The sequence below is a fragment of the Sinocyclocheilus grahami genome, unplaced genomic scaffold (assembly GCF_001515645.1).
Source record: "Sinocyclocheilus grahami isolate Dianchi unplaced genomic scaffold, SAMN03320097.WGS_v1.1 scaffold233.1, whole genome shotgun sequence".
In the NCBI taxonomy this organism is placed as follows: domain Eukaryota; kingdom Metazoa; phylum Chordata; class Actinopteri; order Cypriniformes; family Cyprinidae; genus Sinocyclocheilus; species Sinocyclocheilus grahami.
Window position 1 is genome coordinate 1 of NW_015505412.1, and position 114,909 is coordinate 114,909.

Genomic DNA, 114,909 nt, shown 5'->3' on the forward strand with positions numbered 1-114,909 from the left:
AGCGGTCAGGGGTGATCCATATTCACTCTCTCATATCGATTCCAGAGAGGACTACTGCTCTTGTGCAATTGGATTAGTTTCACCTTGATTCTTTTCAAAACTATTTCTCATTGATACATTTTTTGGCCTCGCACTGCATAAAATATTCCCTAATCTACTCCCTAACCACATTTAGGATTATTATTGTTTAATCATTTCTGTATTTAGTGATAAGCTTAAAGCAATAAATTCAACAAACATAGACGGAAATTATGATTTATTTTTTTTACTTAATGATTAAAAAGTAACACTAGGGCAATGTTAAAACCCATGATCTTGCTGTTTGTGGATTAGGGTTAATAGCTTTTCATTTGCATAGTGTTGTAGTTTTGTGATCCTTGTTTGAATAATTTTAATCATCTGCATTTTTTATATGTATAGGTGCGTGTCACTAATGATTATTGAACTAAACTTTTAACTTGGAGGTGTTTTTACATTTTATGACATCATGAAATCAGATTTTAAATAAATACATAAATAACACATTTGTTCACACTTTAGTTTGGGGACCAATTCTGACTTTTAACTATGACTTTTGCCTCAATAAACTAATTTGCTGTTTATAAAGAGTTAGCAAGGTAGTTTAGGTATGGCATAGGATTAAGGGATGTAGAATATGGTCAGGATAAGGCATTAATATGTGGTTTATAAGTACTAAAAACAGCCAATATGCTAGTAATATGAATATTGATGGTTCTCATTTACAGTAAACCTTACATGGACTATGTTTACATGCACAACAGTGATAACTATCCAAATCTACTTATTTTCAAAACCTGATCATTAAAGAAAACATGTTGACATGAGATGTGATTTTTTTTTCATATTAAAATGTAAACAAACATTCATGCATTGAAAACATGTCAGAATGCTTCTAAAGGAGTTTATATGCAAAGCGAATTTGGAGAACTGGGCAGAAATCTGGAGAACTGGGCAGAAATCCAGGTGTACAATCCTTAAACAGTTTCTGACCTTCACCCGATCAAATCAACACTGTATAATGTGTTTGTGACCTTACACATTGTCAGATTATTAATCATAATTGGTGTAAGATTGTGCATATGAACTGGGAACTCTCAGACTGTAGAAAATTTGGCAGATTTCTGCTAAATCTGTACTCACATTATTCTCAAATCTACACATCCTCCCTTGCGTGTTCATTAATTAAATATTTTGGCAAATTTGATTATGCTCTCAGCTGCCAATAAGAGTGTAGTACCCTCAGCCCTGTTTAAATCCATATTTAAATCCATTTACCACATTTTCCCCCCGGTATAAGCAAAGAAAGTCTGCAGGTTCAATCTGGGCCTGGTTAGTTGCTAGTGTTTGTGTGATTTGTAGCTTAGTAATGGCAGTCTAGCAATCAATACCTGCAGCAGCATATAGCCAAAACCACCCCTTCTGTCTTCCTCTCTGCGTGTAGCATTAAGGACCAGTCAGCTGTAAATCTTTGAGAACAAAAAACATAATGATTTTGATTTATGTCCTCAGGAGCATCTTGGATGCAGACTGTTGAATCTGTTCTTGTCCCTCGGATGTGCAGGCTAACGCATTAATCACTTCCGCTGCGTGTTTGGTGAGGAAAATGCAATAATCGTCCATCAACCCTTTTCTGGCCCGACCCTCATATTTATCCCTTTTTATTGCATATGGATTGCTGGACGTGCTTGATGATGTGTGGGAGCTGTCCGTGCATATAAAACCACCGTTTATATAAAACTCACAGAGGCTTAGAACTCCGTCAAAAAGAGCAGTTTATGATCAAATCCTGTGAGCGAATAAAAAACAAACATTCAGATGGTTAACACATTTTGTTGGTTATCTTAAAATTACTATAAAGGGGAATTGGAGTGGTTTATGTTATGACTGTTTAGTAGGTGAAGTATCTGAGCCCTGCAGGACTTACAGCTGAACAGCTGAGTTTGTTTGTTTCTGCAAAGATCAGCTTTTTCATGCTGCACCAGACATTTAACTCCGGTGTGGTTTGGGAAACTCAGGTGACTCTGAGGTTATCATCACAGTCCCTCAACCTGCACAATCTAAGTGATTTGTCAGTGCATGTGTTTTATGCTTTATGAAGCATTTGGGACCAGACTAGAAGGCAAGCATAAACAAACATAGGTTTTCATTGTGGTCCAAGCAATGTTATGCAGGTCATTGCTGGTTCATTACTGGTCTAACTGAAGAAGCCTGGTTCTGTGGATCCAAATTACAACATATTCTGGTCACCAGCACCTGTCTTATTTGAGGAACAGCATTCATGCTAACTAGAGTAGTTTGCATCAGTTATATTTATAATATCTGGGTTTCCCAATACCGGTTTGACTAACCAAACAATTTCAATAAAGTGAGACCAGATTTATTTTGAACTTCTTTTTTTTTTACATCAAAGATACATTTGAACAACCTATATTGTTTTTCAAATAAATAAGTTGGGTCATAGTGGTTTGCTGACATAACAGGTTGGAAAACTCTGGATTATATTATAGACTGTGAGCTGTCTCACTTTTGACCTACAGTAACGGATCAATAAACTCCACCTATAAACTCCAACTTCAAGCTTGTGCTACAATTTATATATATATACTGTATATATATACTCAGTCTCAGCTGTTCTTGATGTATGATATCCAATAAGATTTTCTATGATTCTCTCTGAACACATTTTATCAGTCATCAAAGGCCATAACCACATTTTAACACGGGTGAGATGGATGCTTGTGGAAGAGGTAGGCTTATAGTACAGAATATATTTGTTTCCCTGTCATTATTTTTCCATAAATAATGTCTGAATGATACAGCCATATGGTCCCAATCATTCAGTTTGTTAATATATTAATTCAGCGGCGTTGCATAAGCTTTTTTCCCATTTTTTCCTGTAAATTCTATGCAGACAGATCCCCACATTTATTCAGTTTGTGTTCCCATGTGAATGACAGATTGTTTTGGATGACCCCAGCATCTGGATGACTTCATCTGCCAGGACAGATTTGGACTATATGAAGTGGTATTTATGGATGTCTTGTTAATAGAAACCAGTTTCACCGCTGCTTTGACCTGTGGTGTGAGAAAGCTGCAGCTGTGTTTGCAACTGTAGTCACATAGCATTTTGCTGTAGTCAAATTATAATTTTTTTAATATTGTGCCTAAAAGAGAAATTACAGTATGTATAGCCTTATATAGTAATTGTAGTATTGTATATGATTTATTTTATTTAATATGAATAATACAAATAATATTAAATACGCAGCTATTTTATTTTAGAAAATCTTTAAAAAAAATGTTTTACATTTCTTTCTAGCAACCTGAATTGCAATTATGCCGATGCAACCTGCAATACAATTACATTTTTACATTTTATTTTAAATTCGAAGTGACTTAAATTTGCAATCAACATATATACATTTTTGTTTTTTTAAGTTTAATTTTGTGAAATAGTGAAGTAGGCCTACATTGGATTTTGAGTTGTTTTTGTAACTCAAAACTATCCATTTATCATAAATGATAAGGGCTGTGCTTTTTCGGAAATTTTGTGACTTTATATAAGGCCGTCTGTCAGGCCTTTGGGTGTTAGAGAGGGCTGGCTTATGGTTATTGATATTGAAATGAATGGGTCAGTTCCCAAAACTGCCTGGACAGACTTCAAAGAAAGCAGCATTGCCCTGCACAGAGAGCAAGGGGCGTCTTAGCGAATATACCAAGTTTCTAGTCTGGCTTGGAGCTAAAACCTCTCAGAAGGTCAGCCAGGACTGTCTGAGGTCTAAATAAAGCAGTGAAATGAGACTGTGGTGGCTTTCGCACCTGTTGCTGCTGTTGCATATATCTCTTTTATTCCCCCAGTAATCTCTGTGCCGTGTCTCGTAGCTACCAGACATTTATTGAATGCTCTCACTCGCAGACCACTCATAATGGTTCATGCATGAAGCAGCTTTTGGTTGAAGACTGAATACAATTTGAGTATCAGTCGCTTTCATGCTCTCTCACCTTAGATACCCAGCACACATCTGAATGCACAACAAATAGGAGCTAAATAAGCCACTCCATTCACATATTCCCATGTCTGCGTCTAGTGTTTTGTTTCAATGACGTTACTAAATTTGCAGCAGTTTTCTCCACTGTCCCAGAGGAAAGGATTAGGTGCAATTTCATTTTCCTCCATCTCACCTTCGCCTCTCCTGGGCGATTCCAAACTGTGAATAAACAAGGCAGATCTTTCTTCATTTCGACTAACCGGAGCATCACAAGGGGGAGGCAGGGTCCAAATCGATGAGCAGCATTTTGCCAGCTTTTGAGAGTGTCTTTGCCTAAACTGCACACAGAGGGAGAAAATAAAAATGGGCATATGTTATTAAAGGATGAAGAATGAGACACTGGTGACAGAATTGACCTGACAATACTAAGCATGGGTTCTTGAATTGTAACCAAATAATAATACATTTAGTGTTTTTACAATAATGCTGTCAGGATTATGGACTAGGATTATTGCGTTCTATGGCACTAGCCTCAACACCGCGTGCAGAGCGCCGTCGTCCGAAGATGGCCCTCAAGCTGAATTCGCCGTCTTTGTGGAGTGGACACTGGCGAGATATGGATCTCCGTTCCCCGCCGGTTCCCAGGAATTAATCGCCAGTGCCACTCCCGACCCAGAACCCAGCCCACCATCTCCCCGATGCACGGAGTGCATTCCCGAGCCCACCGCTGACGGAGAGCCAGAGCCCGCCGAGAGAGCGACAGAGCTGAGGATCGCCGCGGAGCCAGATGCCGTGACATCAGTCAAGGTGTGTGAGCCGGCAACAACGCCTGCCACGAGGGAGAAAGCCACAGACGGTGTGAGTGCGGAGAGGAGCTCCGCCCCCTGCACCGCGGCTGAGGGTGAGCTGAGTATGGCCGGGCGAAAGTGCCAAAAGGACGAGGAAAGGGTTCCAGCCCTTGAATTCAGTTCAGAGCGCCCTCCTGTGGCCGCTCCTCGAAAAATTTTGCCGCTGTGACCCAGTTTCTTCCTCATGTTGATTGTGTTCATTTGATTCCAGGTGTGTCTCGTTCCTCCCCAATTATCCTGCCTTTAAAAGCCCTAGTCCTTTCAGTTCTTGTTTGTCGGGTCTACTTTTTGAATGTCCTCTTTGTTCTCGGTTTTCCTGTGGATTATTAAAGACTGTGTTATTCAAGTACTCCTCGTTTCCTCGTTCCTTGCTCCTTGCTCCCCGAGTGAATTGTGACAAATGCCATGAAATGGAAAATCAAACAAAATTACAGAGGTTGCCCTTTCATGGCTCCTGAGACTAAATTGAGTTCTTGTTCTTAATAACATTCATGAAAACTTTCAGTTTACACTACTGTTCAAAAGTTTAGGGTCAGTACGGTCAGTCACTTTTATTCAGCAAAGACACTTTAAATTGATCAAAAATGACAGTGAAGACTTTTACATTGTTACACAACAAAGTGCTGGTCTTTTGAACTTTCTATTAATCAAAGGATCTTGCAAAAAAAAAACTAGAGTAATGGCTGCTACAAATTCAGATTTGCCATCACAGGAATAAATTGCATTGGAAAATATATTACAATAGAAAACAGTTTTAAATTGTAATAATATTTCACAATATTACGGTTTTACCGTATTTTGGACCAAATAAATGCAGCCTTGAAGAGCTGTCTAGAGAGAGATGTCTTTCAAACACATTACAAAAATATTTTCAACCCCAAACATTTGAATGGTAATATAATGGCGACATAAATTTTTTGTGTTAATTTAATTTTTTATTGTTATTATCTAATAAAAAATAATTTAAATTAAATAGATTTCTCTTGTGCTTTTAAATCCTTTATAGAAATTTTCTATGATTATAAATCAGTAACAAAACCTGCAGTAACCAACTAGTATTTTGGCAGATGCAACCATGAAAATCTTTGTTTTAATATTTCAGCACCATATATCACATCTTGTAGCTAGAGATTCTGTTATATGCTTTCATTTTATTCTTATAATAAGCCATTGTTACTGAGCACATTGATGTCTGTATAGTATCCTCTCTTATTCATTCATTGCTATCACATTCACACGTTCTTCATCTTTTCATCCTGCCCGCTGTACTTTTGTCCACACTTCCACCTGCGTGCCACCTCTCTCAGTCTCCTTTTGTCCTTCTCCCCACACCATTAGAGCTATCCTGCATCTTTCTGCCAGGAGTGTAATGGGGCTGACAGAAAGCCAGCTCATCTCAGAAATGTATGTCTTGGTGCCAAACACGCAGCCGTTGGCAGGGGAGAGCAACAGCTCAGGCGAGCCTTTTTAACTTTACCCAGGCTGGGGTGAAAAAAGCTGATTCTTACCCTTTGAATTATTCACTGCGCTGACCCATGGGTACGCACCTGCTATCCTCATTTACGTGAAACTATGAATAAGGGAAATTTGCCATGGCCTGGTATAATGTACGCTACCAGTCAAAAATTAGACACACTTGACTAAAGCTTTGTTTCTTAAGTGATTTTTAAATGTTTGAAAAAAATTACTGTAATTCTTGGAATTATACAGGTCATAGACATACTGTATATAAATGCATACATATAAAACATATATACATATGTAGATATATACTACCAGTCAAAAAATTTTTCTTGCATTTATTTGATCAAAAATAAAGTACATCAGTATTCTGAAATATTATTAAAATAAAAAAAGCTCTTCTATTTTGATATATTTTAAAATATGATTTATTCCTGTGATGAAAAAGCAAATGCATACATATAAAACATATATACATATGTAGATATATACTACCAGTCAAAAATGCTCACCAGGGATTTTTCTTGCATTTATTTGATCAAAAATAAAGTACATCAGTATTCTGAAATATTATTAAAATAAAAAAAGCTCTTCTATTTTGATATATTTTAAAATATGATTTATTCCTGTGATGAAAAAGCTAATTTTTCAGCAGTCATTACACAGTGTGACATTATCCTTCAGAAATCACTGTAATGTCCTAACTCGGTGCTTAAGAAACATTTATTATTAATAATGTTGAAACTGGTATTGTAATAATATTTCACAATATTACTGTATATTTACAGAATTTTGATCAAATAAATGCATCCTTGGTGAGCATAAGATACTTCTTTCAAAAACATTTTTAAAAAACCCTTAACAAACTAATAACAAAATTTTGGTCTGTAGTATGTATGTGCATATAAAATATATAAATAAAATATTACAAATATTATTATATTATTGTGTGTTTTATGTATTATGTATTTTATAGTTATTATTATTTAAAATTCTTACATTTATTTATTATGTATTTTATTATTATTTTTATTATTATTTAAAATTCTTACATTTATTTATATTTTTTAATTAGGTTTATTTATATAGAAAAGTATTATTACATTTTTTATAGATCTTTTTTGACCATATAGTTAAATTGGAAAAAATATTTCTTTAACTCTCATACTATACTTCCATTTCGATTCTGAAATTTGAATTCGGAAACCATTTGACTGGTATTGTAACTAGGCACTTTGAACATCAGCAATTTGATTTTCAACAACTGCTTTATGAATCAACCCAGGGTGCACAGAAATGATTTATAAATGAAGATCATTTATCTACACCATGTTTTTGTAACTACCACCATTGTCAAAGCATTAGACTTTTCCCAGGATCCCAAACCTGTCTATCCTGAGACAGTGTTTTTTTTCCCCCGGTGAGATCAGTGCTTGCTGTCTGTGCACACTGTGTTGCTGCTGCTGTTTCCCAAGATCTAAACGGATGCATGAGGCAGCAGGATTCCACTGCTTCTGCCTCATGGGGGACCAGCCATCTCATGGGATCAGGAACATCTGATGATGTTAGCGTCACTATGTTGGCACAATGGGGGAGCTCAAGATACTGAGACTGAGACCCACCCACATACTGCGCTTCTTCCGTGCCTCCCTGAGACTCCTTCATGCTGTAAGTAAGTTCTATTACATGAGCAATAGAGAGGAAACTCAGAACACAGCTTCTGTCAGCTTCTCTTTCCTTCTCGGCTCTTGATCCCGTCCCTTTGGTACGCATTTGCGCAAATGTACCAGATTTGCACAGATCAGTTTACAATGTGGGATGAACTTCCTCTCTCACAGTTGAGGCTACAGAATATAGTCAGTCACAGCCTCCATAGACATGATTAAATCTGTCATATCTGACTAATGCAATTGCTCAGCAGAAATAAGATAATGACAGTTCATTCTCAGAGCCTGCATCATTCTATTTATGTGCTCATGGCTATTAATTTACATTATGGCTGTATCTAATGTGAAAATAGATGTTCATGCACCATGCTGTTCCGAAAAACAAAAGTTCAGCCATCATCTAAATGCTTTTTGCAAAATGAGGTGGAATAATTTCTCCATTCGCCAAGATGTAGATGTAGTTCACTAGATATATTAGGGCATGATTTCCCCAGGATTTACGCTACCAGACAGAAGTTTGTACACACTTGAATGAGTTTATAATGATCTTTGATCTAAAGCCCTATGCTTACATTCTTGATATGTTTTGTAGACAAATATAAATTGGATTTATGTACATTGTATTTTTTGTAGAAAGGCACAGTTTTATTTAATTTTTTTTCATGCATTTGGCACACATGCACCAGGATGCACCCTTATAAAGTTGGTTGAGGGAACGGCCAGAGTATGTTAAGCTACTTTGACCAAACTAAAACATAATAAGTTTTCATTTTTGTATAATTTTTAGCAATGCATAATTCCTATACTAACAGTTGTGTCATTTTATTGTCTTGATGCTTTTACTGTTCCTTTAACATTTGGGAAATAGTAAAAATAAAGAACAAATTGGTGTGTCCAAACATCTTGACTGGTATACTGAAGGGTCTCAGAATGTAGAGAAGCTTAGATCTGACACATAAGAGGCTCAGAACCTCTGGAGATGGAACCAGACCAGAAGCTTGACCTCAGGGTCACTGAAGAGTGATGTGATGTTATGAATGGGGATGAAGAGCTATGGGAGAGGAGCGTTCTCGTTACTAAGGAGTCAGGAATGAGATAAAGGCCACAGTTCGACATGACTGGAATGTAAACAGATGGGTCATGCATGAATAATTTTGTGGAATCTCAAGTCTCCATCATCCCTCTTCTTTATCCAATGGATTCGCTTGCATGCGACCACATACTCATAACAGCATCCTCCCTCCATCTCTCAGTGGAATCTCTGTCACAACTCCCCCTTCTGTCTTGGTTGATTTTTGTTTTTATGTCATGCAAGTACATAAAGTACACTAAAGAATAAAAATGTAATGCCACTGAGGATTCCAGTCACTGCTCAGTCTGATTCGGTTCATAGTTTTCAGGTCCAAGTTCATGTATGGACCCAAGTGAATTGTGTGGATGTGCTTGATGGATTGCTTTTTTTTGTATCTGACACAGTTGAATTAGGATGACTAGCAGCTAGTTTTTCTAAGTTGTCATTTGTCATGTGTTAGAAGCTAGTTACACTGCCGTCCAAATGTTTGGGCTCTTTAAAAAAAAATGAAATGAATACTTCTATTTAGCAGGGATGCATTAAATTGTTAAAAAGAGTGACAGTAAAGACTTTTATAATGTCAAAATAAAGTAAGTAAAGTAAAGTAAAGTAAAATAAATGCCTTTCTTTTAAACTTTCAACTCAATTAATCCTGGAGTACAATTTTTCAGTTTCCATATTAAGCAGAACAACTGTTTCATACAGTTTAATAGCAAGAAATATTCCTTGGGCCCAAAATCAGCATATTAGAATGATTTCTGAATTCAGCTGAATTTCTGATTCAGCTTTTTCATCACAGGAATAAATTACATTTGAAAAGATATTAAAATAGAAACCAATTATTTTAAATTGTAAAAATATTTCACAATATTGCTGTTTTACTTTATATTTGATCAAATACAGGCAGTTTTGGTGAGCATAAGAAACTTTGAGAAAATTAAAAAAATCTTTCTGTGACATTTGCTTAAGCATTTCTTTTATAAAATTGTCTGAAATGTCATGGCAGACAGTTTTAGCAGATTGTATGCATGCAGTTGGACATCTTTCATTTAGCCTCTGAAAATGTATGAGGGATTTTGGTAATAAATCAGTGCTCAGCGTAGAATAAATAAATGAAAAGCAATACAGGTAAACATAAACTGAGAGATTAGTACAGCTGTCACAGCCTTCCTTCTGGTGTAATTTCAGAGCATTTCACATGGCCAAGATAAGAGAATTTAAGATGAACCTTTCATTGTGCGGCTCTACAGTGTACTACCTTAAGAATTTCCTCGAAATAGTCATGTCTGATTTTTTTTCTATTGCTATTTCACAATGTTTTCACGAGGCTATCAAGACCTGTAAAGGCTGTGTAAAGAATGAAATCTTTTGAAGGTCCTGACCCATTTCAGAGCACAAAGCACCATGAAGAACCCAATTAGATGCTTTTCTCCAAATGATGAAGCCAACTGACATCAGTTTATTTCTTTTTCTCTCTATACAATGACCAAAAGAGCATTGGACTCCATTGGATAAGACATATGAAAGTATGGCTGATCATAATTGCTCCCCATCTTTCCCATCCTCTCTGTGTTTGTACAATAGCCTGAACCAGAGGTCAATAATACTTCACTCTACTCACAGAATTCCCACACATTTGCTCTGAAAGGTACACTGGTTGGTCTATATCCAAAATTCAAACATCCGAGACGTCAGTCTCTGCATTGACAAGACAGAAATCTCTGCTCTCTGTCAACAGACAACAGCGTGAGAGCGCTGTGTGCCGAATGCATTCAGTAGACATTGTTACAGCTGCTTTGGACGGCGACCCCTGTGGTCAAGAGGTGACTGCCCCCTTCAGCTGTAACCAATAAAACAGGAAGTACCCGACGTGAGCAAATAGCAGCTGGGAACAAGAGCTGTTTAGATTCTGCTCTGGTGTTGTTTTGGTTAGAAAAATATGTTCAGTGTTCACAAATACTCTGTGGTGATTATGAAACAGCATCCGGCTCAACAGATGGAAATGCATGAGCACAATGGTGACTGCTGCTCTCATTTATTCTAATGATCTTACAGAGGCTCGCAGGATCACGGCAGCAGCTATGTGGCGTGCTACATTTTTCATATTCTGGCTCTCGTGGGACGGCTGAGGCCTTAGGAAAAGGATGCTCCAGACTGGAGATCAAAATGAGGAAAAGCAACGCTAAGTGTCTTCTTTTTGATGTGATCACTCAACGGTCGCCCAAGGTGCAAATTTCAACTCTCTGACCTCAGAGTTTGATGAATCTGGGCTGATTTCATCCTACCTACTCATGATTAATTTCCCTCTGCAATTTGCCAAGATTGAATTATTGATGCAGTCTTTGCCACTGGTGGGCTAATTTGTGACATATAGACAATGGAAGAAGACAATGAAATCCAATGGGAAATGCTTTAAAAAAAAAAAATGATTTCACTTGACTTGCAGCAGGCATTTGTACTCATGGCTTGTCTTGTTAACAAAATGACTCGCAAAAATGTTTGATCACAAAAGATTTTTTAATGTGTCATTTTATTTGTAAATTTGCCTTTGATAAAAAGTATGAGTAGAAAATTACATTGTTATTAACTCCTAAAAGTGTTATTATTATTGCATTTTAAAGATATTTTTGTCAAATGTCCAATACTACAAAAAAAAAATAATAAAATAAAATAAAATAAAAATAATAATCAGATTTTTTTTTAATTAATCAGAATTTTTGACTTGGTAAAATGTCTAAACATCATAAAAATATAACTTTAAAAAATATTATAAGACTTAAAACTTTAAGAAAATAAACTTTAAAGATATTTACTGAAAATAAGTATTTTATTCAAGTACATTTCTAAAGTAAATGTATGTTATTTTTTTAAATGTAAAGATAAAATGCAACGAATAAAAATGAAAACAAAAAAACAACCCCCCCAGATTCTATATCCTATGCAAGTTTGTCACAAGTACATTTGACATGGGGTAAAATGAAACAATGAAAGCAATTCTCAGGCTTTGCTTTAATTTTATACTCATCCCTCTTTTTATTTTTAGCAGATAGAAGTAGAAGTTGCTGTAGCTTCAAATATGACTATTATTGGACAACAGATGGCAAATATTTAAACATCTTAATGATTTTTTTTTTTTTGCTTTCCAGTAAAATGAAACATTTAGATAATATTACTTTTTTTAGAGAATGTATATTAATATTTTTCCCTTTTGGAAAACAAAAGATTTTTCTTCTTTTAAGAATAAACTGAACCAAACTTATTGTGATTTATGCTTAAAAATGCGCTCAAACCTGGATCAGAAAAGTACTGCAGCGTCGTGGTGCCTCGGTCTCTCACATCATTGCTCTTTTGCGTGAGAGGTTTGTAACTTGCTGAGGCAGTTGGGTTCACTCAAAATGGCCTTCTTAAATTAAAGCTATCACTCACGTCCACACATACGCCTTTACTGTGCGTGCGATGATGCTTTTATCCTGGTGTTGTAGTGCAACCGCATTGTTAGAGCTGTGCATTAGACACTGACCTGTTGCTTCGTTTCTCATCCTGTTTTTCCAGCCCCAAGTAAATGCGTTCAGACGGAACAGCTGTGAACCTTCAAAGGGCTCACTATTTGCATGTCCTGGGCACACACACATCTCTAGACAAAACCAGGCAGTACCCTTATTCAGGCCTACGGAGCGGGGTGTTCACCCCCATGCTACACTGCCTCTATTTTTCTGATGGTGAAGATGGTTTTGGAATGTGAAGTGAGAGAGAGACGGCTCAGGGAATGCCATGGGGGAAGGAGGAGATGCTAGAGAGCATATCTGCGCCCTCTTGTGTAAGGTTCAGCGTTCTTAGACAATGAGGCAAAGGTATTGAGAGTCATGTCACATCTTTGAGGGCGGCGGTAAATGGGGATGGGGCTGCTTGAATAGGGCACTCTGTTAAAGGACAAAACAGGGTGGTGCCTCGGCTTGCCTATTGAAGCAACAGACCTTGAAGATCCGCAATGAGACGGATAGCCTCGCTGCTCCAGCCGGCTGGATGGGGGCGGAGCCATCACACTTTAATCAGGGGCCTCCTTAATGAGTATGCAAATGACGTTTTCATCCCAAACCAGTAAAGTTTTGGAGGGAAGGGATTGTTCATGCAAACTCAAGCCCTGCACTTCAAGTATTGGTATTTTTGACTTGTTTTCTGGTAAAATATCTAAACATTTAAAAAAAATAAATTTACAAGAGAAGTGAAATTGTGTTAGAAGAGAATATTTATTTATTTATTTTAAACAATTGTTTGCGAGGCGGGTAAAAAAAAAAACTTGTTTTGATATCAAGTATCACAAGAAAATGTATCTTAATTTAAGATAAAAAAATTAAAAAATTAAATGAAAAATTTTTTTTTTCCAAAAATGAAACATCTCATACAGATTCTATATCTATATGTAATTAAAAACAATAATGATTAAGACCATATGTCTCTATTTTCATCAAACCTCTTCAGTTTAAGAGGAAGCAACTGTGAGTCTATTTTTCAGTTTTTAGTTTAAAAGTGAATCATTGTAGCTATTATTTATTTATTTTTATTATTTGTTTTTGAACTCATTCTAATAATAATAATAATAATAAGAAGAAGAATTGCAATAATGATTAATAATAATAAACATTATTTTATTTATTTATTTTATTGATAATGCTAAATTAAGTGTAGTATAAGAAAAATATAAAAAATGTGGTAGTAATAATATTATAAAGATAAATTATTATTATTATTATTAAACCTTCATTTTTTATTTAATTTTATGTTACTGATAATGCTTAATTAAATCCAGTATAAGAAAAAGATTGAAATGTATTATTATTAGTAGTAGTAGTAGTAGTAGTAATAAAGAACAAAAATAATAATAACAATTTTAATAATAACCATTTTTATTTTATTTTATCAGTAAAGCTACACGAAATGCAGTGTAAGACCACATTTTTTGCTAGCGTTTATGACAGGGTACTTGAACCGTACTGATGGGGTTATGGGGGTATAAGACAAAAAAAGGTTGAAAAACCCAGGCTTAATGAACAAACAGTTACGTCATTACCTCTGCATGCTTTTAATCTATATATTACCTCATCCTCTTTGGCATAACGCTTGTCCAAAGTAATTTGTCATTCAAAGGTTCAAACCTCCCACCAGTGAAAAGCTCTCCCATCTCCATCCACCCCAGCCTGGTGGATTCTGACCCAGGGTTTCCAACTTCACATTCAAGCCTTCGCCAAACATGGCATACAGTGTGCTTTTCACAGCCTGCCTCTTCAGAATGCTTTTTGGGAATAGCATTGGAGGGCTGGCATTGTTCCAGTGTGGTGTGAAGAGAGGGACTGCCGTCGCTAAGGTCAGGGTTAAGCTGACGGATTCTTCCAGAAAACAGGGGCTCACAGACAGAAGATGTTAATGACCTGAACGATGACTCACCGCTTAGGCATCCATCACAAACATGTCTCAGTCCTGAAACACACATGAATGCAAACACAAACAAAAGAGCACCAGATCTGTGTGGCATTGTTGTACCTGACAACTTTGGTGCGGTTAACTGCTTTGACTGGCAAGAAGGAGATAGCTAAATCTATACATGCAACCATTAAAAATCCAGGCAGTTTCTCAGTATTAATTGGTCAGTTCACCCACAAATGGAAGTTTTACTATGATTTACTCATCCTTATGTAGTTTCAAGCCCTTATGACTTTTTTCAGGTTTAAAAAGTTTTGATGCAAGAACTCTTTTGAGTGATTGCTGGTGAGCTCCTAATATGATGAAAAAATATTGGCCTCTGCAATAGTTCTCAAATCTTATTCACATGTTGCATCAAAACATGTCAATGTCAAGGATGACTAAATGCTCCTGTGTTTATCCTATTTAGAAATACAAATGACATTTGAGAGCTGTGGTGTAGGACAAAGTCTTTTTGAATTTTCGTCTTGTTGATTGATGTATTTTTCTTCGTCCAGTTACATAAACTCACCGACCAATAAGATATAATCTGAAAGGTGCATTGCACCACCTATCGAAATGTCCTTTTCTTTCAGTCTGACGAATGTTATTTCACTTTTGGTTTAATAGTTAATCGATTTTTCATTTCGCTCTTAATTCTGTCTTGACGTCACCGTCGTTCTTGGTCTCACTTATCCAATCTGCATGAAAATGCTCAACTTCATCAAATCCAAATACAACATTATGGGCTATATTTGCTGTTTTTAATTGGCATGTGGGGAAAAATTAACCAAGAATATCTCGAATCTCTCTTAAGCACACCAACTTCTTGTCTGGAGCTTGTTCATTAAATTATTTGATGAAGTTGTCTATTTCTCTTCCTTCTTGCTTTGCCATATTCCTCCAGGTTCAAATGTTCACAATAATTATGATTCAGTCCCATCAGTCAGAGCTCACTTGAGCCACAGCATGACAGGTCATGTAAAAGGAAATTGCTCTATTAATACACTAAACCAATTACCATCAGCTTCATCTCCTTTTCCACATTGAACGGTTTCTTATGTTTCTAATATTTCCTTTGAAGCTTAGTGGGCCATACAAACAAATGGACTATATTTAGAGTTTAGTCAAGATCTGAAACCAATGGGACCTCAAGCTGAGAGATAAAGGTGGTAGCTTTGTGCTTATATCTGAATAATTTGTGAAAGGTGCGTTTGATTGTGCACATGCTCACCTTAAAGGGATAGTTCACCCAAAAATGAAAATTCTGTCATTAATTACTTACCCTCATGTAGTTTCAAACCCGTAAGACCTTCGTTCATCTTCGGAACACAAATTGATATATTTTTGAAGGAATCTGAGAGCTGTTTGACACTCTTAAAAATAAAGGTGCTTCAAAAGTTTCTTCAAGCGATGCCATAGAAGAACCATTTTTGGTTCCACAAAGTAACATTCAGTCAAAGGTTCTTTAAAGAACCATTTCTTTCTTACCTTTTTATAATCTGAAGAACCTTCTTTCGCCCCAAAGAACCTTTTGTGAAACAGAAAATGATTTACTCATCCTTATGTAGTTTCAAGCCCTTATGACTTTTTTCAGGTTTAAAAAGTTTTGATGCAAGAACTCTTTTGAGTGATTGCTGGTGAGCTCCTAATATGATGAAAAAATATTGGCCTCTGCAATAGTTCTCAAATCTTATTCACATGTTGCATCAAAACATGTCAATGTCAAGGATGACTAAATGCTCCTGTGTTTATCCTATTTAGAAATACAAATGACATTTGAGAGCTGTGGTGTAGGACAAAGTCTTTTTGAATTTTCGTCTTGTTGATTGATGTATTTTTCTTCGTCCAGTTACATAAACTCACCGACCAATAAGATATAATCTGAAAGGTGCATTGCACCACCTATCGAAATGTCCTTTTCTTTCAGTCTGACGAATGTTATTTCACTTTTGGTTTAATAGTTAATCGATTTTTCATTTCGCTCTTAATTCTGTCTTGACGTCACCGTCGTTCTTGGTCTCACTTATCCAATCTGCATGAAAATGCTCAACTTCATCAAATCCAAATACAACATTATGGGCTATATTTGCTGTTTTTAATTGGCATGTGGGGAAAAATTAACCAAGAATATCTCGAATCTCTCTTAAGCACACCAACTTCTTGTCTGGAGCTTGTTCATTAAATTATTTGATGAAGTTGTCTATTTCTCTTCCTTCTTGCTTTGCCATATTCCTCCAGGTTCAAATGTTCACAATAATTATGATTCAGTCCCATCAGTCAGAGCTCACTTGAGCCACAGCATGACAGGTCATGTAAAAGGAAATTGCTCTATTAATACACTAAACCAATTACCATCAGCTTCATCTCCTTTTCCACATTGAACGGTTTCTTATGTTTCTAATATTTCCTTTGAAGCTTAGTGGGCCATACAAACAAATGGACTATATTTAGAGTTTAGTCAAGATCTGAAACCAATGGGACCTCAAGCTGAGAGATAAAGGTGGTAGCTTTGTGCTTATATCTGAATAATTTGTGAAAGGTGCGTTTGATTGTGCACATGCTCACCTTAAAGGGATAGTTCACCCAAAAATGAAAATTCTGTCATTAATTACTTACCCTCATGTAGTTTCAAACCCGTAAGACCTTCGTTCATCTTCGGAACACAAATTGATATATTTTTGAAGGAATCTGAGAGCTGTTTGACACTCTTAAAAATAAAGGTGCTTCAAAAGTTTCTTCAAGCGATGCCATAGAAGAACCATTTTTGGTTCCACAAAGTAACATTCAGTCAAAGGTTCTTTAAAGAACCATTTCTTTCTTACCTTTTTATAATCTGAAGAACCTTCTTTCGCCCCAAAGAACCTTTTGTGAAACAGAAACAGAAAGGTTCTTTATGGAACCATTTAGACAAAAAGGTTCTTCTATGGCATCGTGAAGCAGCTTTATTTTTAAGAGTGTAGACAGCAACGCAACTGAAATGTTCCCAGAAAAAAACGACTTTATTCAACATTTCGTCATGCCAGATCTGTTTCCTACGTTGTTGTAGAGCTGTAGTCAAGTCCAGCTTTGTCGAGTCCAAGACAAGTCCAAGACCAGGACTAGTCGAGACCGAGTCGAGACCGAGTCCAAAGAGGTTTGAGTCCAAGTCAAGACCGAGTCCAAATGAGAGAAAAAAAGGATCCTTTTCAAGACCACATACTTAACTATTAATAATGTATGTGATACGAGAGACAGCATATCTCCTATTCTAAGAAAATCATTTTACATTATTATTTGTAATGATCAAAAAGCATGTGCAAAGTAACAACTCTGTAGGACAGGGGTCTCCAAACTAGATCCTGGAGGGCCAATGCCCTGCAGAGTTTAGCTCCAACTGGCCTTAACACACCTATCCTATTATAGCAGACATATCCACTGATTTGCATCGATTTTGCCTTTCTAATAGTCCTGCATGATATGAGGAAATTCTGCTAAGTGTGATAACAGTGGAGTTTTTTTTATTTAAAAATTTTTTTTTGCAATGATGATTACTTATGATAAATAAATGAATAATTAACTGTGCATATTAGGGACAACAAGCTCTCAAGATTCCATCAAAAATATCTTAATTTGTGTTCCGAAGATGAACGAAGGTCTTACGGGTTTGAAACGACATGAGGGTGAGTAATTAATGACAGAATTTTCATTTTTGGGTGAACTAACCCTTTAAGAGAGCAGGATTGCAGTTTTTAAGTGCTGCCTCTATTATTGTTGGCTGGACACACAGCTCTAAGGGGACATAATTGGGCAGAGGAAAATGGAGTGGCTTGCGCTGCTGAAAAAAAAAGAGAAAAACGCCAAGCTTTTTTGCAACTCTAAGCTTTTGAATGTGTGTACTATATATATATATATATATATATATATATATATATATTAAAGAACCCTATTAAAGATAGAAAAAGCAAATCTGTATTATTTCCAATTGGAAAAAATACATACCATTAGCATTTCTTTAAGATTTTTTTATGCAGATTTCCTTTTCTGTAGTATGGATGACCGGATGATTTGCTAGATTTGATTTACTGAATCCCACAATGCAATGTGCTTAAGTTGAAGTTTCTATTTCCACTATGATGCATGAACCAATGTCTGCTGAAACTTTTTTTTTTTTCTTGAAATCTTTCTCACCTTATTATTTGATGGGGCTGTAAAAAGTAATTTCACAGAAGACATTCGCAAAATTAAACATGACTTAAATATGGAACGCAGTGCCTTTCTGTCACAGCAATGTAGCATACTGCTATTTGCATACATTTTTAATTGTATGCAGTACCATAGTATTTTGAACATGCTACTGCTATTGTCATACTGTCAAGTGCATCTGCTCCTGCAGGAGGAGTGTCAAAACTACATCCGGGTGTTGCTTGTCAACAAGACAGAGGTGATCACCTGCGGTACCAATGCCTTCCAGCCCCTTTGCATCACCAGAGAGGTAAGCATATATCAGCTAAATGAGCTGCCTAAACTGGAGCTTTTATCAAAGTGTGTGTGTAATCCATACCGTATCCACCTCTCAGGCAGGGAACATGAGCAGAGTGTTGGAGAGGGTGAACGGAGTGGCCCGCTGCCCCTATGACCCACGTCATAATTCGACGGCTGTGGTGACCGAAAGCGGAGAGCTGTATGCCGCCACGGTCATCGATTTCTCCGGCCGGGACCCTGTCATCTACCGCAGCCTAGGAGGAATGCCGCCTCTGCGGACCGCCCAGTACAACTCCAAATGGCTTAATGGTATATTAATCTCATCATCTCATGTCTGATAGTCTCATATTACAGGGATCGTCTGAAAACTTTTGACATTTCTCTTGATGCCCTTCCTTTTTTCTGTCCTGCTAATATGCAGCCAAATTGCTGAATGTTGTTCTTCAAAAGAAAATGGTTGATTAGACATTTATTTAATTTTGTGTATGCTAATAGCACTCCCCATAGGAAAGAAAAGTTGTTTCCCCTAGACAACATGATTAAATGGAAATCAAACTGTTTTGCTTAAGTCTCCTGCATCTCAAATGTTTTCTTAATGAAAACCCCACAATAATCTCCTTGTATAGATCTAAAAAAAAATATATCACAAAGTCTCTTATCTCAAACGTGTCTAATCAAACATTTCTCATCTCAGCTCTGTTATTTGTGTGTATTGTTTATCTGCATAGTCTCTGTATACACTCTAAAAAATGCTGGGTTAAATACAACCCAGTGCTGGGTAAAATAGGGAGAAACCCAGCAATTTGGCTGTTTTGACCCAGAGGTTGAGTTAAATGTTTAACCCAACCTTCTGGGTAGAAACCCAACCACTGGGTCAAAACAACCCAATTGCTGGGTTTGTTCCTATTTTACCCAGCACTGGGTTGTATTTAACCCAGCATTTTTTAGAGTGTACTCTTACTGTATCGTCTCACTTGTGTCTTTTACACAAACTTTCGGAGAAATATCTGACCAGTGTTATTATCAACTAAAACTAAAGCATAAAAAAATTGTTACTTGAAATAAAATTAAAGTTAACTGAAATAAAAAAGAAAAGAAAAATATGCTAATTTTAATTGTAGCCACTTGCCAAGGCATCATTTCTCATTTTCTTTTAGTTTAACATGAAGTAAGTACTAAAATAAAAATAAATATAAAAATGAATTAAGAACTGTATAGACCTATTCAAAAAGAGCTAATAAAATGACAAATACACCGCTAAATTGCTAACACGTTAACTAAAATTAAGATGAAAACTGAAATTATAAAAATAAAAACTACATTTTAAAATATTAATATTAAAAACTATAATAGTATATCAGTGATACAAAATAATTTATTTTGCAGGTGCTGCAGTGTTCTTTTAGTATCATTGAAATACTAATAAAGTTTTGGTAATATTTTGAGTTTTTATTTTATATATATATATATATATATATTTTGTTTTCACTTTAATTATAAAGTCTTAGAAGTCTTAGTAATTTTGTTGTGTGTTTTTGTTCAAATATGTCTATAAAGTATTTATTTATTTTACGGCAACGTTGAAGTAATTCATTTATTTATTTATTTTTGCCTTTTCAATTAACGTTTTTTATTTAATGTAACTAAATGTTTTTTATGGTTTTAGTTAACTAAAATAACCCTGTTCCTTGTTTGACCCACTGTAAGTGCATACAGTATGACAAGTTCCTATATGATACCTAGCAAAAAGTGAGAAAAGCAAAGCTGCACTCTCACAATTGTATCTTTTGTGTCGAAGGCAGTTTTTTAGAGCAGCCCTGGCCTGTCAAGGTAGGAACCAGTCAAAGATAGAAACAAACGAAACTCAGCACACTTCCTGCACAAAGTCAAAAGGTGTCAATAATCTCCCAGCTGCTGACACTGTGCCTTTTCCCTTAGAAAATTCATCCAATGCCAGTCAAAATGGAATAAGCAGAAAGTTCTGATGCCAGAGCTGTAAGTCATACAGTGAGGAGATGTCAGAGGGTAGTTGAGGTGAAAGGAGAAGGACATAGACAAGGGTTGGAGAGTTAGGATTGGGCGGAGGAGATGAACTTTCAGGCATCCAGCAGTGTAATTATTCCTCATGACCGAGAGAGGGTGAAATTGCAGCTGCAACGCTTCACGTCACTCAGTCGGCCTGTAGTTCCACTGTAGGTTCACACTTGAGGAGAGTGAAAGACAAAAAGAGGGAAGCAAGATTATTGAAGCTTACGCATTTACCTGCGGCAACACATATATTGTCTTATTTAAAGAAAATCAGCACAAGAAAGCTTAAAGTTAGTCTGAATTGCTATTTTACTTCCATATTATGACATATTATGACAAAAGAGAATGTTCAACATGAAAAAAATACTTTTATCCACTGTGAATAAGTTGAATCATGAACAAGCACTATTTGTAGCTAAAGTAGCTTTTTGGGTAATGGATAGCAACATTATTGAGTGGTTTGCTAATAGTTGCACAACTAACATTTCTCTTCAAATATGCTTTTTTACAGTTTAGCCAAAGTAAAACATGAAAGTAAAACTAATTGTGAGGTAGCTAAAAAAGCTCTTGTAGCTAAAGTAGCTATTTGGCTAATGGGTAGTAGGCTAACATTATAGAGTGGTTTGCTAATGGTTGCACAACTGAATAACATTTCTCTTTAAAATATGCCTTTTTACAGTTTAGCCAAACTAAAACATGAAAGTAAAACATGAATTGTGAGTTAGCAAAAAAAAAAAAAAATGCTCTATTTGTAGCTAAAGTAGCTACTTGGCTAATTGGTAGTAACATTATCGAGTGGTTTGCTAATAGTTGCACAACTGAATAACATTTCTCTTCAAATATGCCTTTTTTACAGTTAAGCCAAAGTAAAACATGAAAGTAAAACAAATTGTGAGGTAGCTAAAAAAGCTCTTGTAGCTAAAGTAACTATTTGTCTAATGGGTAGTAACATTATAGAGTGGTTTGCTAATAGTTGCACAACTGAATAACATTTCTCTTCAAATATGCTTTTTTTCAGTTTAGCCGAACTAAAACATGAAAGTAAAACATGAATTGTGAGTTAGCAAAAAAAAAGCTCTATTTGTAGCTAAAGTAGCTATTTGGCTAATGGGTAGTAACATTAGCGAGTGGTTTGCTAATAGTTGCACAACTGAATAACATTTCTCTTCAAATATGCTTTTTTTCAGTTTAGCCGAACTAAAACATGAAAGTGAAACATGAATTGTGAGGTAGCAAAAAAAAAAAAAGAAGCTCTATTTGTAGCTAAAGTAGCTATTTGGCTAATGGGTAGTAACATTATCGAGTGGTTTGCTAATAGCTGCACAACTGAACACCATTTGTCTTGAAAAATAGATTTTTCCAGTTTAGCCAAAGTAAAACCAATTACCTTTTTAATCATGTGTGTTAGCGGAATGTGGACTTGATAGAGATGAAGTGTGAATTAAAAACTTATTTCTCAACTGGGGGTCAGTGAAGAAGGCATGAACCTCAAGGGTCTACAATCGATTCCAACCGGACTGTTATTATATCATTCATGCCAGGTGCTGACTGAATGTTTTTTTTTTTGCCCATGTGGGGTCGTACCCGAAGTGAGATGTGATATTGTTTTAGCACAGCTCTGATTCAATGAGAAATATCATCATTGCCTGCAGCGTGGCTATTAGCACATGCCTCTCTCCTCTGGTGCTTATTGGGACTCGTAATTCACTTCCCAGCTTAGTGTTTTCCCCTGACTGTGGCTCGCAGATAAACACACACACATACAGGGACCCCTGATGGAGTGGCGGTGTGAAAATGAGGCAGTATTTACGTTCAGCATGGAAGAAGGAAAATACCGTTTGTCATGTTCAGTCCCTCACAAATCAGCACACTCACACCCTGCCTGTTTTTAGCTTAGCAAAAAACCTGATGAATTCCTGCAGTCACTGGGAAGTAATTGTTCTAATGTTGAATGGATCTGTATTGGTATTCACTGTGCCTCTCTGACCACTTTCTTCACCTTGATCTGTGTGGAAGTGTAGTTATGATGTCTCATTGAAACTGAAAGCAGAAGAATTGTTTGTTCACAACAATCCTCTGTTAATGCTTCTGGAGAGAGAATTGGATCTTTTTTAAGGGTCACTGCTTACAAAATGTACCATGGTACAGTGAGGTGTTGACATATAACTTCTGTACTGTATTCTATGATAAATATTAGTGTACTAGTGTTTTTTTCCTGGTACCAGATACTTAAAATGCCAACCAAATAAGCATAAGATGTGATGTGCCATTAGCATGATTCCATATCCTTTTTAATGAAAATTAATCATCAGTCATCATTTATTCACGTTTAAAATACAGGGATGGAATCAGATGTTAATACCATGGTATTATATACAGTACTGTTCAAAAGTTTGGGGTCAGTATGTAATGTTATACTGTCTAAGGCTACATTTATTTTATTGATTATACAGTAAAACAGTAATAGTCATTTTAATATGCTGATTTGGCGCTCAAGAAACTTTTCTTCTTATCAATGTTGAAAACAGTTGTGCTGCTTATTATTTTGTGGAAACTGTGATACTCTTTTCAGAATTCTTTGGTGAATAAAAAAAATATTTTTAAATATTTTAAATAATAATTAGTAAAATAATTTTAAGTCTTTATGTCACTTTAATATGAATTCCTTTAAAATAAAATAAAAATAAAATAAAATTGTTTTAAACTTTTGTTGACCCCAAACTTACGCAGTAGTGTAAATTAGTGCACGTTCATATACCACTGTATTTACATGGTGCTTCAATGTACTTTAAAAATGTGTCTAAAAACCATGATACTGCCTTAATACGTCTTTACCATGATACGGGGAGAAAAAAAAAACATGGTAGTGCCATGGTACTTTTATTAGTAACCCAAATTAATTTTCTTCATTTACTCACCATGGTACAGTGATTGGATCAAGCATTAATACCATTATATTTTATATATACCATGGTACAAATTTATATACCAGAGTATTTACATTGCCCACCAAAAACCATGATATGAGCCTGAAATAAAGTATAATTTTGTTTTTTTTGTCAGTGAAGAACAAATACTGTTCTGCCTCTGGTTTCAGATGAAAGCACTGAATATAGCATAAATTCATATGGGCTACGCTGATGTTGTCTTATTGTGATTTTTGGACCAACACATGGTACAGTGCATAAAGTTCCAGTCCAGTTTTGACCATGTAATTCTGTTGCAGTTAGATTTGGCAGATAGAGCAGTATCGTTTGCAGTATGCAAATGCTTCTCTGGGCTGTTTCTGAGTCTGTGTCCTCTGAGATTTGGTATTTATTGTGTTTAAAATTGAATCAAAAGCAGTTATGGCTATTGATGCCTCTCCTGGGCTTCACAGTGTAACAGTAATCTCATTCTCGTAAACTGCTGCGATGGCCCCAGCAGTGATTTTAGTCATGCCTATTTACAGGTGAATATCTGTGGCATGCATTACTGGATGGGCTGGGGAATAAACAGGCCTTGGGGGTAAGACATTATTCAGAGTGTGCGATATTAACTCTTACTAATGCAATCCAGACCAGTGCCACCTGGACCAACCGGACAACTTTTTATATTCCGAATAATTTTTGCATGTCAAATACACACAGATTTCTGCTCCAGTCCTTGGCAGGCATAAGCGGATATTAAGAAAGAGTGAAACAGGGATTCAGGCCAGTTTGCTATGGAAGTAAAGTCGTTGTTTTGGCTTTTAAACCACTTTATGCTGCATTACTGAGAGTCCTGCTATAGACGTACCCATTTGAAATGCTTGTTGTGCCTGTAAGGTGTTTAGCCACGCTTTTTTTCCTTCTCCTTTAGAGCCTCACTTCATCTCGGCTTACGACGTGGGTCTTTTCACCTTCTTCTTCTTGAGGGAAAACGCAGTGGAACACGACTGCGGTAAGACGGTGTACTCGCGGGTGGCGCGGGTGTGTAAGAACGACATAGGGGGCCGCTTCTTGCTAGAAGACACGTGGACCACCTTCACAAAGGCCAGACTCAACTGCTCACGGTCGGGAGAGATCCCCTTCTACTACAATGAACTACAGAGCACCTTCTACCTGCCCGAACAGGATCTCATCTATGGCATCTTCACCACCAACGTGTAAGTCTAGTCATCAAACACAACATCAGCATAATATATATACTGTACACATGTTCTATGCACGTTCTGGGACCTATACAGTAGCTATGCCCTTTGCCCAGCACCTTCATATTTACAAATCAAGCTGCTCATAGCGGTGTAAGAACTTATATCCTGATGGATACATTGGGCCTCATTCATGAAACATGAGCAGAACGATTTTTTGTGTAAATCATTCGGAAAGTCGTTCTGACGTAAATTTTCGGATTCATGAAAATGTTAGTTGGTACTAAAGAAATTTACACCTGCTCCCAACCATGTGTATATGGTGCATAAAACATTCAAATGTTCTGTAATCTTTTAGACAAACTGATGATACTGTGCCGGGTTTCCAAATACAGGCTAATTGAAAGAGAATGCAGTTTAACAAGTGCAAATCAAGCGAAAACAGACTTCCTGTGTGATGAAAACCCACATGAGTTCTAAACTCAAGCCTGTTGAGAAAACAGCCAGATCTAAAAGCAATCTAAAAAGTCAATGGGACTCATTCATAAAACACGAGCAGAACGATTTTTTGTGTAAATCATTCGGAAAGTCGTTCTGACGTAAATTTTCGGATTCATGAAAATGTTAGTTGGTACTAAAGAAATTTACACCTGCTCCCAACCATGTGTATATGGTGCATAAAACATTCAAATGTTCTGTAATCTTTTAGACAAACTGATGATACTGTTTTTTTATGAACTATGTATTAGAATGATATTTAACGAGTTCATTTGTCCTGTCTTTTTTTTGTTTTTTACTCTTTAACTTTGGATAAAACGCAGAGCTCATCACTGTCCCTTTTTAGACAGCCGTCCAATCTCAGTGGAGGAGGGGCGGGACAAACATTACATTGACCAACCATGATCATACTTGTACAACACAACAATGGAGAAGTTAATATGGCTGGTTAATGCATTTTTATATTCAGTAATATTCTTCAAAATAAGATGCTCGTAATCATAGCAAACAATGCGTCACTCCAGAAAAATGCAGTGCCTCCAAAGCTCTCTCAAGCACCTTCAAGCTCAAGCTCTTTCAGAAGCTCAAGCTCTTTCAGAAGAGCACCAGGCATTATGTCAGCTGGCTAAAAACGCTCTGGTCTGACACACGTTAATTTATTCATTTATTGTTAGGCATATAGCCTATTAGTCTCTTATGCATTTATGCTATATAACTTACCAAACCTGAGAATTGAGTCCAAGGATTCCACACCATTCCTAGATATTCCTAGAATTTGCGTAGCTGTAATTCATAGGCGGGGAATATGCTAATTGTGAATGAGTGTGGCCTTTATTCACCCCCCGGAGCCGTGTGAGACCCTTTTTTTTATGGATGGGCGCTTTTTATTTAACTTCCTTTGGACTGATGCATGCTAGACCCGCTGAGTGCCATGAAACAAGACAATTTTTAATATAACTCCGACTGGATTCGTCTGAAAGAAGAAAGTCATATACACCTAGGATGACTTGAGGGTGAGTGATTTGTGGGCTAATTTTCATTTTTGGGTGAACTAACCCTTTAAGTCTGTTTCAGTGTGTTCATGAAATGTGAGAAGGCCTTAGAGAGGAGTACAGGAATATGCTGCATCCATCCACCTCTGTTACAACTTAGAACAAGAAAATAAATAAGCGCTAGATTAACAAGTATATTTTTGGCCTTAATTGCAAGTCAATTTGCTAACAAAGTATAGCAGATTAATATGAATCTAATAACATTATGAATTATGTTATTCCTGTGTTAGCTGTCACAGACCTTTCCTAATAGATCTTTTTAATGAAATCTTCATTCTTCCTGACCATCACCAAGTGCTTCTTTCGCGGTATATTCATATCTTGCTACATGCTGTTTACTACATATTATTTAATGTAGCAGTTGATTCATCTTGCAGTATGCAATAAAATCACTTCTACCCAACTTGGTAGTGCAACACCTCTTGGAGATTCTGTCCTATAGGATGAATCACTTATGCATTACATTCGATTAAATAAATGGAAAGCAACATTTTTGTTGAGATATTCCAGAAAATAATCAGTATGTCCGCTAGTGGTGGACCAACATTTTTTATCTATCACTTTTTATCACTACTTGACAGTATGCATACTACAAACAACATTTCAAATAGCAAGTAGTATGGCAGTATATAAATCTGAATACTCACCTTCTCTTGCTCTCCTTCCCTATATTTCTCCCTATCTCTCTCTCGTTCTCACTCATTTTATCTCTGTTTCTTTTTTGTGTTTTTTCCTGTCCCCTTTCACTCACTGCCCCAGTAGGAACGGAATATGGTAATGCAATCAGAACAACAGAGTCTCCATCTGTCTGTGGTAAATTGAACACCTTAAGCAATGCTCCCTGGGGTTTGGGGCTGCAAAACAGGGAGGGTGGGCATGGGAGGAGCGGAGTGAAAATGCCAAAAATGCCTGAAAGTGTTGGTAGTAGTTTGTCCCGAGGTATTGGCAGCGTGAGTGCATACTTTCATTGAGCTGAAGGTGTCAAAGCAGTATATGTCCTCATACTGAGCTTACAGACAGTATCAGCTATATTAGATGTATTGTAAAAAGCAACTTAAGTAATGTAATATATATATATATATATATTTGTATTTTTAAGGATATTACATACAGACATTTTCTTTTCCTTTCTGTGTTGGATACATGGATATATAATCTTTTCAGTGTTTGGCATGGGCTCCTTGGATGTTTTATGATTATTATTATTCATAAATTTAACTTGAACATTGGAATGTTTCATTAAATTGCTGTTTCTGCATTGTATAAAAGCAATAAGTCATGAGAGGTTGCACTTTGCAGAGGTTACCTCATTTTTGTAAATTGGTTTTCTGCAATAGCTAAAATCATTGTTTTTCTTTCTTTTATTGCTTTTATAAAACTTACTAGTTTATAGCTAGTTATACTAGCTAGCTATACTAATATTTTCATATACTAGCTAGTTTCATGTTTCACATATCACTCTGCTGTCTTTTTATCTTATTTAAGTTAAATGTAGGATTAATTTATTAGCTCTCGGTGACCCTTTCTAGGTTTATTTTGCAATATAATTGGACATTTTCCCCTTATTCATACATTTTGGTATGATGAAGAAGGAAATGTTTAAACACATTTCAAATAATTTTGATGTGGTTTCTTTTTTTATTTTCTACCTTTTTAGTTAACTTTTTGAAGGAACAGCTATCATCCTCATTTCTGTCAATCACCTGCAGGTTAACTGGGTGGAACAGACCTTTTGGCAGTTAATATGATGACAGACAACCCCTCTGGAAAACAGATCTGTGGGTGTGAATGAATACGTCTATCATGAATACACACACTTTCATGCCTGAATTACAACAAATACAGAATAACAGCCAAGTGCATCTCTTCACTCGCTGTGATGCAGCATGACAAAATCCACCTTGAAATTAGTTTTTTGTACCCCATAGCAGGAATCTTCGCTTCGAGTTTATTCCATGCATATTTCTTTCATGTAGATGTATGGAGTTGATGGTATTAAGGGTTTCTGCTTTCTGTTGTTTTTCATCAGTCTGTTATAATACATCATTGTAAAATCGGAACACCAAACAGCATACTTTAAATATAAATGTTGTATAATATACTTACATTTAAATATTTAACATAATATAAATATTTAATAATAATATTTAATATAAATATTGCATTTAAATGTAAAAGTGCTATAGAATATGCTGAAGAAGTTTACAGAAGTTTTTCAGCACTTACTAAATTTGCAATATTGGCAGTAAAGTTGTTATGTATTGTTCAAAAATAATAAATTATGTACACGCAGATGAACTATGATATGATTTTAATAATTACGGTAGTACTGTTTGTAAACAAATGCTTGAGTGCACGTTTTTCCACAAGGGCAGATATTGTTATGCTGTAAAAATATTTATTAATAATCTTGCCTCAGTCCTGGCTGTGGAAGGTTGCTGAGTTGGCTCTGTTTTTTTTGCTGCGATGCAGGTATTCACTGAAGTTGAAACACTGAAGTAATGTATTTTTTTACTCCCCTTTTTCCCCTTGAGTGCTGTCCTACTTTATGTCTAAATCAACTTTATGGACCTCTCGGATGACCTCAAATGACCCTGTGCTTTTTTGACATATTGTCTATTCTGTCATCATAACTCAACATGACTTCATCTAAATAAGCATGTGATCTACTGTACGTGTCGCTTGGAAAGCTCCGAAGTCATCTGCTCTCACAGTGAGAAGACTTCATTCCCATATGTTGCGTGTTATACTGAGCATGTCATGGGATTTGCTAGAGTAGGTGACTTTCCAAAGGGTTATAGGACCAAACTCTGTACTTTACTTTTACTTTACTTTGTACTTTTTACACACCTCAACAGCCTTTAAAACTGCACCATCATCTGTCTGAAAGTCACATCTGCACAAGCATAAATGCAATAAACGCCACCGTTACTTAGCTGAGGTATGCATCATTTGACCAGACAGTGCATTTATGCATTTTTATGTATGTATGTATACTATAAACCTTGCTTAAACATGCATACGCTGCACTCGCTGTTGTACTCAAGTTAATTTTTTGCTCCTCATTTTAGTGAGATTTTGACTAGTACTTATAGACTATGTTTGCACATTGATAACATACAGTTGAGGTCAGAATTATTACCCCCCTTGGTGCACATGAGCAAAGAAGGTTAAATCTGCATTGTATATCCTTTCCTTCAAAATAAATCACAAAAATCTAACTCTTCCATACAGAATCTCTCCAGATCCTTCAAATTCCCGGTCCGTGACTCACCTCTTCAGTTCACGCCACTTATAGGGTTCAGGTCAGGAGACTGAGATGGCCATGGGAGAACCTTAATTTTGTGCTCAGTTATCCATTTTTGTGTTGATTTTGATGTTTGTTTTGGATCATTGTCCTGATGGAAGATCCAGCTACTGCACATTACAAGATTTATAGCAGAGGCAGTCAGGTTTTGATTTTTTTGATCTGTTGGTATTTGATAAAATCCACAATGCCATGTATCTGAACAAGATGTCCAGGACCTCCGGCAGAAAAACAGGCTCACAATATTAAAGATCCAGCAGTATATTTAACCATGGGTATGGGGTACTTTTTTATCCCTGTGTATCCCCTTAAAACCCATCTCATGTGTGCCAAAAAGCTCAAGATTTTTTTTTTCTTGAAACCCTCCCAAACAACTTTATTTTTTAATTTAATTTAATTTAATTTAATTTTGTTTTATTTTATTTTACAAAGACAATTTTCCAACTGTGATATTTCTTAATTATTGCCCTGATGGTGAAAATGGTGAATACAACCACATTTTGTGAAGCTCAACAATCTTCTGCTGCACACCAGAACTACAGTATATTCTTTGGTTTTACTTATTGCTATGAATGATTAAGGAAAGTTGGCCTTTGTGTTCCCTCCCATTTATATTCCTACAAAAATAAATTTATACTCCAGGGAGTCATGGCTGGACAATTTTATGTTCATAGTTACCTTAGTATGCTAAAAAAAAATGTGAACATGAATGGGAATATGCTTCATAGATATTTTATTCATAAGAATTTCTAGGGGTGCTAATAATTGTGGCCAATGTGTATTGGAGAAAAATATTTGTCTCATAATGTGACTGACTAATGTCCACCTTACTAAAGTCACAAGTGTTTCGCAAAATTCAGAACTGAAGCAGATTTGGCTCACTTTCAATTATGGATTTTACTATGAATTTGAATTGAATTGGTCACATCTCACAAGAAGCTGAATTGTACTTTGAATTGAAATGACAGGTGTAGTTGTCTCTATTCTAAAGGAATTAGAGTGATAATTAAAACGTTATTGTTATTCTTACAGTTATCGTCCTTGGTGCGAACTAGTCTTACAGTGACTGAATAAGAAAGAGTAAGCAACTGGATCCTTGGAAGATTGCACTATATGATGTGGAAGACAACTAGCCGGTTTGAGTCCTGAAATTCTGGTTGTAGAATGTGGTGTCACTTTTATATATAATCAAGCTGTGCGTAAATGTACCTGTATTTAGAAGTCTAAAACAAGACTGGCAACTGTATTCTGCTGCCTATATAGGCAGTCAGCGGGGAAGCAGCTCACTAGAGAGGTAAAATCTCAAAAAACAAACTCTTAGTTTCTCAAAACAAAGTTTCAGAGTCTTGCTTTTGAATGCTAGAGTGAAAGAGGAGAAATAGCTTGAGATAATTGGCTGTCCTGTCAGAGCCTGCTCTGTCCTCGCATCCTAGGGCTGACCGGTTTATAGCCCATGTTTCATCTGCGCATCAGCTTTTTGAGCTGCACTGCCAAGAGCCTCTCATTTTACCAAGCTAACTTTCTACGTCAAACTCCTCACATGTAGTCCCCAGGGTCGAACAGCAGAACCAGGGTTGAATCTTCATCAAGTCCATGCCTCACCAGGCCACATAACAAGAGCCCGAGCCAGACACCAGCGTCTGGCAGGTCAAGTCCCCCTCCTGGAGCTCTGCCTGTGGGCCCATCTGTCTGTGGCTTCAGTGTTACCACCACAATTATTGCTGTTCATTTATGTGCGGTCTCAACAGCACACAACAATGAATCTGATAACAAGAATAACTTCCCCTTTTCAGTGATCCTCTTAGTTAACCTTTTTTTTTTTTTGCATGAGTGTATCATTTTTTTGATAGTCCTGCTGTGACTATAATAGCTCTGGTCTCTAAGGGCTTCTGGCATCCCTCTAAACTCTGGGCATATTGAAAGCTCAGGGGACATTTTTCAGGGTAACAAGACAAAACTCTGTCCTTTCTTTGTCACTGCAACAGCTTCTGAAACTGCACTGTCATCTGTACAAAATTCAGTGTGAGTCTGGTAATAAGAATAACCACCCAATCCATTCACTGCAGAGCTCATCTCTGCTCCTGACAGCTTACTTGGGTCTCTGGGCCACCTGTCACTCAAATCAATGGAGTTAATTAAGTCACATTTGAGAATGTTTCATGCCAGAAGAAGCTGACAAGATCTGCCTGGCTGAACCGATTATGAACTTTTATGTTTGTCTCAAGATTATAGATTTGTATAACTGTCTGTGCAGCCTTGAGGCCATGAAGTGTAAAGGTCTAACAACTGTATGCTGTGTGTAGGAAAATACAGACCATCATATTATTTTATAGATCAACAATTCTTTTTATGATGGTACTGATACTTTTGTTCGTAACCATTATTCAGAACGGATTTTTAATGGTTCCTTTTTGCTTTTTGACAAAATAAATGTTAGGATATAGAACAAAAACTATTTATAAAATATATAAAAACTAGTATTTATAATTTCGATAAACATAGTACTAAATTGTAATCATCTTTCTTTCTTGTGATCCAGGAACAGCATTGCTGCCTCTGCAGTTTGCGCGTACAACCTCAGCGCAATCACGCAGGCTTTCAATGGGCCCTTCCGCTCCCAGGAGAACCCTCGCTCCACGTGGCTGCCCACCTCGAACCCCATCCCTAACTTTCAGGTGCATCATTCCCCCTGAATGTCTTTTACATTTTGTTCTCTGTGTGTGTGTCTGAAACAAACAGCCAATAGATAAATTCTATCAGCCTGGCACTGTGAGAGTAATTGCTCAATACCAGCTGGGTGTACCTGCATGCATCGTAATTCACAGTTATTGTCTACTTTCCTATAAAATGACATGGTGAGAAGTTTGAAAGTTTTTTTGTGAGTTTATATTTGCACTGCCCTGCTTGATCTCTACACTAGCTAATGAGTCTAACCCTAATGACACTTACCAGTGTGGGACCATAGAGGAAGAAGGGCCTAATGAAGGACTGACTGAACGCAGTCTGCAGGACGCTCAGCGGCTCTACCTCATGAATGACGTGGTTCAGCCTGTTTCTGTGGACCCGCTGGTTTGGCAGGATGATGTGCGGTTCTCTAAGTTGGTTGTTGACATTGTACAGGGGCAGGATACTTTGCACCACGTCATGTACATAGGCACAGGTAACTAGTCAAAGTCAAACTTAATCACTTCAGTTTTGTATTTTTCTTTTGCACAGAAACCTTTTAAATCACATGTCTGCAAAAAGTTTTCCATTAAATCCTTATATAAATAGTATTAGTTAGCATTAGTTATGCAGCCTTGTGTAATTATGCTTTGCCTTCTGTTCTGACTTATCAGAGTATGGAACTATTCTTAAGGCCCTGGCAACCACTAATAAGAGCCTGCAAGGTTGCTACTTGGAGGAGATGCAACTCTTCCCTCCTGCTCTGCGGGAGCCAATCCTGAGTCTTCAGATTCTCCATGGCGACAGGACTCTTTTTGTGGGCCTGAATGACAAAGTGCTGAAGATCCCTCTGGCGAGGTGCTCCAGCTTCAAAACAGAACTGTGAGTGCCATGTTTCATCTGTATGTTTTGTGCTGCAAATAGCTTTAATGGGGTTATGAACTGCCTTTTTTATTATTTTGTACTGTTCTCTGAGAACCCCTTATAATGTTATCAAGATTTGTACATAAAAAACATCATAATTTAGAAGTAATAGGCTATTTTCTGTCATGTTTTTAACCCCCCTCATCAGAACGCTCTGTTTGAATAGGCGTGGCGGATTGTAGACACAGAAGTAAACGCCACTGCTATGATTGGCTAACACTTATGTGTATGTTTGACAGCTTACTGCCTTCACAGATGGACGCTGCTGTGATTTAGGTTTAAAATGCATAAATACGCAGTACATATCAAACGATCTGTAATAACAGATCCAATATATTCGGCACAGCATCGTCTTTTAGTTTCATTCTTTCTGAAAATCCAGCGTTTAATTGTGCCTTGTTTGTGAACGAATCCACAGTAAAGTGAACAAAGGACCAAGTTCTTAACTGATGCGGTCTGTAACTTCATTAAAAATAAAGTTCATCCACTCTTTCCTAATGTTGGGATCAGAAGGAAGGCAATGCAAAGACTGTTTTTCCACAAATTGACACTGCACAGAGTCTTGTTGTCTTCAGAGCCATCTTTATCATTGGATTTCTGCGTAGACCTGTCTTTGCCTCTCTCATTATTTACACTACATGCGCGAATCAGTGGACAGGGCTAAGCAGGCAGTGCTGTGGAAGCAGACATTGATCAGGCATGGAGGTGGTGTTTAGCCACACTATTACGTGATAAAGTGGCACATTTCACAACATGTTGTTTTTGCAGATTAGCTTCAATTTAAGCTGTTTTTAGACTAACGAGAAAGTTTTGAGTTCTGAAACTTCTGGGAAGTTTTTATAGTACAATGACCTCTTAGATGTCAAAAGATCAAGGGAATTTTGATTTCTCAGTTCATGACCCCTTTAACAATCAAGGACTTCATTCATTCACCTGACATATGCAGGCAATAGGTTGGAAAGTGTGAAACTACCTATTTTCAAAATGGACTGGTTGCTGATTTGTCCGATTAATTAGCCTTAAAGATGATTTGAATATTTATTCTGGTTTTAGGTTCATTGATGACCTGATTAGATGCATTTTTTAGGGGACGCTGACATAAGGTGTGCTCTTGGGTTCAAAAACAGCTAAACAGCGACAGAATGGAACAGATTGCAGGGGTTTTGAAGGTTTTGATTATTTTTAACCTGACATGCTGTCTTGAAGACACAACGCTCATGGTGGAACACATTGCCCAAATACATAGGTCTGAATGCATTTAAATGGATGAATTTGATCATGCAAGTATTAAGTATGCATGTATTTGGCAAAGCACATGATTTAAAAAAAATAAAAAATTTATTTAATTGTAAATTATTAAATCAAATGATTATTAATATCAATTTAATTTTAATATTATTAATAATATGAATATTAAAATGTGTGTGTATACCAAGATAAACCAGTCAACTTCACTAGTCAATCATTATGACCCTTTCTTAGTATTTAGACAACTTGATGCGTGCATTTTGGGCCTTTTAGATTTCAGGGACAATGCATGCTTTCTCATTAGACTGTAGGTGTTGGGTGACAGCAGACCCAGGTTGATGTACATGAATGGCTCCTTTCACGTTGGTAAGAACTCTTGTTACCCACCTCTGTGGAATTATACCCTTGATCTATCATTGGAAAAGAAATTCCTCCTCATGGATGACTGAAGCATCCGTTTGACAGCCCGCGTGTATTCTATCAAAGCTTTCCATCAACTTCCCACCCCGAATGCAGAGTGGGACAACAGTCAGGCTCAATTTGCCAGAGGAGCACATATAGAGCTCTGTCCGTTCTCTCTGCGCACCGTGCATGAAGGTGAAAGATCGAGTGTAGGTTTGGATGAATGAAGGAGAGATAAAGGAAGCTAGGAGGGTTCAAAGGAAAGAGGAAGGGTGCCGTCTTGAGTGAATGGTTTTCTGTGAGGGTAAACATATTTAACTGCGAGCTGGTGATTAGTCAGCACTTTGATTTCACTTCTCAATATGTGTGCACACACTCTCTCATACACAGAAACACACACAAGGCTATGTGGTGAAGGCTGAGGGTGTTGAATACTAAGCAAGGTATAGGTGAGATGTGTGAGATGGAGCGGAAGCGAACTTTGCTAGCTCTATTTAAAACCCAGCAGGGAGGAACAATCACATTGGGTTCCAAGGGCAGGCCAGAGAAGAGAGTCCTTAATCCGTAATTTCCCTTTGATTTCTGCCACATCCTGAGCACATTCACCTTTGAACACAATACAGCAGCGCAGCTTTGACATTTCATTAATGCTGTACACTTATATGAAACGTCATAGAGGTGTGACATGGCTGCATATGAGCTGCGGTCAAGAGGTTTTTATTCATTTCCTGCTATACCAGTCAGCTTCCTCTTCTTGAGCTTTGACTGAAACGAATAATCCATTCATCCATGTTATGGAGGATAAGGTGGATAGCTGCTTCTAGAGACTGTGTCGATTATATTATGGAGTGTTGAATGTCAAGTCATATTTATTTGTATAGCACTTTTCACCAAACACATTGATTCAAAGTATCTTTACAAAGTCATACTGGTATGTTTACAATGCCGTAATGTTTTAATACAGAGGAAGTTTTTGCTGGGCCATATAGCGATTATATATCAATGATATAAAGTCCTCTGGATTTAGATCTAGCTAAGACATTTAGCAGATTTAACTATCCGTAAGATATATTTAAAGTGTATTTCAAAAACAACCCAACACATTTAGCATAGAATAGCCATTTTTTTATATTTATTTAAAATTGTATTCAATATAACAGCACAATGTTGCTATATTTAAAAATATGATAAAAATTGCATATAAGATCCCAGTTGTACCAGTTTTATTTATCCCTAAATTTGACCACATTTTTTTACCATAATTACAAATAAATAAATAATATTTTAGCTTATAACAGATCAGTGCGACCAGAATGATCAAAAAACCTAACCCTAACCCTAACCCTAACTTTTTTTTTTTAATATAGCAAATATACCATACCAACATTTTATGCATTAGTTGTACATGAAAAATAAACCTTTGGCCATTATTTCTTTCTTTCATGGAGCACAAAATGACCACATGAGTAAAATGAACCAGGCTAACCAGGTTAGTGTCTTTTTTTGTAATAAGCAACCACTAGTCTTCGTAATTTCTCCTTTTGTTTTCCTCAGAAGAAAGAGATTCTTCTTTTAGCTTTTTCAGAACCTAGAGCTGTTGCAGAAACATGTCATAATGACTCTCTGATATCTGTCAGGTAGTGGCAACAGTTTATGTCTAATAATGCCTTATACTTTAAATGTAAATCTGATTTTTTTTTTGTTAAATCTGAAATTTTATATTGACATCCCATATTGTAGCACCAGACACATTGTTGTTTAGCAAGTCGTTTTTGGACCAAAGCAATCTAAAGAAGGTTTCTGTAGGTCAAATGCAAATAAGGCATGTAAGATTGCATCAGTGATGTGAGAGACAAATTCTGTGTTGCCCTTGTTGCAAGGAAACAAATCAAATCAATGCAAACAAAACGGACAAAAAAGAATAGCAGGCTTTCAAAATATAATGGCTCGTCGTATAATTACTTTAATATCATTCTGCTTCTGTTCACAGTTGCTGCCCTTGTGCCGCTGTTTTCCTTTACAGATGAAAAGAGACTAAGAGAACGCTCCCGAAGCCTTGCTGGTCTTGCCTTTGGAGAAGTGTTTATTAATGACTTAATCTACATTGTTGGTGGCTCTGGCTTGAAAGCAGTGCGATAATTAAGTTTGATCCCTCCAAACTCACTCTTCTGCTCATGTTCATGGGCCTTAGACTCTCGCCTCTGATTTGCAAAACTAATTTACTCTGATCAGCCAGCTGATTGTTTGATGGGATCTAAAGGGACCAACCGGCTGGGCCAGATCGATAATCTTAAAGACTGCGATTCCTAATTAAGGACGAAACAAATGTGGAAGCTGATGGGCTGGATTCTTAGCGAGACTTCCAGTGACGGCAAAACGCTGAGCATTGGTGGTGTGGGTGGGATAAAGGTACTTCTGATATTCACCATTTATGCATATATGGAAATGGACCTTATAGTAAGGATGTGAAAACAGCATATTTTCAAAAAACGACTGCTTGACTATTTGGTCTTATAGGAAAGTACTGAATAATCAGACTGTCTTTGGGTTCACTTGTCCCTGATTCAGCCAACAACATACAGTCTTCCAAATGTTTTCCAATGAACAAAGAAGTACAAAAAAAATAGTTGTGAAAAGACAACATGACCTGGGATCATGACAACTTCTTAGAGCTTAATTTTCATCAAATTAATTATGGCGTCTACCCTGACTTAGGTCTGTTATTGATGAAGTATTTTACATTCAACAGCCTAATTAGAGACAGCAGCGCAGTTAGTGCTGACAGTTTTGATGATGTGTAGATGATGAGATGATGAAGTCTTGGAGCGCTGTTAGGAATGTGGGTTTGAGGTTACAAATATCTATAGCAAACAGAGCATATAGCAAATAACCCAAACCACAAGCTTTACTTAGAAAACCACAAATATGTTTTTACAGCTTTCCTTTCCTGCTACTTCTGATGTGATGTGGCAAACCCATGTTTCCATGTCTACAGAGATGATTGGTCACTATTTAGGACGTAATTTTGGATGATGACATCCATTTATGGGGGATTTTTGCTGTAGCTGTCATGTTGCAGTTTTTAGACCTCTCTTGCTTTATGGATGGTGGGGTGTAGAGCTGGATCTAAATGTTTTTTTTTTTCTTCTATTTTTAAGCCTTGTGACTATATTTAATGTATTTTAATTGTTTTATTTTTGCGTATGCTATGAAGCTACTTGAAGGGTAATTTTCAGTTCAGTTCAGTTCATCAGAACTGTTGTAGTCAAGTACATTTAAATTGTTTAATGTAAAAACTAAAACAGTAAAAATCTATTAAAAAAAATTACAAATAGAAAATAGTTATTTTAAGTTGCAATACTATTTCACAATATTAATGATTTACTGTATTTTTATCAAATTAATGCAACCTTGGTAAATATGAGACTTTCAAAAACATTTAAAAAAACTTACCGACCACAAACTTTTGAATGGTAGTGTATATAGACCAATATAACATAATAATAAACAGGAATATTGAATGACTCACAAGTCAAAGAAGCATTGTGAAACTAATCTAATGACAGTCTTAGATCTCACGATTTAAAGACAATTATTGATTTGATCTTCGCAGGGAAGGAATTGTGATCCATCACTATTGTGTGCTTAACCTTAGGTTGCACCAGCATAATTGTCTCTGCAGTAATGCTGCATTCATGTTGTGTTAAAATTAACGCAATTATGAGCTGACAACCTGAGATTTTATTCTGAGCACATCCTCAAATTATTTGTTTCCATGGTAACCCTCATAACGCCAAAAAGGTTCCATATGTGGTTGTTTATGACAGCAAAATATTTAATCACTACATTAATTCACCTTTTTAAAATAAGAACTAAGAAAGTGCAGCAGGCTGTAAAAGAGAGAAATATATATAGATGTAGCTTACTACATTTAATTGTTGAAGAAGTTTTCATGCAGTTTCCAACTTTTAAGTGCGACTTTGAATGTTTTTTTCCCAATCAAAAACTCATAATTACTGTAATTTAAACAGCACAAATTTACTGTGCCTTGCTATGGGGACATCATCAAATTCCATGGTCATGTGGCTTCCTGAAGGCACTTTGTCCTTTACCTGTGGCTAAGCCTTATAGCCAGCCTGTAAGAAATTCTAATTTCAGAGGCCCCATCTAACCCAAACAATTTACAGCTCCTGTTGCCGCCAGCTTGTCAACAGGGTGCTAAAAAAAACACCGGGTTTGAGAGCTCGCAGCTTGTTTGAGCACGCTGCCCAGCACTTGAGCAATTGGAGGAGCTGCAGAGAGAGGAAAGGCAGGGAAAGAAAGTAATCAGAAGGTGAGAGCATTTATTACCACTGGCTTTTAACTGACTCTCCACTGGCTGAGTCCCAAAATTGAGGCCATTTTTCTCATGCGCTTTCTCCCATTCTTGATTAAGACAGGCAATATGTCTCAAACCCCGCTGTCCTGAACTTCTGACAAATAGCATCTTTTCTTCTTCTCCTGAGATGATGCCATTAAAGCATCTGACCATCTTATCTTTGTCTGCCCTAAGCTGTCAGTGATTGGTGTGTGTGGAAATCTCTCAAGCTGAAATTTATGGGAACTGTTTGGCTCTGGTCGGTTTCCTAAAAAAACAAAATATTAAAGGGGGGGGGGGGGAGTCATATGTAGAACATCTATTGTTTTTTTCTAATTTGAGAGAATTTTTATCTACTATTTCACTGGAATGCATTAATAGTTCTGTATCTAACATGCAGAGAATTTAATTGATAAACGTAGTTTTTTTATATACAAAAAATGTGTGTGACAAAACTTGGTTAGCTAGAAAACCTGAAGCTGGTTTTATTGATTCTGAGCACAGTGCATCAATAAAAAATAAAACCTCGGCCCTTGTTTACAACAAAAAGGTCATGAATTGCTATTAAAAGGATAGCAATAACTATTTGCCTTTGTTCATCTTTTTTAAAGGCCTATAAAATAGACAGTATTTTTTACAGCCCTCCCAATGACTTTAAAATGTCTATTAAACCAACAAGGAGAAATAAAGATTGATCGTCTTCTGTCCACTGTCTTGCCACATTGTTTTATGTGTTACTTAATTTTTTGCACTATTTAAATTTTTACAAGCAATGTCTTCTGGCTTTGCTGCTGAAGCGGTGCACTGTAAACCATGTTAAATTATACAGCAGTGTGATTCATGTCAGTTCGTGTTGCTTTTGTTTTAGCACTTCTTCCATGCACAGGAACCTTGGATTAAGGTGCAGTTCTTTGAACTGGCCCTTCACTTGTTTTTTTCTAGCAGTCTATTTAAAAAAAAGGTGAACTGGGTGACTGGTTGCAAGGCTAGACGGCAGTTTTTCTGCTGTGCTTGTTCTTTTCCTTTGGAGACACAGACGGTGGTCATTCTGTGAAAATCTCTCTTTATGGAGTGTAAGTTGCAGAACTCGGGAGAAAAAAAACACCTTCAGGAGGCCATTAATTGAGGTTTTTTCCCTCACTAGGTCAGCTGGCACAGTCCTGAGAGCAGCCGAGTCCTGGCAGTGTCCCAGGGCCGTGCTCATGTCTCCTGAGCTCATCAGTAAAACAGGCTACTGCTGTATGCCAACTGTAATGTCAAATCAGCATTCCTTCCACGCCGGCACATTTTCATAGTCTTAAGAGATTACATGGACGGCTGGCTTTCACTTTGGTTCGCGGGAGTGGATCTTTCCAATGTAATTAATGAAATCACTGCGAAGGTTTTTGTTTAAATGAGTAGTTCTCGCAGGTCAGCGCCCTGAGGGCTTGTGTTTCTGCCCTCTGTAATGGGGGGTAATTGGGCCTCAGATGTGCGCGAGGAAGATATCGTTATACTCTCCATCCTCACATTCTTTTAATTGGACAGAGTCATTTATGTCTTCAATTGTGCACTAACTGTATAACACTATGGGTGCTTCAACTAATTTACTGTTGTTTATTCCTGTTTCATTATAGCTCCTGTTATATTCAGAAACTAACGAGAAGATGATAATCAGGCCTGTTTCACGCACCTCAGGTCTGATGCAATTGGTGCATATTTGTATACTCATATTGACAGGATGCAGAATTCACACTACATGCACCCATTTCTGAAAAAGTCTTAGGACTGAATCCAGATGACTTAAGCAGTTTTGCATAAAGTTGAGTATTTCTAAATGTTTTGATGCTCTCACTGCTTGTTCTGCTCTACTGTCAGTCCCACAATCCCCCACATGAGCCTGCCATTCAGCTCCTATAGATAACTCATTGAAAATGCTTGTTTACTTTGGTAAACAACTGTGAACTGAACAAACATGAATGTGGTAATGCAACCTTAATTGCTTAAAATTATGTACTAGTATAATATAATATTTAAGAGAGTGTGTGTGTGTGTGTGTGTGTGTGTGTATATATATATTTGAGAGAATTTTCATTTTTAGCCCCCCTAAAAATGGCCTTGCGACGCCCATTCTCTGACTGTTTATAATAACATTTCACCTTTTTAAATAAAGCATTATATTTAGTAGGGGTGTGTGTGTGTGTGTGCGTGTGTGTGTGTGTGTGTGAAATTTGTATTAAAAATCACTGGTAATGAAATTTCACTGGTGTCTGCTTAATGGATTTTTTGGTATTATGACAACCCTAGTTCCACTAAAAAAGAGAAATTGTATAGAATTTAAACAACACTGCAATTCACTTTTTGGCATTTAACAAGAGGGTCGTCCAGAATCTATGTAAATTAAATTGTTGAAGGATGATATTTTCCTTTTGCCTTGATGTTCCTGACAGAGTTGAAGCGTTGGGAGTGGTTTAGCACTCAACCCAGTTCGAGCTCCCTTCTCAGCAGGATTCAGTCTTGGCATTCTGCACTGTATCAACACTCTATGTGTTTCCTCAACCTTGAGGCTGGAACGCCAGAGGGCCAGCGCAAACAAACTGATACACTTGTGCCAAAAACAAGCCTTTCAAGCTAAAGGGAAGGTTGTGAGGCTGCTGGTGCTTTACTAACACACCACCCCAAATTCCTGAGCCCTTGAAACGGCACTCATGGCTTAACTTCATTAGTTGGGTTTAGATTTAATTACACATTATTAGGCCTCTTTTTTTAGTATAGAAAGGATAGGAAATTCTCCCAGACGTGGTTTAGATTTGTATCAGGGAACTGTAGCGCCTAGGGCTGCTGTCAGTTAATGTGCAAGCTTTTTAATCTACGATGTTGGGCAAGGGAAGCAGATGCTGGATGTCTCTTCAGTTTAAAAGTCATATGTGAATTGCTGTTTGCAACCCATTTTTCTTTCACTACCTATTTAAGAATGCAGAAGGATGTTCAACTTGAGTTTATCCAGTTAGTTTCAGAGAATTTATTGGATCGTGAAAAGTGGGTGTTGCCCAAATTAAGTTTTGCTAAAACAATGCATAGCTATTTGACATTATCCAATAGCCTTCATGGATTGAGTGATGTCAGCAGAAAAGTTGTGATTCCATATGTATATATATATATTCATATATTTAATTATATATAATAGTTAATTATATAATAATAATAATATAAATAAATACTATCATTTATAATTTATATAATTTAGGTTTAGATGATATGCTGATTAATATATATGACGTTTGTGTTTTTTGTTTTAATAGATTTTAAAATGTTATTTATTCTTGTCATGGCAAAGATGAATTTTCATTATTCCAGTCTTCAGTTTCACTTGATCCTTCAGAATATGCTGATTTGGTGCTCAATAAATATTTCTTATTATTATCAATTTTGAAAACAGTTGTGCTGCTTAATGTTTGTGAAAACTTTGATAAATAGACAGTTACAAAAAACAGCATTCATTTGAAATAGAAATCTTTTTAACATTATAAATGTCTTTACTGTCACTTTTGATTAAATACATCCTTTCAGAATAAAAGTATTAATTTGTTTAAAAAAAAAGATTTTTACAGTATGATTAAAGATCGCAAAAAATATTTTATGTCTTTGGAATTAATCACATTATAAATAAATGAGGTCAATTCGAATTTAATATTGACTACAATGTACCAATACTATTCATGCACTAAGCCCATGTGTATTTCTTTTCTCTCTCTCCCTTTCTCTTTTCCCTGATTCTTCTTTTATTTCTATTTTAGGATGTGTTTGGATGCAAGAGACCCTTACTGTGGTTGGGACCGAAAGCAGCGCCGTTGCACCACCATAGAAGACAGCTCCAACATGAGCCAGTGGTTCCAGAACATCACTGCCTGTCCGGTAAGGACCAGCCGTTTAAAGAGTCCAGCTCACTCACTGCCTCATGCATGACTGATGTTTCGACACATGTCCGCCGTCTCCATAGCGCTCTGACAGTTTCCCTCTGCAGCTTTGAAATCGGTGTTGCGTGAAAGGTGCTATGCCGCATGATTGATAACATCACTTGAGGCAGCTGCTTTGTGGTCATTATTTTTAGGACTGAGATTCTGCACGCACCCAACCTTCAAATTCACACGTTTTTTCTCATTTATTCCAGCTGAGAAACCAAACCACAGATGGCGCATACGGGCCCTGGGCTCCATGGCAACCCTGTAGCCACGATGACGGCGAAGGCACCAGCACGTGTCTTTGCCGATCACGGGCTTGCGATAGTCCGCCCCCTCGCTGCGGAGGTAAAAACTGTGAGGGTCCCACCATTGAGGTGTCCAACTGTTCAAGGCAAGTAAAAAGTTTTTCAATAGTTCAGCCAAATAATTCAAATTCAGCTATAGCGTTTCTATGATCTGTTTTTTTCCCCGTTTGCTGCCATCCTGCATCTAAGGTGCTGAAACTGAATCGTGTTTTTAGCAGAAGTGGCAGTTCTCTCATCACACGAGATGCGCTGCAGGAACTGAGCACTTTAGCAAACTGAGAATGTTTCCCGATCAAAATTCCTTACCGAACCTGTCCTCTTTCTCCTCCATCACGTCACATTAGCCTTATCAAATGCAGCAGTGCTGCCGGAAAAAAAGTATTTCTATATCCCAAATGAGAAAATGGGCTTATACCTATCTCTTCTTGCCAAGGTTCACTGATGCTCACTGTTTTTTCTTTCTTTCCTTTTTCTGCAGGAATGGAGGTTGGACTCCCTGGTCGTCCTGGGGCCAGTGCAGCACAAGCTGTGAGATTGGGTTTGAAGTCCGCCAGCGATCCTGTAACAATCCTTCGCCCAGGCATGGCGGCCGAGTGTGTGTGGGGCAAAGCAGAGAACAGAGGTAAAAAGAGAGTTTTTATTTCGTGCACATCTAAATGTAAAAATCAAGACCTGAAACATATCATAATTATATTTAGATATTCATCAGTTATTTAATAAAGATTAGGTAATGTAATTAGGGAGCCTCAAATGAGATTTGATTCACTTTCATACGAGAAAGTTTAATCTTTCTAAGTCGGTTTCTTTTAAAAGGGGTCTTATCATACATTATTTTTTTTAATGGACCCCCTGGGGTCCACTTGTAATGTTTTTCAGTCTTTACACCAAAAATAGTCATTATTGAGTTTTATATTACCATTTTTACTCAGTGATCCTTATAATTAAGTCTGCTTTTATTTGCTCTTGTGCCTTAGAGGAATAGTTTACTCCAAACTGAAAAGTCTGACATTATTTTCTCAGTTTCTCCAAACTATATGCTATTACTTTTTTCAATAAAAGTTCATAGTGACCACGGGCTGACCAAGAACAAAACACTATAAAAGTAGTCCATATGAATATATTCCAAGTTTTCTGAAGCCATAAGATAATTCTGTGTGATGAATAGATTGATTTATGCAAGAAGAATTTAGAATTTATTATTTATAGATTCATTTATTTACATTTATGCAAGAAGATTTTTTTTGTGTTTGCTGTGTCTGTGTATAAGTCAGCGTTATAGAGTTATAGTTAACTAAAACTAAACGGAATATATATATATATATATATATATAAATAAAAACTTTGGTAACACTTCACTTAAAGCCTTTATGTACAGTGCATTATAAAAGGTTGTAAAAGGGTATAATGCATTATAATTATTCATAATATGCGTTGTAATACATTATATCTTGTCGTAAATAATTATAACCTAATTTAAAATGCATAGTGTAACAATAAATTAAGTGTTATAATGCATTAACTGTGGTTACAATTATTCATGATATTGTACAATACATTATAAGGTGCATTACAAGGCATAATTAATGCATTATGACTACTTATATAATGCATTATACATAAAGGCTTTAAGTAAATTGTTACCAAAACTTTTTTATTTTAGCTAGTTGACAAGGCAATATTTACCATTTTAATTTAGTTTAACTCGATGTAGTAATATAAGTAAAACAAAAACTGAAATAAAAATACAAACTGTGAGTGTGCGTGCGTGCGTGCGTGCATGCGTGTGTGTGTGTGTGCATGTTTATGTGGTTTATGAGGACACAAATTTGTATAATAACATGGGTATGACATAGGTATTACAACGAGAAGGTGATTTATGAGGACATTTTCAGTGTCCCCGTAATTCAAAAGGCTTATAAATAATTCAGAATGAGTTTTTTTGAAAATCTAAAAATGCAGAAAGTTTCCTGTGAGGGGTAGGTTTAGGTGTAGGGTTGGTGTAGGGCAATAGAAAATACGGTTTGTACAGTATAAAAACCATTACGCCTATGGAGAGTCCCCATAAACCATAAAAACAAACCTTGTGTGTGTGTAAAAAAATTAAAATTACAAAAACACAACAAAATTACTGAAACTTTAAGTAAAATGAAAATGAAAACATTAATATTAAGCCTGCTATGTGCTTTAATGTCACTATTGATGAGGATTGTCTTTGAATAATATCGGTCTTTAAATGCAAGACATATAAAGTGTACCTGAAGTATACTTGCAATAGTTCCACTTTAGCACAGTCAAATATATTTCAGTATATCTTTACAAAAGTACAGGCACAAAATTAGTTGTTCCAATTTAGCAGACTTTAAGTATACCAGTTTAGTATACTAAAAGTACAGTTGCAGGGAATTTTTATTAAGTAGATAAATATGTAAATTTATTTGTAGTACACTTAGCTTTAAATAAATATATTTCAAATATATTTTAGTATGTTTATGTTTCACTAGGGTAGCCATATAAAAACTGGCGTGAATTTACACAGGACATAAAGTAAAGCTTTAAAAGGACAGTAAATTGAACTCCAGGAAGGTATTATACACTAAATTATTTTATGATTTATCTTATGTTATCAACAAATCACATCACACCAAAACATGTTATGACATTTTGTGCGGTTATATGCTTTCTATACAACAAAAGATCAAGACAAATCAAAATAACATTCAGTTTTCTAAAATGCTCTTTTGATCTTGTATTTTAAATCGGACAGATTTCTTTGCTCTCCAACTCTCTTAAGAGCTGCAATTAATTCAAATTTAATCAACTTAATTAGGACTCAAATTAACGTTCCTTGCAAAGAACTGTAACACCCCCTTGGGTGTCTAGCAAGGATCCATTAAATTGTATTAACTGTTCACAGTGATGGTACAAGAATGAGCTTCACGTGCGTCTTAAGAGGAGAAGTAATGTCGCCTGTGCATGAGGAATGAGCAACTAGATGATATCATCTCTTTGTCAAACTTCCACATTGCAGGAGTACCAGGCATGTAATCTGGAGTCCTGTCCGGAGGTGCGCCGAAACACCCCATGGACCCCTTGGGTCCCAGTGAACATAACCCAGGGAGGGGCACGGCAGGAGCAAAGAGTACGCTACATCTGCCGGGCCCAACTGGCTGACCCTCATGAGCTTCAACTGGGCAAGCGTAAAGTAGAGACACGCTTCTGCCCTAATGACGGGACGGTAACCTGCGATACAGACTGTGAGTGTTTAGATCCTTTTTTCTAATGCACACCCACACAATGAACAGATCTGACTGAGTTAGCCGATACTGCTGGCTCGATGACCGTTCAGGGTCACAGTTCAGCTCTTGCCCACTTTGCACATGTCGGGCGCCACATTGATTAACTGAATCTTGCTGTCTGAAATCGGGAGAGGTCAAACACTTGAGGTGCACATAGAATGCATTAGAGGCAAGGGAGTGTCAGAATTCACCTTGTGCAGGTTGCTGTGACCAGAATGTTTTTTGTCAGAGATGCTGTAAAACACAGCATGACATTGGTAGTTTTTTAGTAACCTTGAATTACACAGAAAAAGGCCACTCCTTAAAATAACACACTCAGAGAGTGCTGCAGTGATGACTCCTTTATTAGTCCAACCCGGAAGTTAGCATCACCCTGGTTCCCTCGACAAAATCCCAATAGGATTTTTTCCATTGGATTTTTGAATTCTTGCAAAAAATAAGATTTGTAAGCAAACAAAAGTTTATGCTTCTTTAATATTTTGTTCATCATGATAATCTTCACGAATGAATACAACAATTCTGAAGTCTAAATGCAACTGCCAGAAATAAAAAGCTAAAAATTTGCAATAAACAAACTATACCATGGAAGCCCATTAAGGTGCCCAAAAAAAGTTTTTGTACTGAAAACTCTTTCAGTATTTATTTTCAAAGCATTTTACCTAAACATTTTAGTTAGAATAGTTCATTGTAAACTATGCAGTTATTAATACAATGAGGCTGTAAAAGTGGCTGTTTCTGGTTCACTGTGATGACTTTTAATGTTCCCAACAACTTCTGTAGTCCCATTTAGGCACTTGTTAGCAAACGTCTATTTCAAGACAAGTAAAATCTTTAAAAATATCACAAGAGGTTATTACAGGTGTATCTTGTTGTAGGATAAATGTGAAAATATCTTGACGTTGGGTTAACCACAAACCTTATTTCAGGATTTTTAACCCAAAGCCCATTCGAAAAATTAATTGACTTCTGGACGATAAAACCGGAAGTGCTTAAATGCTCTTCTCCTGGTTTTGACCTACAAAAATTCATCATCCCTGCAGTGCTCTTTAAATAAAATGACTGTTCACACCAAGAACAATAACTGTGAAGATAACTAATAATTTACATAACTATATTAGTCAGGTGGATTCTGTATCATCATAACTTAGTATCAGTAGGCTGGGAAAACATTCAATGGGAACACGCAATATATGTTTTACAGCTCTCGTTGAGGAGCTTCTCAAGACGCCTGGTGTACGACTGACAAGCTCTGGCTGGTCATCGTGGGAGATGTGGTCAGCTTGCACTCAGGAGTGTGCCAAAGGCTACCGCTCTCGCAAACGCACCTGCACCAGCGCAGAGGGCAAAAGCGTTCCCACTGCCTGCCGGGGATCTCCAGTAGAATATCAGGATTGCAATCCTCAGCTCTGTCCAGGTAACACACATCCTCAGAAACACGCATGTAAACACAAGCACACTCCAAATGCACATATACATATGTGCACACAAATACACACATAAATAGACTCCCACATATGCTCATAATCAAGGTAGTTGCTCATCGTGCTGGAAAAGCCTCTGTTTCCATTAGAGCGTGTGAAGTGTATTACTGAATTCATTAGCTAATGGAAACCAGAAGCCCCGTAGGGACCTGCTGTGGTCAAATTAAGAGGTTTCACCATAATTCCAAACAGACATGAACTCAAGGATAAATCTTGAATCACAAGATCAAATTAAATTTTCCAGTTAGCACCAAAACTTTAAAGGTTAAGTGTAAAATGGCATCAAACTGAATTGATAAAATAGCTAGATAATTATATTTCAAAGAAGAAAATGTGAATGACAAATTTGCCTGCCACCAAGTGGCTTATTTTCTGTAGGTGAACAGAGGGAGTTGCTCATGGGTTGCTAAGATGTTTTCAAAGATTTTTTGCATATTGCTATAGTATGCGATTGCTAGCATGTTTATTTCTCTCCAGTTTTAACAGTCCTCTTTGGCTCAAACAAACAGAGCCATGTTTTGAAAGTGCTACTTCACCTGTGATCCTTCACAGTGCAAATTATCTGACCAATCGCATATAGTATGAGATTCTTAGCATGTTTAGGGATGCTAATGGACAGTTTAAGGATGCTAACAAACAGTTTAAGGGTGCTAACATGCAGTTCAAGAGTGCTAACACATTTTAGGAATGCTCATGATAAGTTAAATGGTGCTAACAGACATTTCTAGGGTGCTAACAGAAAATTTGGGCATGCTAATATACAGTTTAAAGGTGCTAAAATACATTTCTCTCCAGGTTTAACAGTCTTCTTTGGCTCAAACAAACAGTTGAAAGTGCTAATACTTCACCTGTGGTCCTTCACAGTGCAAATTATCTGACCAATCACCCTGGAAGTTCCGAACAGATGGTTTTGTGTGTTTCTTTAGACGTATTGACAGCTACTTGCCAATGCATTGTCCACTCTAAACTCTCTCTGAGTGTGACAAATGAACGGCACTCACAGTATTTGCAATGCTGTTTTCCACTCAGGCAGAAAGGGAAAATAGGATTGAAATGAAGCGGAAGGGAAGGGGGTAGGGCACATGGATTCAAACACATTACTGACATCAGGCAACCATTTTAATCATTGTTTTGACCTCAGACATGCAGTTCAATTCAACGACCGGCTTCTCCCTCTGTGTGTGTGGTTGCTGGACTCACTGTGATTGCAATCGTTCTGCCTTCACACTTCAGTCGTGCCCCAGTACACACATGCTAATCCACTGAAGTTAAACAGTGCTTTCTAGTGCAGAAAGAAGGAGCCACTCCTAACCTTCTCCTCCGTCTGATGAGACGTCAAGAGGATGGTGGCAGGGCCTGTTAAAGTGAGAGAAAACTGCACAACAGCAGTGCTTCTGTCCTGGTCAGTGCTGGAAAATCTAGTTTATGGTGGTAGCTGTGATTTGGAACATGATGGCTGGTTTCTAGCTGGTAGATCATCTACAAATAAGTTGGTTATACCAGCTTTCGTTGGTCAAGCTGGTCTATGGTGACCAGCTTGGACCAGCTAGATATCAGTCACCACCTTAATCTAGATTTTCCAACAGGATAAACAATGAAATGGAGGTGAACAGCTGGTGTTCATTGTAACAAGAAGTCTCAAGTGTTTGGTGAGGAGCTTTGTGGGTCAAATAAAGCTGTTTGAACCTCCATTCTGCCCTGAACTTTGAATGTCCGGATCAACATCACATCCCATAACAGATGTCTGCTTGCCTTGTCCGCCTTGTGGGAGTTTCCAATCATGTTGGTTTTTTTGGATTGTTTTGTGTTTGCCTGTTTGATTGATGCTTTTTTATGTTTGTGTTCGGTACATTGTGTTTGCATCCTCCGCTCCGTCTTTCTTGTTTGCGCTGCATTTGCGTCCGCTTATCTGATGCTTGGATGATTGTGTCCCCCTCCTTGCCTGATTGTTTTGAGTTTGTCTTTGTATGTTGTATTTGTTTGTATGTGTTTGGTCTGTGCAGTTAACGGCGCCTGGTCTTGCTGGTCATCATGGTCGCAGTGTTCGGTGCCCTGTGGAGGTGGGCACTATCAACGAACGCGCACATGCACCAGCCCTGCCCCTGCCAATGGAGGGGACATCTGCATTGGCTTGCACACAGAGGAGGCTCTTTGCAACACGCACACTTGTGATGGTAAGATCAGTTCCAATCCAGAACCACAAATGGGATAAAAAAAAAAGCTTTAAGTGAAATGTGCTACAAAAAAATCAAGGCTCTCCAAATTTAGCTCTAACGCTGTCTGTAAGCACAAGATACATTTGGTTTTCAATGTGTCATCTGTCCATCAACACCCATTATTATCACCAATTAAAAACACAGTTCTATGGAGGCTTATTTTCGCCATGGGATAAAAATATGAAAGGTAATTGTTTTTTTGTTTGTTTTTAATTCTTTTGTAAATTAAAATTTTTTTCACAATTGCAAGTCTATGTCTCACAATTCTGACTTTTTTCCTCACAATTGAGAGTTTATATCTTATATTTAAAATATATAAAATTTTCTCAGAATTCTTTTTAATTACGTTTTCCTGTTTAATGTTATTGTTTTTTTAATTAAAAGGTAATTACGACTTTTTATCTCACTGTTATGAGTTTTTTCTCGTAATTATGAGTTTATATCTCACAATTCTAACTTCTCTTTGATTATATCTTGCAATTATTTTTTCAGAATTTTCTCAGCAAACGTGAATTGTAAGATATTAACTCAGAATTGCAAGAAAAAAATAATTGTAAGAAAAAAATAACAATTGCTTTTTACATTTTTTTTCTTAAAATACAAAAGGTAATTGTGACTTTTTATTGAAACGTATAAGCTTCCTCCAAAAGTTTCAACCCTGCTGAAAAGTTCAGCTTAGAGTAGCATGGTTGATCAGCATTGGAATTGTATTCACCAGCAAAACATAACTAATGAGGATGGTTAACTGAGGAAATTGTGCTGGTTGAATTGTGCTATTTAAATGGATAATTCACTCAACAAATGACAATTCTGGCATAATTTTCTCCCTCACGTCATGCTAAACCTGTATAACTGTATGAAACTCCAAAAAAAGAAGATATTTTGAAATGTCTCAGCATTTGTCTCCATAGAGTGAAATATTTTATTTTGTGTTCTGCAGAAATTCAGTGATAGTGGGTTCATAAATAATGACCGAATTTAAACTTTTCAGGTGAACTATCCCTTTAAGAAGCCATGCGAGCGCACCAGCATCCACAGCACAACATATGCTGGTCTTTTTAATGGTATAGTTTATGACCAACTGATTATCATTGCATTGAAGGAATGATTTCAGACCTGTCAATCACCAGTAACACATTCTTCAGATTCTGAGAGGGGCTTCTGGGGTCCTCCAGGCTACAGATGGTGCCATATGTGAGCTGCATGCATATAGAAGTGTGCTGTGTGCAAGCAGACTGTGGCAGCACAAAGCTCTGTTGTCACATACTGCTGCCATCACTTTAAAAATGTCCCTTTTTTCAAAATGTCCAGCTGTCTCTTTAAGACAAAACTTAAATATTTATGAAGATTGGATCATGTAAAGCCCTGTAGCTTTAATAAATGCTATACTACCTTTGTATTACCTTTGACTCCCTGATTAACACCTCAAATTCATGCTTTTGATGAAAGATCATGTTTAATTATCAATCAAGTCCATTTAAAAATACTAAGAGTAAACTCAGAATGTAAAACATCCCATATTGGTCACGTATAAAGTTCCATTACAGTAAGATTCTGCTTTAAAAATACTTCATGACATATTGTTTGCTTAAGGACAATAAATGAAGATTGATGTAGCTGTAATCGGGGTGCCTTTTATCATTGTTAACTGTGGATCTGCTTTTTTCGGAAATACTACGATATTGACTGGGACTAGTTGCTACTGATCTTAAAGTCTTTTGGATCCTTGATTCAAACATTTGGCCCCTGTTGGCCCCCTTCATAAATGACAAATTTGTTAGGCTCTGGGAGAGTTATAAGACTGTGTATGGTGTAGACAAGCATCTTAAAAGCTGTAACCTGAAAGGAATGTGTCTATTTACAGATTGGATTTTCCCAGCAAACAAATACATTTTAAATCAAAGTTTCTTCTAAGTAAATTTCTTGGTACACTTGCTGTGAAAGTGTTGCCTCAGACTATGATTATTTTTGCCTCCTCGTGTGAATCTGGCGGTGTTTGTTTCATGTGCGTGGGTGGGCCGTTGAGTCGGCAGCGCTCTGGTTAGATTGCCTCTGAACTGTGAGAATGGACAAAATTGAAACACTCCATTTAAAGCGAGAGTTCAGCCAAAAAATTCTCGTAATTTACTGTTAAGTTGTTCCAAACCTATGATTTTCTTTCATTCTTTGCACTAACAAAAGGTGCAATTTTAAAGAATTTTCTGATTTCTCTTTTCTATGCAATTTCTATAAATGGGGACTTAAGTTAATAGATTTAAAGTTAATATTTCAATAATACAATACATTTGCATATTCATGGTTCTCTGATGACGGTTAATGGTCACAAAACCTATGCAAACCTAATATTTAAAATCCTTAAGCTTTAATTTAGTGGAACACTGGTGAAATGCTGTACAGTTCTGTCCACAAACATTTAGGAAATGATGCCAATGTACATGAAGAAAACCTAGCACACACTGCATTCCCACATGTACAAATTTAACTTGCATCAGATGCAATGATTGTGTTTGTGAGAAGCAGCATTTACCAATTATATCATATTATTTAAATGATAGCCTTTGATTTGATAGTCAAAGCTATATCGCAATTGCTCTTTAATTTTGATGAACTGTGCAGCCCTAGTTATTTAAATTTTGCATTCGATTAAATTCTTTATCCCCGTTTGGGAAATCTTGACTTAGAATATAGTCATTTGGACCACTATATTAAACACACACATACATATATATATATATAGGGTGAAATAGTCATGGGGTGAATGAGAACACAGACTCGCTACTGCTATAAAGTGCCCCGGAGGTGCGGTTATATGCTTTCTATACAACAAAAGATCAAGACAAATCAAAATAACATTCAGTTTTCTAAAATGCTCTTTTGATCTTGTATTTTAAATCGGACAGATTTCTTTGCTCTCCAACTCTCTTAAGAGCTGCAATTAATTCAAATTTAATCAACTTAATTAGGACTCAAATTAACGTTCCTTGCAAAGAACTGTAACACCCCCTTGGGGGTCTAGCAAGGATCCATTAAATTGTATTAACTGTTCACAGTGATGGTACAAGAATGAGCTTCACGTGCGTCTTAAGAGGAGAAGTAATGTCGCCTGTGCATGAGGAATGAGCAACTGGATGATATCATCTCTTTGTCAAACTTCCACATTGCAGGAGTACCAGGCATGTAATCTGGAGTCCTGTCCGGAGGTGCGCCGAAACACCCCATGGACCCCTTGGGTCCCAGTGAACATAACCCAGGGAGGGGCACGGCAGGAGCAAAGAGTACGCTACATCTGCCGGGCCCAACTGTCTGACCCTCATGAGCTTCAACTGGGCAAGCGTAAAGTAGAGACACGCTTCTGCCCTAATGACGGGACGGTAACCTGCGATACAGACTGTGAGTGTTTAGATCCTTTTTTCTAATGCACACCCACACAATGAAGCCGATACTGCTGGCTCGATGACCGTTCAGGGTCACAGTTCAGCTCTTGCCCACTTTGCACATGTTGGGCGCCACATTGATTAACTGAATCTTGCTGTCTGAAATCGGGAGAGGTCAAACACTTGAGGTGCACATAGAATGCATTAGAGGCAAGGGAGTGTCAGAATTCACCTTGTGCAGGTTGCTGTGACCAGAATGTTTTTTGTCAGAGATGCTGTAAAACACAGCATGACATTGGTAGTTTTTTAGTAACCTTGAATTACACAGAAAAAGGCCACTCCTTAAAATAACACACTCAGAGAGTGCTGCAATGATGACTCCTTTATTAGTCCAACCCGGAAGTTAGCATCACCCTGGTTCCCTCGACAAAATCCCAATAGGATTTTTTCCATTGGATTTTTGAATTCTTGCAAAAAATAAGATTTGTAAGCAAACAAAAGTTTATGCTTCTTTAATATTTTGTTCATCATGATAATCTTCACGAATGAATACAACAATTCTGAAGTCTAAATGCAACTGCCAGAAATAAAAAGCTAAAAATTTGCAATAAACAAACTATACCATGGAAGCCCATTAAGGTGCCCAAAAAAAGTTTTTGTACTGAAAACTCTTTCAGTATTTATTTTCAAAGCATTTTACCTAAACATTTTAGCTCTTTAATTTTGATGAACTGTGCAGCCCTAGTTATTTAAATTTTGCATTCGATTAAATTCTTTATCCCCGTTTGGGAAATCTTGACTTAGAATATAGTCATTTGGACCACTATATTAAACACACATATATATATATATAGTCATGGGGTGAATGAGAACACAGACTCGCTACTGCTATAAAGTGCCCCGGAGGGTGATTTATTGACCCACACACGTGCTCAGATGAATGGTGCTCAGTGCTCATGGGATGAAGTGCCGTGGGGAAGATCCCTCTCCTGGGGTGCCGTCGGATTCCTGGAGCTCCGTTGCAATTTTCCTGTAATGCCTCTTCTCCTGGCTTTTATGGCCCGTGGGAACGAGCTCCATATGCGCCACTCATCACGCACAGGTGTTGTGATTGTGTGATCGGTGTGGAAGCGGCGTTTCCAGGGCAACGCGGATCTGGGCCCGGGATACTCGCCACATTCTCCAGGCGTCGCCCTGGTCCTGTGGGGAAACAACTTGTTGTGGGGGTATTACGGGAGGGGAATTTGATGTTACCTGCCAGACCTGCCCAACCGGACCAGCCCCGGGAGAGACCGTCCGCATTCCCGTGGTCGGCCCCGGCCCAATGTTGTACCTGGAAGCAGAAGTCCTGGAGTGCGAGGAGCCACTGAGTCACCCGGGCGTTCATGTCCTTCGCCTTGAACATCCATTGGAGTGGCGCATGGTCTGTGACGAGGGTGAACCGGTGCCCCCAGAGGTAGTACTTCAACTCCAGGGTTGCCCACTTTATGGCCAGGGCCTCTTTCTCCAGCCCCACGTACCTGGTTTCCGCAGGGGAGAGTTTCCTGCTGATATAGACCACGGGGTGTTCCTCTCCATCCCGGAGCTGGGAGAGGACTGCTCCTAAGCCGGTGCCGGAGGGGTCGGTATACAGGGTGAAGGGGCAGCCAAAGTCTGGGGCATGCAGGACCGGGGAGGACGTCAGGGCCGTCTTGAGGGCCCGGAAGGCGGCTTCTGTCTCGGGAGTCCAGTCTATCTTCTCCGGCTGCCCTTTCCTGGTAAGGTCTGACAGGGGGCAGGCTATAGAGGAGAAGTTAGGGATGAAGCATCGGTAGTAGCCCGCCAACCCCAAAAATGTCCGTACCTGCGTCTTGTGTACACAACATCCTCAGATGTTGTACTTTGAGGAGTCGACAGAGGTCCGCCATGACCCGGGATATGAATGGGGTACCCTGGTCAGTCAGGATTTCCTTTGGGATCCCGACTCGGCTGGCCAGCAGGAATAGCTCTCGGGCAATGTTCTTGGCGTTTGCCGCTTAAAGAGGAATGGCTTCCGGGTACCGGGTGGCGTAGTCCAGGATGAGCTCATGTCCCCGGGCAGACTTCGGCAGCGGTCCCACCAGATCCATCCCGATCCGCTCAAAGGGCACATCGATGACGGGTAGTGGAATGAGCGGGCTGGGGGGAGGATGACGAGGAGACGTCTGCTGGCAGGTGGGGCAACTACGGCAGAATAGTTTCACTTCTGCCTCCAGTCCTGGCCAGTGGAAACGGTCCTGGATGCGTTGGACGGTATTTTTGGCCCCGAGGTGCCCCACCATCGGATGGACATGTGCCAACTCCATGACTGTCTCCGTCTTGGTTTTGGGCACGACCAAGAGGAATTTTTCCTCCCCCCGCCTGTGGGCGACAGTACAGCAGACCATTTCTTATTTCAAAATGAGGGAGGGGGTGTGGGCCCGGAAGCCTGTCTACCTCATCGACTTGGCACACTTGTTCCCAACAGTTTCGCAGGCGGTCGTCCTCTCGTTGCTCCCTGCCGAACGAACCCCCGGTCATGACCTGTGAAAACACATCGAGGTAGACAGACGGAAGGTTAGCTGGTTGACACTCACCCTCCCTCTCGCTGTCCGTTGCTAGGTAGGCCGGTCTCGGGCTGGGCGGTCCCCGACGGTTTCTCCGTGGCCCGTTCCGGGCGGTACGGCCAGGTGTCCTGGGGGTGAGGAGGAGCTTCTCGAACCCCGGCCAGTCCCGCCCCAGGAACAGAGGTACGGGGAGGTCTCGCACAATGCCCACCTCGACGGCCCAGGTCCCGGGCTCCGTTGAAATCCGAACCGTGCGGGCCGGCACATAGCGGGTGTCTCCGTGCACACACGTAAGTGGCAGCTCTGACTTCTGTTCAGGCCTTGGTTTTACCAGGGTAGGTTGCACTAGGGTGACCGAACTGCCGGAATCCAACAAGGCTTGAACTGGTTTACCCTCTAGCTTTACCATCCGGCTGGGGCCAGGGGAAGGTCCGTCTTGATGCAGGAAACACCCGGCCATCCAGGCTCGGGCCGGTCAGGGCTGGGAGTTCAGAGGGCATTGGCTCTTCGAAAGAGTTCGAGGACCGCCGGTCTGCAGACTGGTCGCGGTGCACCTTCGAGCGGATGCCGCTCCATCACCCTGCCTTGCAGGCATTCGTCGCCTCAGCCAGCTCAGGCCGTGATAATCTCAAAAGTATGGAGGTAAGCTTTGTTTTCTTAGTGCTTGGATAACCTGACGAGGTACTGGTGAGCCTTGACGGGCGATTCCGGGAGGGGCACGCTGGCCTGCAGTTGTTCCACGACCCTGTCAGTATACTCCTGTCGTGCAGCCAGTTGCTCGGTAAACTGCTGCTGGCGGCCCGAGAGCTCAGTCAGGCAGCGGATGATCTCTTCCATTTGTCCCTGGGGGCGAGAGCGGTTCTCCTAGATGAAACACAGAGATCATTAGAGCAACCTGGCGTTACAAGTCTGTGTCTCAATTCCCCTGTAATGCCTGCATTCTCCACCATATGTCGCGGGGTGAATGAGAACACCGCTACTGCTATAAAGTGCCCCGGAGGGTGATTTATTGACCCACACACTGATAAGACGTGCTCAGATGAATGGTGCTCGGTGCAAGTCTCCACTCGGTGCTCGTGGGGTGAAGTGCCGTGGTGAAGATCCCTCTCCTGGGGTGCCGTCAGATTCTGTGAACAGGGAGAAACAAGCATTAATTTCGCCAGGATCTCCATTGCAATTCTCCTGTAATGCCTCTTCTCCTGGCTTTTATGGCCCGTGGGAACGAGCTCCAGGTGCACCACTCATCACGCACAGGTGTTGTGATTGTGTGATCAGTGTGGAAGCGGCGTTTCCAGGGCGACGCTGATCTGGACCCGGGATACTCGCCACAATATATATATATATATATAAATATATACAATTTTGGTGCTTGACAGAGGAAAGTCACACAGGTTTTGGAATGACATGAGTGTGAGTAAATGATGACAAGAATGTTAATTTTTAGATGAACTGTTTCTTTAAATCCTGTGTTTATGCCTGTGTCTTTGTGCAGGTGGGTGGATGGCCTGGTCGTTGTGGTCTGAGTGCGATGACTCGGGCCTGCAGCTGCGCAGTCGAGTGTGCGGGGCTCAATCCACACCATGTGTGGGAAACAGCTCCCAGCACCGAGACTGCAATGAGATCCCAGGTGAGAGAGAGCTATATATAAACACACACACATATTCACAAGGCGTCCGACTATCCCATTATGAAGCAAAGCTTTTCCCAATTGCAGTGTTACTCTTATTAAATAAACATACACTTTTAAACCCTGTCAAACTCGCTGTTGTTTTTAATAGATTAGATGTAATATGTTTACTTGCGCTTATTCATTACTCTGGCTGGTGGAGTGGAAGTGTTCAAAGTGAAGAACTGAACGCTCCCAGCCTGCGAGAACACGAGTTATCAGAGCGGAATACCAAGTGAATCAGGCACTCTAATTAATATTAATGTTATGCCACAAGGCAGCCTCGCATCCAATTTCTCTCCAATTTTGGGAAACGGGTTCCAAATCCTGAGGTGTCTTAGACGGTGAGGAGATCAAGGAGAATTGTGCATCTCAATCAAAACATCTCCCCCATACCCATCTCTGCTCTTTGTGGAGATTTCATATAGAGCTTGAAAAGCATGACTCTGGGTGGTAATAGAGAACCTCAGACTCTATCGCAGTGAAAAGCAGTGAAAAATGGCATTTCCATCCAAGTGCAGCTCATTACTTCAACCAAAATTGAATATTTACTCTAAATGAGTGTTTAAAGTTTTATTTAGCAAAATAGCTTGCAACTGTTTTTACTGACATAGTTCATGTTTACTGGCTGTTCATTCTCAAATACACGCAATATTTGAATAACGTAATGCGTAATGGAAGCATAATAATTTAATCACTTTCATGCGACCCGATTGACAGGCTTTGATGTGATTTCCTGTACTTTATCACTGCAGACCTGCTCATCCCTCAGGTATAAAACAGGAGACTTGCTCACCACTGAGATCTACAGCTCTTTGAATCGCCCCACTTCAGGGTTGCTTTTGAAAGGAGAAAGTAGAGTGGGATAAGACGGGGAATGATTGACATTTTGGCTGTAATTCAGCAAAGGGAGGCAAAACAAGAGAGCGTGTAATGACCTGCTCACAGGACTTTTTCTTGCACCAGCCTGCTTCATTTTTAAATTGTTGGTTTATGTTTAGTTTATTGGTCGCAACCCAAAATTTTTGGTCACAACCCAAACTGATCAACAGAACAGAAAAAAAAGGTGCACTAAATGCATTAATAAAATAAAATGTGACTAACCATGCATAGTTACAATAGCAAAATAAGCTTATTAGCTTTTAAAAGGATGTTTCGTGTCTTTTGATGTTGACATCAAGGCTGCACATCCATTTGATAAAGATATGAATAATTTTGCATATTGTTGGGTCTATGCATTTCATGGAATATTGACAGTTTTCAATATTTGACCATTTTTCTTTACTTTTGTATTATATATATATATATTTGTTTATATATATATATATATATATAAACAAACAACTGGTATTATTTTAAGTCAGCACTTCAGCACTAAAGTAAAATTACGTATATAAGCATCTGACAGTTCGACCCCTAGTGAAAAATAAATATACTTAAATATAAAAATGTATTAGTAGTAGCCTTTCAAATACATTTATGTACTTAACTAAAATACCCTGCAATTGTACTTTTAGTATACTAAACTGGTATAATTAAAGTCTGCTAAATTGGAACAACTAATTTTGTACTTAATGCACTTTAATTGTGCAGAAGTAGTGCTGAAGTCCAATTAAAGATATACTTGTGCTAAAGTGGAACTATTGCAAGTATACTTCAGGTACACTTAAGGTATATTTTCCATTTAAAGACCGATATTATTCAAAGATCATACAATACTCATCAAGAGTAACTTTAAAACACAGTTTAGACTTAATATTAAGAAATGTGCATTGTGCACAAGTAGTATGCCAAATAAAGTTTAATTTTACTATACTTAGTATGAAATAAAAGTATTTTAAATATACTTTTTTACTAGGGACAATTTTGACCATTTTATCCAAAAAGACTTGCGTTGTATTCTGGGTATACATTCATGTGGTCCCAGGAAAGCAAACCTATGACACTGGCGTTGCTGCAGACATGCTCCAAGCTACACGAATTTCGATTTTGAAGCAAAACTACCTGACAGCTACTGCTCTAAATGGATGTCTGTGACTGTTCCGATGCATCTCGAACCACAATCGTTGTGTTTTAAAGATGCCTGGTCAATTTGAAAGATGTTTGGCATCAGTTCAAGATGTTTAGAAAGAGCTCAAGACCCTTGCAAGAGCTCATCCTGTGTGAACAGCCACTAACTATACATCTCTTTCTCTACACAGCCATTCTCCCGGCATCTAGCTATGAAAAGGACCAGCAGTGTGGGGGTAAGTGCTTTGTATAAACCGATATGTTTGTATGGTGTTCACCGCATGTTAGTATGCGCTTATGCATGCACGCTCTCGTGAATGCTCAAAGACATGTAGCAATGTGCTGCTTGTGTGTTATGTTTCATGTCGGCTCCTTTTCATCCCGAACTCAGGCAGAAATGGAATCGCTAAGAAGGTTTAAGTGAGTGAACTTCATAATTCACACTGCTGATCTTCAGTTTTCCATGTGTCGTGTTCCACGGCTCTTGTGGCTCTCCCACATGCAGAGGTGCTGCCTTTCCAGTGCATGCACCAGATGAAAAATACATGAGGGGGCACAGCGGTGCTTTTTAGGTTGCGGATCCAGGCGACATCGGGCAATGGCTGCCCTCAGAGTTGGCACTGCAGTGCCAATTTGGGGTTTCTCCAGGTGGCAGCACATATTACCCATCATGCTCCAGCAGTGCTACTCTCCTGAGTGATCGTTGTCCAATTAGAGCAGTTCATGGCAGGGTATGGCATTCGCTCTCCTCAATCACATTTCGCACTCATTACGGGCCAGACCGGCAGGATGCCCGGTCCGTCACATCGACCGGCTAATCACAGCACTGTCCCTCGGTACTGCATCATTCAGCCAGATGCTTTGAAGCACCTGCCTACCGCTGGTTGATGGCTACGGACATGTAGTGTTAATGATGAGGGATGCAATGGTGCCGCATCGCTCCGAATCCACTGACAAGGATGACTATATTGTCTCATTATTTGAAAAAGTATATTTAGTCAAAGGTCTGGATGAAAATGCCAACATATTACAGTTATTTGCAGACAAATGGTTACGGTAATATTGCCTTCTCTTGTTTTCCCAGGGTTCACTCTGCTTCACCTGATAGCTACAGGTGTGTCATGCTTCCTGGGTGCTGGTCTGCTGTCCTTCCTGGTGTATGTGTACTGTCAGCGGTTCCACAAGCCCTCGCAGGAGTCTGCTGTCATCCATCCCACCACTCCCAACCACCTCAACTACAAGGGCAACACCACACCAAAGAATGAGAAATACACACCCATGGAGTTTAAGGTCAGTGTTGAAGAAAATAATTCTCATAATGCTTTTTATGCAGTGAAAAGGGTTTAGCATGTTGTTGTTGATCATGAAGAAGTCTCTCTTGAATGAGTGGGATTTTTTGTTTTGTTTAGTTGGTGATGTTTTCATTTCAGAAACTGTGATTAGGTGGAAAGTCATATAGAAGTTCTAAAATCATGCACACATTTATTTAGGGATGCACAGAAATGTAAATTCTGGGCTGAAATGGAAACAGAAATTTCTGGATGCACTTGACCGAAAACTGAAACGGAAACTGCTTTTTTAATAATTATTCATTATTTTTATTAAATAATATCAAATAATTTTGTAAGACTTTTTAATTTAACTCAACTAATAATTTTAATGATACTGAATTTAAAAAATACAAGCCAATAAAATAACCACACTTTTTAGTGGATCGTTTGCATGGGCCTTGAGCAACTCAATGGAACGCACATTCATAGAACAGAATATTGAGTGGAGTGTCACACCTGCAAAACCGCTTAACACTGCTGGGTGGTGCAGCACGCCATACATTTTCAGCCGTAAAAAACAAAAATTTAATTTTCAGCGGATAATTTTCAGCAGCCAAATTTCGGTGCATCCCTACTTCATAGTGTGCAAAATTCAGATATACAATGAATTAAAGTAGTTTGCAATGTAGTTGCTAAAATTAAGATGGAGGGATAAAGACTATTTCTTGTCAGTATAGGCCTGGCGTATCCCAAATGCACTTTGCAGCCATTATAATGTCACAAAAGCTTTATTTTTCAAATAAATGCTGTTCTCTTAAACTTTATTCATCAAAGAATCCTGAAAAAAACATGCTAAAATGTGCTACAATAATACTGCACTCTCATTGATACTGAATGCATAATCAAATTTAGAAATATATTTTAGTTAACACTCAAAAGGCAAGGATTTGTAGACCTCTTGGAAATAGCGGTCATTGTAATTCTGCAGAGATCTGTTCAGATTTTGTGTGAGCCTGAAGATAAGTTTCTAATAAATGTCGACTTGGAATCTGTGGCCTTAGAATTCCACATAAAGCTCAGTGGGCTTTGGCAGATTGCAGATCCTGTTTGTATTCATGTATTTTGGCAACTTTCAAAATCTTCTCAGCTGCATAAAAGTGTGTTTAACATATCCGTTTTACACATTTTACCATATTCAAATCTCTTTCACAGATGTGATCAAACAGATCAATGTTTCGATAGCACCACAGAGACACAGTGTTTACTGTTTTCATGGGAATGCGACCACAAATGCCTTTTATATACTCTGCATATTAAGATGTATTTCAACATCAGAAAATGACATTTTACTTTTACATTTCCCCACAGATGAGCTATCAGGAAAAGTTGCGAGCAGCCAAGTAACCGACTCTATATCGTAGAGCACGCTCGTTTGTTTTGTCTGAAATGAGCATCGCTAGATAACTGATAGTTTGGAGATTACTGCTGGTTTCACTCTCCCCACGGCCGCTTGTTTAGCCGCCTCTTCTGGCTGCACGCGGTTCCTGGCACACACTCCGTCTTTATTAATGGGCTTCATTAGGCTGTTTAAGCAGCAGCCGCTCGGTGGACTCCCACAGCTGGTTGTGACTGATCGTCGAGCTCATCCAATTAGTTTGGCTCGGCTCGCTCTCCCTCCACCTCGTGTCCTTGCTGTGACACCTGTGCGAGCCTTTTGCCACTTTTTCCATCGATCTTCTGCATGACCACTACTCATTCGAAACTCATTATGAGATTTGGCCAATACGAGTGGATCGAGAAAGAAGCGGCCATTGCAAAAGGCAGTCACTCGGGCCTCTGTCCACGCATTCCCAGGGCACGCCGGTGCGCAGATGGCTGTGTGATATTAACCGTGTGACATGGAGGCTCTCTGATTGATGGGTTTATGAATAAGCATCCGTTGAGAGCCACGTTGTAAATCAGGATGAATATTCTGATTTCGCACAGGGAAGGGTTTGTCGAAAGCCTGCTAAAGATACCACAGTCAGGAAGATGTAATTTGGTATCGTAATAGCAACATTCCCTTCGCTTGTCATTCATTGACTCTTGGATAAAAATGCAATTTCATCTGTCTTGTTCTGAAAATGGAGATCTTAGCCTCTTTATACAGCTATTGTTTGCCAGGTATTGAAAACTATAATTGTTGCACAGCAGTTCTCGGCTACGGTGAGTCACTCAAATCAATCTTGTATGTTTCATAGCTTCACTCCCCCAGTAACTGAGCTGCAGCTTTTTTAGAGCTAGACAAATTATATTTCTCGAGAGCTCTACATTTCATACACACACGCTACTTTCATCCATGACCCCCGAGTTCACCACTTGGACTCCATTCAGAAGTGCCTTACATATTTAAAGGTGCAGTGTGTCATTTCTGCTCCACTAGTACCACCAAACAGAATCGCAAAAATAACCTGATTTCTCGAGTTCATCCTATTGTGGCGATAGGGGTTGCTGTACAGTTGCTGGGGTTCTCTGAAAGATGTTTAAAATGTCGCTGTGTGGTTGCTGTGGAGTTCTAAGTGGTTTTAACATGTCGATATGCGGTTTCTAGAGTGTTTTGAGAAAATGTTAGCATTTTGCTAGGGTGTTCTGCTTGTTTTTACGTGTTGCTATAAGGTTACTAGGTTGATCAGAATGTATTTGTTGCTTTGTGGTTGCTGTGGTATTTCTGACCATTAGGAAAATTAACCATGGTTTTATTATAGTAAAAGTGTAGTAACCCTGTAATTTTTTTTTTTGGCTGATCGATTACTATTTGTAACCTACAGAAGAGGATTAGGGCCAAGCAATAATAAAAAATAAAACCATCTCAAGTTTAAAGTCATTAAATTTCGAGAAGAAACTCATTCAATTTCGAGAAAAAAAGTCAAAATAAAATGTTGAGAATAAACTCGTTAAATTACGAGAAAAAAGTCATAACATTAAGAAAAAACTTGTTAAATTATGAGAAAAAAGTTTCGAGAAAAAAGTTTCGAGAAAAAAAGTGTTACATTTCAAGTACAAGCCGAATTAAAATGCAGAGAATATAAATACACTCATGTCAGGTTCATTTCATCTCGTGGGATGTTTTCAAACAGCGTCTGCAGTGGCGAAGGTTGGACAATAATGCACATGGTTGTAGCATATGATGTGGTCGACAAGGGTTCGAAACCGTCTTTTGCCGAACTCGCTTTTCTTCCTTTTCTCATCACATATCACATTGGAAAAGAGGAAATCAATTGCCTAACGAGTGTTTAATAATAATGTATGAATTGCGTAGGTTTAGTGTTACTACAGTAAATCAATTGTAAATATTAATTTGTGGATTGAAAAGTATTCTAACTGGATTGTTGTTGCACAGTGTTGTTTCTCCTGTTTTCCGCGTCAGTGTTGTTGAGAATGGCAGCACCGTTTCATCTGCCTTTAAACTAGTTTAAATCACCTCTGGAATCTGTACAAATTTAAATAGCCTTTTCTCGAAATTTAACAACTTTTTTCTGGTAATTGAATGACTTTAATCTCAAGATGGTTTTATTATTTTTATTATTGCTTGGCCCTAATCATCTTCCATACTAACCACAGTTTTACTATAAGTACCATAGTTAAACTATGGTTAGTGTAGCAAAGCCATAGTTAATTTGTGGTTTAACCACAATAATAATAACCATGTTTTTTTTACATGTTGCTATGCAGCGTTGTGTTTTTTTTAAAACATAATTGTAAGGTTGCTAGGATTTAGCATGTTGCTCTGTGATGGTTAGGGTGTTCTGCATGTTTTTTTATTTTTGCTATGCAGCTGCTGGTATGTTCTGGGTTGTTTTTAACACACTACTGTGGAGTTGCTAAGGTGCTCTGGGTGTTTTTTTTTACATGTTGCTAGCCAGTTGCTGAGGAGTTCTATGTTGTTTTAACATTTTGCCATACAGTTTCTAGAGTGTTCTGAGTGCTAGGATGTTCTTCAGTGGTTTTAGCATGTTGCTATGTGGTGGCTAGGGTGCTCTAAATGGTTTTTAAAATGTTGCAGTGTGGTTGCGGTCATTGTTGGTGTTCTTTAGCATGTTACCATGCTTGGGTGGTTTGCATGGTTTTTACCACGTTGCAGGAAATTTCTAAGTGGTTTTAACATGTTACAGCATGTGGTTAGTGTGTTCTTCAATGATTTTTAGCATCTTGCTGTGTGGTTGCTAAAGTGTTCTGGTTGGGTTTTTTAAAATGTTGCTGGGGAGTTTTAAGTTGTTTTAACATGTTGCTGTGTAGTTTCTACAGTATTCTGAGTGATTTTTAGCACATTTAGCTCATTAGGTCGTACTTCAGTTGTTTTAAGCATGTTGCTAGAGTATTCTGAGTGGTTTTGCAGTCGCTATGTTGTTCAAGTCAAAAGACCCCATTCGAAGGTCTATGATATTCTGGTCCTTAGATGTGGCTCTGGTCTCTCCTTCATTATAAGACTCTGCGATCTACAAACTCATGCCATTGGTCAAGAGTCGAGACAATATTTGTTTAAACGTGCTAGTGGTGCAGATATTACACCCAATATTTTCTCAAACATGCTAGTGGTGTAGAGCTGCTCAAATATGCTAGCGGTGCAGATATTACACCCTGTACCTTCAAGGAACTAGCTGGATAAGAGTTTACATGTGTTAAGCTGAAGTTGTTTCCTGAAGGTGTGAGACCTTGCCGTGTGCTTTCAGCATTCTCATATTCTGTTCTTTTTAGTTCTCAAGGTCTCAAGAGGTTTGTAGACTGTGAGATCAGTGGTGTTTCATCTCAGAGACTGATGGATAGTTGTTTGCCTCTCAGCTCATCTAACACTCCTTTATTTGTTTTTCTCCACAGACTCTGAATAAGAACAATTTGCTGCCGGATGAGAGGACCAACTACTTCCCTTCACCGCTTCAGCAGACGAACGTGTACACCACCACATACTACCCCACAGCTCTGGGCAAATATGACTACCGGCCAGACTCCTCGCCGTCTCCTTGCAGAACCTATAACCACAGCTGAGACACGTGTCCCATCCGTAGCTTTATCGCCATCTCCTAAACGCCTCCACTTTCGCCACCCACACACTCTGCACCCAATGAGGTGCTTATTCCAACATTCCAGCCAATTTTTCCCCTAAGATCTCTCCCCTGAGGACCGTGTCACCTAAGTCACGCCTTACGGTGTCCGACGGGGGAAAAGTCCAGTGATTCAAACAGCACTTTTTAAAGATTGTGTAGCTACACTGACTTTGATAAACTGATGTCTCGATTGATCGCTGCAGAACTCCCGTTACTGGAAAGAGGTTTTGCTGAAGCTCAAGGTGCGAAGACAAAATTGCTCTGGCATTCCGTACCACTCCAACAATATCCATTACAGGAAATGCAATCTGCCGCACTGTGGCAGTTCTTTTTGAAACTACAGAAGAAGAATAGGCGGACACCAGACAAAAGAGAGCAATCAATGGTGACATTATTAGGTTTGGTTAGAATGGCGGAATTGTTACCTTTGGATGCAAATGTAAGGACATCCCACTGACTTCCGACCTTTGACGGGCAAATCTCTGACAAAAGAGGATGGGTTGCAGGATCAATGCATCTCCTGGGTGAACTCTTCAGATACGAGTTCAGAAGCAAGCTGCAGAAAAAAGAACAGCTTAAAATAGGATTCTATTCAGAAAGTACTCTTATCAGAACTGAAATATAGATTTTTTTAGCACGTTAAAAGGCCAGAAGAATGCGTCATTATTTCCCTGAAAAGTCTTGCGAATGCATGGGAATCGAGGAATATTGCACCAACATGGAATATGCTTAGATCTGAAGCAAACATGTTCTACTCTCTTACTGTAAGTCCCGGTGGTCATATTAAATATGACTGGGTTCAAACTGAGATGGACTATATTTTATTATGAAAAAAAATGTAGGAAATACTGATAGCTTGGCACTTGTTTTATACAATGATTTTAAAGAGGGAATTATTCAGCAGTTGTAGGATAGATGGACAATAGAGTTTATTTAAGATAGGAGTTCAAACATTGATGGAGTTATACTGAACATTTCATATATTATTTTTTATTATTGTTTCCAGATGGTATATTCCTAACCACCATCACATTCATCAGAGATACGAGTGAAGGTGTACACCGTTATATGAGCATCATATATTCATGAAATTGCCTAGAGAGTCAACTTACACAGAAATGATCAATGGATCACTGTCTTCGTCACATCGAACAATATCTAAAAAATGAATCTTTGTGCAGCACTATGTGCTCAACTCAGATTTTATTTTGCCCATGTGTTGACATGCTTCCCAGCGGCATCACGCCCACATTCCAGAATCAACTCAACAGTTATCGATAAAAGCGATTCAGGAACGGCAACTCTCATCGGGATATAGTATTTATGGTATTTCTTGGTTTCTAAAGGGCATTGAAAACGAAACTAAGCTATTTTACCATGCTCGTTTAATGAATGCTAAGCCAGCCATGCTTTCAGCTAAGCATGAGTACATGGGTTGTAAATAAGTGATGTCCCACAGCGAAAAAAATTAATGCCACACAAAGGTTAGTATAATGTACATGTATATTGTAAAGCTAACACTGTTTTTTAAACGCCTTATAGTTGTAAAATAATATGTGCAGCAGCTGTGTAAATATACCAACCGTAGGGGGGATGGAGCCTGTCAGTGTCCAGAGATTGACTGCAAGAGAGAGACCATCTTGTGGACCGACCCTGATCGATAACTTCAACGAGTATTCATTAGAGTCCCTACAAAACTTTTAGAGTGTTTGTACTTTTATTCATCTGTTCATAATTCATATGAATTGATTTTTGCCATTCATGACAAGGTTCACAAAATTAACATGAATTACGTTGTTTCAATATCATACTCAAATACGGTCTTTAATTGTTTTGATGCTGTTGGATCCTGTTCAAAATATTTAATGGGGATTTTTTTTATCTTCAAGATGCTTGCATACTGAGCCTTTTCATTGAAAAAAATAAATCTACCGAGGAGTCCAAAAATCTGAGAGCATTACTGAAAATGTTCCTATTTTTATTGCAAATTATATTAAAGATATGCTCACATACAAAGCCCTTTTCACTGAAAAAAATCTAAAGTCCAGAAAATGGTATTATCTTTTTTTAATTGCATATTATATTATCATCATATTTTTGCGTGAAAAGTTTAACTGAATTTTTTTTTTTTAAATCAGAAAACATTTCCAATTTGATCTAAATCACAGATTTGAAATGTTTTTCAAAGGCTTTTGGTCTCCACTGTACGCATGAAAGAAAATCCAAGAATAGGCAAAATTCTAAGGTCATATTAAAAGTTAAAGGTCAAACTAAAATCCCCACATTTGTTCCCGTTTGCCTGCCCAGATAATATATGTTGGTCAAGTGCGGCTGCTCCGTGTAAGTCGGGTTTTGAAAGGAGTATCTCTGCTATTGAACACACATAAAGCCGGATGACGCAGTGAGGCGCTCCATCCCTGCAAGGCTTGGTGCCCTTCTATGCAACTGACCTGGTGGTTAGATATGCGATGTAGACTGTAATCACTGCCTTTTAGACACTGTGAATTTTTGGTACTCTATATTTTTGTATATTGTACATTGTAAAAGATAATAAACCTTGATGCCAACCCGGTCTAACTTGAGCGGTTTCGTCCTTTCCCAACTACATCAATCTAGGTCACCCCGCTGTCTCCCGCAGAGTGAAAGGTAAGCGTTTTCAAATTGTCATGTTTTTCAATCCAATGTCAGGTTGGCTATCATACACTCCCATTTGTGTGTGGAGGGAAATTGGACCTAAATGCTGACAACACACACACACCGTTTTCCCTTCACACAATCCCTCCTCAGAGAGAAAAATGGATGTTAGACTTTGACATGATACACTGTTTGCCCTTTTCACTCAAGACCTGATGGCATAAATATTGAAGTTGGCATCGCTATACAAGATTTACCCAGTGAGCGTGGGGCGTTTATTCACTGCAAGTCTCTCTCATTTTTAAAGACAGTCTAGAGTTTTAAAAGAGTGACTCAATAGGAACTTTTTTTTTTTTAATGGGTGTTTAGATGATCAATAATTCTAGTTTGCTGTTGCTCCATTCAGTCAAAGGAATGGTTCACCCAAAAACGAAAATTCTGTCATTATCTATTCACCCTCATGTCGTTTCAAACCAGTCTGACTTACTTTCTTCTCGGGAACACAAAAAGTATTTTAATTACACTATAGGCTGCTCTTGTCCATGCAGTTACAATGAATGGGAACCCAAGCTTTCAAGTATTGCACAAATTCATAAGAAAAGTGTCTTAAACGTAGTACATTCAACTTATGTGCTATATTCACAGTCTTTCTGCAAGAAAGAATACACTTTAAACTGTAATTCAGTGAAAATATTCAGCTCCAGTGCCACGGTGTCAAAATCATTGAGTTGAATGCAATCAGATCAATCCAGTTTGTGAATGAATCATTTTCAAGTTTTGAAAACTGGATCAAACTATTTATTGAAAAGATCTGACTTTGTCAATACAGAGCTATTATGCAGCTCCAGAAGTAGTATGAACCATTTTTATGATGCTTTTGCATCCTTTTTGAAGTTTGAAAGCTCCAGTCCCCATTTGGTCGAGTGACCAAAGTCAATTTCTAAGAACTATCCATTAAAAAGTTTTGCATTCGTGTTTGGAATGACATTAGGGTGAGTAAATGACAGCATTCATTTTTGGGTGAACTATGGGTGTTCTGAGATGTTTTTCCAAGCTCAGAGTGAATGATGTCATCTTCCTGTCGTAAACAATACATAAACCTATTCCTCCGCATAAAAGCCAAACTTATCTCAATCTACCCCTCTGAGTCCAATAGGGCAACGCTTGGAGACGGCGGGTGAAGGCCAAACCCAGCTGTGCTTCAGCAGGAGGGCCTGGTCTGCACAGCTCTGCAATCATTTCAAAGTGGGTTTTATTGACGAGCACAAGGCTCCATCCATCACCCGCTATCTGCTGACAGACTGGCACTGACAGATGACCACCGCTGTCCTCCCCTGAGTGGCCAGCTGGCGTTATGCCAGGAGTGCACCGTATGCTGAAGGTAGGGGCCAAATCTGCGGCCCATCAGGGAAGAGCGGTGGCAAGGAGTGAGACAGATGCTTTTGTGGCTGGTTCTGCAAACCTCGTGGAATCAATTTGTGCTGCTGTCAGCACAGAGTCTGGGACTGCAGAGTAATGCATCTTCACCAGGCTAGACTGTAACTTCCTTAACACACCTGGTATGAAGGGTAATCTTCTCCTAGTCTCATATGGAGTCTGAAAGGTGACGAAAAAGGCAATTAAAAATCCATTGTCATTGTCTTGGAAACGTAAACTTTGGATTCATGTTTGTTTCATACGTTACCTGGGAAGAAAAAAAAAAAGTCAAACATTTTAAAACAAGTAAATGTTAAGTAAACCGTGATGGTCTACTGGGTATTCTCCGTGATCATTTCCTTTTTTTTTTTTTTAAACATTTAAAAAATATATTAAGTTTAAAACAACTATATAATAAGGTTATATAAAATTGCATATAAATAGTATATCCTACACACTAAAAAATGCTGGGTTAAAAAGGAACAAACCCAGCTATTGGGTTTGTCCCTTTTTAACCCAGCGCTGGGTTATATTTAACCCAGCATTTTTTAGAGTGTAAGAGTTAATGCATTAACAACGAACAATACATTTGTTACAGTATTAATATGTCAAAGCTGATGAATGTAAAAATACAGTTCAATTTAATTCACATTTATTTGCATTGTGCTTTTCACAATCGTTTCAAATATCTATACAGATAATGATCATGTTCATGTTAGTTCATATTTATTGGACTAGAAAAAGTTTGAGTTTATCAATCAGGTGAAATCAATAATCAGATTAGGCTACTGTTAGTAATTAACAAAGGTCCCTTTTTAGTTTCTCTTTGCCACCTTGAATATTTCTCAGTCCCTCAAAGGGTATAATGGTCGGGAAGCAAGAAAACACACATCAAATGGTATTCTCAATACTTCAACTTTATTCATAGATACAAGGATATTATATAGGCATATGTCGAGGGGAGTTTCAACCCTTTAACCAATGAGGATATAGATGACATACATATAGGATTTTGGCCAAGAATATGTGTTATATAAAATGGCCACATTTACAGGAAAATATGGACATATTAGGAATAAACTTGGCGAAGGATGCTGAACTATATCCATAGTTCAGCACAAACCCCATTACCTTGGAGTCCTAGCTATCGTGTCCTCGTTTGAACATTTGAACTAAGAAAAGCTAATGCATACATGTGTGCATGCGTACCTCGAATAGGAGTAAGAGATATTAAAACATAATACAAGAGAGAGAGAGAGAGAGAGATCAGATGGAGGAGGGGGGAAATCAGAAAGAAGACAACATTGCTCTGTACAGGGAGGGCGAGCAGAGAGGGAGAAGGAAGAAAAGGAGGGTGAAAACATCTGGAACCAATACAGACAGAGAGTGTTTTCTAACAGCTACTTAATCCAGAAATTGGTTTGCATGTAGACTCAATGCATCTATGTCCTGACGTCACTGTCACTATATAACCAATGATCTCTATGAGGAACACATTGGGGCACATCAGATAAACATCATTCTTTCATGATGTTTGTGAACAAAGCTGAAATTGTTTTGGTGTTTGGGCTCCACAGGGAGACTGTTTGCATGCTTACAAGATGAACAAACCAGACAGTCTGAGTGGGTCTCAGAACCATAAACAGCTCCTTTACGCACAGAATATTGCCTCTGAGGAAAAGAGTGGCTCTGCGCTGTGAAATAACAGATGCTTTGAAATGATGGATATCATCTGCAACCAGATGTTATTGATCGGATCTCTTCCGTACACAAAGGAACCTACACTAGAATGATTTCATAAAACCTGTCATATTTCACACTGATATCAAAAGAATAAAAGAAAAATGATTTTACTTTATTTTTTTAAATGTAGGACCATATTTTAGGATTTTACTTTATTTGTAATACAATATATAGCATGAATTTATATTTTATTAAAAAAAAAAGTTAAATAAAAGATTTAGGAATCTTTAAGATTACTTACAACAGAACAGTAATGCATTTTATGGATGACCGTTTCATGAACCTAGGAGAGGAGGTAATTCTGACTTTGCTATGACAATCTGGCGCTTCTGAATCAGCTACTGTTTTGTTATTAGTTTAAGTATTTGCTATTGACTGTTCAAATGCGGAGTTTTGCGCATTGTGTGTGTGTGGGTGTGCGCGCGTGTGAGAGAAAGGGAGACAGCGTCACATCACAGTAGAATCAGCTGTCTTAACCACGGCTTGTGTACTGCATCATTACTGTGTCTGTTCCCCTTTCGGGCTTGAACTGATGGTAAAACTAATGACATTACTTACTGTCTTTACATTTATTTTGAAAGATGAAGCTCGTGATTATGGTAAGGGGCGTTACATTTCTGACGAGTGTTTGCGGTGTTCTGCCAATCACAATGCACTGGGTCAGTTGGCCAATCAGAGCAGACTGTGCTTGTCGGAAGGAGGGACTTTGTAGAAAACTAAGCGTTTGAGAGAGGCGGGGCATAGAGGATGTAAAATAATGTACAGTATTTGAAAAATTATGCGTTTTTTGAACATTAAAGCATGTCAACATATTCTGTTACACCAAATAATGATCTTTAAAAAAAGCATCATATGACCCCTTTAATATGCATTTCTTTACCTTACTTGATCAACGACTCCCAAACGATTCATTTTTCCAAGCCCCTCCTTTGCGTGACGCTAATCTGCGGTGATTGGTCTCATTTTCATTTCATCATGCCTGTGATGCCTGATAAAGCAGCGTTTGTGAGCGCAGTGCTGCTTTACAGCGTTACCGTGGAAACTGCTATTTTTACCGCTCCTAAAGCGGCACCTAGTGACCCCCCAAATAGTGAGCAAAGATGAGTCATGCATAACAAAGAAAATGTGCTAAACTCTCTTCCAAAGTCAAACACAAGGATCACATCCAGTGTTCACAGCTTTCTGCTCTCAAAGTCATTTATGACCGAGCAGTGTTTACCTTTTTTTTTTTTTTTTGGATGTGACATTAAAGAATGGGTGGGTGGCCATAATTGGTCAGTGATAAAGGGTCCTTTTGCCTCAAGAGTATTCACATTAATGAAAGCAGGACCAGGCCATATGATGTTAAATTACCTCACTAAGCTAATACGGTTTGGAGCTAAATGGAGCTTCTAATATATTTTCTGCACAGAGAAAATGAATAGAACAACAACAACAACAACAAAAAATCCTTCATTTGACCATCCTCAGGTTAGTGGGGCATTTATTTAACAAAACTTATCTGTTTTATTCAATCTACTCCCTGATTTCATAAAAGCTAAAACATGTCGAACCAAACAAAGGAAAACTACATTTTCCTTGACTAGGATATATCTCTGGCACAAATTTTGCGAGAAAAAAAAAAAAGTTAACAAAGTTCCTTCTAACATCTCTGTACAGAAAAGTCTAACAATGCCACTTTAAAGCAAAACTTAATTCAGTCCTTTGTTAATAATATTGTTTGAGAAAGTTATTTTTACACATACTAACACTGCAGTGCAAAAGAGGAACAAGTGACGGAACTGAATTTTTTATAGCGCTACAACTTTCCATCAAGAAACATACTGCAAGCTTTTCTTTTTGCCCCATGAAACAGAAATTGCTCAGAACCTTTTGTAAGACTCGGAACGCTCAACTCAGCAACTCAGAAACTTTAAAACAAAGGGGAAAAGAAGAACAAGTTTTAAAGAGATTACAATGCCAGCCACTTTTTAAAGTATCCTCACTAAATGAAGCAATGTCTTTGTCCAAGTACCTTCAGAAAAATGTGCCATCACTTATAGGATGCTGTGCTATAATTTAGTCATGCCTGAAGGGGTTGCACATAAATCTCTAACCATGTCATTTAAACAGTAAATTAAAGTAACAATATAGAACATTATGTACAATAAAAAATAAACCGTTTTTAATTTCTCTATTACATCCATGACACTAAAACCACCCATTCTTTCTCACTTTCTGTTAAAGCAGTGTGGTGATCTGGTCTAGTAACTGAAAGCTTGCAATTCATGTACAGTAAGTCATTTTGAATAATGAGCTACATGATTAATTATTAATTAGCAGCTCAGAGGTGCTTCGACTTGACAGGTGAGCACCTGCAGCAGCTGTTGTGACAGCACCGCTATGCAATTCAGCCCCAACATGCTGCAAGGACAGGTTAATGGAGCTACTGGCCTCTGACATTGGCCATTTTCATTCAGCACTCTTATGATTGAACAGATCAAAGGCATAACTCATGACCTGTCTGGCTCCATCGAGCCCATGTTAACAGCACAAGTCGCCTTTCTGCTAGCTGCTCTCTCACGTTTATGAGGGAACAAAACAATAATCCAGATGTCCATTAGTCACCCTTTACATATACAGACATAGAAGATTAGTTTGTACATTTCATCAGCATGTGCTTAATGGGAATTGAACCTCTTTGCTTTGTGCTACCAGTTGAACTGGAACATCATATACAGGGGTTGAACAAAATAATGCGAACATGGGGCTCATATAATTGGTGTAGGCTACAGTGAAAAAAACTGCTGCGATTATCTTATTGATCTTTTCATGGTCTATATTTGCTGGTTTGTATTTTAGTGCAGTATAAATGTTTAGTACAAGTGGTTTATGAAATGGGTGACTTGTCAGACGTCCAAAAAAAGACAAATAATGGAAGCCCATTTAGCAGAAGCGTCTGTAATCTTAACGGCCCAACTGTTTGGTCTTATAAGAACAACAGTCTTTACGATTATGACTGTGTACACAAAGCATGGCAAGACTTCATCAGAGAAGAAGAAGAATAGTGGGCAAAAAACTGAAAGGGATTGAAAGGAAGCATCAAACACTGAAGGATTTGGTCAGAACAACCGCAGTAAAGGTGACAGTAAACCTCAATATTCACCTTGAAGACCCTGTTTCTTCTATGGAAAGACCCGCACCCTTCGTTACTGTTGCTTCGTCCGACAACCCCTGCCGCTCTCACGCCACACATCATGTTCTCACGCAGTGAAATATACATCATGAAGCAAAGAGGAAACTAACAACGCTCCAACAGACAATACAGCAGGTTACTTCTGGCATGAAACAAATTTTGTAATTTTGAAAGAAATTCAAACAGTAAATACCGTTTTGTTGTTCTTTAACATGTTGTGACAGATCACTGTAGCGCCTTGAAAGACCACAAAATAAACATGAATGAACATCAGAAGGTATCTGGTTTCAAACGTGGAAAGATGTCGCCACTTTTCACCACCACTACCCACCATTTTTCAAGTTCAAGTCCATCGACGTTAATCTATTCTTCTGTCTGGTTTGTCAGACAAAATGACAGATTCGGCATTGTGATTGTTCAGATCATCTATCAATCAAACTCCCTGCAAAGGGTCAATTGCTGAAACTTTAATCACAGAAATGCAAGAAAGATGGAGTTATGATCATAATACCTGGAGAGTTGGAGCATCAAGATGAACTTCAACATCTGCCATGGCCAGACAAATCTGACTTGAATCTCTGATAGCACACGTACATCGTGAAGACATCTATTTGACATACTTTTTAGAGTAGGGCTGTCCAAACTCGGTCCTGGAGGGCCGGTGTCCTGCAGAGTTTAGCTCCAACTTGCCTCAACAAGTTTCTATGCCTAGTAAGAGCTTGATTAGCTGGTTCAGGTGTGTTTAATTAGGGTTGGCGCTAAACTCTGCAGGACACCAGCCCTCCAGGACCGAGTTTGGACAGCCCTGTTTTAGAGCATTGGTCTCAAACTCAATTCCTGGAGGGCTACAGCGCTGCACAGTTTAGCTCCAACCTTAATCAAGCACACCTGATCCAGCTAATCAAGCTCTTCAGGATCACTAGGAACTTCCAAGCAGGTCACAGAAATGCAAGAAAGATGGAGTTATGATCATAATACCTGGAGAGTTGGAGCATCAAGATGAACTTCAACATCTGCCATGGCCAGACAAATCTGACTTGAATCTCTGATAGCACACGTACATCGTGAAGACATCTATTTGACATACTTTTTAGAGTAGGGCTGTCCAAACTCGGTCCTGGAGGGCCGGTGTCCTGCAGAGTTTAGCTCCAACTTGCCTCAACAAGTTTCTATGCCTAGTAAGAGCTTGATTAGCTGGTTCAGGTGTGTTTAATTAGGGTTGGCGCTAAACTCTGCAGGACACCAGCCCTCCAGGACCGAGATTGGACAGCCCTGTTTTAGAGCATTGGTCTCAAACTCAATTCCTGGAGGGCTACAGCGCTGCACAGTTTAGCTCCAACCTTAATCAAGCTCTTCAGGATCACTAGGAACTTCCAAGCAGGTGTGATTTGGAGCTGGTTGGAGCTAAACTCTGCAGAGCTGTGGCCCTCCAGGAATTGAGTTTGAGACCACTGTTTTAGAGTGTTTACTTATCTGCAATACGTCTACAGGACTTTTCATATCAGATGTTTATTAGATGTCTTTAAGATGTTTAAGATTTAGAAAGTATGTAAAACTGACATCTTACAGACTTCTGTCAGATGTTTGTACACAGCATATGCTTTCCAGATCAAGCGATCTTTAACAGACATCTTGCAGACGTCCGTGTGCTATCTGGGATATTATCAAACCACTGTGGCCAGTTTTGGAAAGAAGAGTGAGAAACCCTCCTCCAACATCTCTGAAGCAAATGGCAGATGTTCTGATAGATGACATTTTACTGGAGACTTTTCACAAGTTGTATGTATCTATTCTAAGAAGGTAGGAAGCTGTATTAAATCCAAATGGTGGTGAAATACCTTAATAAATAATATTGGTGTTCACATTATTTTGCCCAACCCCTGTGTGACAGTCTTAAAAGAATACATATTTAGTTTGGTTTATGCCATTGTAGCCAGCTTATTTCATTAGCAGAGCATGGCTGTTGGAGCAGAGGTGTTGTGGGATTAAAATGAGATGAGTGCCTGATCAAAGTGTCCGTCGCTCTCCTGACCGCTGCGTTTCCGCTTGCCTGGATCTCTTAATTGCTTGAAGTCTCGAGACATGCTGCTTTGGTTTAGCCACGTCACTGCACATTAGAGCCGCACAACTGAATCCAAACATGCCGTCTGCTCATTCCATCTTCCGTCTGTTCTTGGAATGAAAGTGGCTCACCTTGATGAGAGTCAGCCAAGTAGAGTCCCCATCCAAACATGCTCCCTGATTATCATCAAGCTCCATTATGTTTTGTTGGATTTTGTTATTGATTTGCTCAAAGTGTGGGTTCCATGCTTACCTTCTTATTCAGCAGGCTATCACAGTCAGGGCTGGAGCTAGATGCCTGCTAATGCCTCTGTGACCATGTTGCGCACATCCCTGCCAGCCATCTGGTGCTTACTGCAATCATGTATCCTTAAAGAAACTGAAATGCACAGAGAAATCTCTACATCTTATCAAAAATAGGCACTTGTAAACTTGCATAAGAGAATTACATTTTTGGTTAAGAGCACTGTAAAAAAAAAAAAACAAAGGCCAAGATATTTATTTGATAAGTAAATTTACTCAGCATGTACATGAGTCTTACCTTTATTATACATTTTTAAATCAATTATGGACAAACGACGCAAGAACATTACAGTCATATTAAAACCAATGTCCCCTCAGGTTATTTTCACAACAAACAAAAACTAAAACCACTAAAATAATTTTTGTGAATTAAAATAAAGCAAGAAAAAAATAGTTGATGAAAAACAAATATTTTATATTTTAAGTTATAAAAAATGTTCAAACTAACTAAACAAATGAAATGTGACTTAAATTACTAAATTACAATTATTAAAAACAAAAATGAACACAGAAAATATAAAAAAATAAAAGCCAAAATTCAAAATATTAATTAATACTTTTATAGTATATAAAAATACTTGGCTTAATACTGAAAAAAAATACTGCTTAAGGTGGCACCGGTTGCATTTCTTATGAAACAGTAATGCCATTACTGTGAACAATTTAGGCACACACAAATGGGTCCGCAGTAGGGGATATTGTATTGTGTATATAAAATATAATAATTATAATATATTAAATATATGAAAACGTTTTTTTATTTCACTTTTTCGTATTGGCATGTTGTTAACAAAATTATATTAGATTTAATAAGCTAGCAAGCTAACAGGCTAGTGGTATGCTAAGATAGTATGCTGAGCATTAAAGCGACCTTGAGCTACGGAAAGATGCTATATAAATAAAATTTCTTCTAAAGCATGAGACATATTGAGATATAATATTGAGAAATATGAGCAAAAGGAACCAGTTGGTCATAGCAGCTGATTTGGTTTTTATACAGCGTTGTCATACACAAATAGCATGAATATTTTTTCAGAAGGAAAAAAATATTAGTAGGCACCACTTGTCTTTTGAATTTGTGTAACTTCATTATTTTATGCTAAACGTAAGACGTTTCTGTAAGGGGTGTGTAAACTTAAGGGCACACAACTGTAACTGGTGAAACCCTCCTATATTTTTGTTTTCTAAGTATGTGTATTTTTTATAAGACAGGTTCTGTTCATCTGTCGCAGAAGTCGTACACTGGGAAACATCGTGCCGGAAACATGAAAGGGCATGCAGAGCATGTGAGGACTGAAAGCTGCAACAGAAAACAAATCAATGGCTGTAAAAGTGTCACCTAGATTGACAGTGAGCTCTGTTTACTACAGAGCGTGCGTCATGTGCTCAAGAACAGGAACCATGGACAGGGAACAAAGCCAAAATGGATTTTATGAAATTGCTTGTCACTGAATGAAAACACCTGTTTAAGACAATCTTCTCCCAGGACGCCTGTTGCTGCTGTTGTCAACACTGAAAAGTAACACTTGAATCCGAGGCTTTTTTATGTGCTGAAAAGTTGACGCGACAAGTTTAAATGCTCCTTTTTGTTATTCAGCTATGGTGGGATGAAGAAAGGGATGTTCTTTCAATGCTCTGACAGTACTGTGAAACTAAAAAAAAGGACTTAAGATACTTCAATACTTCATTCTTTGAAAGGGGAAAAAGTGAAAAAAACTTAAAAAAAAAAAAAAAAAAAAAACAGATTGATTTTTAATGCAAAAGGATGAATGCAAAGTAATTCTATTTAACATTCACATAACTGCAAATTGTTAGTTTCAATAAAAACCTAATAATAAGGACACGAATGGCAGAAGAAAGAATATATACACAAACTTCACTACTAAGGGAAGTGTGATATTCAGTAAATGTATTATATGAATTACACGTATATTACCCTATATTATATTATTCACAACAGTTTGAATGGAAAATAGACCAAGAATGAAATGAAAAAGATATTTTAATATATACAATATTGAATATCTCTCCTTTATATTATTATATTTGTCGTTTTTTTGTTTTGTTTTTGTAATATATTTAAAATATTATCATTGCTAAGCCTAAAAAGAACTGGTATGGAACTATTCAAAGTAAACATGAATAAATAACTTCTCAAACTAAAAGTGACATGAACAGCATACAATTCAATTCTCACAATCACTGTCATTGACAACACAAACATAGGCAAAATTCACAGAGAAAAGAGGAAATCTATGAGAACGGGAATCTATAGGCTTGCATGTAAACCGCAGGTTTTTTGGCTGGTGTACCACACAATATGTTAACAACTCCCGAGTACACATACTGGCTGTGGACACCCACTCTCAATCCTGATGTCATCTATGATCTCATGCTTTGAAGGGTGTGGGGCATCATGGGAGTGTGTGCAAACTCCAAAAACATGAGCTCATCTTATAGACACCCATGACAACACATTTACTGGAAACGTTGTTTGCTCGAAGGTCAGGCACATGTTTTCTAAAGGCTTTCAATCAATCAATGTAACATTTTAAGATGGCTTTGTACATGGCTTATCCAATCATATTTCCGAGTCAGAACTATCTGCTATTTTCATGGTTTCTCATTACACACTTCAAGCTGGATTAAAATTTGAATGACAGAGAGGAGAATAAAACACGAATCCTTTTTAAAAACATCTTTTTAATAAGGTGCTAAAAACCTTTGACATGTATCTGCACATGGACAGGGGCACGTACGCCTCTCCAGTGCCACTTACGATTAACATTACAGTGACAGAACAGAGCACAAGCACCGACTGCAGCACGGCACGCACATCACAGTGGAGAGAAGGACAGAACAAAGGTCACTGTTAATTAAGGCAACGTTAACGACAGGTAAAATAGTACGAAGACACAAAAAAAGTGGTTCACATGCAGGCTTTTCCCAGAGAAGAACAGAACCACGCGTGTGTCCAAAGTTCTCAGTTGGAAATTTGTGGAAACGTGGGATTCGGGGTGTCCATAAAATGCTTTTCCTTCCCCGTCAACCAGTTCCACTGAAGTCAACACTAAATCCAACAGCAAGTCTCAAGCCGACCAAATTTCACCAGTCCAGATTCAAATTGGCTCCATTTTCATAGTGTTGCTAAAAAATGCAGGAGAGAATGGCCTAGTGTGTGCATGGGTCATACGACAGGCTGTATTTTAAACTCGAGAGGGAGTATTGCACTCGTTTTTGCATTAGGTTATGCCACAAATCACGAGAGGCTACCGAACATGGCTACTATTACTGGTGAATAGTGTTGCACTGTTCCAGCACTCCATAATGCTATGTTTAAATGCTCTTCTGCAACAGTACTCCAACATAAAAACCATTAACAATCCCTTATTGTCAATATTAGTGTATTAATCCCTAAAATTAGTTAATAAATTACAGTTAAATGCATGATCGATTGCATAAAATTCTAAAAGGCTTGTGCAACAGACACCCACCGTGCGCATGCAACAGCTATAAACCAAGCCGTCACATGAGAATGGGACGAACACAAACAGCTACCTAAACATGGATACTATAGATCCCTCATCACATAAACTATGACCTTGAGATAACATGACTCAGAATCGGACTAATGGCTGCAAGGTGATTAGCACAACCCCAGAGTGGAGGGAATTATTCTTTGCATAATATGGGATAAGGAAAACAAGAAGACCACAGCGTATGCCACTTATTGACAGTCCTATCACAGGTCAATTAAAGCTCAGATCCCACAGGCTATTCACAAGTGACACTACAGCTCTAAGAGGTCCCCCGGTCCACAGACGGCCGTAGCTCTCGCCAGGCGTCTAATTGAGCTTGTCTATAATTATCCATTACACTCCTATTAGATGTGGTGAGAGCACTAGAGGAGTCATCACCGTTGGGGCACTACCAAATCCGTAAGTAGATCCGCTTGTGACTCTCTATGCAATAAAAGTCCCTTATATTGTGCCAGTATGTAAACACATAATTTACAAAAATCGCATTTAAAAAAACAACAAAAAAAAGTAAAATAAAATGTACAAAAGGGATGCATCCAGGAGGCAAAATGTCAAGTAGAAAGGTCAATATCTACACTTTTTTCTTCCTTAGTCGGGTCTCAGTTCCCGCTGTTAGTTATGATGCTACCACAATGCACTGCCACCACTGCTGGTCATATATTTCACAATTACAACATTTTTCAAAAAAACACAGATCCATAAAAGTGAGCAACATGCTGTGTGCCCTTTCTCTGCACTCTGCTGGAATATAGTGCTCATAAAAAGACAAGCCTTCAGTCTTCTGTTGAAAAAAAGCTCAAGTGGTGTGCTCAGACAGAGACAAAGACGTCCAAATAGAGGCGGTCGTACGATTCTCTGAAGAAGAGGAGGAGCAGGAGACTGAAAATGCAGGAGCCTGTCAGACACCAGTTTAACCAGGACAGCTCTGAAAAACAAAAAGAGAGGTTGACTGAGGTTAGCGATGACAGCTTTTAGAGCACCAGACGCATTGTACCTTAATGCATGATAGAACAGACATGTGTTTACCATATTCTTATACATAACTTCAAGCATACAGAAAATAACAAATGTTACAAAAGTTTTTTTTTTTTTTTTTGGTAATCAATACAAAAAACGTAAAGCTTAAATTAGTGGGGGGGGTTTTCACATCTCAGCATCCACTAAAAAACTTGCACCATGCTAATATTGTAGGCATGCTTCCCCCCCTTGTTTGCAAGCATAGTGCCTATGAATTCAGTTTTATTTTTTCCCAAATTCCTCTTTAATTTCTCTGGACTTTAGTTGTAATGGTTAAGTTTAATTTTGTTAATCAAAAAAGCATATCTAATTAATTTAAATTGTGAAACTTGCACAATTTAACAACAATTTATTAAAAGTTTAACAAAAATTATATTTTTAGGGCCCTCTGAAATACATTTTTGTTCCCTCAAATTCTGTTTGTTTGTTTGTTTTTTTAAACCAACTTTTGTGTTTTCCATTTTAATTTTCAGAATTCCATTTTAATGGTTTAATTAAATTTTAATAATCAAAAGCATCTCTAAGTAACTGATTTTATAAAAACAAAAACAACTTAAATTTTTATTTTATTTATTAATATTTTATATAATGTGTGTATTATAAATTGTAAGCAATAATTTATCTTTTAATCAAATGAAAATTAAAACCCTTCCAGTTTTTTGGCAAACAAAGTGCTGCAACAATGCAATAATGTTTTAATAATAATTGTATTAGTAGTACTGTTATTACATTAAGTCATATATTTCTGTCACAGTTTCTTCAAGTTAAACCAAACTTTAATTTTTTTCAGGTTGCAGTGAAGACCTTTCTGTTTGTATATGATAAGACAATAGTTTTCTCAAATGAAGTGACTCTCAAAGCAGCTCTGGAAATTATGTTCTTGTGTTCATGTACTCATACATTACATTTACATTTAGTCAGTTTATATATATATATATATATAAATATTAGTCCTACATTATGGCGGCAGAGGCTAAAAACATGTGTGTAGTAAACAAAACCGCACGTCTGCACCATTCATTCACACAAAGACGCAGAACATGCAGGATTCTAAGTAAAATAGTCGTTTTGCAGCTTAATATAAATAAATTTTAATTTTTTTTAAATAGCAAGAAGAATGGCAAGAAGAAACCCACAAAACAAAATGAATAAATTAATGAATAAATCAATTTTTTTTTCTATTGTTCTGTTTTAGCAGTTGATTTTGCCATGTAAAATAAATTTTTCACAATCCAATCAATTCATGAAGGAAAAAATTAAGTCTTTTATATATAATAACAGAAATAATGGCCCACATGTGTTTTTTCATTTCACTACATTACAGAACTAAAGGTGGCTACAAACAGCAATTCACATTGACTAAATGCAGCTGGCACTTCTGACCATATACATGTTCATGCTCCAATAACCAAAGGCAAATAGACTAGAGAAACAATATAACTGTCTGAAATACTTTAGCGTATGCGCGAAAAAAAAAAAAAGACACACTGTTTCCCACAGCGGCTGTATTCCTTTCATTGTGCAGTTAAAGATGCGAGAGGTTTTACATTAAGGTTGAAGGTTAAACCAGCAATAGAATCATTTCACACACTCTGCACATGAATACTAAGATTCCCTTTAAAAGACGACACTAAAAACAGCATGCGAGAGCTGTGCAAGCACATTCAGAGTTGACATATACAGCAGCGATTCAATGGATGAAAGCCTCACACCAGCTGCTGTGGCTCCGATAGAGCGCCGGGTTGAATATAACATAAACCAGGTCAAACACACAGACCCTCGGGGACAAAGGAAAGAGCGCAACTTAATTAGAAGTGGATTTCAATTTCGAGGCGTCCAGTATCCAGATAACAGGTTGATCAATTGCCCCTGAAGTGAGAGCTGCAATCAATGGCAGGAGGTGAAATGCATGCTGGGTTAGCTGCTGAGCCCATTTGAGCTAAATGATATGATTTAGCCATGCACCACAGTCAACACACGCAGGTACGGTGGAGGATAGAGCCGTGTCGACTTGAAGAAATGGGAAGCGGGGATTCTTTCCAAAAGCCCCCTCATTAATCAGGCCTTACTATCCCTTCAGCAGCGCCTGGTATTGCAGCAGGTTAATGGAGTTGTGTTTATCTGGCTATTATGTCTATGCTGCCCGCCTGCCTCAGCTTCATCAATTTAAAAGAGAGAGGTAGCATCACCAGACGACCAGTCTGCGCCGAATGTTAATGAAGAGAGCAGCTCGGCTCAGGTAATCCAATCAGATGCCCCCCAAAAATCTGTGAGTCGTCAACGGTCACCTTTCCAGTGCTAATGGAAGACAGAATTCCAGACACAGCACCCATCCACAGTGCCGCTATGGAGAATACAAAAGAAGCTGGTTTAAAGGATTAGATTTCTGCCACCTTCTCTGGCAATAATGGGAGCATAGTAATTTTATCCTGTCTGTCAGTTTACGCAGCAGTCAAACTGTTATGTCGTGTTTCCTTCATCTTAACACCTGACGGCAGAATGCAGAGATGTTATTATTAAGGGTGCAATTTAGCCTGTCTCTTTTCTGCCATCGTCTCAGGGGCTGTAATGTGCTGAAAAGGCCACGGCGGAATGACAGCGTAAACAGGCCACTCACCGTGACACTCACAATCTCTTACACGAGGAGCGCTGGGACAAAAGCGAGGACAAGGGAGGAGGGATGCGTGGAAACATCCTACAGCCGCTGTCTCATGTCGTGACCAAGCGGCCCAATGTCTTCGCAGTCACCCACAGGGCTCCTCACTTCCTGTCAGGCGAGCTAAGGCGTCGGAGATGGTCCTCTTATTGCTGTAATTATTCTTAATCGGTACCCATTCAGCTGGCAGACTGATGGCATATTTCAGCTCGGTTTAATGTCTCGCTCTGGCCCCAAGCAGCATCGAGAGAGGCTGACTGACAGTTTGTAGGCTCTGTTTTCTCCTTATGAGATTAAATCACACCTATATTTTGCACCTCTGAGTTTGATTTGTTTACCTGGTGTGGCTTGACAAAAAAAATGGGGGGAACATTTTCAGTAATTTATTAAAATATATTCTGAATTATAATTTAAGCAACATTTTTATTACATTAAATTTTTTTTAATAAAAAAAAAAAACTACATTGGATATAGTATATAAAAATTCTGGTCGATACAATAGTCGATTATTTTCATGTTATGGGTGATAAGAAATAAATGGCTGATAATAATAAAAGAGATATTTTGACAAAAAAAAAAAGGTAAATAAATACAAAAACACAATAACATCGAAAATTATTATTTAAATAGTACATGCAAATTTATGCATCCAAATATTAAAATGTACAGATGAAAAATGAACATTTATTTCAAAATGTACAGATTACAATTAAAAATGTTTTAAATTATTTGAGCATTTGATGACAACAAGATATAAATTAGTGCTGTCAAACAATTAATCACGATTAATCACATCCAAAATAAAAGATTTTGTTTACATAATATATGTGTGCGTGTACTGTGCATATTTATTATGCATATACAAATACACACACACACATGCATGTACTGTATACATTTAAGAAAAATATGTTATGTTTATATATTAAATATATTTATATTCACAATATAAATTATATGAATATAACTATATACATGTAAATACATGTACATTTTTCAAAATATATACTGTGTGTGTGTGTGTGTATTTATATATATACATAATAAATATGCACTGTACACACCCATATATTTTGTAAACAAAATATTTTATTTTGGATGCAATTAATCGAGATTAATTATTTGACAGCACTACTATAAATATATACATATATCAGGCCTGCGTGTGGCTAGTGAAATTTAACTCAGCTTTCTAAAATAATGTGGTTAATTGCAGTTCTTTCATGATTTAACAGGAGGGGGCAATTAATTTTTCACGTAGGGCCATGTAGGTTTGGACAGCTTTTTTCCCTTAATAAATCAAATCATCACTTAAAAACTGCATTTTGTATTTACTTGCATTATCTTTCTGTAATATTTAAATTAGTTTGATGATCTGAAACATTAAAGTGTGACAAACATGCAAAAAAATAAGAAATCAGGAAGGGGGCCAACACTTTTTCACACCACTGTATATATATATATATATATATATAAAAATAAAAATACACACACACACACACACATATCCAATAATAAACCATATGGTATCAATATATTTAATTCCTATTAAAAATGACACACGTCAGCTTTAACTCAGGGTTAAGCATGGTGTGAAAAGCTAGGAAACTTTTTTGCTGAAGGTTTACCTTCACAGGCAATTGAACATTTGCTAAATCGAATGCTGCAAAAAGAGTTTAGAGTAGGAAGTGCACACTCTGGGTCTCTACAAAAGGTTGCTGGACCCTTAATTTTATTATTGGCATTTGACATAAGGGCCACCCTCAGACACTAGGCGACATGGCTTTTACTAAGTCACACAATCAAAAAGGCTGAATGTTCAATCTTTACCAGCTATTCACATGCTTTCAGATTAAGGGTGAATGAACCAACCTTGCCAATTTAAATGGCCAGCTGGGAAGGACAGCAAGCACAGTGAAGCTCAGTAAAGCACATCCCTTTCACTTCATTTTAAAGTGAATACAAAGAAAGTGTAAGACATTTGTGAATGTATCATTGGTCACAGGCAGAAGCGATTCCTGAAAGCACATCAATTCAACCTTGGGTGGCTGAAAAAAAAGAGCATCTGGAAAAAAAAAAAAATGAACATCTCTGAGGCAGGCTCCATATAGGAAGAAACAGGTGATTTTCAATGCACACTGAAAACCCAATCTACACCATAGTTCAGAACTATATTAGCAACCGAATGGAAAGAAACAGGGTAATTACAAGAGGGTAAACAACAGAACTGTCTCAATAAGGATTCAAGGGTCTTCTAACAAAGAGAGAGAAGGACACCACAATGCATTATGAACCACTCAAAAGTTCATGGTCTGTAGGATTTTTTAAATGTTTTTGAAAGAAGTCACTAATGCTCACCAAGGCTGTATTTATTTGATTATAAAAATACAGCACAACAGTAATATTATAAAATATTACTACAATTTAAAATAGCTTTTTTTATTTTAATATATTTTTACATGTAATTTATTCCTGTGATGGCTGAAAGCTGAATTTTGAGCAGCCATTACTCAAGCCCATTTTTGTGTGTGTATCTATTAGTGCATCTTTGCGGAATAAATGCATCAATTTCTTTCAAAAAAATCTTACTGACCCAAACTCTTGAATGTCAATGTAACTTAACAGGAAATGTGTTATTATATTCCTGATTAGAAAGAGGAGTCAGAGCTTTCCCTAAGGTGTAAGTGCCCTTGAGGCGAAAGTATGCTTCGGTTTTACGTCATGCGCATTTGCATCATCTGTGCGTTTGCCTAGAATTGACTTCACTAACTTTTAGATCCACTAGACAGAAACACTCACAGTTAAGGCCATTCCTTCCTAGAACTAGCCAATGAACATGGAACATGTCATTGGAAACAGCAGAATAGGAAAGCAAAAACAACATCAATGGCTGTGAAAAGGGTTATATTACTTATGTTATGTGAGAGAACGTTATATATCTACATAAAGTGTTATTTGTTTCCCTAGGTGACAAATTTTAAGTGGAACTGCAACTTTAAGAGGTGGATTTTGTGCAGTTTAGTTAACAGAGAGCTTATTATATCGAGAAGGGCTTTCTGCCAGTGGAAGCAGCGAGAGGTTGCAGGATGGTTCTGATGAAACAAACAGAAATCCATCCATCATCTCTTCAGCGCCTACTCACCGGTTGGCCTAAACAGAAACAAAGTGTTCAAAACTCAATAGCAATGCCAACGCAATAACCATCTATATATAGAGAACTCATTGTGGCACGGTGTTGGCGGGCCACTGCTGCTCTGACAGCCACACAAAGGCAGAACGAATCTCATGGCTTCATTTGGGACCGATAACCCAATCAGATTTGAAAGGATGAGCCAGTTAAGCTCACTCATCTCAATTTAATCTTGTCCAGGGGATCAGCAGAAAGACTAAGGAATTTTCACAGCCTGGGAGCCATCCAGCAACCTGCCAGCTCATAAAACAGACACCCGTCAGCCGGTCAGTCAAGGCCAATGACAGAATGGGGATAAGAGTGTATCACAGCCGGGATCTGGACTTGACAGCGGTCAGTGTGAACAGAGGTTGACAGCTCCATAATTTATAACATATGCTAATTTCTGAAGAAAATGTGAATGGTGCTTGCCTGCATCCACAAGTGTTGTGGGTGGTTTGCCAGGCATAGCTATGAAGTTTTAGAGATGCTCTAGGTTGTTTCTATTTATGTTCTTAGTGTTGGTTAGGTGGTTGCTAAATGTTTCAAGTAAAAAAATTGAATAAAAAAAAATTGCATTGCATTCTGGTTCCCATATTTGGCTCAGGTTTAATACACTATGGGATTTTTTTCACCTGTTTTATTATCCTATTATCATATTGCAAGTATAATTTTACCCCACGATAAATAAATAAACCAATCAGTGAATGAATGAATGACTAAACAAAATAAGCATAAAGCAAATAAAGTCTGCTATTAGGACTCTTAATATTATGATGTTATTAAACCCCCTATTTCTCATTGCTGTAATGTATAAAAACAGAGTTTAAAAATATGTATTTATTAGGGGTGTAACGGTACAAAAACATGACGGTTCGGTACGTACCTCGGTTTTGACGTCACATTCAGTATAGTTTCGGTAAAGCAGGAGGAAAATAAACTAAATATTTTTTTTTTTATTAAACAATGGTAAACTGAACCAATTGCTTTTTTCTTTAAATAAATTCAATTACAATTAAGTTGTTCTTAGGGACAAAAATCTAGCCCAGCTTCTCCTCTAAACTTTAGGGAACCCTTTTACATTACTACAAGGTTACAATTAACAACAGAGCCCAAAAGTAAATTAAATTACTATTTATTTTTAACTATAAGAATCAACACTCAAATTAAAAAACTGTATGCAAACGTAAATTGCACATAATGCATTTAAAGTTTTAAAATTAACTTCTAAATTATACAATTTCTATTTGTTGTTGAAATATAATAATTTACACAGTGGCTATCATAACTTGTTTCATAAAAAAATAAACAAAAACACAATACCAGGCCTCTTATGAAGACCTGTGAGATAAATGTGCTTAATTGTCCTGAAAATAAAATCACAACCTAAATAGATTACATTTTATTTATTGATTTATTGAGTGAGTGAGTGAAAGAGAGTTTTGTTTTGTGTTGTGGCAAAATGTGAGTTTTCCTGGACAGGTTTTGGGAGATTTCACCCATTCGCAACATAGAACATCATTACTAATTAATAATTATTTAAATCATATGTGTTACTTATGTGTGTGTGTGTATATATATATATATATATATATATAAATATATATATATATATACTGTATATATATGTTATGCATGTGTTATGTAGGCTAATTTAAACACAATGCCTCGTGATATGCGGTTTTTGAATGGAAAACACATACAGTTTTGTCCACCAATAGCAAGAGCTAGATTTAAAACCATCACAGACTACCTGTCAATCCAATGACACCTGTCAGAAGTGACTCATGAATATTCAGCTTGAAGCTACTATTTGCACTGCAAGATAGGGCAGACGAGTCAATCTTCCTGCACATTTTTCATGTGAACATCCCTACACTGAAAGTTAATCATCATTCAGAAGGACAATGACATTGTCCTAAGTGTAAGTCCATATCTCTTCCATGTGTTCCTGTTTGTTTAGGCTGAGGGAAATTCTTAGTTTTCTTTGCTGTAAACCCTGCCCTGCCTGTCAAGAGTTAAAATATCAAGGTACCTGTAATGTAAAAGGTGAGGCAAAACAGCAAAAGTCCAGTGAAGAGGTTGCTGAGGAAGGTGACCACTCCGCAGGTGATGCCCTCAGGAACAGGGTAAACCGTCTCAATGAACAGCTCCAAGAAGATGGGCACACTACTGTTGATGAAGATACCCACCAGGATGCAGGAGGTGTAGAGAGTGGCTAAAGGAGCAGAGAGAGAGAGAGTGGGCTATATCTCAAATACATTTCTAGAATACTTCCTTTACACAGAAAAAGAAAGACAACCTTGCAAATTAATATTTGAGGGGGAAAGCTTTCTAACTCAATCTTCCTGTGCTGGCAAACCCTATTTCAGAGGATATTACTCTAATCGACTAAGAAAACACACTGTTACACCTCATTCTTAAGTAATGATTATTATGAGTTAAGTTGGTACTACAAAAACCTTTCTTTTTATCTTGGCACAGCTCAGAGTTTAATGAAGTGTGGAAATTGCATTTTTTGCAAATGTTGGAAAGACAATGTTTTTCAGTATTAAACACACTTTCATTTCCAAAATTCAATTTTATTTAAAAAATTGGCAAAAAGAAACTTTAGAAACTCATGAGTCTATTGTAATTTTAAATTATGAGAAGCTGTTCCATGTGTGAATGTGCAGTTCTGTTTTAATAGAACATCGCAAACTGGTTCTAACCAGGGCAGAGAGATAAATGGACAGTCCAATGCACAACAAGAAGAGGACAAGCACATCAGAGTCTCCAGTTTGAGAAATCAAATCACTCAGCTGTGTCATTGAAAGTACAGGGCAAACACTAGTTTCAAAAATGGGCAAAAAAAAAAAGAAACGTCTGTACAGTAAATGATAAGAAAACAGTATTATAGATGAATGACTTAACACTTGAGGTGTTGGGTTCCTATGTGAACAAGACTTTGAAACCTATGGGAAATATTGCATTATAACATCACCTTAAATACTGCAATTATTTAAAAAATAGTCATTTGAAACATTATAAATTGCTTTGATGCACACTAGTGTTCAAAACTTTAGGTTCAGTAACATTTTTTAATATTTTTGAAAGATGTCTCTTATTCTCACCAAGGTTGCATTTATTTGATCAAAAATACAGTAAAAACAGTAATAACTATTTTATTTTAACATATTTCAAAATGTAATTTATTCCTGTGATGGCAAAGCTGAATTTTCAGCATCATTACTCCAGTCTTCAGTGTCTCATGATCCTTCAGAAATCATTCTAATATTATGATTTGCAGCTCAAGAATTTCTTATTGTAATTTCATTACATTTTTATGTTGATAACAGTTCAATATTAATATTTCCATTTTTGTGTATGCCATGATGCATTTTTCAGGATTCTTTGATGAGTATAAAGTTCAAAAGAACAGCATTTATATGAAAAAGACTTTTAATCAATTTGATGTATCCGTGCTGAATAAAAATATTAAGTGTTAGTTCCCTAATGTAAAAAGTAGTGTAATTTGTTTTTACCAATTTAATGCAACCATAGTGAATAGTGAACAGCATCAAATGCTTTCAAAATGATAAAAAGTTCATAATGATTCCCAACTTTTAAATGTAATTTAGTTCTAAACACAAATCCAGAAAGATGTCTTACATATATGTGTTAATCATGGTATAAGTGAAAGAATTAACAAAGGCACCAAACAGTCAAAGTAGTAATGTGGCCACAATGTCAATCACTGTCAATTATTCCTTACATAACGTTGTATAATGAATATTATTATTTGAATAATATTCACAACATTCAGATACAAGACAAATCTATTTCAAACTGCACTGCAACCCACTGAAATGAAGCAATAAAGCATGAAGACACTTTACGTGTGTCGTAGCAACACTTGCACTGCGGTTACATTTACAATCAAATGGGTTTAGTCAAGCATGCATTGTTGCTTCTAAGCAACAGCATGTCTTGTTGAAAGTCATTCAGAGAAATCTTACAGGTCGCAGTGACTGGAAGAAAAGCAAAATTACCTCATCACTGTGCAAAAAACACCCACATTTGGCTTGTGACGGGAGTTAATTTGATGTAAAGAAAGACTGGTATCCATGTGGTAACTATAGTATAAATGAAGGAAATGACAATGGCCCTGTTAAATTAAATGGACATGGTAGGCGAAGGTCCACTGTCAATTATTCCTTGCATAATGATTCCAGCTAGAATAGGTTCTGATGAATTGATGTTGCCACAACATAGCCTTATGTTCATTAGCATGAGAGATGAATTGTGAGAGGCATGGAAAGCCACGGATGGCAATGGGACACGTGTGCGCGATAAAATCTTGCCAGATGGAGTGATGGCCCATGAGTATTTGAGCTCTGTCTGCCAGGAATTCTGGGAGACAGCAGATAAAAAAAGTCAGGTGCCAACCATAAAATGATAATTGATGGTAATATTTGAGCTGGCTGATCTATAGGGCATATGTTTGTTTCAGGCCAGCTTCTCTAGAGCCCCACTCCCTTTTCCCTTCACTGATCTGGACTTAATGAGTTCCTCTGGCTCCCTCTCACCGATACAATTGCAGCTTGCATATGCCAGCGCTCGCCTACCAGACTCCCTGCGGGGCGACAGTTTTGTGGATGTGCACAAGGCAGAACATACTGCCCTTTTCAGCACAGTATACCTTTAGTGGAGGGCAGGTGAGTAAGCCTGGTCAGGCAGGTGAGAGTGAACCATGTGGTCGCCAAGGATGCTCCGGCAAACATCAGCACCAAAATTAGCTTCAGCATTCCTCGAATATAGTCAGCAAACCTGAGGGCAAAAACAGAAAACAAAAGAAAGGAGGAGGAGGAGGAGAGAGAAACTTGAATCTCGAGTCATAGCTCAAAGGTGACAGAACAAGACCAAAAAAAAAAAAAAAAACACAAAAAAAGACCTACAGCGGAAGCAAATTTCAGGCAGGCGCGGGTGAAACTTTTTCACAGATGTTATTTTTGGCACCCACGTCACAGAGACGCATGCGGAAAATCTTGTCCCTCAAAGACTTGCCTACTGGAGATGACTCAAAACACATTCTCACAGTCTTGTATATTTGATCCGCACTAACTTTATAATTTCTGACAAAGTTCTCCACACCGTTCCTCTCATCAGACACATTTTATCACCTCTAACAGGATGGAGATACATAGCAATATCTCTAGGGCATGTTCTTCATCACCCTTCTTCACAACAGAGATGAAAGCCATTATAAAAACACTTTATGGAGAAGTTAGCTGTTATTTGTTGTCGAGGTTGCAAGACTCATAATTAATGATGGCTTATGGGCTTTTAATGTATTTTAAAGTAATTATTCACCTCAAAATGAAAGTTCTGTCATCATTTACTCGCCCTCAAGTTTGTGAGTTTCTATATTTGGTGAACGCTAATGGAGAAAGTTATCAAGTTATGAACAGTGCTGGGTAGTAAATGTATCAGACTACAGTTTTTCATTGATTGCATGATTATTCACATGGTCGTATGACATGCAGATAAACAGGTATAATATTTAATATTTTCATTTTTTAAATTTTGACTTTTGTCATTTAAAAAAATATTTATTTTAATTTAACATTTATGATTTAATTAATTATTAGTTTTTCATTAACAAACCCTCTTCATACTTTCACAAACCCCAGTTTGGGAAACTTTGACGCAATATAATATTTAATGCTCTTCATGTTTTAATAACAACAAATGCAATATATTTTATTTCTCTTTGTATTTTTATATCAATATGGTACAAGATTATCCTATTTAAATTAATGTGATAAACAAGTTAGGTCAAAAGTAATCTAAAAGTAATCAAAAAGTAGTCTGATTATATTATCTAAAAAGTGCAATGCAATGGATTACATTACTAACTACAATTTTTGTCATGTAATTAGGAATCAGTAACGGACTACAATTTGAACGTAATCTACCCAGCACTGGTCGTGAACACGAATGCCGACTAGAGGAAGTCAGGCTTCAAAAACGACGAAAAGCACCATAAAAGTATAATAAAAATGGTCCATATGACTTAAAAGTTACATTTCAAGTGTTCTAAAGCTAATATGTTTTGTGTGAGGAAAAGACAGAAATGTACGTAAATATTTACAGATCTTCCATCTATGGCAAGTCAAAAGGTTACATACACATATAAGATGTGTAGACTACTTTTTCAATACATTTATGATGTTTTTGGGAGTTTGACAGCACAGATTCCATTCACATTTATTATACAGAAAACAGCGGTTAGAGCATTCTTCAAAATTTCCCCTTTTGTGTTCCATGAAAGAAGTCACATGGTTTGGAATACATGTCAAATGTTGGGACAACATATAAATAAACAACAGAAATTTTATTTTTGGGTGAACTATCCCTTTAAATTTTAAGCATTAACTTTTATCGGCTGTCGATCACACTTTCTTGAGCCCACAAAGCCGGTGCCTTTTGCATTCAAAAAGCAATGTCACCCCAACCTCCCAACTGCTGTCTGACAATTAAAGTCTGGTGGTTTGTCAGGCATCCCAGTGTTTGCCCAACAGCTCAGCATACCTCACATCACAAACCATTAATTGACCTGCAAAGACAGCCTCTTATGATTCACCCGTCTTGTATAACTCCACCGTAACGGTGAACGAGGACGAATCTTTGACGAGGACTTGCGGCTATTATATCCGCCTCCGGAATCGCATCAATTAGAATGTGCAGCTATCATCCCTGCAGCTCCATTTTAATGCATCCATTTTTCTAAAGCATGGACTTGACCCAAAGGGCTGAGCTCTGCGGCGGAGAGCTGGTGGCGTATAATAACTCATGTTAATGCATTTGCTGCACGATTCGTGGCACAGGGAGGGTGCTGGACCCCGTAACTCACAGGGGCCCATTAACGAGAGATCACTCGCCAAACGGCCACTAATAGGACCAGGCTGCCGTGGAGACTTAGTGGGGCATCTGTTGCTTCTCTCTGCAACCTGTCCCAAATGAACGGCCAAAGTGAGAAAAAGCAAATACGTAAAAGTGCCAAAGCAACCGGCGGGGTGTGCATTCTTTAATCAGCTTTATGAATCCCCATTCGGCTTGTAGCTCACAACTCATTTGAATAACACACACAACTAAGGCACATCACAGGTTTTCATTGATGTTTTAACCCTATTTGTCCCCCCCTAGCTTAACGGCATTTCTAGTACCAACCCAAAATCCAACGCAATATGACAATTGATTAAATGCAGTTTGCCTAATTAAAAGGTTTTCAAAATGCAGAACCTGGCTGGATGTGCTGATTGGGACCCTTCTGCAAACATTTAGTCATCAGGGACAGACAAATCTCTTGTTTTTTGCAGACAACAGTTTGCTCTTTCCCTCTTCTCTACGCCAGTGTCTTAATCAGTCTGTGTGACGTGACCATTTCATTAGCATTTTCACCCACTGTTCATAGCAAAAGCTGATTTTAATAAATTAGCAGGAAGATAATAAATTAGCTTTGGGATCTGGGAGGATCCAAAATAGCCTGAAAAAAAAAGCCTAACAGAAACTAAATAAATGTCTTTCCAGCAGGAGCGTAGGAATGACCTGAAAAGTAGACAAGTTTGACATTGGTTTATATGCCTAGTTGCCACAGATACACTCATATGAGACTATTTAAAAACTAAAAAAGAACCTTAGAAAGTTTCTAGTACCCTCAGCATCCTAGGATTTTTGTCATGAAACTTTAATAATTAGGCCTAAAACACTGTTGTGACAAGTATAAATATATAAAAATGCATTATTTTCTTCTGTAGTTCGTATATTCTCTCCTCGGGAAGTTTTTCTTTCTGTCATTGACTCGGCACACAAACTGTGCCTGGCATGGGTTATATCATGAATATGCATTATTTTATGTGACGTTTGCCCTAATTGATTTGCTGTAAAGTGGAAGTTGGTAGCCACTGTAGGATGACCACCTGCCATTCAGCCCACTCCTATAGTGATCCAGTGCTGGTCTCAAAAAAAGTAATAACTTTACCAGCTGTCTACATTTTTTCCTTCGCATGACTGTCAAACAAAACAAAACAAAATATAAAGATTATCTCCCAAAAAAAGTGTGGGAGACTAATTTTATTATTTATAACAGAAGGGCGACAGTTCAGGCATGTTCAAAACTACATCTTTTTGAAATTGACTAGTTAGTGTGCTGCCTGAATGACTAGTTAGTCTTTAGTTAGCCTTGCATCATTGCACTGGATTAGGGTTGTGTCTTCCAGATACCGATCAGACACTTTTCTTACTGCTTTCTTTTTTTTTTTTTTTTACCTTATTAGTATAGGACAGTGTAGAGGAGACAGGAAGTGAAGTGGGAGAGAGAAGGGGGCGGGATCGGGAAAGGTCCTCGAGCCGGGATTCGAACTCGGGACGCCCGTAGTGCATCGTGAGAGTGACCACTCTGATTGGCTGTTCAGCTTAGTGAACGAATGCACAACTGGAAAAACAGAAGCGACGCAAACATTTGATCGGCAAAAATTCAAGATGGCACACACTATCTGCATCTCATCAGTGACGATTTTCATGAAATCTGTATGTGATGAGCGAGATTGGAGAGTTAATTCTTCTCACGAATTCGCAGAATGTACATGCTCATTGTTTGTTGGTTGTAGTGTTTTCAGTATGTTCAAGAGCAACTTTTTGGCCCAGATGCAGGTAACGCGAGGCGACACCACAGTCTACTTTCATTGCCATTAGTTCTTTCATGTCGTTTGGACCCGTAAAGGTGCGTTCACACAGGATTTCTGCTTGTGTTGTAAAACAGAATGCAGAACAGAACACCGTGATCTTGAGATGCTTTTTTAAAAAGTTGAAAACTATTTTTAACACCTTTCGAACCAACTGAGACACAACACACTGGCTATAGATGCCAGCATGAATGCAGATCAACAATTAAAATATGGAGTTCAATGATTTTTGTTCAGAAATGTTTTGTTGAAGGTAGTCAATTTGTTACAAAAGCGATGCTTTGATGGCTGTAACTGCGGTGCTTAAAATAGGATGAATTTAGAGAGATTTAGCATGCTGACAGTCCCAACAGTTATAACACGCAGTCAGCATGCTAAACTGCTCCCTAAGAAGTTTTAAAAAATCTCTAAATTCAGCCCCTTAAAAGCTCCACTGCTAAAAAACCCTCACAATTCGACCTTACTAAACTAAGCCAATAAAACTGAACCCTGGTTTCTTTGAAAAGGAAGGCATACTGATGTGTGACTAATGTTTTAGGGTCTGCTGCTTTTGATTTTCACATCACTGGACAATACATGTAAAGCAAATGCTAACAAATGCTAATGTATGACAACACCACCATCATTTCTCATGCATGGGCCATTACTCACCTCGCCATGGCCACACCAAACACACAGCCTCCAACTATGGACCAGAACCCGATCCAGCCCGCGTCCACCTGTGAGAGCAGAAAAAGGTGTGATCAGCTGAGAATATTCGCTGCTTGTAATGCTGGACATCACTCGTGGAGCAGCTAGATGGATAGTGAGCCAGGGGCATCTGCAGTGTCGATCAGAGAGAAGAATAAACTGCCAGACATCATGCTGTCCACGAACATGTCTATGATGAACAGTCTGGTTCAACAACAGACTTCATAAAACAGATGGTCTATATCAGGCATGGCTGAGGTCAACCACAGTATTGATAAGAGCAGGAAGACTAAATGAAATGCTGTTTAAACTTAGTATCTGTTTTTGACACACACTGCTGTTGAAAAGTTTTGGGTTGGTAATTTATTTATAAAAAGTTTATGAAAGAGGTCTCATGCTCACCAAAGCTGCATTTATTTGATTAAAAATACAATTAGAAAATATTGAAAATGGAAACTAATACATGAAATATTATTACAATTTAAAACTAGATAAAAATGTTTGTTGAGACAAACTTTGAAGTTGGCTTGAGAAAGCCAGGCCAGAATTTTTTTAAGTTTACAAAAGTTTTAAAAGTTTGACGGTTTTCAGTTTGAAATAGTTTAGATTAAATGAATAAAGTCTGAATGTTTTGAAGGCAATACAGTCTATTAGAAAAACAGATAGAAAAAACAGCGGGTGGGTGAGATCTGGAAAGATCCGCGAGCCGGGACTCGAACTCGGGACGCCCAAAGCACAACATGTTGGCACACTGCCCATGAGGCCATCGGTGCCGACCTATTTTCATATATTTTATGAAATATTTTATATTAAAAGTAATTTATTTCTGTTTAATTGATGATCCTTTAGAAATCATTCTAATTTGCCGATTTGGTGCTCAAAAAAACATTTCTTCATCTATTATCAGTGTTGAAAACAGTTGTGAAGCTATATATTTTTACAGAAACTGTTCTACTTTTTTTCAGAATTCTTTGATAGAATAGAAAGTTCAACAGAACAGCATTTATTCGAAATATAAATCTTTTGTAACATTATCAACTATTTTATAATGTCACTTTTGTTCAATTTAATGCATCCTTGCTGAAAAATAAATAAGTCTTATGCTGACTTACTGATTTTATAGACAGACAGACAGACAGACAGAATGATGCAATGTTAAAAAGTATTTAGAAAAACAACTTAACTGTGAGCTAGATAATGGCTTTATAACCCATTTGTTTTTATGTCTTCTCAGCCAACAAAAAAACGTTCTAAAACACATTGGAAAAGCAAACACACATGCCTCTTGTCCAGCCAGATCAGAGAAATGGAATAAACTGCTCTATAACATACCACATAAGTAGAAAAATAATTGTGGTTGGAAAAAGTAACAGCATCAGTCTTTGATTTGGCTGATTTGATAGCTAGAGATGCTAACAGAGTGATTAGAAAAGCTGGCTCTTTCTGGGGATCAGACTTGATTCTCTAGAGGTGGGGATGGCTGGCTAAGCTCTCCAGCACCAGGAAGGAACAACATCTTTCACTCACTGCACAGGAAAGCACCTTCAGCAAAACTCTGATCCAACAACAGAACATTTCCTTCCAACCTGTGGCTATCAGGATGTACAACTGTACCCTGAGCTGAATTTCGTTATGTCTTTGGGTGGATTGTAATGTCAGAGAACCTTGGGCTCATGAATATTACTTCGCTCATTGTTAGATAATCTTCCTAGGCCAGAGTGTCACAGAGTTTCACGATGAATGCGGCTAAAGTAAACAGTCTCTCTGAGAGCAGCTCGGAAGAGAGGGGCGGAGCCAGCAGAGCTCATTAACATTTAAAGGAAAATGCTACAAAAATGGCTTGATCTGAAAAGAGCTGTTTTTGACAGGGTAAAAAAGGTGTTTTTTACACTACCATTGAGAAATTTTAACCCTAAAGAATCATATCAACTTGTGGAAAATGGGCATCCTATGACCCCTTTAACACTGTCAATGTTTCTCTCTGGACAAGCATATCCTCAATAACTGGCAGTAAGTCACCGCTGCTCTGAGAATTTATACGGTCTGAGGATACACGTGCTGATTAAATGTCCTACTGCAGGGGTAAAAGACATCTTTATCTATTTGAAATAAACATCAAGTGCTAAAACACACAGTAAATCATAGTGCATAATCAGAATGTAATATATGTGCGAGCCAACAGAGGTAGACTACATAATTTAATATCAACCGATGGTGATGTGTACTGAAAGTTTGGGGAGTGGGGGGTGGCAGAGATGTTTGGCCCCCTGGTTCCGGTGCCCCTGGATGTTTTAATTGCTATTTCCATTCTGTGATTTATGTCTACTGCTGTAACATTGCTATTTCCCCCAGGAAATGAAAGACGTATCATACACTATGCTATTTCCTTTGGCAAAAAGTGTAACTCATGTGTGTCCAAACCATTATTTCAAATTCAAATTTTTCTGTCATGCAGCATAGTGCACTGGAATTGTTAGGACTCGGGACAAGGAGGAGAATAATACAATGCATGCCCCTATCAAAATTATGTTACACGCGGTCTATGCAGTTTAGGAAATGCTTTGGTCATCACTTGAGATCCAGTAGATTAATAATAACACTGAATCAATCTAAAACAACTAAATTATGAATCGATTCAATAGAAAATGTAGGGTTGGCAAGGCCCAACTAGGCACAATGCTAAATCCATCCCAAACAAACTAAAACATCATACATTATCTGGTGTCAGTATAAACTAATATCACACAAATCACATTCTTCTGGGAATGCTAACACTTTTTCCAGGTATTCTAGACCTCCTTGTTCACTAACATGTTTACACTGGAAACCTCACGGCCAAAAAACATGGCATCACTCACTGAAATGGGTTTTAAAATCAGAAAACCACACTGCTACACCTATAGTTTTAATCAGGGCCAAAGAGTTCAGTACACACACCACAAAATCAAGCCCTAGTTTTTAGCAGTTTGAGGCAGCTCTGATAAAACAGTCATTTTTAATGTTTCTCAAACCCAGAAATGCACCTTCTGTTTGATGATGAGTTTCCAAGGTCAAAAGGTGTCTGTCTAATCAGTGCACAGCCATTGTGCGCAGGCTTAATGGCCATTCACCATTAATGAAGCAATTAGACAAGGCTGATTAATGTAGCGGAGGACCATGCACTTAAATGATGCTAATTATTGTTGTACAACTCTACATGCTTACTGCCTCAGGGTTCTACCGTTCCATTTGCAAATTACCGTGTGCGAATGTGAAAACGTATTTGTTGTTGACTTCTGACACTGATCAAAACGTAACTTAAATAAAAGCTTCTGAATATAAACTTTCTAAGGATTCTAACTTCATTTGCACATTCCATTTCACATGACAACTGGATGCTTTTCATTGCTTTCAATCAAAAACAACAGAGAAGTCATTTAGAGTAAAGTAAATTGCTAACACTTTACAAAAAAGTCCCAATAGTCAATGGATTAGGTATCAAGAAAAAACAATGAACATTAGTTAGAATGTTATATAGAATACACAATGCCAGGTTTCCGAAGTGGTCCAGGCTGAATTAATTGTTGAAGTTTAATACTTATGTTTGGGGTTTGGATCAAATCTCTAACCAGAATGTCTGAGAAATATCAATACACTGCAGTCTTGTGAGCACTTTTTATTTTACACAATGGGCTCCTAGAAATCTATATATAATTTCAGTTTGTCTAATAACACTTATTTAACTTCAACCAAATTTAAATGACCAGGAAAAAAGACCTTCTCAACAATAGTGAAACATTAAAATGGTAGAAGAATATGCTTGCGGCGTATGCTTTCAATTGTTGTTAAAAAAAAGAACCAAGACTTGAATGAGAAGACGGCAAATTCAAATTAGTCTCACAATGGCTTTGGCAGCAGATACATATTGGGGAAAAAGGAAAAAGGCCTTCTATCTTCAACTTGCATAATTTTCTTTCCAATACCAGTTCAAAGACCACCTAGTTTACCTGAAAAAGAAACTACAAGACTATCATCTTTGTCTCTGCAAGCCCGTAATTCAGCTGGGCCTAGAATGTAACATGATTGCTTTGGCCCAAAACTCTCACATTTCAGATGCTAATGTGAGGAGGCTGGGGAGAATCAGAAACTCTGAGGTGGAGAGCTCATCTCATTAAGCTGTGGTTGGCCCATCAAAGATGGAGTACTTTTGTGAGTATGCAAATAAAAGTGTCTTGAGCATGAATGTTTGATTAGATTCTGATGAGCTCTGTCTGGAGAGGGAAAGGATGGAGAGGGCTATCTTCATATGGATAGCTCTGGATTTTCAAAACTATAATTAGATGTTTTTAACAGCTTGTTTTGAAGTTCAAAGTCCACCCATTCAGGCCTGTCAGCTTTTTAATGAGAAAGTATAGAAAGGCAAACAGTTTTTCGGTCAGAGTTTCCAGTCAATACTTCAGTGTGTGTGTTTGTACTCCCAGGGTTAATTATGAGTCAATAACCATTTAATCCAGGGAAATTACATTTCATTTGAATCATAATTAAACTCATAGAAGGTGCAAATGATATGAACATTTGATAAATGCAACTTAGTTCAGACACAAAGCATACTGAAACACACGGGTGAAAGCAATCAGGTCTTTCAATATTTGGATTAATTCATTACATTCAATTGTTTTATTAAACATTTAACCATTGAAGCATAAACTAGACATCATTCTTTTCCTGAAAATCTTATAATTACCTATAATGTATCATCTAAATGGGCCCAGCATGGAACATGGAATATGTCTTACCTGGCTGACTTTAGCAGGTGTTAAAATCATGTCCAACACTCCGGCCCAGCCGGCAACAACCCCTGTGGGCACGGAGTAGGCAAGTGCTATCATCAGGAAACGCATGTTGCTGAAAAAGCAAAAGCAAAGATGAGGATTGATGAAAACTTTTCGCAATAGAACAGTATGAAAGCACTTTAAGGCACTAGGCTGCATTTTGACTGTGTATGACGCCCATTTCTGAAAGAGTAACAGATCTTTCAGAGCTGTCATGAAACTGAACATCAAAGATTGTGCATCTCACAGACAGTCAAAGATTGTAGAGTTTCTTTCCTATACTTTAAAGCCTGTCATCACCAAACATTTATCCTACCTTGCAGCCCAGTGACAAAAAGATAAAAGTCTCCTGAATACAAAAAAAAATACATAAAACTGAGAGCAAAAGCAGATATCAGGGAAGCATGCTAGGATAAAGACATGCCCAGAAGCGGAGCTTTGTCTTACATGGATTTAGCTTCCTCAACCAAATATGATTCTTAATAGGACACTGCACATTATCAAGCAAGGGGTCAATGTAATATTACAACTTTATTAGCATTACAACAAAATGACGCAAATGCACCAGTGAACTTGAAATTTACAATCTAATCCATTTGCCATTTTAGTATGAGTAAAACTGCCTAAATTAATGAATATGACATGATAAAATATTGACTAAATTAAAAAAAAAAACTATGATGAAAAAATTATTAGGGGTTATCTTTAATTATTGAGGTCCTGCAGCAAATGAAAAATTGCCTTTGAGAATATGCAAAGCTAACAGACAGCTTTCTTCAGGTAATATAGACCTTGATATCAAGAGTTTAGCCAAGCAGGAATTGTTTTGAACATCTAATTAAATCTAACTGACCCACTGGGCAAAGCTATGCATAATATCAGTATCTGCATGTTTTTAATAAATCATATATCTGTAGGGCACAGCTGAAATACTTTTACTCTATAATAACATTATCTACGAGACTCTCTAACAAGCATTATTTGCCAACAAATTCTTCTTGAAGCTAAGCAACAACAAAGTTGCTATGCAGATACAACCATTAATACAAGCACAGTGCATGGTTTAGTGTACTGTCAATTTTGTGGTAATCCTGCCCTGATACAAAAATCCCTTGCTATGAGGGATGTTTTTTCTTCATGTATTAGCATTTTTATGAGCATCTATCCAGTCGCAGGATTGCTGTAGTCAAGACTGAAACAGATCGAGTATCCCTTCGTGGAATCAGTCTTTATGTGTGGCTTCTGGCAGGCCTCCAATCAATCCCAACCCAATTACCATCACCCACACTTCTCACTCACTTCTCTACCTATTTTCCCTCAAGTGTCCCAAACAGTGTCTCCCCAACTTACCCAAGAGGAAACGTTCCCCCATAAAACAACAAAGCATCTGAAACCAATCACGAGGGCTCTCCAAAGACGCTTTGTTTATCTTTTGAAGCGGTGTGCTGTACGGAATTTACTTGTTGCAGTTTGGTTCTTGGCATCTGAGTTTCTCACACTTGATTTGATTGAAAGAAAGAAGTTGTTTTATTGTACCACCCTCCTCCAGCCCAAGATTTTTTGGAGCCATCAAGCCAGAAGTATCATCAGCTAAGTGCCATTTGTCCTTTGCCGGCTGTGATGGAATCTAATGCCCCAAGATTTTGCAAGATACGGCAATTTTTAGCACCAAATTCATCAATACTAATACTATTCTATCATCACTTTTACTGCAGTAATCTAACACTGCACATTGGTTCCCGTAAAGGCATGATGATACAACTGCACAGATTAGACTTTGCCAGGTTTCCAAAAATTTAGATTTAAGGAATTGGTTCCTTTTAAATTAATGAAATTTGAATTGAATTTGCAACACCCAAAAGGAGGCTGAACTAGAATTTTAACTGGAACTGCAGGAGGTAGAAAGTACATTCTGTGCAGTTCAATTCGGTTTAAATTATACTTCCTTTCAAAATGCAAATCGCAATTCTGGATCTTGTTTGTGATTTTATTTCAAATTCAGGAATTGCTTCAATGTTTTAATACCGTTTTGGATGCTTTGGATTTGGAAACATCACATAAAAACAGCCCTTGCACTGTTGATTCTGGCTCTATTGAGATTCTAAGAATGAAAGCTGCTTTAAAATGCAATTTTCTCAGAGAAAAGCAGTTATAATAATGTGACCAGGTGGCCAGGCAAAAATGCTAATTATAAGTTACAAATGAATCGGATATCAAATGAATGCACTCGAAGTTACTTGTAGAAATTTCAACTTCCGTGTCACACTACCCATAATTACCTCCAGGTATGAACCACTGGGTGTGAAGGAACTTCTACCATCTACATCGAGTCTATTAACAGGAAAGTGTGAAAGCCAAGCATGGTTTCAGTGAATTGTTCAGTGGCCTTGAAGAGGGTAATCACAAAAAAAAGGTGTTGACGGAGGACCCTTTCTCCCAACTGTACCCATTTCATTAACCTCACAGCTGGGGGAGATCAATATCTATGCACTTTTTTTCCACCAAGAGCTTATTTAGATTATGGGATATGAGAAAGCCTTTTCCCTTTCTTTTGACAAATTTAGGGGGGGCCATCAAGCCAGAAGGATCATCAGCTAAGTGCCATTTATCCTTGGCAGGCCTTGTTGGGATCTAATACCTCAAAATTAAGATTTTGCAAGCAATGGCCATTTTTAACAGAGTCCATCAATACTAATACTATTCTATCATCACTGTTAGTGCAGTAATCAAACGCAGGATAATGGTTCCCATAAAGGAACAATGAAATAATGATGCTCTCTGCAACAAACAAGTCAGGCTAAAAAAAACTTTGAAGTTTCACCAACTCAGGTGAGCCAAGGACTTGAGAGTTCAGAGGCTGGAGGTGAAACGCAATCATGATCACACGGCCCCAGTCCGTATCCAATTAACTGTCCCTGTAGACTAGCTGTTTTACAAAGCTCTACCAATCCACTCCTCCATTCAGATATAAATGTGAGATGGCTACTGGAACTCTGCCTATCTGTGGGACTACAGACAGCATTACAGTCTCAATGGGGTGACTTCGTCCATTCATGTTTGTTCTACTTTTTGCTTTCAGCTCTTCTGTGAGTGGGAAAGTTCTGGCGTTCCTCGGAGGGGGTCGAACTGCAGACTCTCTACAACAGTGGAAGCTCAACAGTCTTTTCCAGTTCACAGATTTCAGCCAATTCCTCTAGTGTTGATGTGAGAGCGCATTCAAAGCAGGGCTGGCTTCCTCTGATCTGTGAATATCGCAACTACCCCAAGCGTTGCGGATGCGACTACATCAAGAGAGTTCTGACTAGCTGTAAAAAAGTGCCCCTGTGGTCACACTGGCCTTCATGGACTTCAGTGGGTTACTAAATGTACAGATCAAGATGTTCTATTTATTAAGGATGGTCAGCATGTGCCATTATAAGGCTTGGTAATTAATCTGCAGGGAGAGGATCTTGTCTTTGATGTGTATTAAATGACAACTGCGGCATATGGTGAGTGGCGAAATGACAAGACCCTGTTCATTAAGATTCTCTTTTGTAAAAGCAATGATAAAACTTCAGAGACCGTGCTGAGATCAGGGATACAGAATGTGGAAGTTACCAAAAGGCCTAAAATAACAGATGTCCATTGTTGTGTCCAATGTACCCAATGCAAAATCTCTTGTGAATGCCAATGAAGAACACAGATATTCACATTATATATTTAACTAGAATCAGTATTGTGCTCAGGTTTTTTCAAGGTTTGAAATCCTTGCACGTGGTTTTTACAGGGACAGGAGATTTCTGTTATCATCTATTCATTCCACAAAAGAGAAAAATTCAACAAAAGAGACTTTTTTCAAAAACATTTAAAGGGGTCCTATTATGCTCTTTTACAAAGTCTTGATTTTGTTTTGGGGGTGTACTAGAACATGCTCTCATGCTTGGTGGTTCGAAAAACGCATTATTTTTCACATAATTTACATTATTAAAATACCTTTCTCCCCAGGCAGGCACAAACGGCTCGATTAGTTCCGGCTTTGATGAAGGTCCGCCTTCCGAAAAACAAAATGTGTTGTGATTGGTTAGCTGTCCCAGTGCGTTGTGATTGGCGAACAGCTTAGATGGTGTTTCAGTACTGCCACGCCCCCTTACTCCGTCTTTCAAACAAAAGCTTTTGGGAATCCGGCACTTCTCACTCGTGATGTGAAAGCTGTCCTCAGTAAAATGCGCAGCACACAATAGCAAATTGGGGTTATAATGCTCAGGAACAGAGTTAAAAAGCACTAATTGCAACCACTGTTTCCTGACATCATCCGGTTTCGGAAGCCCAAACAAAGACATTTGGGCACGGAGGTGAAAAAAAACTGCGTTTCAGGCGGTCGCGCACCGTTGCGCCACGTTTTTAAATTCGAACACATTATTTTCTATGAGGGCAGGCACGCCGGTCGGCGTCTGTCCGCGGCGCCCAGCTACGTCGTGTTATACTTGTAAGAATTGTTCTAGACCAGCGGTTCTCAATCCCAGACCTCGCGTACCCCCGCTCTGCATGTTTTGCACGTCTCTCTTTCTTAACACACCTGATGCACATCATCATCTCGTTAGAAGTGAGCTCCGTGCATGAACTGTGTTCCGATTGACATGCTCCCTACTCCCTGAGCAGGGGAAATCCGTTGAAGTTTACTTCACTTCGGAATATTCATTTACAGATTTGCGCTGTGCAGCTGCCTGCAGCGTCTTCACACACAAACAAAACTTACTAGAGAAGCGTGAAGTGGGCCATAATATACCTCTGTAAATAAATACAATTTAAATTCACGTCTCGCACACTTAAATGCCCTTTGTATGGAACATATACGCTCCCTTCAAACTGGAATCATGGCGGAATATCCGGTAATGTCCACTTCGCAGGGCACTTACAGTCAAATATAACAAACTTATGAAGCAATATGAGAAACACACAAAATGTACAGAGCGAGGGTACGCGAGGACTGGAAATGTTCTAGACATGCCAAAAATTTGAGGCTACAGCACAGCAGCTGCTCTTCTTCGTCGTCTAGTCTCATGCGCTCACTCAACCGAGCGTTCTAACCATGACCTCGCCCCTCCCCACCCCCCAACCATTCGAATTTCTGTAGGCGGGAATTATTTGTAATGAAATTCTAATGAGCCGCTTTGTGATATCATAAAGCCCGGAAACCAAACGCTGTAGTCCAAACGAGCCGTTTGCTGTAGTTCTTGAAAATGGATTTAAAAAAAACTAAATATCTCCCTTTGGAGTGGACTTTGAGATTTGTAACTTTCTAGATCTTTTTTTATGCCCAAACATACACACTACACACTGACTAAAATTTAAAAAGTGAAAAAGCATAATAGGACCCCTTTTAAAAAATCTTACTGGTCCCAAACTTTAAAAAAGAAGCACATTTGAACCCTTACTGAAGCTTTTTTCACAATTTACAGATGTGCAGTGTGTGCTGACAGTTGGCTGGAAGTGATGGTTCATATCGTTTCACTTCAGAGACATTCATTCATCAACTGGGGTTATATGGATTACATTTGTGTTTGTTTTGTATAGTTTTTGAAGTGTCAACTTTGAGGGACCCATCCACTCACATTATATAAGACTGATTATTTTCCTAAAAATCTGTTTGTCTTCTACAGATAATAAGAAAGTCATACACATCTGGGATGACATGATTGTTAGTAGATGAGAGAATTGTCCTTTCAAATACAGAACTTAAGCCATATGAACAACTTATGTTGGTTCTTCCATCCATTTTGCGGCTTGACAACTGTGATCACCACCCATTTTTGTTGTATGGAAAATAAATGTTAGATATCTCTGTTTTTCTTTTATTTACATTGAAAGATACATTTTATTTTCAAATGAACTATTCCTACTTCCTAACCTCCATTCTTTTATTCTCTGTTCAAACCAGTTAGAGCAGTCTGGTAAGGGAGGACTGTGGTTATACCTCAGCAGTCTGCAGATGCTGCTCCTGTAGCTGAGACGTTGGCTAGCTGCTGCCACGCTGGGAGGGATGGGCGGCCTGGAGGGGAAGTAGAACAGCACAGCCACGAAAAGTGCTGCAATCATCCCAACCTCTGCAAGTTCACAAAAATACACAACATTTATCATGCAGCCTTGGTGTCATCATCAAATCTCACAAAGATTTTACGGATTCGGACTTAATCTATCTCTGTTAATTAGAAAAAGAGCTTAACGCGCCTGGCATTTCACTGCAATTTTCAGATACTAAATTCAAATTAATGAGAGAGAGAGCAAGAGAGTGGCATCCAAACCAACATCATTAACGGTCATTAGATGGCTCACATTAATCTAGAGTTAACCATGAGTCTAGCAGGTTTATTACAATCCTGTAGGGGGAGGAAATGCACAATGAAACAACTGATCAGCTCATTAACCCTGGTCCAGAAAAAGCTCCTGCTTTCAAATGTGCTCATCCCAGTGCTGGAATTTGTGACAGTGCTACCAAGTTCATAATTGAGCATTGCTGTGGCCACGCACAAAAAAACCTGTTGGCACACAGTATCTCAAAACCGGATGCACTGACACTGCCAGCACAGTCTTCAGGTTGAGTTCCTAAATTTTGCGTCCCTCCTGGGCGCTGTCCACATGATAAAATAAGTGCAGCTTCATTGGACCGATTCCATTTTTATTCAGCTAGTTAACTTTTACAACATCGCTTCTATAAATCTGCCTTTTCTGTCATAAAATACAGACTTATAAAGCAGGCTTGGGTACAGGTGGTCGATATGATATAAAATTGTTCATTTGTGATATAAGATTTTTTATCGCACTAATAGTAGATATCTAGATATACTGTACATTACTGCTCAAAGGTTTGGGGTCAGTAGGATTTAATGAAAACGTTATACTTTTAGCAAGGACACATACATTTGGACAAAAGTGACATTTTGAGTAAAGACATTTATAATGTTACAAAGGATTTCTATTTCAAATAAATGCTGTTCTTTTTAACTTTATATTCATTAAAGAATCCTGAAAAATGTATCAGTTTCCACAAAAACACTGAGCAGCACAACAGTTTTAATAATTAATTTTGTTAATAAGAAATGTTTCTTGAGCACCAAATCAGCACATTAAATTAATTTCTGAAGGATCATGCGACACTGAAGACTGAAGTAATGTTTCCTGAAAATTCAGTTTTGACATCACAGGAATAAATTACATTTTACAATATTTAATATATAAATATGTAATAATATTTTAGAATATTATTGTTTTTATTGTGTTTTATCAAAGAAATGCAGCCTTAGTAAGCATACATTAAGATATTTCTTTCCAAAAAAAAAAAAAAAAATGTAAAATTAAATCTTACCGACCCCAAACCTTGGAATGGTTGTGTAATTGCTGGAAATTCAATTAAAATGATTTTTATATGAATTAATCATGTGGTAATGCTTATTTTTGGAAATAAAAAGTGAATAGGTCTCAGTGCAGTGGCATCAGTAGGAACATACATGGGAACTCTTTCAGTATGGTTTAAAATCTGGTTCAGCAAACGGTACAGCAAAATATCTGCCAGTTGACAGATTTGACTGTCACACAGTATATACTTTAAAGACTTGGCCCTTCTCTAAGGTTTTATTAGACTGGACAGATCACTGCATCTCCTCAAGTTTATCGTCTTCAAGGAGCGTGTCAAAATCCGGTGCATGTGGCTGCATCTTGATGCCCAATGTTGCAGTAAGTGTCACAATGACCTCTAAACTACTAACAAATCGATGTCTTTCCTGTGTACTAAAGTAACGGCAACATCTTTCAACTTAAACAGAGGCAGAGTATCAATCTATTATTGGCAAGATTTCTTTCTCTCTCAAAATGTTTTAATTTTCTGAACCAGTTAAGCAGAACAATGTGAGGCAATCTTTATAGCGAGTTAAACGCAAACCACGTTAAGACGTTTGATTGTGGTATTTGGAGAGCCACCATGGATGGCTTTCTTGTGATTGCTTTTCTGTATGGCAAATGCTTCAAATAATACAATATTGATTCAGAATGAATGCTGTTGCTGGATTGCCAGCAGACAATACCGTACCTGCGTAAAGAACAAACTGTATCCTGTCTCCTATGTGGTTTTGGTTCCAGTAAACGGTGCTTCCCACAGTGCCATTGGGTGCAGGGACAGCCAACGGACCAATAAGAAAGGCACAGGCTGACCCCAGGTAGCCGATAAGTGATGCAATAGCAGTGGCTGTAGCTCTCTGATCAGGAGCAAACCAAGTAGTAGAGAGCAGAGGACCGGCACTCATAATGGTAGGACCAGCTAAACCATTCAGAAGTTGACCTCCATGATATATATATATATATATATATATATATATATATTACATTTTAAAGTAAATAAATAAAATATGAGTGAGCTTTTTCCTGTAAAAACCACCATCACAATGCTATGTTGCACAATGCTGGCTTTTCAGGGCATTGTAATGCGGCAGATAAAGTGATATGAGTGTTTTATCATGTTGCTATGCCTCTGCAAGGGTGTTTTGGTGGTCAAAAAGGCCATTCAAGTATCAGTGATATTTTTATTCATATACACACGCAAGCCAGACAAATGTCTGAGACAAGCATGTAATAATTACCAATTAATATAAAGAAATGGTCTAAATGCAATCACCTTTTTGTTGATTTCTAAACACCAATCGATGCTCTCCTACATATCTATCAGAGGTGACGTTTGATATCAGGGGAAACAAAAGAGCTTTATCTGTGAGACAGGATGACTGAGTAGGGAGACTTGTGATAGCCTAACTGCCTGAATAAACGCTGCAGTGCTTGTCCCCAGAATAGATCTTCAGCATTGGTGAAGATAGAGAGTGACTGAAACATTTATCCATTTTCTACAGCCCAGACGCACACCAAACCAGCCCGAAATGGTCTTTTTTCCTTCATGGTAATCACTGTCATAAAGATCAAGAGGCTTTTTGTGTCAAGCTTTTTCTAGTTTCTTCCTAGCAATTGTCACAAACTGAAGAAAATATTTTAAGGTCTATTCCTGCGTTCATGAAAATGTGAAGTTCTTTACTGTGGCTTGTCAAAGAGTGTCCGAGGGACGGTAAAAAACCTCTGGAGATGTACTGAGTGGAGGATTGATAATATACTTGCCCTAGATTTAAAACCAGCTCACAAGTGCATTTGGTTTGGTCAGTACACACCATACACAACATTCAAACAGCCTTTTAAAGATTCTTGAACCTTACAGTTTGCAAAAGACTTTAGTTCAGTCATCGATCATGCAATGCTCTCCTCAATTCCCAATCTAATACAGTGTGAAAGCTCTCTCGACTATTCCCTTCTCTTTTGTTCCAGCATGTTGACATCTGATTCTGCTGAAAGGTGTTTATGCATTCCTACCGCATGTTTCATGACTGGACATCAGCCCCTGTGACACTATATTCATGCTAAAGCCTGTGTGATTTTGCTTCTAATGAAATGGGCTAGAATGATACTTCTTATCCACCCCCCAAAATAAGAAGCAGCAGTCTGCATTTGCAGTGATTGCAATCATTGGTATACCCCTCACGTAGCTCATAATTGGATCGTAGATGATTCTAAATCCTACACCTTGAGCTGATCATTATGACTTCACGTTTGTCCATTATGGTTGGAAACAATGCAAAATTGGCAATTCTGGTACAAAGAATGACTACAGATATTGCCAGAATTGATTCTGTTAGCCTATTTTAATTGAGCAATAAAGTGTAAGAGGCTGTTCTATATTGTGATTATAATCAAATACAATTCTCAGCAGAGTGCCTTTAACCCTTTCAGCCATGACTACATGGAAAATAAAGCACAGCCCATTCAGAGAGTCATAGATTATTTCAAAGAGCTACTACATAAAAATTATGCACAAATGTTTTATTAGGCAAATTCATTATGTGCCATCTTTCCACTAGATCAGGGGTGGCGAACTCCAGTCCTGGAGAGCCGCAGCCCTGCAGAGTTCAGCTCCAACCCTAATTAAAACTGACCTGCCTGTAGCTTCCTAGTAACCCTTCAGACCTTGATTAGCATGTTCAGGTGTGTTTGATTAGGGTTGAAGCAAAACTCTGCAGGGCTGCGGCTCTCCAGGACTGACGTTCGCCACCCCTGCACTAGATGATTCAGACCTTGACATGTAAACGAAGGTTAATATTTGGCCTTTATGGGTCCTGCAAAATAATAAATCCAGCAATTGGGTGTTTCGCATTACAACTACTAACTACATTATGTATTTTGGTACAGCTGTAACACTGTATAGACCAATCACCATCCAGGACCTATTAAACTATCTGTTTTATAATATTAAGTTTGTGTAAAAACTTGCAAATGTTGGACTTTCTATGTCAGTGACTGTTAACTGGTAGGTCTAACCTGAAAATGTGTAAATAATATAATAAGTCACACTTTACTTTAAGGTCAAATTCTCGCTATTAACAAACCATTAACTATGACTTTTGCCTCAATAAACTCCTAATTTGCTGTTTATTAATAGTTAGTAAGGTAGTTGTTAAGTTTAGGTATTGGGTAGGATTAGGGATGTTGAATATGGTCATGCAGAATTGATGTATCCAATCAAACACTACATTATTTTGGTACAAACAGATCTGTCACTTGGTAGAAGCTACTCAAATTATTCAGATGCCAGCAAAACAAAATGACCACAATTGTATCAAGCAAAACACTGTTTGTACCAAACACATTTTTTTTTCTGCTGTGAATTACTGGCTGCAATCAATGAGCATGAAAATAATCATTAAAAAAATTAAAAATATAGATAAATGTACTAGGAACCAAAATTGTCAGCTTTTCTATTCAACCCATGTTGAAGTAACAGTATTCAGTGAAAAGACTGCCTGACTTCTGTTCAGTTTGGCTTCCAAGGAACACTGTGTCTATGTCACTCTTCACCACCAAGACAACAATAAAAAAACTTGACAAAGGCATTGGCCTTTGTAGCCAAACGGCTTTGCAAAAAATTGATTTTATTGCTGATACTTTCTGACATGATTGAATCTCAGCCCTTCTGACACCACACCAAGCTTCTAAGTAAAGATTTCCGTTAATAAAAGTAAGAAAAATCGAAGAAATCCATGAATAGGGCTGATTACAGAAACAGTTCACACCAAAATTGTAACTTGCACTATTATTTACTATTCATATTAGTATTATATTGTATCACTTGATCTCCTGAAGCAAAATTTGTGGAGGATCACTGTCGTATGATCTTTCTTCAGGTGACAATCCGCTAAACCTCGAATTTGAATCAAAGTAAGAGATGAAAAGGGAGAAATAAGTCTCACGCATAGAGAAATGTGAGGGCAGTGGAGGAGTGGTAATTTAGTCTTAGATGATTCTGATCCGGCACGGACAATGTCAGGGAGGATTCTCTGCTTTCTAATGAAACTGCTGGGCTAACAGGATTTGAATGCAAATTTTATAACCCGAGTAACATATTTTATAAATGGACTGCTTTATACTGACCAAAACAATAGTGGTACTGCAAAATATTCAAACTAAACATCAAAGCCAGAATAAAAGAGAGACCTGGGAGAATCTAAAACACAGTGCCAGTCTTAAAATCACAGCCAATGGAGACATTATATATATGTGACCTTATGTTAAGTTACAGAGGAAAAAAGTAATAGTATTCTATCAAAATAATGCCTGAAACTTCTGCTCAGTTTGGCTTGCAAGGAACATGGTGGTTTTAACCAAATTACTCCTTACTGCCAACAAAACAATCATCAAAAAATTGACAAATGCACAATGGCACAATCTGCTGTGACCACAATCACTGTTGATTTGAGACTAAACATTGGCATTTGTAATCAAAAGACATTGTAAAAAATTGATTTTTATTGCTGCTGCATTCTGCCATGATTGAATCTCAGTCATTCTGACACCAAACCAAAGCTTCTAAATAAAGATTTAGGTTAATAAAAGTAACTGAAAATCTGAAGGAGAAAAAAAAAAGAATAAGGGTCATAACAGAAACGGTTCTGCCGCCGGCCCCCCAAAAAAACCCATCATAAAACAAGTCTATTGGACATGTATTATTTTTCTGTCTTCTGAAGCAATAAGATAACTTTGTGTGAGAACAAACCAGACTTGCTCATTTTGAACTGCTGTATAGAAAGGAGTTCTTCCAAATTATGTTACACAGAATAAAATAAATGAAAAAA

General features: G+C 37.9%; 2 protein-coding genes and 1 long non-coding RNA gene across 3 annotated transcripts in view; 1 reads left to right on the forward strand and 2 right to left on the reverse strand.

Annotated features, from left to right (window-relative positions):
- Window positions 1-7,906: 7,906 nt before the first annotated feature.
- On the forward strand, window positions 7,907-68,763 carry LOC107597557 (semaphorin-5B-like). The gene is given in 18 exon segments (XM_016288688.1): window positions 7,907-7,987; window positions 18,891-18,989; window positions 19,075-19,288; window positions 24,848-25,133; window positions 32,515-32,650; window positions 32,928-33,135; window positions 33,314-33,521; window positions 43,347-43,464; window positions 43,721-43,902; window positions 44,295-44,438; window positions 45,670-45,685; window positions 46,743-47,070; window positions 48,314-48,526; window positions 50,597-50,767; window positions 58,240-58,374; window positions 60,615-60,659; window positions 61,508-61,713; window positions 66,549-68,763. Coding segments are annotated over 18 exon segments (2,958 nt in total). The 3' UTR covers window positions 66,717-68,763.
- A 7,182-nt stretch (window positions 68,764-75,945) lies between these two features.
- LOC107597479 (uncharacterized) lies at window positions 75,946-76,398 on the reverse strand. Its single transcript, XR_001610461.1, has 3 exons — window positions 76,255-76,398; window positions 76,075-76,185; window positions 75,946-75,980 (listed from the first exon to the last, which is right to left on the reverse strand). It is a non-coding gene; the product is annotated as an uncharacterized lncRNA (long non-coding RNA).
- A 5,421-nt stretch (window positions 76,399-81,819) lies between these two features.
- Window positions 81,820-114,909, reverse strand: part of LOC107597477 (disrupted in renal carcinoma protein 2-like) — a 40,818-nt gene continuing 7,728 nt past the window's right edge. The window contains exons 3-9 of the mRNA XM_016288548.1: window positions 110,778-111,039; window positions 108,669-108,798; window positions 102,680-102,788; window positions 97,866-97,933; window positions 93,170-93,297; window positions 90,524-90,706; window positions 81,820-82,571 (exon numbers count right to left, since the gene is read on the reverse strand). Of these exons, the coding sequence (XP_016144034.1) occupies window positions 82,456-82,571; window positions 90,524-90,706; window positions 93,170-93,297; window positions 97,866-97,933; window positions 102,680-102,788; window positions 108,669-108,798; window positions 110,778-111,039 (996 nt within the window). The 3' untranslated portion in view covers window positions 81,820-82,455. The remainder of the gene's footprint in view (window positions 82,572-90,523; window positions 90,707-93,169; window positions 93,298-97,865; window positions 97,934-102,679; window positions 102,789-108,668; window positions 108,799-110,777; window positions 111,040-114,909) is intronic.